The following is a 144,179-nucleotide window of genomic DNA, read 5'->3' on the forward strand; positions in this document are numbered from 1 at the left end:
TGGTTTCTTATAGACCTCCTATAAATTGAGAGATTGGTTTTTTATAGAGAAGTGGTTCCTATAAAGATTTTGGTTGGTTTCCCCTCTAAAAAGAGAGTCTCGATTGTGGAATAGGGATGGTCTCTTCTTAGACAATGGTTTAGCTATGGAATAGAGATGAGAGGTCGACGATGGTGTCGATGAAGAGATTGGGTCTGAAAGGGTTTATTCGACTGGGTTTTATCGAGAGTTAGAGTGGTAACTCTTTGTCCCAAAATATATTACGTAACTTTCATTGTTATAACGGATTTCAGTTTGCCGTACCCGTGGATGCAGCCCTCTTGGGGTGAACCACATAAATATTTATGTTATTGTAGTATGTGTGTATTCATGTTTTATTTCTCGCCTATTTTGTTTCTAGCTAGATAAGTACACGATCTTGGTGGGATCCAACTTTTGATATTTATGTTTCTACATTTAAGAGAGTTCTTAAATCTTACCAGTAACCATATGGTCATGCCTCTGCGTGCATAATAGTTTTACATTTCTTCGAAAAAAGTATAATAGTTTACACTCTACAAATATCTTAGGGATATAATAGTCATATTGAAAAAACAAAAATTAATTTTCTACAATGACAGGAAAATGTCAGTTTGCTTTTGTTACTTTAGCTCATTTAATCAAAAAATAATGAGCAAACTTAGGAATTGGGCTTGGGCTTGAACTTGTGGTTAAGATCTGACGCTTAGCAGCGATATACCTCAAGTTTGATTACTATACTGAACCACACCCAAAAAAATTAAAAAATGACCAACTGACTTTCTAGTAAGTCCTAGTGTTGCGCCGCTTTTTCCTATAAAGAAAAAGTAACAACCAAACTTCGTTAATAAACATAGGAAAATATGTTTGTCAACAAAATTAAACATAGAAAAATATGAGTATATCAAGTGTCTAGTATGATATTTATTTAAGGAATTATATACGATGAGACCATTTATCTTCGATACAAGGAAGTCACAATTACTTGCAACCAGTAGTTTAAAAATCGGATCGGTGACCCTGATCGGGCACCTCAAAACCCATTCAGATCGGTAAATCGACGATGCGGATCGGGAATCGGCCGAATCGATAGGATTTAAGCCTTAAACAAAATCCAAAAAAAATATTAAAATTCATTGTAAATGTTGTTTTTTAGGAATCCAGTAAAAAATGGGGGTACTCCATTAAGAATTTTTATTTTTTTGCATGAATATGATAATATTGATATGTTCTTTCCCCGCATGAACTACTGTTTACTATTTAATTTACATCATACAAAAGGATAAACATAGAATTATCATGGATTAAGTATATCATTATACATGGACTATAATAAGGCATACAATTCGTAACATACGACCTAAAATAAAATGACAGACAACATCGTTCTTCATCTTGGTCACGCTAGTGCCATTGATTGAATTCGCGTGACAATTCATTGACTCATTCTAAAAACAAATCATCCAAATTAGTGGGCACCTGACGATACCTAAATCCCTGAGTATTAGTGTTTTGTTGTGGTCCTAATCCAAAATCCCCAAAGCTTGTCCATCCTTCATACTCACCTACACTGTCGTGCTCGTCTCTACCCTCTTACTATTGGGACTCGACATGTGAATAATTTGGCTGGGATTGGGTGACCTCAGAATCATCATCTCTCTCATTTTTCCTTAGACCCCCTTCCTACTCTCCCTCATTAGATGCAATATCACCTACATCTCTAATGAAATATGGATATGTTAGCGGATTGCTTCCTCTTTCATGTTGCTCATCACCTTCTTTAAGATCTTCCTCACCGATAGCCTCAAGGAACGCTCTCTTGTGCAACATTGGCTCATCTTCATCTACTATCTATTGTTCTGTTGTGTCTATGACAAATATCGTGTTAAAGTCTATCGGCCCCCCTAGTCTTCAAGCTTCCTTCTTATTTGTCGCTCTCGGAGGTTTAAGTTATAATGAACGTAGATTGAAGCGAGTCGATTCCTCTTAGTAGTGTGCAACCATTAGAATGTCCTCCAGTTGCGCTCACACCCAATAACAACATATGTTTGGGAGAGCACCTTGATTGTTATCCTCTTTAGATGAGGTGCATCACTACGATATATCTCCCACCATTCAGCTGGATTAAAATACAAAAAACATTGTAAGGACAAGAACAATACATAAGATTAAATATATGAATGAACAAAATATTAGTTAGGGATAACCTGGATTCATCTTAGTTCGATAATTCTTGACAAGTCTAGTTCCGAAGGATCCTATGGCATCCCTATACATAGCAAGCTAAAACAACATATTTCGTTTTAGTGTACTATTCCTCACAAATATAACAACTCAATCAAGTTTTTACCCAAATATTAAATATTATATATTGTATTGCTGCTATCGGGTTTCAATAGCTTCTCTCCAGCCTGGCAATAATGTATTTGACCTGTTCCATAATCTTGTGGGGATGTTCATGTGTCAAATAGAATAATTTTGGGTTGAAGTAGTAACCTAAAAAGTACATAGATAGAGAAATGTCATTTAAAATTTCATAAAAAAATAATTAAGAAGTAAACACTCTAATGATATAAATATATATGTACCTGCATAATGAATTGGATGTCCAAATTTGGTGTTCCACCTTCTTTCTATAATCTCGATCACTTTACTAGCAAAACTACACTTCTCCCCAATAGCTAATTTGGTCCTCTCGATGCCTTTGTAAAGGATGCCCATAGTAGCTTTCTTGTCAGCATCTACCATTCTTAACACCGTGACCAAAGGGGCAGTGGCCTCTATGACACTAGAACATCGAGACCAGAACCTCTTATTTGAGACTATGTCGTCCACTTCTAGCCCGGTACTGGACTTCGAGAGGCGGTCATTTAACCACTCTTCATTGGTAAACAATCTCTTTAATGCACCTTCAGATTCCCGAATGGAATTCACAACCAAGTAATCTGTAGCAAAACGGGTTATGGCAGGCCTGATTATCTCTTTTTTTTAGACTGTTCTCTGAACAAAAATAAAATTTTAGAGTGGTTATATATAAATCTTGACACCAACCTCGCTTCCTGTAGAGTCACCTTCACAATTTTGATCTTACCGATCTCCTCTAACATAAGAATGATGTTGTGTGGAGCACACGGGTTCCATACTATCTGCTTCCTCTTATCCATCAACTTGCTGCCTGCAGAAACACCTGCACGCGCATTGTCCGTAATAAACTGGACTACATGCTTATGTCCCACCTCCACTATCTGATCATATAGTCGTACCAAGAAGTTTGCATCCTTCTTTATCTCTGATACGTCTTTGCTAGACAAAAAAGCTGTACCTTTTGGGGAATAGGTCTAGAAGTTAAAAAGTTCATTTTTGCTAACTTTATTCAACCAACCATCACTCATGAGAGTAATGTCTGTTCTTGGCCAACTTTGTTTATATTCTTCAATCCAATTTCTAACTTCCTCCACATCTTCATTTAAGATGGGCGCACTAAGCTCATATGTCGTCGGGGGCTTTATCCCGGGCCCGGCTCTCTGAATTATGTTGACCATAGGTGAAAAATATAGGCTATTGGCTGCATCGAAGGGGTTCCCTTTATCGTAGAACTATTTACCAACATATATTCCTAACATGTTCCTCGTACCTTTCACCATGGCTTTAAGGGTCATCTATTGTGACTTAGGCTTTGAGATAAATGGGTCTATACGATCGTGACCTGCAATACTGACAGTCCTATATAAGCCAGAAACAACTTCTTCAACGTCTGATTCCTCTTTATAGATATTGCAACCAACCCCTCCATACATATTTGAGCTGGGCCCGCCATACATGTTCGAGCAAGGCCCGCCATGCATGTCTGAGCTAGGCCCATCATGCATGCCCATGTCATAACCACCATGCATTCTAAACCCGCATTCCCTCTAGTATGTTTCCTGTAAACTCATTATTATAGCCATCTCCAAGTCATTATTATATTGCTTTTCTAGATCATTCCCGCTTGATGACATATATAAACCAGCTATCTCCTCATCCATCATCTGTCTTGCAATTTTTTTACTTTTGGTAGCCTTGAGAAAAGTCGTCATCTGCTTTCTTATATTACTAGGGACACCATTGCACACAGAAACATCTCTCTTACTCAACTCCTGTCAAGTGTTGTTTGAACCTATGTACTCCACTACTATCACTTTTTAGCAATAATTAAAAATAATTTTGTTTTTTTTGTTGGGATCAAGTCTGGCCCCATGTTGCCATGCAGGGTCTTCCATAGATCTTGCCATGGTTCAACTGTTTTAAGATGTAAATGGTTAAAAATTAACCCAACAATTCAACGTGAAAAACAATCACCGTGTGTAGCGATAATATGTAGGGGTAGTTTATGAAGTTATATTTGTTGTTAATGCAAAATACTTCTATTGGCAAAAATATTTTATTTCCTACTGGCAAAAATAATTTATTTATGTAAAATTATAGATAAAAATAGTCTATATCAGCCATTACAATAATATAATCATCCATAATGCCACTACACGTTTGTTTGGCATAAAAAATATTTACAATGATATAGTCATTCACAATGCCACAAATAATATTTACAATAATATATGGGCACAATCCCAACTCAATTAAAATGATCACAAATAGTCGTACATCTCAATTACAAAAATGCAAGATAATATAATAAAAAATACAAGCTCCAAACATGTCTACAACTCAATTATCAAGAATATATGTACAATTTATGTATCAAGATATATTTTTTTGCATTAAAAATTTAATAATAAAATTGACAAATGTAAGATAATATATTTATCATACATGCCACGATTTTTTTATAATGATATTCATACAGTTAATACCAAGAATATACATAAATGCCACAAATAATATTTACAATGATACAATCATTCAAGATAGTATAATGATAAAATATTTATAAATCATATATATACATTTTATGCATTAAAATAAAAAAAATACAGTTTTGCATTACAAATTTAACAACATGTATTTTTTTGCATCAATAATTTATCAACATGCATTTTTTTAACAATAAAAATTAAAAAATACAGTTTTGCGTTAACAATTTAACAACATGTATCTTTTTGCATCAATAATTTATAAACATGCAATTTTTTAACAATAAAAATTAAAAATTACAGTTTTGCATTAAAAAATTAACAACATTTATTTTTTTGCATCAATAATTTATCAACATGCAATTTTTTAACAATAAAAATTAAAAATACAGTTTAATTCATCATGATAATCAAAACCTAGTCACAATTTTAACAATTTTTTAGAAAATCATGATTTCTCGAATAAATCGATCATTAATTTTTTTTTAAAAAAAAAGCAGTTCTTCACAGACCGACCTGACATCAGTCATTCCAACTCGAAAATCCGCCTCAAATCGAATAAATTACATCAAATTTAATACATGTTATTTATTAATACATTATTAACATATTATTATAAAAACAAGAAAAAAAATCGATTGAATGGGGAAAAAAAAGAAACGTAGTTCTTCACAGACCCACCTGATATCAGTCATTCCATCTCAAAAATCAAGCTCAAATTGAATAAATTAGATCAAATTCAATATTTTTTATGATAAATAACACTATAAGGAATCAAAACCCTATAAAATTAACACATTATTTGTAAATAATTGAGTAAAATAGATTGAAAGGCAGAAAAAAAAAAAAAAGCAGCTCTTTATAGACATCAGTCATTATTTCTAAAAAATCAAGCTAAAATTGAATAAATCATATCAAATTGAATACATGTGATAATAAACAACACTATAAAGAATCAAAACCCTATAAATTTGACACATTATTTGCAAATAATTGAGTAATATCGATTGAATGGCAGAAAAAAAAAAAAAAAATTTGCAGTTATTCACAAACATAAGTCATTTTTTCTCGAAAATCAACTTTAAATTGAATAAATCAGATCAAATTGAATACATTTGATGATAAACAACACTATAAAGAATCAAAATCCTATAATATTAACACATTATTTGTAAAATATTGAATAAAATTGATAGAATGATCGGAAAAAAAAAAAAACGCATTTCTTACCTGTTTTTCCTGCACCCGTGGCTTCAAATTCAAATCTGAGATGTAATCATCCAAAATACTCACAAATTATGAACAAAAACTTGTAAACAATACTCTTAAGATCAATAACCCTCCGATTTTACAAAAAATGATGCCCTATTTTGCTTAAAATCAGAGAAATGGCGGAACCCTAAAACTCGCACTTTGTTCTTCACAGATCCAATTATTTGTAATCAAAATTGATGATTCTACAACAATTTATTGACTGAAATGTCCGAAAAGATTAAAGTAAAGGCTAAAAGATTCGATTAAAAGCTGAAAACGATGAAAAATGACAAAAAATCAATGATCTCGTGAAGAACACTGTTATACCCGTGTTTTCCTATTTACTATTGGGAATCGCCCGGTTCTCTTTGGACACGGACGATTCCCTGTATTTCTATGGAACCGGCATGGGTGTGCCAGTTCTCGAGTCAATCCGGGCGAGTCCGGTTCGACTTGTCGAGTTTTCAATCACTGCTTGCAACCATTCGATGTGAAATTTGATAACCTGAGTGTGTCACGAAGTTCAAGTAAATTTCTTTTGCAGTTTGAGCTTGGTCAATGGAATAAATACAACCATTCAAATTTGACATCTAATGATCAATATTAATTGTGACCACCTTGTACCTCAAAGGTAAATGGTTCCTTTATTTAATTTCGCTAGAAATGTCTGATATTAGGATAAGGTTGAGGTTGAGGTGTCTATAGAAGTAGATGTTACAAAGGGTGGCATTGGGCTGAGCAGCCTGGCCCTAAAAACCTAGGTTGGTGCCCACAAAATTTGGGCCTAGGGAATGACCAAGCTTGGGTCAGAGGCCATGCCCAGCCGAGTCCTAGTCCTAATTCTTATTTATTTATGTTTTTTCTTCTTTCTCTAATTTACATTAAACAAGGCTCGGACATAGTGGTTCAAGCCTAAGCCAGAGTCCCTTTGGCCCAAGCCTAGCCATTGCTATCCCTACCTGTTAGAATGAGTCCACTCTCCCAAAATCTATTTTAGTGACGGATTTTAGTTTGGATCCGTACCTGTTAGAATGAGTGCACTCTCCCAAAATCTATTTTAGAGACAGATTTCATAGTTCTACATCACAATAACAAAAATTTAAATAAAAAAATAGAAAATTTGAAGCTTTAAAATAGCCTATCTTGTTTTTCATTTATACCAATCATTTTAATAAGGAAACGTTTATATAAGGTTGCAACCTTATACTGTTGAAGTAAGGTATGCCTCAAAAATCCAACAGTGGAGAGAGTTTCGGCATATGAGATCCCTCCTATTGATCATCTCAACCTAGAGATGAATAGACATGAAGAAAAAAATAATTCCAAGTCCAAACAGTAGTGCATCTTATAACAAGTTATCTGGACCGTCTATTTCCAAATTTTTCAATTGTTTTCTTGATATGCTCGAACTGTACCATTTTTTAGATTTTAAATTTTATAACTGAGGATAAAAAGAGATTTTGAAGCCATCATATGGTTTTTGACGCTGAAACGACTTCTCTAAATAAATTTTATAGGTGCGCCGTACTTCTACAATATAAGGATGCAACCTTATACAAACCTCACCTTTTTAATATTTCAAAAATTTCAGATCTCCCTAGTTTTTGGTTCTCTAAATACATGAATTTCATGTGTACACATATGTACAGTGATTTGGAATGGAAACATATACAATGAGACCATTTATATTTGGTATAAGGTGGCCACAAATAATCTTGACCATCGAAAGTGAAATTTGATGCCGCATTTATTTTATTGACGAAACTCAACTTTAAAAGAAATTTTCTCGAACTTTGTAACACATTAAGGAATCAGATTTCACATCAGATGATTGTATATAATTGTGACCTCCTTGTATCAAAGATAAATGGTATACAACCCCATTTGAAATATGTTTTGTGTTCTAAATTATCAAAAACCAAAACAGACAATAGTCGCCCACTCACCAAATACTTTTATATAGTATTATAATGCTATTGTAAGTAAGAAGTGTCCGGTGGACGCCAAACTTCTCCAACAATAAAAGGAAAAGCCATTTGGAGCATGTCATTAATGGTAACGAACTCCACACAGAAAGTGAAGGGGAAGGGATCTAATTAAATGACACCACACTAAATCATCATAGAAATGAAAAATGGACAAAGAGGGAGATGACAAGTCTTAATGGCACCGAACAGGCCAACTTCATAATAACTTGTAACTTGTAACTTGTGATTAAGTAAAAATAGAGACCAAAGTGAGATACTATGGACTGTAAAAATTGAAGGGCGTGGTTTGTACAGGGTTTGCTCGCTTTGGCAATGATTTAAAAAACGTTGGGTCAGCACGAAATCATCCAGTCCGATCCAGGAATCGGTCACCGCATTCAGTTATGCATATATATTAAAAAACAACTTAGTCTAGAAGGGAACCGACAGTTCCGCATAGTAAAACAATAATCCTCTATGGTAAAATAGCTATCCAGACTGCCGATTCTCCAATCCGGACCAAGTTTTGGCCGGTTCACTATATTTTCACCTGTTTTTTCGCCAGTTGAGTTTTTTTTGTATAATAAAACAACGATCCAGACCTCCAATTCACCTATCCATACTGGTTTCTAGGGGTGCCTAATCCAGTTCGCGAATCCCTTTTTTAAATCAGTGCTTTAAACAATCAAGAGCAAGGCACGCTTTCAAATTTGTGATGGGAGCCAGTTTTGGTGTAGAAATTCAATGATGCTTGAAAATTTGTTTTCACCTCTAATTATAAAATGTAAAGCAGACCTATCAGATCCAAAAACACATGAAAAATGGACAAACCAGATAATTTATTACAAGTTGCATTAGTTTTAAGACTAGAAATCTTTATTTATTTATTTCTCATATCCATACATCTTGATTGATTAAAAGGTTAAGAGTGTTGGGATGACCTTTTTCGATGGGTTTTAGAGATGCATCTCACTTGTATAGTATAAAATTGACACTTTGTATAAACTTTATCCAAAACGGAAGGATGAAAAATTGCCCACATGACCACAAGGAAACTATCATCAAAAGTCATCACCGTCCAAAAATCCGGATGGTGAGAGAATTATATCAGGTGCCAGTCTATTTGCATATGGTCCAAACCCTACCGTTGATTGAAAGTGCAACACTGATGTCTACATACTCCATGTGATCAGGCGGTCATCAGGATTACAATTTCAAAAGATGAAGCCCCATTGTCATCAAAAACAATTTTTTTGCAATTTTAATATGTAAAATGGTTTGACAGGGCTGCAGCCCTGTCAAAATAAGTAAAACCTCCACTTTATAACTCATCGAAAATTGCAATTCAAGCATTATAAAACCTTTACATCGATCATCTTGGTTTGAATTTTATGGTTGTGAAAAAAAAAAGGATTTTAAGTTCTAAAAATATGGTTATTGTAACAAATTATCTAGACCGTCTATTTCGCCCTAAAAACAAGTGTTCATAGATCTGCAAGATCTGTACCATAGTTTCAAAGTTTATTATCGGTGTTGGGAATTGATTTTAGAGCCATCATGAAGATTTCTGTTGCCGAAAGTGCTTTTTAGACAATTTTGAGGTGGGGCTTTATTTTGTTTTCATAAAATCTAGGCCTTATAGAAACCTCCTAATTTTTTTTTTAATACATTCTTGTCTCGTTATTTTGAAGTGAGACTCAAAATTTCAATCAACAATATCCTACTATACCCACCTAAGCGGCCTTTTCACCAAGGGAGCAAAATCCCAGTTTGCTCCTGCGGGAGAGCACCCTTAGAAATCCAAAGGATCCTCTGTGCATTTTAAAGAAACAGGAGAGGGTAAACTCGGGAGTCTTGGAGATTCACAAAAGAATGTCTAAAAAATTATAAAAACTAAGAAAGTAAATATGTAACTAACAGAGATTTAACTCTCAAGTTGTCAACATATGGGGCAGATTGACAGAATATTGCTAAAAAAAAGTAGGATATTTGTCACCTTAAATAATAACCTAGTTGTTCTCCATCACTAAAGTAACGATTGTCAGATTTTCCAGCTAACCTACAAAATATTGAAAAGGAAAAAGAAAAAAAACCTTCTCTTTCTCTCACCTACAATAATCAACAAAAGAAAAGCCTTCAAAAGTGGGGGTGGCAATGGATCCAAACCTAAGGGAAAGACCCGATCCGGGTATGGGCATGGGTCCAAATATTGGACCGTTAAATATAATTAAATATATATTTTAAATTTTGGGTTGGATCCAAGTCCCACTCAATATTTCGAGTCCGGTCATGTCCGGGTCCGGCCCAACCCGACCCATTACCACCCTGGCTTCAAACTCCAATGTAACCTGGCAATCATATACAATATTGATGATCTCTCTCTCTTGTTTGAATAAATGCTGTCCTAATAAAGTAAACGGGTAAACAAGAGAGATGCCTATCTCTAATGTTGTCAAGTAATCTTTTATTGGTATATACTTCAAATACCAGGTGGAAGACTACTTAAAGAATGGCACAATTGTCGTCTATTATGACAAATTAGGTCTTCCCTATTTCTTCTGAGAAATAAAAATAAATAAAAAATGGACATCTCCAGCTAGTCACCCAAGAAGAGCAAAAAAAGTAAAACAAAAATATCAATTGTGCCCCACCAAGCCCCTTAAATTATTAGAAAAATGTAGTATATTAAATTCCTCTAGCAAAAAACCAAGATGTACTCTTTTTAGGATTTTATTATCAACTTTAGAATCACAAGACAAGTTTTTTAAAACATAAAAAATGGATTCGAGTTTCTATACAATGAAATGTCCAAAAACTGAACTTTCTCCAAATGGTTCAGCATGTGAATTTTGCGTTAAATTATGAGTGCCTATAGTTTACTTTAGCTGGAGCATACTGTACATTAACTTCCTTGGACGAGGGGCTACTTTGGTGGTTTTATCTAATTATGGCATTTTGGGTTCACCGATTATTATTTTTAAAAATAATAGTAATAAATATTGAATTCTTTTATAATCTTTGGATATTATTTTTTTCAACTACATTTGAGTTTTGCTTTTTCTGAAGTTGGTCGTTTGGTTCAAGAGGTTAGTCCAAAAATCACTTCTTGAAGTAAACAATTTGCTCTCGCAGGAACATCAAAGATTCCACAAAGCTTAAATTATGATAAAAAAACGAAAACAAGGCTTATGGTTAGTGATATAAAAAATGCCGGGTGGCACAGAATCGCCCGATTCGATTTGAGAATGGGTCACTTTATTTTAATTCTACGAATATATGAAAAAATAGTCAAGTCTAGTAGAAAACTTGGTGGTTCGGCACAGTAAAACCATGACTCTAAAACAATGATTTACTAATTTGGATGGGTTTTCAGCATGTCCACTATTTTTTTATGTGGTTTTTCACCAATTTATTGTTTTTTTTTAATATTAAAATAGTGATCCAAACTGCCGATTCATCAATCTAAACCTATTTTTAAGGTGCCCGATATGGGTCCGATCCGTTTTTTACAATCACTGCTCATGGTAAATGATCGGAATAAAAAAGTGAACGCCCCCTTGTATAGGACAATACACCATGCACTTGGTGTACGATATTTATACTTTCTATTGCTCACAAGTACACAATTCCCATGATCCGTAGTGCATGGCATTAAGACTTATTGAACCAAAGGTACAGTTGGTGTACACCTCTGGTGTATGGTATGATATAATTCTCTGGAAAAGTATCTTGAGAACCTCATGTCCTCCATATATCTCTCTAGGATTTGAATATCCTTGAGAGGTCCCAAAACTTTTTGAATACGACATAAGAAAAGTTAGGGTCTAGGGCACAAGGTTCAATTTTGGGGAAAGACAAGAGGAAAAGGAGCATTTTGGACTTCTAAGAACAACAAAAAAAAAAAAAAAAATTCACTTTTTTTTGGAAGAAGATTATATGGTCAGCCCCACCACCCAATTCGGTGGTCTTACGGAAAATATAAATAGATATATCTCAACTGAGAAAAACTTAGAGATCCCCTTGGTTCACTCCATGACTATCTATGGAAAAAAATAAAAAAGAAGAGAGATTTTGAAGCTCTCGAAACCCTAAATTGATCACCTCTCAAATGGACAATTTAGAGAGCATTTGAAGAGGGCACATTTTGCAGTAGTGTTTAAGAAATCGCGTTGTATATTATGGGATCATTTATCTTTGTTACAAGGAATTCATAGTCACTGCTAGCCATTAGATGTCTAATCAGATGGCTTGGTATGTGTCAATAAATTTAAGAAATTTTTTTTTTTTAACTTTGAGTCTAATCAATACACACTTACAATCACCCGATATAAAATCTAATGGACAATACTAATTGTGGGGTACTGTCTCTTAATATACTCTTACTTAAAAAATAGCCAAAATAACTTGGGAGTCAACCAGGATCGCAGCTTTTGAATAAAAATTTTCTTGTTTGACATAAACTAGGTTTTGGTAGGAACTTAGTGGATGAGTTTCCCCCTATTCACTTCTACTACTTTGCTAAAGACTCTAATGTTAAAAGTAAAATGGATGATATATTTAGCTGTATGAGGTCTTTAATAATTTTATTACTAATCAGACTACGGTTTTTTGGATATGCCTTTAGTAAGGGCCATCTTCACATGGTGGAACCTAGCAATAGCAAACTTGGTGGGTCCAACTCAGAACTAGCTGGTCAAACAAGAATTGGGCATTGGCCAATTCGATTTTGGTCAGTTTTGGTGATTCAGATAGGATTTTTTAAAAAAAATTAAAAATATATATAATCCCCAAAAATAAGGGATTTGTTTATAACGTATTTTGGAATGTTTTTATCATTTTGGCAAAGATTGGAAAGTGTTTTGGCCATAAACACTTATTTTTACATTTTCCCATCTGTTCAAGAAAATATTAAAAATATTAGGCACAAATCGATTGTTTAAAATCTATTTTTTTCACTATTTTTCAACTTCATTTAGATGTGTTTTGTTTAATCATGTTTTAAATATACTCTTCATATTTTTTAAAATTTTTTTGTATTTCTTTTTTTTTTTAACACATTTCGAACCGTCCAGGACCTGCCCAGTTAGGCTGGTTGAACCGGCCGATTTCCCAATTACTCGGACAGGCCCTTGGCCGGTTTGATTTTTTGAACACCGGTTGAACCACGTCTCATAACCTAGTTTTCTCCAAGTTAGATTAGATCTTATTTACTCCATCATGGAAGTTAGTTTTCCCTAAGTTAGATTTAACTTGGATCTTATTTACTCCATCATAGAAGTCCCTATTTCTAAAGTCAAATGCCAAGGCCCTACCCAAAATTGAATCGGACCACACTCCGATTTTGCTAAATAAAGAACACATCAGATGAGGGCATGCTTCCTTTCGATTTGAGCTATTTTGGCTGGAATGGAATGGAAGACGGTTAAAGTCTTTAGTAAAATCAGGGTTCATAAATATGGCAATTGGGATAGGAATTAGCAGATCCAAATAAAAAATTGGAAGGAACGGCCTGGTTCCTTCAAAATATCGGGAACCGGCCTGCTATTAGATTCCATCAGAGAACTGGCCAGAACCAACCCCACCTTTTATTTTTTATTTTTTGTTCTCAAAATTTTTTAAATTTTTTATTGGCCGGTTCACTTGACTGGATCGCCAATCCAAACAGCTGATCTGACAAAATTGGACCGATTTTCCAGATGGGCGATCCAGGGTACCAAATCCGTTTTTTCAAGTGTACAACAAATTTTGACCACTGTGCAAGCTGAGGACATGTAGGTATTCAAACTGTGTGAAAGATTGCAAGTCCTAATGGCGAACTAGAAATAGTTTGCATTTTACGGCATAAACTGTGACAAACCTCATCAAAGATTACTAGGGCGAACAATATAAGAGGCTTTCTGATAAATGGAATGGATGAGAATAATAAAGTTGCAGTTGAAGAAGCCATTGTACGATACTACATTAAGGCATTTCAAGAAGACGCCATTGCAGGATACTACACTAAGGCATTTCAAGCAAAACTAAGGTTTACACTCGAGACTGATAGTATCTCCCTTTAAAAGCTATAGGACTAGGCTAAGTGGCTTGAAAGACCTTTTGAGGTTGTATAATTTAAGAGAGTTTTTGGGCTTGCCAAAGATAAAATCCCAGCTCTTATGGCTGTCAATTGCTCTTCTTCCCATACTTTGGGACTTTTTTTTGTCCTTTTTTTTTTTTAACTTTATCCATGAATCTTCATTCAGAATAACGAAATACAAAAAATAATACAAAGAAAAAGGAGGCTCTAACTAAAGTTAGTGACTACCAACAATTGTTGGCCAATACCCCATTTGGCAAGTGAATCTACCTCCATATTGGCCTCTCGAAAACAATGACATATTTTGTTTAAGAGTTCTACCACGGATGAAACATAGAACATGACAATGGAGATTGAGTTTATTTCTCTGGAGCACAACAAGTATGCCATTGGATTACAGGAGGACATAAAACCAATTAGCATGTTGATAAGTTTACAAGAGGATATAACACAAATTATTGTTGATAAGTCTTTATAAGATTGTAGCGAAGGTACTAGCCGATGGGTTGCATGCAATATTGGAAAAACTAATTTCTTACTCAACTTTCATTGATGATCATCTGATACACGATAGTGCCTCTGCAGCCCATGATTATTGTCATTACAGACAACCACTAAATCATCCAAGTTTTATTTCTAAGTTGGATATAAAAAAAACTTATGATAGAGTGGATTGGTCATATTTATTGAAAAAATTCCCACAATGCAATGGACTAAAGTATGTGCATCAAAAGCAGAAGGGGACCGTGGAATAAGAAAGTTGAGCCTTATGATGTTAAACTACTAACAAAATGTTGTAAAAAAATCTGGATGAAACTTGAATTTCGGAATCGAATATTTGGATCTGATGGGTCGGATCCAGATCCAAAATGTGGATCTAAATAGGTCTTTTGGATCAGATCCATGTACATGTGGATCCGATCCGGATCCGAAACAATCATTAAAGTATTATATATTACCTATATGTTATATAGTATTTTTTGTTATATTTTATTTTATCGATATAAGATAATATATAAAATAATTTGTTTGGATCCTGATTCATATCCAAATGCCACGTATACTTTTTGAATTCAGATCTGGATCTGAATATTCCGGATCCAAATCTAGATCCCATATATATATTTTTCGGATCCGAATTTGGATCCCAATGAATTCAGACCCCATCCGACCCATTCTCAACCCTAATGGAAGGACGTAATATACAACAAAGATGGGTTGGAATAAGACTTAGCAGATTCATTGACAATACTAGGCTGAGAAGAAGCATAAATAATTGTAGAGGGTTACCCTGTAAGGTATAGTCGAAAAATCTTTTGGGAATGGTAAGAAAATAACCTTTTGTATGGATAAATAGCTAGGTGAAATGCACTTGTGTACCCAATAACCTAATCTTTATGATTTAGCATCAATTCCAGTGGCGAGGGGAAGTGAGGTTGTAGAGGAAGTTAGGAGAGAATCGAATGGTCAACAAATAAAGGCATCAGCATCTTACCGACATTAAGGTAAAATTTTACATAGAAATCCCTATTGGCCTTCAAAAGTTCTACTACAACCTCAATAAGATGGATTCAACGGTATAGGAATTTTGTCCATACGGTAACTTATAGTTAAGCTCGGCTCGGCATATAGACTTATTTACCGTGACAAGCTAGCCCAGACTCTTTCCACGTCTGCAGACTGTACTGAAAACTCAATCCTTGGCATGAATTGAGATCTTAGACAAGCTACTTAATTGTGGATCTTTTATAGCTACTAATGAAAACAGGTTTGGGGCCTTCTCCCCCATTGACTTACCCAAAAAAAGGCAAAAGTTTTAGGGGGGAACTAGGACGGGACCCATATCATTCTAAAAACCGTTTGTTCCCCATTGATTCTGCATTCGGATCGGCAACCCAGATTGGAAATTGTCGGGATGCAAAAAACTGATTTTCAGTTATTAATAGTAGTTAACTATTAACAAAAGAGCGCGGTTTGTGTAGAGCCTAGGCTCTAAACAATCAAATTAGAGCCTACCTTCAAATAGTATCGAGAAATGTGGTTTCAATACTGTAAATCTTTGTGATAGCCTTAAAATATATTTTCATCTTTATTTGTAAAAGTTTAAAGTTTCAAAAATAGTGTAGATCAATAGATCTATGAAAGCTTGAAAATCTTGAAAATTGACGGTTCAAAATTACGTTACAAAATACACTATTTCCAAAACTTGAGATCAATTTTTTTTTCTCATTTCAATGCATCTTGATGTCGAGATGATTAATTTGAAGATATTTCGGCATCAAAACAATCTCTTATAGTGAAATTTTTTCGGTAAGCTCTAATTTGATTGTTTAGAGCCTTAGCTCTATATAAACTTTTCCCTTAACAAAAAGTGTGTTTTTCTCATAAACCACCAAGAAATCAAGATTAGAATAACAAAAAGGGTGCTTTTCTCAAAAGCGACTAAGAAATCAAGATTAGAATATTGGAAATCATTGTATAAATCTATTTATCTAGAGCCATGTGTCCCCCAACGTGTGGAGAGAGAGAGAGTTGCGGTCCTAATTGATTATCTCCCTCAATCTTTAAATTAAGGAAAAAGTTTATATAAGGATGGAACCTTATAATGTAGAATTACGTATGAACCTCAAAAATTCATCAAAAAAGGTAGTTTAAATGTTAAAAAACCTTTTGATTGATCATCTCGACATCGAGATATATGAACATGAAACATAAAAAGATTTTAAGTATCAGAAATAGTGTATTTTACAACATATTATCTACACCGTCCATTTTTAAGATTTTCATATGTTTATGGATCTACTTGATTTTAACCATTTTTGAAATTTAAAATTTTATAATTAGATATAAAAATAGATTTTGAGATAATCTTTAAAACCAGCGTTTTAAAAAACGTCGAGTCGAACCGGACTCGCCCGGTTCGACTCGAAAATCGCGAAAAAAGGGACCGGATCGGTGAAAAAATCGAAAATCGTCCGGTTCTAGAAAGAACCGGACGATTCCGCACAGTGACTCGCCGATTCACTGTGCGGAATCGGCGAGTCCGTGAAGAACACGGGTTGCACAATGTTCTTCACGGATTCTTTGAAATTTGTCATTTTTTGATCATTTTTCTTGTTTTTTTTGGCATGTGATTTGATTTGCAGGCTGTAAACAGCTTTATTCAGCTTTTTCAAGGATTAAATGGTGGACAAATTTGTTGTTTTTGGATCACAAACAATTCGGTGTTTACGGTTTCCGCCTTTTCTGAAATTTCATGCCAAATAGGGCATGAATCTTTCAAAATTTGTATGCATTTTGATCTTATAGCTGTGAATCAAAACCTTTTGTTACTAATTTGTGATAATCGTTGAGAAAAACAGAGTTTTTTGGAGATTGAAGGCTTCGGTTCACAAAATCAGGTAAGAACTTTGGGTTTTTTTTTTTTTCCGCCATTTGATTTATTTTACGGCATATTTTGAACATAATGAGTTCAATAATTAGGGTTTTTAATCTTTATTGTGTCTAGTATGATTTAAAATTTTCAATTTTACGTAATCTGGTCAATTACAGCAAGAAATTTGATATGAACACTGAGATGTCTGCGGAACCAAATTCCGCTGTTTTTTTTTTTTTTTCCGCCTTTTGATTTTGTTTTCATGATATATTAGAAATAATGTGTTAGAAATTTAGGGTTTTGATTCCTTATATTGTTGTTTATCAGAAAATATACTCAATTGGATGTAATTTATTCACTTAGAGGTGAATTTTTGAGTTAAAATCGCTTATGTAAAACGACTCTGTGAAGAACAGATTTTTTTTTTTTTTTTTTGTAGCCCATGATAGAATTTTTTGTAATCCATGATCGAATTTTTTGTAATCCATGATCGAAATGTTTGTTTTTTTTTCTTGTAATCCATGATCGAATTTTATTTTTTATTTTTTATTTTTGTAACCCATGATAGAATTTTTTGTAGTCCATGATCGAATGTTTTGTAATCCATGATCGAAATGTTTGTATTTTTTTGTAATCCATGATTGAATTTTTTGTTTTTTGTTTTTTATGTAACCCATGATAGAGTTTTTTGTAATCCATGATTGAATTTTTTGTTATCCATGATGTAATTGTTTTTTTCTTTTTTTGTAATCCACAATCGAATTTTTTGTTTTTTTTTGCTTTTATTTTGTAATCCATGATCGAACTTTATGTAATCCATGATCGAATTTTTTGTAATCCATGATAGAATTTTCTGTAATCCATGATCGACTTTTTTGTAATCCATGATCGAAATGTTTGTTTTTTTTACTTGTAATCCATGATAGAATTTTTTGTTTTTTTTTTTTTTTTGTAATTCATTATTGAATTTTTTGTAATCCATGATCGAATTGTTTTTTTCTGTTCTTGTAATCCACGATTGAATTTTTTTTTTTTTTATGTTTTTTTTTTTTTTTGTAATCCATGATCGAATTTTATGTAATCCATGATCGAATTTTATGTAATCCATGATCGAATTTTATGTAATCCATGATCGAATTTTTTTTTTTTTTGTAACCCATGATTGAATTTTTTGTAATCCATGATCGAATTGTTTTTTTCTGTTCTTGTAATCCACGATCGAATTTTTTGTTTTTTTTATGTTTTTTTTTTTTTTTGTAATCCATGATCGAATTTTATGTAATCCATGATCGAATTTTTAGAAAATTTGTGATTTTTTTTTTTTAATCCATGATCGAACTTTTTGAAAATTTGTTAATTTTTTTTTTAAATCCATGATCGAATTTTTTGAAAATTTGCTGTACTTTTTTTTTTTTATTTCTTTTTATCCATGATCGAATTTTTTGAAAAATGATGCTTTTTCGAAAAGATGTGAAAATCGTGATAAAGTTTTGATTATCATGATGTATTAAACCCAATTTTTAATTTTTATTGTTTGAGTTTGCTGTAATTTTTTTTCTTTTTTTTCCATGAACGAATTTTTTGAAAAATGATGATTTTTCGAAAAGATGTGAAAATCGTGACAAGGTTTTAATTATCATGAGGTATTAAACCATATTTTAAATTTTTATTGTTAAAGTTTTTGTTGAAAAAATTGTATGTTGATGGATTATTTATGCAAAAAAATGCATGTTATTATATTTTTAATACAAAACTGTATTTTTTTTATCTGTTGTTCATGGATTTTTTAGTTGGAATGACTGATGTTAGCCGGCTCTTTGAAGAATTGTTTTTATTATTAATTTTTTAATGCAAAAAATGTATGTTCTTGATAATTGAGTTGTAGCCATGTTTGGAGCTTGCATTTTGTATTGTTCTAAATGTTTGTAATTGATATGTACGAAAATATTATTGTCAAAAAAGGTATTTTGCAATAACAAATAACAACGAATATGATTACATGAACTACCGCAACATATTATCACTACATATGGTAATTATTTTTCTTTTTGAACTGTCAGGTTAATTTAAACTTTTTACGTCTTAAAATAGTTGAATCATGTCAAGATCTACAGAAGACCCTGCATGGCAACATGGGGTCAGACTTGATCCCAACAAGAAAGACAAAATTATTTGTAATTACTGTCAAAGAGTGATATGTAGTGGGGTACATAGGTTCAAGCAACACTTGGCAGGGGTTAAGGGAGAAGTTTCTGCATGCACTAGTGTCCCTAGTAATGTAAAAAAACAGATGGTGGCAATTCTTAATGCTAGCAAACGTAAAAAAATTGCCAAACATAGAATGAATGAGGAGATAGCTAGTTTATATACACCATCAAGCAAGAATGATACAGAAGAGCAATATAATTATAACCTAGAAGAGCAATATAATAATGAGCTGGACATAGCCACAAGATTGAGTTTACATGAACAATATCAGAGGGAATGTGGGTTTAGAATGCCTGGTGGGTCTAGCTCAGACATGCATGGTGGGCCTAGCTCCGATATGCATGGTGGGCCTAGTTCAGATATGCATGGCGGGTCCAGCTCGAGCATGTATGGCGGGCCCAGCTCAAATATGTATGGAGGGGTTGGTGGCAATATGTATCAAGGAGAATCAGTTGTTGAAGAAATTGTTTCTAAGTTACCTAGGAGTGCCAGTATTGTAGGTCATGATCGTAAAGACCCATTTCTCTCAAAGCCTAAGTCACAACAGATGACCCTAAAAGGCATGGTTAAAGGTACAAGAAACATGTTAGGGAGATATGTTGGTAAATGGTTCTACGATAAAGGGATTCCCTTTGATGCAGCCAATAGCCCATATTTTCCACCTATGATTTGTGCAATCCAGAGAGTCGGGCCCGGGCCCCCGACGGCATATGAGCTCAGTGGGCCAATATTAGATAAAGAAGTAGAGGAAGTTAAAAAGTGGATTGAAGAATATAAATAGAGTTGGCCAAAGACAGGAATTACTCTCATGAGTGATGGTTGGTTGAATAAAGTTAGCAAAAAGGAGTTTTTAAACTTCTTGGCCTATTCCCCAAAAGGTACAGCTTTTTTGTCTAGCAAAGACGTATCAGGGATGAAGAAGGATGCAAACTTCTACGTACGACTATATGTTCAAATAGTGGAGGAGGTGGGAGATAAGCATGTAGTCCAGTTTATTATAGACAATGCGCGTGCATGTGTTTCTGCGGGCAGCAAGTTGATGGATAAGAGGAAGCATCTAGTATGGACCCCGTGTGCTGCACACAGCATCGATCTTATGTTAGAGGAAATCGGTGAGATCAAAATTGTGAAGGAGACTCTAGATGAAGCAAGGTTGGTGTCGAGATTTATATACAACCACTCTAAAATATTATTTCTGTTTAGAGAACACTCTAAGAAAAAAGAGATAATCAGGCCTGCCATAACCCGCTTTGCGACCGATTACTTAGCTGTGGACTCCATTCGACAATCTGAAGGTGCATTAAAGAGATTGTTTACTTGTGAAGAGTGGTTAAATGACCGCCTCTCGAAGTCCAGTACCGGTATAAAAGTGGATAACATAATCTCAAATAGGCTGTTCTGGTCTCGATGTTCCAGTGTTGTAGAGGCTACTGCCCCTTTGGTCACGGTGTTAAGAATGGTGGATGCTGATAAGAAAGCTACCATGGGTATCCTTTATGAAGGTATTGAGAGGGCGAAATCAGCTATTGGGGAGAAGTGTAATTTTGCTAGCAAAGTGATCGAGATTATAGAAAAGAGGTGGAACACCAAATTTGGACGTCCAATTCATTATGCTGGTAATATATATTTATATCATTACAATGTTTCAGTTTAAATCATTTTTTTATGAAATTGTAAATGACATTTTTCTACCTATATATTTTTTAGGTTACTACTTCAACCCAAAATTTTTCTATTTGACACCTGAACAACCCCACAAGATTATGGAAGGGGTCAGATACATTATTGCAAGGTTGGAGAGAAGCCATCGAAACCAAGTAGCAGGAATACAAGAGGTATTATTTAATGTTTGGGTAAGAACTTCATTGAGTTGTTATATTTGTGAGGAATAATGCACTAAAACGTAATATATTTGTTTTAGCTTGCTATGTATAGGGATGCCATAGGATCCTTCGGAACTAGACTTGCCAGAAATTCTCGAACTATGATGGATCCAAGTTATCCCCTCGCTAATATTTTGTTTATTCATATATTTAATCTTATGAATTGTTCTTGCCCTTACAATGCTTTTTACATTTTAATCCAGCTGAATGGTGGGAGATATATGGTACTAATGCACCTCACCTAAAGAGGATAGCAATCAAGGTGCTCTCCCAAACATGTTCTGCTACTGGCTGTGAGCGCAACTGGAGTACGTTGCAATGGTTGCACACTACTAGGAGGAATCGACTCGCTTCTGAGAAGCTTCATAAACTAGTCTACGTTCATTATAATTTAAACCTCAGAGAGCGACAAATAAGAAGGAAGCTTGAAGACTATGGGCCGATAGACTTAGACACAATATTTATCACAGACACAGCAGACCAATGGGTAGTAGAAGAGGAGGAGCCAGTGTTGCACAAGAGAGCGTTCCTTGAGGCTATCGGTGATGAAGATATTGAAGAAAGTGATGAGCAGCATGAAAGAAGAAGCAACCAGCCAATGTATCCACAATATGTCGGTGATATTGCACCTAATGAGGGAGAGTGGGAAGGGGGTCTAAGAGAAAATGAGAGAGATGATGATTCTGAGGCCACCCTATCCCAGCCATATTATTCACATATCGAGTCCCAACAGCAACAGTGTAGGGATGAGCACGACAGTGCAGGTGAGCATGAAGGATGGACAAGCTTCGGGGATTTTGGATTGGGAACACAACAAAACACTAACACTCAGGGATTTGGGAATAGTCAGACGCCCGCTAATATCGATGATTCGTTTTTAGATCGAATCAATGAATTGTCAAACGAATTCAATCAATAGCACCAGCGTGACCAAGAAGAACAACAACGTCGTCTCTCATTTTATTTTTAGATCGTATGTTACTAATTTTATGCTTTATTGTAGTCCATGTATGTTGATATACTTATTCCATGATAATTCTATGTTTATCCTTTTGTGTGATGTAAATTAAATGTTGAATGGCGGTTCATGCAGGGAAAGAACATATCAATATTCGCATATTCATTCAAAAACATGAAAATTCTTAATGGAGTACCCTCATTTCTTATTGAATTCCTAAAAAACAATATTTATAATGAATTTTAATAATTTTTTCGAACTTTTTTGAAGCTTTATTCTGACCGATTCACCCGATTCCCGATCCGGATCGCCGATTCGCCGATCCGGATCGATTTTTTGAAAGCCCGATCCGAGTCACCGATCCGATTTTTAAACCATTGTTTAAAACATCTTACATCAAAATTATATACCATGATAAAATTTGAATGTGCACCTTACCTCTACAGCTACGGATGCATCCGTACGCCAACTGCGCCCTTAAATTAATGGTCATTTACTTAAAATCATCAAAATATGGTAGCCCTTATTTGGTGACCCCAGGACTAAATTGTACACTTGGTCTCCCAGCCAAAATACCAAGTAAAGAGGATTTGTGTGATTTCAAACTTTTTCTAGCCCTTATTTGGAAGGAAACTTCATGTTAGAAAGGAATATCAATCAATTTTAGGGCTTTGAGTATTAGGAAAAATGCAAATACCGGTAAGAGACACTGCCTTAGCCCATTCAAATCTTCAAATTACGTAGTTAACTCATATAATTTGCTAGATTTATGTGTTAGAAAAATTCAAAGGTGGGAGAAGAAATGAGGTATAGCTCTTTTGAGCTCCCTTCCAGTCTGTATCGCCAAAATCAAACAAATAATAAAATAAAATAATTTTTTTGTTAAAATACAATATTTTGATTTAATTTCAAAATAGCCATCAAAATAGATACTATTTTGAGTTAGAATAGCAAAAAAATGATAAATGATAAATAGTTAAAAAATAGGGATTGTATACTATGAGGCCATTTATTATTTGTACAGTGAGGTCACAATCATTTTTAGATATTAGATATAATATCTAGTGAAAATGTGTCACAACATTCAAAAAATTTAATTTTGGACTTTATACTCAAATAATGATACATACTCAACCACCAATTTCAAAGCTAATGGTCAATGATGATTGTAGCCTATGTATACATTTTCTAACATATAAGATATATTTTAATAAATTTCCCATAAAATGTTAATTGGGAGCTTCAAATTTTTCTCGCTTAAATTGTTTTGGAATTTTAAGTTTTCTTTTTCAAGTTTTAGATGGAAATAATTCACATTTGGTGATATGAATGTCCAATGAACATATTCCAACTAACCTAACTGAAGAAGACAAAGATCTTATGTAGCTCACCAAACGCACCACAAAGTTCAAACCAAAAATGGCAAAAAAAAGTCGAAACCATACAAAAATCTTGATTTGAAGAGGGCGAGGCTTCATTGTACTTGCACATAAAAAAAAAAAGGAAAATGATTTCATGCAGGCTGGACCGCATGACTACATATGATGTCCAAAGAGTGTAAAGCTTCCATCTTAAAGATGGATACAAGTAGGTGTTCCATCTAAACACAACGGAATCTAATGGTTCAAATGTTTTCTTGGTGGAATTATTATTTTTAGTTTTAAAAATTTGCTTATTTTTTATATTCATGATCTCCATGTTAGAGATTACATGTTCTCAAAAATTAAGTCCAAATATCCATCTAAAAATAGATTTATTAATAAGCCCGTATTTCTACATATACGGGCCAAGCCGCATAGAGATCGGGTCCTAAAAAGAACAGACAAATTGCATGTGTCAATTTGTCAAATGATTAATGCTCTCAAGGGTATATGCTCTTTTTCACAAAAATGAATCTAAGACTAGCAACAGGCTGGGCCTAGGTCGGGCTAGCCTTAGTCCTAGCCTAGCTGTGATGTACCTAGGGCTGGCCTAGGCCACGTCTGAACCTAATAAGGCCAAAGAGGCACTGGTCCTTGCCATATGCAGACCAGGCTAGTCCAAATGAAAAAAAAGGAAAATATATATATATATATAAAGAACAAAAGGCATGGGCTGAGCCAAACCGGGCAGGCCCTGTCTTGGCCTTGACCCAGCTCCAGCCAAGCCCTCCCTGGGGCGACATTTTTTGGTCGAAGCCCTAACTTTTTACTGTTGGGCTGCCCTACCAATTGTCACCCCTATTAAACCATGTTTAAGAGTATTTTAAGGAAAACCAATTTTTGGGGAATTAACCTCCTCAACCTTCAACTTCAAAAAACAAATTTTTTTTTTGCAATTATCTGAAAAGTAATGCCCGAATATTGAATGGAGACTGTCCAGCGTTTAGAATCTCAAATTTCAACTGTATTTACTTGAAAATACTCATTTGGTAATTTTAATGTGGATCATGGAATTTCAGATATAAAAGATAATCTAAGGAGTTCTTTTTCCCCAGGGAATAAGTGTAAAATGTAATCCTGCATAAACATGTTGCATGCCCTCTTTAAAATATTCCTTTTACAAAAACCTATTCTCTGAACCGTTATTAATATGAACATGAAACAACTTATATTCCCCAAAGAAAATGAAGCTTTTTGGAAACTAAATTGTTCCTTGATACCATCTTTTTGTCTTTTTAACAAGAGCAGATGATTTTATTAAGGAAACAGTTATATAAGGTTGCAATCTTAGAATGTAGAATTAAAGATGCACGTCAAAAATCCATTGAAAAATGCTGTTTTAATGTTAAAAGACCTTCTAATTGATCATCTTGACATCGAGATGTATGAATATGAAAAAAAAAAAAAGATTTTGAGTCCCAAAAATAGTGCATCTTGCAACACATTATCTAGATCGTCCATTTCAAGATTTTCATATATTTATTGATCTACTTGATTTTAAGCATTTTTTAAGTTTAAAATTTTACAATTAAATATGAAAATAGATTTTGAAATAATCTTAAGAATTTTTTAATCCAAAATTACATGTTATGATAAAATTTGAAGGTGCGCCTTAATTGGATTGTTTAATGTTGCAACCTTAATAGAAACCACATCTTTTTATTAATAAAAAGAGAATGCAAGAAATTACAGCGAGGCAAATGAAGAAACAACTAAATTAACCGAATGCAGCTGTGCTTTGGCCAACATATTCGCCTTCTCATTGGCCTCCCTAAAGACATGATTAAATGCTACTAAATAGGATTGACAAAGGTCCAAGACTTCCATCGACACCCCCTTCAAATTCCATGGTGGTCTCCCAACTCTATTGCACCAATTAATAGTGTTTAAAGAATCACCTTCCTCCATCCAATACAAATCATCTCTCTCTTTCTCTCTCTCTCAATAATTTCAGTCCTTGTAGCCAAGCCAGTATATCAGCCTTATTAGCTACAGCCTCACCACACAGACCTGAATAAGTAAAGAGCACCTCTCTTCTTGAATTATAGATTACACCTCCAACTCATGAGGGCCCGGGGCTAAGGAACTCCTATTGAAATTAAGTTTCGCATACCCATGCAATGGAAGTATACATCTACCTCTTGGTATTACCTTTAAAACTAATTGCGCAGCCAAATTTTGCAAATTTAGATCGACATCCACCTTCAACACTCCACCACCTTCCTTCATATTAGAATACCAAAACCACAAATTATGAAGAATCCTATCTTTTATTTTTGAGTAATCTAAACCCCTCACAAGTACATCTACTTCTTTCTAACCATACCACCCAAAGCAAAGCGCCACGAAAAATCTCCCAAATAACTACCCCTTTCTTTGGAAATTTAAATAAACTTAATTGTTGTACAATATTCATATGCCGAGAAGGTAGTGGTACATGACAACCGTTCATATTCAAAGCCCACATCCATAGTTCATAAGTAAAAGGACAGTGCAAAAATAAATGATCCCCAACTTCCTCATTCCCCTTGTACAAAATACAAATGTTAACAATTAACTTCCCTCTTTCACTTAGATTATCAACAGTTAGGACCTTGCCTTGAGATAAAATCTATAAAGACATCTACACCTTATGCCGAATATGCTATTTTCAAATCTTGTTCAAACCTGGTTGCGTCCATCTATGATGATCATGAAAAAGTATATGATATATAGATTTCATAGAGAAGATAACCATCATTAGAATACTCCCAAATCACTTCATCCACCTCAAAAAGAAAAACAGGTGCCCCTTCCAAGTCATTCATCAAATTAGTGAACTGTGAAATCACCGCATTCTATTTATAAGCAAACTGCAAAAACTAGTTCACCAGGTACCCATTGAGAGGAAACACACCACTCACCTTCAACATATGATTAGAAGCATTTATCATAAAGATACTTGCAGAGAGAGAAAATTATAGAGAAGAAGGCTTTGTGGGAGATTGAGTCTCTGACTCTCTCAAGTAAGTTACCTTGTAATTTTTTTTATTTAATTTAGTGAAAAATATCAATCGTCTTTGCTCGTGAGAGTAGTTACATCTGTGACGAACCACGTAAATCTTGGTGTTCTTTTTTTTGTTGCTTGTTTTTATTGATTCTTTTTTCTCGTACTTTATTTGCCAAAATCAACCTGTTGGGTTTAGAGCTTTCGTGCATAACAAGTGGTATCAGACTTTGGGGTTTTTAGTATGGCAGTAAAAGTTTCAAATGCAAAGTGTGAGGTGGAGAAATTTGATGGCAAAAATAACTTTGGAATTTGGTAAATCAATGTTCGGGATTTGCTAGTGCAATAAGATTTACATAAGTTGAAATAAAAGTTGAAGAAACCAGAATCCATATTTGATGAGGACTGGGAAGACTTAGTTATGAGGGCTATGAGCACTATTCAATTGTGTTTCTCGAGTAAAATGCTATTTAATATCGTCAATAAGGATTTGGTATCAAGTCTTTGGTCGAAGCTTGAGAGTTTGTATATGACGAAGTCTCTCACAAACTGACTGTTTTTTAAGCAAAAAGTGTATACCTTACGGATGAATGAAGATACAGATATCCATGAACACCTGAATTATTTTAATAAAATTATTTGTGAATTATTGAATATTGGTATTAAAATGGGTGATAAGGATAATATTATAATTTTGTTATCCTCACTCCCTCATTCATATGAGCATCTAGTCACAATATTGTTTTATGAAAAAGATACCATAGAGATGGAAGATGTGACTTCAACTCTTCTCTCTAATGATTTGAGGAAGAGACATGATAATGCTCAACCACATGCAGATTATTTAATTGCTAGAGGAAAATCTGTTGAGAGAATTGGAAAGATACATAAGAAATAAGGCTGGTCCAGATCCAAATCCAGATCATGAAAAAATAATATTTATTATACTTACTGCAAGAAAAAATGGTATGCTAAGAATTATTGCTAGAAACTCAAAGAGAAAGAAATATGAGCTTTTGAAGTAGCCAATATAGTTCATGGAAGCTCAGTAAGTAGAACAAATAATGTGTTGTCGGTCTCGACAAATTGTGACAACTCTAAAGACTCGTGGGTTCTTGATTCAAGATGTTCCTATCATATGTGCCATCATCGGGATTGGTTCACCACATATAAGAGCATTGATGGTGGGTCAGTTTTAATGACGAATGATACCGCTTGCAAGACCATTGATGTTGGGACAAGTACTATCAAGATGTATGATGGAGTTGTCAGAACATTGGCTGATGTTAGACACGTTTCAGATTTGAAGAAAAATCTTATTTCTCTAGGTACCTTAGACTCCAATGGCTACAAATTTGTTGGAGAAGGTGGAGTCTTGGGAATACTATCACAGATAGAGCAACAATTTATATATCTGATGATGGTGATTCTAGCTTGACTCAGTTGTGGCATATGAGATTGGGCCACATGGGTGAGAGAGCTTTAGCAAAACTTAGCAAACACTAATTGATCAATGGCGTGAAGAAGTGCAAGCTAGACTTTTGTGAGCACTATGTTTTATGGTAAGCAATGTGTAGTGCAGTTTTGCAGGTCATAACATACCACAAAAGACATTCTTGACTATATTCATTCAGATGTATGGGGCCCTGCATCGACTGTCTCAAAAGGTGGATTTTTATACTTTGCTTCATTCATAGATAATTTCTCAAAGAAAGTGTGGATTTACACATTGAAGAAAAAAGTAGGCATATTTAATACATTCAAATATTGGAAAGCTATGGTCGAAAGACAGACTGGAAAGAAGGTCAAGTGCTTGAGGATTGATAATGGTAGAGAGTATACTTCAATTGAGTTTGTGAATTTTGCAAGAGCAAAGAAATTGTTCGTCACTTCACCACTCCGAAGATGCTGCAACAGATTGGAGTTGCTGAGCGCATGAACATGATACTTCTAAAAAAGGCCAGCAACATGTTGAGTAATGCTGGTTTGTCATAGAACTTTTGGGCTGAGGCGGTTAAACGTTATGTTACCTCGTTAATAGGTCATCATCTACAACAATCGACTACAAAACACCACAAGAGGTATGATATGCTAAAATTATTACTTATTCTCATTAAAAAAAATTTTGTTATCTTGCTTATATTCATGTGAATGATGTTGTTGAGCCCTAAATCAAAGAAGTGTATTTTTCTTGGTTATGCGAATGAGGTTAAGGGCTATAGAATGTGGTCCCTAGATCCTAAGTCGCCTATTATCAGCTGTGACGTTAAGTTTGATGAGTCTTCCATGTTAAAACACATTAAAAAAGGTGCAAAAAAAGAAATCGCAACAGCAGTGATGTAGTTGAGGTGGAGTTGACAACTTCATAAAATACTCCAAATTATATGTCAGAAATTCCCTGTGAAATAGTGAAGGAAGACCACGAGGAGGTTGTTGAGTCTACTGCACTTGAGGAAAATCCTCAACTTGGAAACAGAAAGATAATAAAAAACCTAGTTGTGCGGTATGGTTTTGAAGACATGGTGGCTTATGCATTGGTTGTGACAAGCCAAAAGCCATCCACTTTTAAGGAAGCTACACAGGATCGTGACATTAGTAGTTGGAGTGAAGCCATAGATGAATAAATGGAATATCTTCATAAGAATCGTACTTGGGATCTCGTGACGTTACTTAAAGGCAAGAGAATCATTTGTTATAAATGAGTTTATAAGAAGAAAGATGGGTCACCTGATATTGGTGGTGATCGGTTTAAGACAGTTTGGTTGCAAATGCTATGTGCAGAAAGAATGTGTTGACTATAATGAGATTTTCTCTCCTGTTGTGAAACACACTTCTATTTGGATTTTACTAGTCATGGTTGCATTGTTTGATTTGGAGTTAGAGCAGTATGATGTCAAGACTACATTCCTTAATGGAGAGATAGAAGAACATATTTGTATGATTTAGCTAGAAAAGTTTGTTGTTAAAGGACATGAGGACCGTGTCTACAAGCTGATGAAGTCATTGTATGACCTAAAATAATCTCTTAGGCAGTGGTATAAGCGTTTTGATACATTCATGATTGGATACGAGTATGTCAAAAGTAAATATGACAATTGTGTCTATTTTAAGAGATTTACTTATGGTTTGTTCATCTATTTATTGCTCTATGTAGATGATATGCTTATTGATGTGAAGAATTCTTTAGAAATCAATAAATTGAAGATTCAGCTTGCCAGAGAATTTGAAATAAAAGATTAAGGTTCAACAAAGAAAATTTTCAGTATGGAGATTTGCAAAGATCGAAAGTTGTGTAAATTGTAGCTGTCTCAAAAGGAGTACATTGAGAAGGTCCTAGTTAGATTCGAGATGGAAAATTCAAAACCCGCATGTACTCCTCTTGCTACACATTTCAGATTGTCGGCAGCATTAGCTACAAGTTCAGATGCTGACAAGGAATACATATCACGTGTTCCCTATGTGAGTGCAGTTGGAAGCCTTATGTATACAATGATTTGCACTCATAGATACTTCTCATGTCATTAGTGTGGCTAATTCAGGAAATGAGCATTGACATGCGGTAAACTGGATTCTACGTTACTTAAAGGGTACATCATCTGTGGGTCTTGTATTTACTAGAGATGGCAAGTTTTGTGACAAGGTTGTTGGTTGTGTTGATGTTGACTTTGCAAGTGATTTGGATTGTCGGAGATCTACTACATGTTATGTGTTTACACTTGCAAAAACTCCAATCAGTTGGAGGTCAATGTTACAAACTGTAGTTGCCTTGTCTATGACTGAAACAGAATACATGGCAGTTAATAAGGTAGTGAAAGAAGTCATTTAGCTTAGAGGGCTTGTAAGCGATTTGGGCTTATAACATGAATGTACTATTATTTATTGTGATAATCAAGTAGGTCATGCAAGGACACAACATATTGATGTCAGATACCATTTTATCCGTGAGATCATAGCTGAAGGTGATATCTTATTACAGAAGATTGACATTAGAAAGAATGTTGCAGATATGTTGACGCAATCATTTCCATTATAGAAGTTTAAGCTATGCTTGGACATGACTAATGTGTTGCCAACGTAAGCGCCTATGAGTGTGCGTGTGGAGAAGACGGTTGATGGAATCTATTTTAGAATTCAAAATAAAGTGGAGATTTGTTGATATTTATCTTGAATCCCCAAGGGATTGGTTTTTTTAAATTTAGGTTTCCTATTTATTTGGGTAGAGCCTATTATTTAGGATCTAAGTTTATGGATAAGTCCTACTTAAATTAAGATGAAGCCTTAGGTCCACAAGTATATAGAGATAAAGTTAAGTCTCATACTTTGTTTTTTCTATATAGAAAAAGATCTAGAAAAATAAAGCGAAACTTTTGGGGGTTTATGCTGAGAGAGAAATTTGTCGAGAATAAGGCTTTGTGGGAGATTGAGTCTCTTGTTCTCTCAAGTAAGTTGCATTATAATTTTCTTTCTTTGATTTAGTAAAAAACATCGATTGTCTTTGCCCGTGGATGTAGTCACATCTGTGACGAACCACGTAAATCCTTGTGTTCTTTTTCTGTTTTTTATTTTTATTTTTGTTGTTTGTTGCTTGTTTTTGTCGAATCTTTTTTCTCATACTTTATTTGTCAAAGTCAACCCATCGTGTTCAGAGCTTCTACGCACAACAATCTGCTCCTGCCGGAGCCCATTATGAATTCACTTCCTTAGATTATGTTAGAAGTATTTAAAGGACGGAAGGAGTCAAGGACGTCAAGCATCCAGGTCGTATACCCGGCCAAAACCAGGTGTTCCCCCTCAAAAGGAAGAGTGTCAGGGGCCCATTGGAGACCAGGTTTTGCCAACATTCTCTTCCCTAACGTAGGCATGTCCTCGTTGGAGGTAAAGTTCCTATGTAGGGCATAGTATAGGGGCACACCCTCCTCCTCAATAAGAGGAGTCTCGTCATCACTACCATAGGTGTAGAACTCAGTACTCTCCCCCACGTAAGTGATGCTCGAGGGCCATGTTATCTCCTTGGTGAGTTCAATCTCCCTAAGCGGGATTCCTCTCAGTAAGATGGTTCTCGTATAGTGATCAACCCCAAGCTCACCCGCACGTGGCAGTTGGTTCACATCAAGCACCTTTGCTGCAGAGCCACAAACGAAAACAAGGTAAGAAGTTCGAGTAGTATAATAAAAAAAGAAAGAAAGAGGGGAGAATAGGAGCAAAACCTCACCAAGAGAAGGGGCAACGCTTGTGCTGGCCATTGTCACCCACGAGCAGTTCAGTGAGACGGGGGATGTGACCTCCTCAACCGAACAACCTACCCCCTACACCTCAGCTCTCCAAAAAGAAAGAAAATAAATTATTCGCAACCACTAGATATGTGCCTGAAGAAAATAATATCATGAGATTGAACAGAAACAATCCTATCTTTGGATAGCAAGATCTAAGGGTTAAAAAACACAAAAACCAATTTTGTTTCCTTAAAAATACTCATCTCGTGATAAAAACAAAACAAAAAGAGAAAAGAGTTGATTCAAAATTTTAGATGAAAAAAGAAAAAAAAAACAAAAAGAAAAAAAAACAAAAAAAAAAAAAAAAAAAAGAAAAAAAAAAACTCCTAATCATGTCTTTTGCCCAAGGGAGTATGCAGTATATTATGCTCCCCTAGTAGAACGCTATATGCTATTTAAACAATAATTATATAAAATTTACATGCTCACTAATTTTTTTTGGTAGTGTACATTATGAGAACATTTATCATTATTACAAGAAGGCCACAATCATTCTTAGTCATTAAATGTCAAATCGGATGGCTTGGGGTGTGTTACAAAGTACGATTTTTTAAAAAAAAACTTTGAGTCTTATCAATATCACACTTACAACCCCCTCGCGGCCGTGATCATTTAAATGTTCCATGTAACAGTTACACTCCCTAACAAGCCTCCACTGTTGGATCAATATTGGCCTACCATAAACAACGGATATTGCTAAAGTTGTAGCCTCCCTACTCATTTTAATGCAAATATTCAAGAAGATGAACTTGGTTTTCATGTAAATTTCGTACTGTTGATTGTGTATAATATTTATTTCTTTCTCTTCATTTCTTTATTAAAAAATTTAAAGAAATTTATCAAAATACATCTCATTTTTTAATAAGTTAACCATTGGACCTTTTTTAACTATTCTAACTCATGGTCACGTATATTTTAATGGGCATTTTGAAATTAAATCAAGAGATGTGGATAAAACATTACATAGTTGATCTCTTATGTGCATTTTGATAAAGGATGAAGTCTCTATGAGGCGTAGGCTTTATGAAAACAAAATAAAGTCTCACCTCAACTCCTCGTCCGGAAAGCACATTCAGCAATAGAAATATCTAAGATGGCTCTAACATCAATTTTCAACATCAAAGATAAAATTTGAATCTAAAAAAGTGTATAGATCTTGTGGATTTGTAAGCACTTATTTTTAGGGCGAAATAGACCGTCTAGATAATATGTTGCAATATACAATATTTTTAGAATTGAAAATTTTTTTTTTTTTTTTTCAATGATTATGTTCAAGCCGAGATGATCGATGTAAAGGTTTTTCAATACTTGAATTGCAATTTTCGATGAGTTCAGCCCAATCAAATCATCCTATCAAATCATTTTCCTTTGATAAGTTCTCCAAAAATTTATGATGGCCAAGAAAAAGAGGTAGTGCGACTCTCATTCTAGAGAGCCAAAAGAAAGAAAAGCAAGCACCACATGTCACTCTACGGATTCACAAGTTGAGACTTGGGACATTGCAGTATGGAATAAACAGGTCTATTTGTGTTGAAACTTGAAAGTGATAAGATATTTTGATTGGTTAACCCCTCTCTCTCTCTCTCTTTCTCTCTGTGTGAAAACATCAGTTAAGGTGGTCTACAATGTCGGCTCTCTGTCTCTTTCTCTCTTTCTCTCTCCTCTCTCTCATGAAAAAAGTAGTTAGAATGGTCTACAATGTCGGCAGGGAGCTTTTTTTTCTCAAGTTTGTTCTCTACACCTTCTAGAGAGCAATTTTACAATTGGCAAAATGTACAGTAAGATCATTTATTTATACAATGGTGTAACAATTACTCTTGGTTGTTGGACTTGAAATCGAGCTGATAGAGATGTGATATCGATTCGGCTCAAATTCCACGAAGAAATTCTCGAATTGAATAATACACCTAGTTAAATTTTATGTTTGATGTTTATAGGTGTCTGCCATCTTTTTATATAAAAAATAAATAATCTTATAAAAAAAAAAGTGTATATAAGGGTGACGCCCTAACAATCAAATTAAGGTGCTCTTCAAAAATCATTAAAAGATATTGTTTCAATGCTTAAAAATCCCCAATTGATCATCTCGGCTTTAAGATGTATAGACATGAGAAAAAATGGATTCCAAGTCTTGGACATCGTGCATCTTGTAATACATTTTCGAACCGTCAATTTTCAAGTTTTTCAATTGGTCATAGATCTGCTCGATCAAGACTATTTTTGAAGCTTTAAATTTTATAATTAGAGGTGAAAATAAAATTTTAAGCATCACAAAGACTTCCAATATTGAAATAACATCTTTCAACACTAATTGAAGATGTACCTTACTTTGATTATTTAAAGCCTTCGCGTTATACAAACCACACCATTTCCTCCATCGTATAGTTATATAGTACTTTTTTTATAATTGTGTGCAGGGAGACGGAGCACTATAGTGGAGATCAATCTCTACCATCCATCATAGAGAACAAAGAATGGATCCTCTTGAGATATTTCGGTGATTTCCTTGATAGATGTATTTCAGAGTTTTCACGTCACGGGATGCGATGAAAATTGGCATTACCCTCGGTGTATAATTGGCAATTTCTTAGAAATTATAGGGGAACGTATAGTACCGAGTACATCTACCGTCCATTTTCATTAGGAAACATTAATTGCACTTACATGAATGATGACAAAAGTTTATTCTCTTTTCCTAAAGGCAGACTAAACTTCGAAAGAAGCCGAAAAATAAATCCCGGCTCGACAAATAGGTGGAGTAATCAGAGCCCATAGTTGCAAACATATTTTGATTTACACTCCCATAATGCCTTGCTCGACAAAATGAAGCAGAATGTCAAGCCATTTTGCAAGATCCACAATCGATAAGAAATAGAACTAGTGACCTAAAAAATGGATTGGAGACCTGGATCGGGCACCCAAAAAATTGGTCCAAATCGATGAATTGGTGGTCCAGATTGTTGTTTTACAATGCGGAAAAAAAGTGAATTGGCAAAAAACTACGTCAAAAAATGGTGAAAGGTGAATCGGCAGTATGGATCGCCATTTACTTGTAGAGCATCACCGTTTAAATGTGCGGAATAGCTGACTCCCTTCTAGACTCAACCATTTTTCTAGATCTATACAGAACCGGAATTGGATAACCGATTCTCAGGTCGAACCGGGCGATTCTGCGCTGACCCTACACTAGATAGAACAAAAGCAATGATAGCTGAATGCCGCTCCAATAAAGCTATCTATTGGAGGGATTCTAGTAATGTTATGTATTGGATCACATGCGAGCAAGAATGCACATGACATTTTCAACCTACTGCAGATGAAATCAAAGGGGTTGTTGGGTATCTAATGATCTTGTTCAATCGTGTTTATAGAGCAAAAATTGTAGTAGCAGACGATTTGGCCAAAGAAGTAGATCATTACCAAATATTGATTTTGTAAACTCCTCATAGACAATTTTGTACATCTAAATGCTCTTTTATATCAAAATTCGGTAGTCAATCAAAGTGACTCGCTAACCTTTCAAAATAGTGTTTTGAAAACTTGGCTATTCAAATCGAATTTGGTGGGTGGGCAATCCAATCTCCCGAATCCCCTTGATTTTATTTTTTATTATTTTTAATTGATTCGCTTTTTTTTTGGATCTGGATTGCAATCCGATTGATTTAGATCGGTGTGGTTAGTGGGTAGTCCAAAATCCGATTCCAAGGTTCTAGATGTTGTTAAGAAAACATAGATATTTATCAAGATACCTATGAGAATTCAACCATATAACATTGTACTCGTGTCATTTCATTTAATTTTACAATATCTATCAAAATACACCCAATCATGAGTCAGAACAATTAAAAATGGTAAAATAATAAGGAAAATATCTTGTCAAAAGAAATAAAGCCTCACCAAAAAATTTCAATTTGATCGTTGAAAAACCTTCAAATCGATCATCTCGGCTTTGACTATTATGATTATGTAAACAAATTAGGATTTCAAGCTCCAAAAATAGTGTATGTTATAACACATTATCTAGACCGTTTATTTTATCCTAGAAATAAGTATTTTATAGATCTGCAAGATCTGTACCATGTTTTGAGCTTCAAATTTCATAATTAGGAATTGATTATAGAGCCATCATGAAACTTTCCGAAGCCCAAAGTGCTTTTTAGAAGAGGTTTCGAGGTGAGGCTTTAATTTGTTTTCATAAAGCCTAGGTCTTATAGAAATTGCATCATTTATCTAAAGGGAAAAGTTTATATAGAGCCGAGGCTCTAAACAATCAAATTCGAGCCTACCTCGAAATTTTCACTAGATGAGATTTTTTTAATGCCTAAATATCCTCAAATTCATCATCTCGACATCAAGATGCATGGACATAAGAAAAAAAATGGATTTCAAGTTTTGGAAATAGTGTATTTTATAACGCACTTTTGGACCGTCAATTTTCAAGATTTTCAAGTTTTCATAGATCTCTTGGTCTACAATATTTTTTAAGCTTTAAACTTTATAAATAAAGATGAAAATATATTTTAAGGCTATCCAAAAATTTCCAGTATTGCAACCATATTTTTCGATACTATTTGAAAGTAAGCTCTAATTTGATTGTTTAGAGCCTATGCTCTATACAAACTGCACCCTTATCTAAATACCTATGAAAGATCAACTATATAACATTATGCCAAGTCATTGGATTTAATTACAAAATACCTATCAAAATAGACTTGATCATGAGTTGGAATTGTTACAAATAGATAAAAGAATAAAGGGTGTGGTTTCCATAAGGTTGCGATCTTAGACGATCAAATTAAGGTGCACTTACAAACTTTGTCATTAGATGCAATTTTGGTGTCAATTTTTTTTAGGATGGTGCGAGAATCTAGTTTTATATCTAATTGTAAAATTTTAAACTCTAAAAATGGTTAAACCCAACTGATCTATAAACACACGAAAATCTTGAAAAAAAATTTGAGCAACACAAAAATATTGAAAATTAGCAATCCAGGTAATGTGTTGTAAGATGTACTATCTTTAGGAAGTCTAACTTGCATTTCTTCACGCCATTGATCAATTAGTGTTTGCTAAGTTTTGCTAAAGCTCTCTCACCCATGTGGCCCAATCTCATATGTCACAACTGAGTCAAGTCAGAATCACCATTATTAGATACAGAAATTGTTGCTCTCTCTATGATAGTATTCCCCAATACTCCACTTTCTCCAACAAATTTGTAGCCATTGGAGTCTAAGGTACTTAAATAAATAAGATTTTTTTAAAAATCTGAAACGTGTCTAACATTAGTCAATGTTCTGACAATTCCATTTTACAGCTTGATAGTAATTGTCCCAACATTAATAGTCTTGCAAGAGGATTTAAATTTTTTTTTTTTTTTTCATATTTTTTAACATTAAAATTACCTCTCTCAAAAGATTTTAGAGATGCACCTTAATTCTATAATTTAAAAAGTCAACCTGTATTTTTTTTCAATAATAAATAGTCCAATATGGATGTTTTGAAAAATTTTCCAAAAAGATATTTGTGTACGTTAGAATTAAAAAAAGGAGCCGTCCCATCAGCCAAAATTTTAAAATAATTTTGACACGCTTTGATAGAAACAGGTCGACAAATTTCCACGTCTTGAATCCCCTCACATTGCCTGAGCGAAATTACCATTTTACCCATGAGCAAAGAGTTTTACATTCGTATTTTCGATTGCATTATATCGTACTCCCTGGGGAGTGTGTTATACACTTATTTCTTTAGGTGAAAAAGAGCTATTTGGGAAATTTTAGATTTTAGATTTTGAAATCTACTGTATAATCATAACGTGAGTATTACTTTCTTTTTTAAAAGTATGGATTTCAAGCTTACGAACAATACGATTTGAGTATTTGAAAATTGATTGTATATTGTAATAGTATTTACATTTAGTACAATGATGTCTCCGTAGTAGCAAAATGTAGAATCTCACAAGTTGGGATGTATCATTAAATTTTTAATTTAATTTTTTTTGGGTCTTGAGCTTGGTCTATGGCTCACCTCCAACTGCTCCATTTTACATCCAAGAGTCTAGGTTTATTTGTGCCCTCCTACATAAAACATAAATGGTCTACTATACTTTTCTCCAAAAAAAACAAGAAATGATGGTTTATGGCCCATCTCCAACCATCCGATTTCACATCCAAAGGTTGAGGGTCCTTGGAGGCAAATTGAAACTTGCTTTGTTTATTTGTCGCTGGTCTGAGGATGTTATATCCCCGAGGGTACCATTAAGTATCATTATATAGGATCTTACATGAGGGAGTGAAGGGATGATGGGCTTTTATTGGTTCAGCAATTTGAATTATTTGTCGTACTTTTTCTAAAATTATTAGTATCTTTTAAGTAAATAAAATTAGGGATTGTATATTATGAGATCATTCATCATTTTTACAAGAAGGCCATAATAACTTTAAGACATAGATGTCAAATTAGATGGTTTGGGTTGTGTCATGAAATTCAAGAATTTTATTTTTGAACTTTAAATTCTAGTCAATGACACACATTTACAACTATTCGATTTAAAATCTAATGGAGCAAAATGATTGAGACTTCTTTATACCAAAAGTAAATAGCCTCTTTCCATATTTTTCCATAAATTATTGTATTCGGTAAAAACGCCTGAATATGTGGTCGATGGCAAATAAAATTATTTAATAATTATTTTGCATTGCCAGGTTAAACATTCCTCCCTTCTGGTTTGGTAACTATAAATCTATGAAATCCATATGATCAAAGAGAATCTATGCTGAAATGTCGTATCACCCTCTAATCAATGAAATGACCATGATGGGGAGAGACTGGGGCCTACCACTTGGGCCATTACATAAGGTTACAATGTTCATTGGATGGTGATACAAAGCCGTCAGTGATTTTAAATCGCTGATTAGGAACCCGACGATTTCAAGCTGAAAAACCCAACAGTACCCCAACCCCAAGTCTACCAATTTTTTCATAGTTATTAAAATTTACATATAAAAGCGGGCCCGATCCGACTAGGAATCCCCCAAGTCAGACCAAGGGGACTCGGACTCACCCCTGATCCGAGTTTTCAAACATTAATGGTGCAACTTTTCTATGGTCGTATTGATATAGTGTATTTTTCTATTTTATTTATTTTTCTTTTTCTTTTGTAAGGGGACCGAGTTGTGCATCCTTTGAGAAGCAGTAGGCTGCTATGTCTCCTCATCTACCAAAGGGACCCCTGCTCATAACTAAAGCTGAAGCACTTAGCCTTGAAGATTTAAAACTTTAGAGCTTTTGCCAATATGTTTCATATGACCAATGGAAAATAATTGCTTTTCGCCTTCATTTGTTGATTATTATGTAGTGGGAGCCTACAAGGCCTCAAATTCCCAATAAAATATCTAGCCATCATTGAAAAAGACAAGAGTGAGGTCTTCTCACAAAGGAATCTGTCTATATTTGGAATTGACAGGAACCAAGTTTGAACACTGTGAAAACTGCACTAATTTCTAGGTGGGCTCACCCATGGTCCCAAATTTTGCAGTTAAGCAAATTATATTGCCAAAAGTTGGAAATGTTTTGTTTAGGTTTGGCATGGACAGTCACCAAAGGTTGGTTTAATGCAAACACTAAAGTTTGTTTGGGATTTGATCAATTGAGCCACCATCATCTTTTTTTTTCAATTAATTGGGATCGACTACACGAATTTCTATTCTATTAAGGATTATACTTTCAATGAAGTCATAAGTCCCTATATATTTTCACACTACTTCCAACCATGTCTTTTTGGACCTACCTCTACCATTTTTTATTCTTCCACTTTAATTAACAGGTTGGTCAATTGAGTATTGATTATCATTTGTCAAAAGCGCCATTGTTCATGTGATCCCTAACAAAACTAGCTAGAAATTGGACCAAAACTTAGATAATTGCTAAAGGGTTTGGTTTGTATAAGGTGTCGAGACCCTAAACCATGCTTTGAAATAGTGTTGAAAGATGTTTCAATACTGAAAATTTTTGTGATAACCTGGAAATTTATTTGTATATCTAATTATAAAATTTAAAGCTTCAAAAATAGTGTAAATCGAGCAGATGTATGAACACTTAAAAATATTGAAAATTAATAGTAAAAAAATGCACTACAAGATGTACTATTTCTAAGTCTTGAAATCTTTTTTTTCATTTCTATATATCTTGAGGTTGATTTTTGCACACTACAGCAACCTCTTCTAGTAAATTTTTTAGATGTGTCTTAATTTGATTGTTTACGGCCTCGCCCTTAAATAGACTTTTTTAATGTAGCACTTTGGTCAATTCCTAATTAAGGACAAAGTGGCCTCATGCATAGAATTTTAAAGAGGCTTCTAGGGAAATTTCAAACCATAATCTCAACTCATTTTAATTTTCCAAAAGTGATCTAGAATGTTTATCTATTCAACGGAAAGCGATTCTTTACCACATCGAAAACCACTAATCTTCAAACCACATACTAACTTTTGATATGCATATCTTTTCCAAAGTGGGTTCCATGCCTGATAAGATTTATTTATTCATGGTGAGAGTGCTTGATGGGCCCTTGAATGGTAGAGACCCTAATATTCTTTGCATGATTGTCATGCATTGGCGTTCGAGCGGTTGTGACTTATAAACAATTGACGTACCGACTCAGAATCGTGATAGTCGGTTTGAACTTGGGGTTTATTTGGCTCTGAATAGTCCTAGAGAATCCTTCTAGGTTTTCCAAAATGCTTGGTTTACTTAAGGGTCAGACATTTTTATCTTTTTTTTTTTCCATTTGTGTTTACAAATTAGAACCGACTCATTTAGAATCGGCAAGCCGACTAGCCTTGAAAACTGCTTGAGTCAGCACCAGATTCAAGGTTTTTAGGCATTGTTATTAACTTGTGTGGAACCAATCCTTTTCTTTGGGGACATAGATTGAAACCACACACATCCTGAGAAAATTGTTCTGTGCTCTTTCCTATAATCACTTCCAACAAGTAATTAGTGGATCAGCCATAATGTTTTGGATTTGCTCGACAACTTTTTGGAGATAGTGCATCAGTCATATGGCACAATTTTTACACTAGAAAAAGTATATCTTCTATAATATTGTGAAAGCTTATTTTTGCAAAAATCTTGTGAAGAATTATTGCTTACATGTGAACAATTTTTAAAGAGAAAACAAGTTGATTACCAAAAGAAAATGTGTTGACTTAGCAAAATATACATCAAATAACTTAACTAATAAAAGGGAAATCTTCTTTCTCCTTGAATGTTAGTTTCTCTTTGATTTTTTTATGGTTATTTTAGCTTTTCCATAATTATTTGAAATAAAAAACCAGGGTGATTTCCGTCACAGACTAGAACGAAAAGAATATTCCAAAGCATTAAAACCTTGTGCCCTATAGGGATCTAAAGCATGCTTCTATTTTATATTAGATGGATACATAGATGCTTGTTAGCATTTGATATAGATATGAGTGTCAATAATGTTAGTATCAAAATGTTAATTTTATTTCTTTGGACTGGATACATTCGAGGGGATTTAGATAGTGGTTCCTTGATAACAAAAGAGATAATAGAATTAGGTAGTTTGCCCATGCACCTAGAACAATACTAGTAAAGATGAGCGATTTGATTTAAGGAAAAAGCTCTAAAATGGCAAGGAAAAAGCCAAAAAAATATGGATGGAAGTCGTGAAAAGATATATATTTATCTATGATCTAACTGAGGTTATGGCCCTAATACAACAAAATGGCACAATAAAAAACCATTTTTCCTCAAAACCACTAGATTTTTAATAAAATGACATAATATGATTCAAGAAATCAGCTCTAAATATTTAGGATAATGCTGGATGATGAATTTTAGAAAGAAGGCATGAGCGTGTCCATGCTATAACTCTATGAGAAAATAGTATGTAATCGTCATTTGCTAAAAGATTTGGGTGTTTTGGGTCCTAAAATAAGGAGCAGACGAGGCCTAAAGAAAAGTCAAGCCCGACTGCTTAGGCCGGTCACAAGAGGACGATGACGTCCAAATCGAGGATTCTATGACCACAGACACCATTCATCGTCGGCCACGAGTAATATCGCATTCAGCTTCTTGGGATGTTATTGGTGAAGTAACCTTATCTTTTGATCAAATGTCAAACCACCCCAAAATTGTAAAAAGACCATTATGCCCCTCATCGTGGCATGGTCATTTTGATCACGCTGCCATGGTTTGCAGTTGTCCAAACCCATTTTTCCCTTTGGGCTCAATTTTGAGAACGCATGCTCAAGTCCTTTGGATTAACAAAAAAAAGAAAAAAAGAAAAAATATAACTTGGTTGATGGCCATCTTTTCAAGAGCAAGCAATTTATGCTCTTAGATATTAAAAAAATATATGCTATTGAGGGAGAAAATCACTTATTTACTCAGGTCAATCTCTATAGATTGAATCATTTAATTCGCAAGGAGCTGAATGAGAAAAACTCTCATGTGCGATTCTGCAGTAGAGATGGGATTAAAGCATTGCCATCAACTATAACCCTAAAAGATCTAGATTTCATAAATAACATAGAGGAAGAATGATGGGAGTATTGGAAATTCAATTTCTGGGGTGTAATCTCCCTAACCTAGTAACCAATGTCGAAACAAAAAAAACAATCGACCATATGTGTCTTTTGTTTGCTGAAAAAATAATGTCTCAAGTTGAATAGTGATCGTTCAAGTTTTTAGCAATCAAATATACTTTTATAAGAACCCAAAAGTTTTTTTTTTTTTTCTTTCAAAATATCCAAACGATGATCGAAAATTCTGAAGTGGAACCCAAAATTCTATAGCTAAAGAACTCTTAACCAACTCTCTTCCTCAAGGGTGCAATATATGGTGTCTCCACAGGAGAAATGCATGTACACACTCCTTGATAATTACAAGCAAGAATTGGGAATGGGGTTGGAGCATCGGTAGTTAGGGCGGCGGATGCTTCAACATAACGTCTCATATTTCATTGACACTGGTAATATATAAAAATATATATACAAACAACGAGAAAATAATTTAGTATAATTGTGGTTGTCCAGTCTCTCAATCAAGTGGGATAAAGTGGCTTGCCTCAATCCTCTCTCTCTCTCTTGCCTCTGCACCATACATGTGCACTCATGGCAGACAGAGAGAGGTTTTCACAAGAAAAACATGATCTTGTTTGCCTGTTCTTAGAGAATAACATGTTTTACATCATTTTTTGCACCTGACTTTTGCATCTTAATTTTGAAAAAATTTGAGAGAGAGAGACAAAGGTGCAACCTCCTGGCTCAGTTGTTAGGGCACAAAAACTGCACTAGACTACAAGGCTCTATCTTCAATTTCTAAGGTCCAAATTGCAACTTACCCGCAAAGTTGATAGAAATGGAGGAGACATGTTTTCAGCAAAAGCAACCCCATGTTTGCCTATTTCAAAAATCTCAATACAATTATTTCATCTTACTATCTGTAATCATATAACTTTTCAAAATGAATACTCATGTCTTCTTGGAGTCCCAAGCTTTTATGGAATTGTATACGGTGACTGTTATCTCTTGCGTACAAAGAGGTCACAATCAGTTCAATATGTTTATGTAAAATTGGATGATTGGGTGTGTTGATACTTTCCAAAATATCATAGAGGAATGTTTTGGACTTAATTGCTGAATTTTACATCTAATGGCTAGAAGTGATTGTGATCATTTTGTACAAAATGTTAAACATATGATTGCACAGTGTTTCAACTTTTATTATTCTTAAAAATATTTCATCTTCTCACCATGGCTTAAAAAGTCACTTGGATCTTTTTGAAAAATTGATATATTTAAAAAGGAAAATTATCAAAATGCATCTAACTTATGAGCTATTTCGACTCCTTAACATTTTACTCAATTTCAACGATTCCAACACATGATCATGTGCATTTTTTATGAGATTGTTGAGATTAAATAAAAATTAGGTAAAATCCTAAACAACTCATCTCTACATTGCATTTTGATAAATTTTCTTATTTAAAAATTATATCGAGCTAATAAAATGTTATTGATTTCGAATCAAAGACTCCACATCATCTATTTGCGGTTGATTATATCTGAGCTATTAATAGCTAAAAATGATTCTTTCAATAATTATTCACATATTGAATTAGAGATGATTGGAAAAAGGAGGTGATTTGTATAAGGTCCTCAAAATGTTACTAAAAGATGTAATTTCAGTGTCAAAGACCTTTATAATGACCTAAAAATCTATTTCCATCCATTATGAAACTTAAAGCTCCATAAATAATGAGATCGAACTAATCTATAAACACTTAAAAATTTAAAATAGGCTGTCTTGTTTATGTGTTCCAAGTTGCAATGTTTTTAGGACTTCACACCTTTCTTTTTATTTTTTTTTTTTTTTTTTTATATTTATATATTTAAAGGTTGAGATGATCAATTATAGGGATTTTTTAATATCAGAACAACCATTTCAGGGTGGATTCATAAGATGTAACTTAGTGTGTATTAAATGGCCGACAAACTTTTGTAAGCTTTTTCCTTCAACTTCAAAATAAATTTTGGGCGCGGTACCAAGTGTACACATTAGTCTCGCGAGAGCCTACTAGAAGCGCACGTTACACTGAAGCAAAGACCTAACGTTCGACTAATATGGTCATTAGACAAGAGCATAGGGACAACTTTGATATTGTTTCCTCGTATATGTGTATATATATGACATCCTCTGAGAATGACTTTATATCGACGCTTCTTCGCCGAAGAAGCCGGCATTTTAAAGATACAAAAAGAAGCAGACAAAAACACTGCAAAAACCTCGAAAAAGTGATAGTTTAGGGTTTCTCTTTCTCTGAACTAAAGAATACAGGCATCTACTTCCTTGTACTGTAAGTTTCTTTGTTCCATTTTTTGGATTAATTCATTCTGTAGTTTCAAAATTCGAGCAAAAAAGTGGAAAAAAAATTGAACTTTTATTGTGTTTTCCAGCGATTTCTGGTTCGGATTTTAGCTTTCTGAGAACTCTGCTGAAAAAAACTCGGTGAGAAGTTATTTTCTGGGATGACAATATTTTGTGATTGAATATTTGAAGTTTTTGTGGTTATTTTCCGAGTCTGAAGTGAAAATGGCAAAGCAAAGTAGCAAATGCTTGCTTTCGTGGCCTATAAAGCTTTTCAGAGATGGATATGAATGATAGTTGGGGATTTTGATCCATTCACTTGGAAAACAGGGTAACTTGAAGTTCAAATGATGGTTTGGTTTGTTTTTTACTACCAGCGTAGACATCGTATGTGTAATCCACTGAAATAGTAATTACTGGGGTCAATTTGAAGTGTGAATGGTTGAATAGGGAATTATTTAGATTCCTCTGGTTATACACCATTTTTCCCTGTGGAAAAGAGCAGAAAGCTTGTGGTTTTGAGGTTGATTGACTGGCAAATACTGGTGAATTGGAATTTTCATGGTGTATAATCAGAAGCTAGGGTTATATTTGAAGTGGCGTGGTTACCTGATGCTGTTGAGCCGATATTTTGAAAATTTGAGCTTTAGAGATATTCGGCTATTTTAGGCTGGTATTTTGTGAAGAAATGTGCAATAACGTAGACAGAATGAAAGATAGCTGTTAAGATGTAAATTTACAGAGATAGGTTGTAAATTAAGGCTTGATGATTATCTGAAAAGGTTTCATTGGATTCGAAAAATTCAAACTGTGTAAAACTGTAAATAGGTGGTGCTGTTTGGACAATTTAGGTCTATTCAGTTTTCTATACTTTCAAGTGATCTTATTAGTGAATAGCTTTCATCTGTCTTATATATGAAGCATCATAACATAAAAACAGGAGGGATGGGATTTCACTAATTCAAAAGGGGTGGTAAAGAGTTGTTGCGGTTGGCAAGGCACTGAAAGAATCAAAGATGGGGTAATGCTTGCCTTGTATCGGATTATTTAGTGAAAGCAAATCCGAACCATGTCATAAAGCTGGCAAAAAGGCCTACATCTATTCTTAAATTCTTCATAATTGTATGGGCTGTGAGTCAGAGCTTTTATCCATTGGACTGGGCTCTTCTTCGATGCACACATGATCATGCCTCAGATGATTGGTTTTCTACTCATCAGAGAATCATGGTGGGAATGGGTCATGCTTAATGTCTTCTTTGGATGAGGGTCTTGGGTTTCAAGGGCTGGTTCTGGAGTAGCTTTTCTGCTGAAACATGAATTGTACTGAGAAAAACAAAGACACTGTAGAAGAACAAGGGGCTATGCAGATGGGGCCATTCGATAGACCTGGGATTGTTGAGGAGTTTAGGATAGATGAAAGGCTGCTGATCAATCCCAATTTGCTGTTTGTTGGTTCAAAGATAGGAGAGGGTGCTCATGGAAAGGTCTATGCGGGAAAGTACGTGAAAACCTTTGGTAAATTGTCTTTCTTCTTTTATGTTATATTTACACCAATCATGTATAGTGCTTGTTCTACGTGAAGCAAAACTTTTTATTAATCTGGTTCTCTTCTGCAGTTTTCCATTTTACCATGCCATCTCTGTGTAAATTTGGGATTGGTCATATTTCTTGGCATCCAGATATTGAACAAATCTTTCCAAGTTTATTTAGAGGTGGCTAGCCATATGCCCTTGGTTTTTACCGATTGAAGAGGCCATTAGTTTTTACAATTAAAAACTTCCAAGTTTTTGAACTTCAAACTTTAATTACTAACTGCAAAGAGATTATAAAACTAGTAAAAAATATGCTACCATTGTTGTTTAGAAAATTATCTAATTTTAGTCAGTCTTCAACTGTCACAGCCCAATTCCCAAGGCCTCTTTATGTTGTATAACTTTTTGCCTGGCCCCTCCACCCCCCCTTTCTTCTCTCTCTCTCTCTCTCTCTCTATGTGCAGTTACTTTGAAAGGATGTCTGTCCCAATTGTGCGGCCCACTCAATCCCCCACACCTCTGCCTAGGTTCAAAGACCTTGGGAGTGGTGCCGACATAGTTTTTATAAAAAGATGGTTCCTCCTTTTCAACAAATGGTTTTGAAACTATGTTCTTATTTTTTCTGGATCCGGGTTTTGTGCATCAGGGGATGCCATCCAATAACTGCTTCCCCTAACTTTTCAATTTTCTTTTTCTTTAGTTTCAAAGTTTTAGATGCAGCATCTCTTGACAATAGCCTTTCAAAGCAGATAGGTACCTGTAAAATCCTTTTATTTAATCTCCAATTCCCTATTCTCTTGGATGATTTTATCTTCTATATGGAAGTTTCTATGGATTTCTATCATGCAAGACTTATTGTAGTTGAAGGGTCAAGGGGGGCGAGAGAGGGAGGGATGGAGGGAGGGACTTACTGTACCTTCCACTTTCCAGAAGTCAAATGTGCAGCAATTTATTACTATTTATAATCTACAGATATGGAGAGCGGACTGTCGCGATTAAAATGCTTAATTGTGGCAATACTCCAGAAGAAAGAGCAAAACTTGAAGGTCGTTTTGCCAGAGAAGTTACTATGATGTCTAGAGTAAGACATGAAAACCTGGTTAAGGTGTGTTCTGGTTTTGTCTGATTCTATTATATGAACCATTTTTAATCTTGGTTATCACTTTCGATTTAGAAAAGGCAGAAATATAAGGTTTGTATTTTTGTTCATTTGTCTTCTGTTATGCAGTTTATTGGTGCTTGTAAAGAACCACACATGGTGATCGCAACAGAATTATTACCGGGGATGTCATTGAAGAAGTATCTGATGAGTATTCGTCCAAAACAATTAGATCTTCATATTGCAATAAGTTTTGCCCTTGACATTGCTCGTGCCATGGATTGCCTCCATGCGAATGGAATTATCCACAGGGATCTGAAACCTGGTAAAGTACCTTCTATCGTTCTGCCGTTTTCTCATGTATGATTGTGTTAGCTATATCTCCTTCCATGAGTTGATATCCATTTGATGTTAAGCTTGAGTCATCTCTGCATCCATTTCAAGTATAGGGATGTGGAATGTATTTAAATGCACTTACGCCATGTTGGTAGAAAACACACTCGCTCCATGCATGCTACCTTTTATTGGTACAAATTAGTTGAAAGAGTTGAGAAAATTAAAATGAGAATAGAGGAAAGAATATATTACTGAACTGTAAATAAGATACATCACTGGATTGCATATATAAAGTGATGAGGTTGCGAGGACAAAACATGTGCACCGCATAGGGCTACTTCTGAGTTTCTGCAAACTATCTTTGTCCATAAGAGTGTATTAATATTGCATGGATATATAAAGTATATATACATCGCCATGTCAGTAATTATGTATGAGCCATGTGGGTATATTGCATTCTTATGTACTATGCACATCTAACTCCTGGCCACTTTCTGAGTATGCGCTAGAATATTGCCATCTTGCCCCAAGTTAGCCACTAATACTGGGAATCTATGCTCCATCATTACCGGGGAAGCCCAAATGTTTTCTTTTTGTCCCTGAACTCAGACAGTGTATTTGTGACTTGCCCAAACCATGAGAAAGCAATTCGGATCGACATGACTCTTGGTTGGAGCAATAAATTGATCTGACTTCAACCCATTCTCAAATCACAGTTTGTAGGAAATATGGTCTCTTTGATGAATACATTTCTTATGTTCCTTATCTGCATACTTGTATCAGTTTATCAGACAGGAATTGCATAAGCATAGAACCTCTGAACATTCTGCTACATACCTGATTGATCAATTGTAGCATGCCCAAGCAGGCAAGCCATACGCACTGTGCCTTGCACATCCATATTCTCAATGCAGAAAATGTAGGCTGTCTATATTTTGTATTGGAATTTTTTCGTAAATATCCTTTTTTGCATATTTAATTTAGGAAAAAGTTTACATAAGGTTGGCACCCTATAATGTAGAATTAAGATGCACCTCTAAAATCCTTTATAAAGGGTTGTTTTGATGTTGGAAAAACATCTAATTGATGATCATCTGGACATCGAGATATATAAATATGGAGAAAAAAAGAGATTTCCAAGTCCTAAATGTAATACATCTTGCGACACATTATCCGGACCTTCCATTTTCAAGATTTTCATGTGTTTACAGATGTGCTTGATTGGAACTATTTTTAGCGTTTATAATTTTATAATTAGTGATAAAAATAGATCCTCGCACCATCCTACGAATTTCTAACACTAAAATTATATATCATGATAAAGTTTGGTGGTGCACCTTAATTTGATTGTTCAAGGTTGCAACCTTATGCAAACCTCGCCCTTTAATTTATGTCCTGTAATTTTTACATTTTATGCCCATGTCCCTTTTTTCCCCATTCTTTTCATTTGTTGAGAATAGATTAAGCCCCTTGGCTATATATATATATATATTACAAAACGTTTATAGGTGAAAATGAACAGTGATTTTGCCTACCGTCATCACCATCCGAACTTCATCGTACGGTCACAGTTGTCTGGTAGTGTTTCATTTTTCATTTTTTTTTTCACTTTTCAGAATGATCTAAAATTTGGAGTGTGTGTACATCTTAGAGAGACGCACCTAATAAAAATATGAAAAAAACAATTCGTAAAATATAAATTGACCAAAATACCCCCGTAAATTTTTAGCGGTATTTTGGTCAATTTATATTTTCATATTTTTATTAGGTGCGCCTCACTAATATGTTGCGCCTCACTAATATGTACACACGCTCCAAATTTTAAATAATTTGGATTTGTAGAAAAAAAATGAAATTGAAACACTGCCGGACAATTGTGACCGTGCGATTAAGTTTGGATAGTGATGAGGGTAGGCGAAATCACTGTTCATTTTTGCCTATAGGCGTTGGGAAGAGTTTTTCATATATATATATATATATATATATATATATATATATATATATATATATAGGAAGAGGCTACAAAATGCCTATGGGCGAAAATGAACAGTAGTTTCCTCCATAATCTTGACGCCGTCTGATTTTTTCGGACAGCATGGATTAAAGACTGTCACGGACACAACATGTCCGTGGCGGTCGGTCACGGACATAGCATGTCTGTGACGGGATTTTTTTCACTCAAATTTGATGCAAAAATTATACAGGGACCGTCACGGCCTCCGTAGGTTTGTGATGGTGTTTAGGCAAAATCGCCACAGACATAGCATGTTTGTGTCGGGGGCGAAACACTGTAGCTCTTCACCTATAGGCGTTTTTTATTATAACGCCTCTTGTAGTTGTAACTTGGAATTTATATGGCCATATTTGATTATAATATTTGATCTCCAAATGGAACTCTACTCAAAATCTGGACGATCCTATGTTTGGGATAGAATAGGAAAAGAGCCATGTTTGCCTTTGTTTGATGTCGGAATCTGAAACATGGAAAGGAACTTGTTCCCTATAAATTGTAAATCGGACTTTAAAATTCGAATTTCTTTCAATCTATAAGCCCCAATTTTTTGTAACTCACAAGTATATCTTCTGTAATTGTACAGGTTTATAAGCCCAATTTTTTGTATAGGGTCTCTTGACCTATTTTTTGACCGAGAGACCCGACTTGTGGGTACTCTCGGACTCCTCTTCTGTACTCTAACACTCTACAGCAATACAAAAGTTAACTTTCTCTCAGAAACAATTTCGAATTTCTTTCATGGAAATGATGAGTTTGAGATGTTCAAAGATAATATTTATTGGTATTTAGCCAGATTGGTGTCGCAGAAATCTATCATATAATTACTGATTCAATGAATAACGGGGAAGCTGTTTGAGTAACCTTGACTCCTCTTGATCTTTGTAAAATCTTTGAAGCCGCTATTCTCTCAAATGCTTTGAACATGCAGTCTAATATTAACTTAGTAAGTCTTTGAGAAATCACAATGCACTGGAAAACAGAGAATATGGGATGTGAGATTTCCCATCTTACCCTCCCATCATATTTCAGAAGCCTGGAGATTCGCAATTATATTCGCTAATATGTTATTTGGAAGTTGGGTCTTTCTCTGTGGCATTTTACCAAGTCTTCATCTCTTTTTGCTATAGACAATTTACTGCTTACTGAGGATCAGAAAACATTGAAGCTTGTCGATTTTGGGCTTGCAAGGGAAGAGTCTGTGACTGAGATGATGACTGCGGAAACTGGAACTTACCGTTGGATGGCACCTGAGGTTTGGCTCCTATTTCATTATTTTTCATGCAATTTTCTTTCTAAATAAACTACTTTTGTTTCAGTTGATTTGACCCTTGGATAAAAATTTTCCAAAATTGTACTAGAATTTATTTTTAAAAAAAAGAGAGAAAAGGCCAAAATCAACTATTTTTTCTATAAAAAAAGCTGAAATGAGCTCTAATTTCAAGTGCTGACAAGGTAGAGCCAAAAGGCCATGTTGTCCATGTTTCTTATTCTAAAAGAGAAGCACGAATACTATACTCCCCAAGGGAATATAGTTTACTTTAACTCCCTCAGTCAGATGAACTACTTGGGGAAGTTTTTCAATCTGAAATTTTGGTAACCACCTGAATCACTAGATGATTATTCTCAGAAAAAAAAAAAATGGAAATTTGAGTTTTCTAACACTTAGATCTCACCTTCTAAAAATTGGATGGTTTAGACATTATCATTTTGAGTGTTTAGAGGGTGCAATTAGGATTGTTTTTTATTGAGGTTAATTTTTGTGTTAAAGAGGTTATATCCCTAAAATTTGGGGTCCTAAAACTAATCCTAGGTGGGGTTTTACCTGCAGTAGTAAGTGGATAGTAATACTCCCTTTTGGGCCTAAAACAATAGGGTACTAGCATTTCTCACAGGACATGGAAATGCAATGATCTTCTATTTTTGTGACATTAACTGAAGGGATAATGTAGTCCAATGGACCATGTATGTGGTGCCACTTTCTATGTCCACCATCCATTCCCAGTTATGCGTGGTGGAGTATCACTGTCACCTGGTGAATGTCTATGTGGGCCCTCCTGTTACGCTCCAACCATATTTTGGTGTGAATGTGTGGTGGATGTTGCCTAGGAGTATCATCTACTATAGTCCATTGGACTATTTTTCTCTTTTTCTCAACCAATTACTCCCATATATGTTCACGGTGTTACTGGCTTGAGCATATAAGTATTCAGATGCTCTCTATCTCTCTCTGTTGATTTTTTGGCATGCAATTCAGTTATATAGTACAGTGACGTTGCGCCATGGGGAGAAGAAACACTATAATAACAAGGTGGATGTTTATAGCTTTGGGATCGTTTTGTGGGAACTGTTGACGAATCGCTTGCCATTTGAGGGCATGACCAACTTGCAAGCTGCATATGCTGCTGCTTTTAAGGTACATTTGTTTTGGGCTTTCTTACACCACCATCTTTAGTCTTGGCTAAGTGTACCAAAATCCAGTGGCCGATGGGCCGATGGAGAACCATAGTCCATTTGGAGCATCACATCCACTAAAGTGATCGACAGTGATGGAGTTGGGACCCACCATTTGGTTAATGTCCTGTTCACCATATCATCACTTTTCATTTCAGTGAAGGGTGTTGACCCCAATGAATGATGGTTTTAAACTTTTATGGATTATGGTTTTCTTTTCCTATCTATTGTGTGGTAATCTGCTCTCTCTCTCTCTCTCTCTCTCTCTCTCTCTCTCCACACACATATACACACATGTGCATGATGATATGTATCACATTATCATCCGAGCTTATCCCAAGTATATGGGGTTGGGCACACAAATCCTCTTTCGCTTGGGTCAGGATTCATGAAATAGATGTGGGTAACGTTTTACACTGGTTGCCAACCTAACACAATACTCCTCCTTTTTTTGGGCTTGAGATGGGATTGGCATGGGACCAGCCCTTGGCTGCCAACCTAATGCACCTGCACACATATGATGGTTTTCATTAACCTAACCATGTGTGTTGGAATTATTGCCCCCCCTCACCATATGTGTGAAATTATGATTCTTTAGTCCATAGAATACTATGACCATGTGGTCATTTCAATCAATTTGGCCATTGGGAACCATCACTCTGAGATCAGATGGTGATGATGGGTGATTGTGTTAAACGAAACCTCTGCTTTCTATCCTAACGCATGGCTAGCTCTGCCTCCCCCACCATCACCGTCTAACCCATTGATGCGATATGATAACCCAATGAGCACACTGTACTCGTGGGTTGCAGCATATGGGTGATAGCATGTGGTATGTTCTCTATGTCGGTTTAACTCTTGTTTCTATGACTCTGCAGCAAGTGAGGCCTGCTCTTCCTGATGACACGCCTCAAGAGCTAGTGTTCATCATTCAATCATGTTGGGTCGAGGACCCGAATGTGCGACCAAGTTTCTCTCAGATCATCCGCATGCTCAACGCCTTCCTCTTCACTCTCCCACCTCCCTCCCCCAACAAAACCCTAAACCCTGATCCCATGCTGCAGCCTCTCCATAGAGAAACAACGGAACCATCAGCTCGCGCAAAGAGAAGGTTCTCCTTTCTCCGCCACCTCCTTGCTCTAAGGCGGGTAAGGAACACAGCATGAACATGCATCACATGCATGCATATATGCATGTCACTTGCTTGGAAATTGATACACAGGTGCACACATGAAGATTTGGAGTGTGCATGCCAAAATGTATTACAAGCACACATACGTATATACATGCATACGTATAGAGACACGTGCATGTGTGGATGTGTATAAAACATGATACACATACATATGCATGTGTGTACATAGATTTGGGAAACAAATAGTTTGGATATGCGGCCGAGAGGCGTGAAGCTCTGAGTTATGGGTTTTGGTCCCTTTATCGCGTATTCGGAAAGAGAAATGAAAGAGATATATGATGTTTTGGATGGATAGTGCAGATTGGGGAGATTGATATGGCTCTTTAAATATAGGCCCTTCATTGGAGTCAGATTCTGTTTTTGCGGTACACATGCTGCATTTTATTTTATGTGAATGCAACTTCTTTGTGTGCATGTATGTGTATGTCGTCACATGTACTATGTATGAATGGAAAATTTAGTATACAAAGGGATACATCAGCGAGAGCTTCGATGCCTGAAGTATGGTTTCTGTAAAAATTGGCACTGGATTCTCATACTCCCTCTCCCCCTCCCCCTTTCTCTCCTCTCCCCCTAAAAACCTTTTAAACAGTGACATTAGAATCTCTCTCTCTCTCTCTCCCTAAAAACCTGTTAAAAAGTGACATTAGAATCTCTCTACCAAAAAACCTCTTAAAAAGTGACATTGGACTCTCTCTCTCTCTCTCTCTCTCTCTCTCTCTCTCTCTCTCTAAACTCCCTCAAAATGACAAACTCTCTCTCTGATTTTTTAAGGTGGAAATAGAATTGCAATGTCTTGGGAGTGGGTGTCACCACGCCGGCTTCGTCTTGTTACTAGAACGAAAAAGTTGAGAAATTATGAAATTACCCTTGTTCGTTTTTGTAAATGTGGAAAATTCGCATTTACAAATTGTGGAACAAATTGAAGCCTAATGTACGGCGAAGGGAGATCATCAAACGACAATTGTGGAAATAGAGCGAAAAGGAGGTAACAGTATTGAACAAATCAAAGTTTTCAGAAATTTATTTGAACAAATCAAAATTTTGAAAAATATATTCGTATATACCCACAATTATTGTTATTTAAAATTCCCTTCAATTTTTATAATAGGGCATATACCCTTCTCTTCCTTGTTTTTTTTATTCCCAAATTACCACCACTTCATATTTTGTAGCAGTTCGGATTTTTAAGAGCCAAAATGACAACCATTTTATAAATTTAAATCTTGAAGGTACGAATTGGTTATTAATTAGGGAAAATAATAAGTAAAAATGGGTATATGGGAGTCTGATTTTAAACCTTCAAGATCTTATATCATAAAATGATTTGGTCACATTTTGGATCTTGAAAATTCAATGCAATGGAAACTTGAAAAAAAAAAGGCATGTGAATCAGAAAACTGGAGGATATTTTTTGAATAGCTATAATATAGGTGTAAATGTCTCTAAAATTTCCTACAAAATCCAAACAAGACATGATAAGTTAATTAGGAAAAGGTTGGAATAAAGCTTTGGCCTTATGAAAAAAGTAAAACTGCGTTTCAAATCTCACGTAAAACTTACAGTCGTAGTATTGGAAAACTTTCAAACTGATAATCTCGACTTTAGCTATTATGTATGAGAAAAGGACAAGGGTTTTAAGCTCTACATTGTAACACATTATCGAGATCTTTTATTTTCATATGTACAGGTATTTGTGAGATGCATGTAATTTTTTAAGCTAAGAAATTTTATAATAGGTGATAGAAATAGATTTTGGAATCATCATATGTATCCCCATGTCTAAAATGTCCTCCAACTTTACTTCTTTTTTTTTTAGTAAGCACCAATCCTAATGACTTTATAGATATCCAATTAACAAAGGGTGTGGTTTCTATAAGCTTGCAACCTTAAACAATCCAATTAAGGTGCACATTCAAATTTTATCATTACAAATGATTTTGGTATAAAAGTGATTATCTTAAAATCTATTTTCATACCTATTTATAAAAGTTTAAACTCCAAAAATGGTTAAAATCAAGTAGATTTATAAATATATGAAAATCTTGAAAAGAGACCGTCTAAATAATGTGTTGCAAGATGCCCTATTTCTGAAATTCAAATTCAAATATCTTTTTTTTTTTTTAGGGGCGCTATTTTTTAGAACAGTTCCCAGTGGCCCCTGAACTTCGAAGACTATATTGCGGCATTAAAGTTTTCAAAAACGTTTCTTACAACCCCTGAACACCATTTGATGCTTTTAGTGCCATTTTGCTATCTCAAATAAAGTCTCAACATCTCAAATGCACCCACCCTCTCTCTCCCTCATTTTACCCTCCGTCTATGTCATTTCTCTCTCTCCCTCTCCCTCTCCCTCCAACCCGTCTGCTTCTCTCATGCCCTCTCTTCCTTGAACCTCTCTCTCACTCATTGGTCCCTCCCTTTATTTATATCTCGCCTCTCTCCCTTACCCCCCCCCCTCTCTCTCTAATCCTAGAGCCAGAGGCCTGCAATCAAAGCGGGACTCATTTTCCGGGCATTTTTCACCTGAACTAAAATAAATCATAAGATACCTTGATGGAAACTATCTTTCCTGGCGAACCTCGTTTATGACATTAAAAAACCCATTCACTAAAACTAGCTGGGTAGCCCCCTTAGCAGCACCGGCCTCTGCTGGCCTTGCCCTCATGGAACTGGAGAAAGCTATAATCTTTGACTTTAATCTCGCTCTCCCCATCATCGCCATCACTGGCGAATTACGTCAAAGGAGGTGAAACAGGAGCAAGCTGCAGCCGTGATGAATGCGGTGAGGGCGGAGATATTAGCATGAAGAGGGAGGTGATTGTGGATTTGGAGGTGAAGATGGCAGGGGCCGAAGAAGGTGAAGACCATAAATGCCATTGACTCCGAAATTGTGGCCCTTATACCTTGGAGATTATCAAAAACGATATGGGCAAGAAACTACTGGTGTCTTGTAACCAATTTGGTGCTTTCTTCTTCCTCTCTCTCTAAATGGTTCGTGAATGAAGGGTAAGGCTTTGGCAAACCATCGTTGAAGAAATACAGAAATGAGAGAACACGAACAAAAGGTCTAAAGAGATTTGATGAAAAACAATCATGTTCTCAAGCCTAAAGAGGACTCCTGACCTTGCCATTAAGCTACTGGGCCATACCTAAACCCCTCTAAATTTTAGAGCAACTCATTTCTCTCTGGATATATTGTCCCTCCATTAATGGAGACTTGTGAAGACCATGTGTGTTGCTCCATTACACCTGAAAAATCAACGGAAAATCTACCATGAAAATTTGGATAGAACGAGATTTTCTATATCAAAGAAAAGTAGATTAGAGAGAGAAAATGGGGGGTTGGGGGAGAGAGACAAGATAGACAGAGAGAGAGAGAGCGAGGGCTTTGGGGGAGAGAGGCTCCGAGAATAATAAAGAGGTTCAAGGAGAGAAGATGTAAGAGAGATACCTCATGGCAAGGAGGCGTGTGAGAATTGAGATAGTGGGTAAAATGAGAGAGAGAGAAGGTGGGTGCATTTGGAATTTAGCACTTTATTTATGATAGCAAAATAGTACAACAGGGGGTTGCAATAAACGTTTTTGATAACTTTAATATTGCAAGATAGTTTTCAAAGTTAAGAGGACATTGAAAACTGTTCTGAAAATAGGATCTATGAAGGTATTTTCTTTTTTTTTTTTATATTCATACTTATCAATGTCAAGGTGATCAATTAGAGGATTTTTCAACACTATAACAACCTTTTCGATGGATATCTGAGGTGCATCTTTAGTTTTACACTTTAAGGTTGCAAACTTATATAAACTTTTTCCATTAACAAATGTGGCTGCATGTAATTTAGCGCTAGGTGTGCAAAAATTATTCCCAAAATTTTGGTTTCGAAAACCGAAATTTCGAAACCTGGTTCGAGAAGTGCAAGGGTGTTCCGGCCCATCGTTCCGTTGGGGCTAATTTTCCGAGACAGCATACTGTCTATTTGCTCCCTTAGGTGGAACTCAATTTTGGAGGAACTTTTACGACCTTGAGATAAGACCCTGTTGTAATTATTAAAAAAAGGAAAAAGTTTATGTAAGGTTGAGGCTCTTAATAATCAAATTCAGGTCCACCTCAAAAATTCACTAGAAGATACTGTTACAATGTTAAAAAAGACCTTATATTGACCACCAGATATATAAATATGAACAAAAATAGATTTCAAGTATAAAAAATAGTGTATGGAAAATATTGTATCTTGTAATATATTATCTGGATTGTCAATTTTCAATATTTTCAAGTATTTATAGATCTTCTCGATCTTCACTATTTTTAAAGCTTCAAATTTTATAATTACCAATGAAAAATAAAATTTTAGCCTATAAGAAAGATTTTTACTACAGAAAATCATCTTTCAACACCATTTAAAGCTACACCTAATTTAAATTGTTTAGGTTCTCAACCTTTATACAAACCACATCCAAACTCAACATTTTATTTTGAACATAATAACCTAGTGGGTTTTAGGTAGTTTTAAAAATAGGTTTTGTTGAAGTGCCTACACTATAGAGCATTTTATAATTATACTCAATAAATATTGAACACTCATTTATCATTGTTTTGTATATGACGTATTTTTTTGATAAAAGTTTTTTTTGTCGTTTGGAGGAGTGCGATGTTATCCACTTGAGGTGTGACACCACCCCACATGGAGCACACTAGTGGCATTTAGTGTTCTATGTGATGTCACACCTTATGTGGAAGACATTGCACCCTCCTAATAACAAAAAATACCCTTGTTAAAAAAATTACTCTATATACAAAACAAGGGTATATAAGTGTTTAAAATTTATTGAGTAAAATTATAAAATACTTTATAATATGAACACTCTAATATAACCCTTTAACATTTTATGATAATAGTAATGATCCTATGTGACCTTTCTATATCTATGTGTGCAAGACTTTAAAGGATCACCATTAAATTTGATACAAATCTTTTAAAAAATGATCACATGTCGGACTTGCCTTTTTTAGAGATCTATACCAAATTTAATGGTGATCTTTTAAAGGTTCTACACATAGGTGTAAGAGAGTCTCACAAGGTCATTTCATAAAAAATATATTTCCTAGTTAATCTTATACCTGAGGAAGCAATTGTACAGTATGCACCTGCAAGAGCATAGAATCCCCACTCCATTTTTCTTGGTCACGTTATCAGGCTCTCCCAAGGATGCAGTCGGATTCCCCCGCCCTCTCTCTTACTGAGACACACCAGAGTCATCTCTCTCCCCCTCTGCAATACCATCGGGTCCTCTCTCCCTCTTCGCGCGATCGTCAGGTCTTCCCTGTCTCCTATCGACCTCTTCTACGCAATCAGGCCATCTCTCTGGACACAATCGGTTATCTCTCTCTCTTCTTTCTTGTCCTGAAAATTTGACGCCACTGCTTCCCTTTGAACAGTAAACTTCTCTTGTAATCTTGGTTTTAGTTTGTCTATCAGGCGTTTATCCAAGGTTCTAGTTTGTGTTTGGAGTTAATCGTGCTTTCTGTTTCTTGTTTACGCTTCTGTGGGTTTTTGTTTCTAATTAAAGCTTGTTCAGTACTTTGATTTGCACTTGCACCTTTTCCCCCTTCAAAGAAAAAGATTGGCATGGTCCTGATAGAGGAGTTTTGAATATTTGCTATGTTTTTCCAATTCTGCTTAATTGAAGGGAATTATTATCTACAATTTGGTTTCTGATTATGAATTTTATTTTTATGGAAATTTGGAGCCTTGAATTCCTGAAATCAAAGGGTACTGATGACTGGGAGCTCTCATTTTGTCTTGTAATGAAAACCTTGAAAAAATTAGTTTTAGATTTTGGTTCAAGGATAGAAAAGTCGGATCGTTAATTTTCTAGGTTTTCAAAATTTTCTGCTCTACATCTTACTGGAGACTGGCGTGTGGCTTGAGTATTGGACTTTGGGGTTACCTTTGGGAGTGGAATGCCATGCTTAGGTGATGGTTAACTGAACTATGACTGGTATGACCCAATATGAGTCTGTGGCATTCTAGTCAGTGTTGCGAATAAATATATTGTTTGTAATCTGAGCTTTTGAAGACTAATGTATGAGTTTTTCTCATCACTTTGAAGTTGACACTGTGGTGCTTGTCTTATTTGATTTAATGGTTTATTCAAGAAATTATGGTTGGGATATGGGGCTTCAGGGACAGTGCAGTAAGATCCCATTTGGGCAGTTTGGATACATTTTTTCTGTTAATTACAATATTATAATCTCTAAAGTTAAATTTCATTTTTCTGGTTTTTTTTTATTGCGTGTGGCAGAAGGAGAATGGATATCTTGCAAGAAGTCTCTAAAATTGATGCTAATGCTGATGCGCGAAAGGATAAATTGCCTGAGCAATCTTCTTCTGGTAGTTCAGATTGTATTCCATTATCAAAGGGTTATAAATTGTTTGATCGACAGAGATCCATTCGCCATGTAATGGGAGGAGGAAAAGGTAATTATTGGTTTTGCCTTTTATTTACTAAATCGTTTATTCCATTAATTTTGTACTTGTGAGTTTTGTTTTTTTTTATTTTTTCTGAGGAAGTATGTTTATTCCATTTGTCACATAATAGGGGGGGGGATTGTTTTTGTCTTTGTGAAGTTTTAATCTCCTATAGGAGTTTCTTGATTCCATTTGAAGGTCTAACAAAAGGTCATATGACTACTTTAGACCACTGTTGCAAGATATTGGTAGGGTCCATTAGCTATTCCTAATGGAAATTAGCTCTCATACTCCCTTAGCATGACTGTTTATGTTGAGGAGTTGTGCCTACTGTTATTATTTTTCTAAAGAAGAAAAGGAGAAAGATGTAGAGGAGTTCTACTCCCCAATAGAAAAACCAAATGTGGAGGATTTATAGTTGTGGAGAATGCAAGAAAGGATTGAGTGATTTGGGTGTTAGATATTTTGACAGATTATTAATTTTGTGTGATTATGATGGTGGTTTTGTATATTGTTTGAATTGATTTCTGCATGGTCAAATGTTTCTCAGGAGTGGTGTTTTTTTCTCTCTATTTGAGAAATGAGCTTTCTATTTGAGCCATGACTATCATTTTGATAATTTCTCATATTCTACTTGAGTTAAGACCGGCATATCCTGTCAATTATAAAGTGGTCTAGCCTCCCGCTTCTGTTGGGACGGGATTTGGCCTAGCTCCACTTAGGTTTCATAGCTCAATTACTCAGCTGCTTAGGCTTAACTAGGCTGCACATCACAGAAGTTTTTTTTTTGGGAAGTTGTTTGTAGTAATAAATGGGCAATGATGCACCAAACTGTTAGTGAGTCTATGAGAGTGATGGTTTTTACAAAATTGTTAGCATAATTGCCCCTTGGGAGGCCGTTCTATGAATGAAAAGTTAGGTTTTGTTAAGCTCCTCTTTGCCAAAGGAGTTGTCATGGGAATTGGATTCTCTCCATGAGTGCTTGAAGGTGACATGTAAGGAGTTGCATATCTAAAATCTGGTAAAAAGACATGGTCCAATCTCCAGAGACAAGGGGTTAGTCTTGTTGGTCAATTTATAATTTTTAAGAATCTCCTCCTATGAGGGTGCTTGTCCCATTCTTACATTGAACACTTTGAACCCAATTAACAGGGATAGGGCTTTAGCAAGAGTGGAACCTGCAACTCTAGCCGGACCTGAGTAGGTCAAGATTTCTCACCAAAGTGGTTCCTGAAAAGATTTCCTGCCTATGGCAACTTGAACATCTGTTTGATCAAATATTTGAGCTTTGCAGTACCCTACATGTTTTCTTCAAACATGTTTGGTCTCTGGCAACAACTCAGCGGATACATTAGCTTAGGACGGTTTGGTAGTTGGCAATTTTGTAGTGCTCAGGGGTCAGCCCCGAATCCAACCTTTTGTGACATTTGGTGTACAAATCTTTTCTTCATTCTTTTCCATTTTTTTCAGCCACTGCTGCATGTAATTATGCACATCCTTTTACCATAGTTGTCAACAGCTGAAGCGGGAACGGCTCTAGGGTCGGAGCGGGAGCATCGGATCAATGGCTGCCCAAAGCTTCGGCTCTCGGGGTGCGAGTTCTGGTGAGAGTAAAAGTAGCGGAACAAGATCTCATATGAAGGCATAGCACATTACAACGGGATCTAGATCCTTAATGGGGACGCAGTCCATATACAATGGGATCATGTTCTCCCATCCGGGATAGGAACTAGATCCCATTTGAAGTTGATGGCATTTCCATTAGGAAAAGATCGAACTCCATTCAAGGATGGATCGCGTTCCCTGCATGATTGGTCTACGCATCCATCACAGAACTCCATTTGTAGCGAGAACCCAACCTCATTACACATGGATTCATGTTCCCACTAAGCATTGCAGCCCGTTCCAATATAAACGGGATCTCGTTCTGGTTTATTCTAGAACTCATTGTCCTATGTAGCAATGGCCCATTGGGCTATGTCCATGCACAACAAACCCTATATGTCCATGAATTAATTAAATTCCATTGATATTGTATGAAGTAAATTCTTTCAATACTTTATACAATTATATTTTTGAAATGGTTATTGTTCAAAATTTCATACATGATACGCATATGGGCATCACGTTGGCCGTTTGAGTATCTTGAAATATATTGTTTGTGAAATAAATTACTAACTTAATACATTACTGGCGTAATATATTACCTGAAAATGGAATATTGTTGTTTGGGTAGCGTCTGATGCAACCTAGGAATATATTGTTATTGTTTGACGCTACGACTGGAAGAAATTTGGGAAATATATTACCATCATTTTGGGTTGGAAATTGATGCAGGGAAAAATAATTATAATAATAATAAAAGGCAAGAGAATGTACCCTCTCAAGGTCTGCAAGGGAATCCACCTTAAAAGATCTTTTCACAAAATCCAAATTCTTTAACCAAATCGAATTCTCTTATGTTTACAATGAGGGACTTCTTCCCTTTAGATACACTTAAAAGAAAAATAAATAAATAAATAAACCCACAAAATATAAGATCTATCTCTCTCTCTCTATTCTCCACGTAAATCTCTTGCTATCTTCTCTCTCCCTCTTCTCTCTCTCTTTCCTACGATTTTCTCAATCTCTACCCACATTTGATCTTTCCCATATCTAACTATCCACTTTTGATTTTTCCCATATCTAAATCCCTTAAATCTTTCAATTCTTAAACAAATCTCTTCTTCACCCAATGTGATGCCCTATAAATATCTCATAAATCTCTAACTAAATCTCCTAAGCCCATGAAAATACGAGATCTAAATCCCTTTGCCTAATATTAAAACCAATCATATCCCCAGAACAACTCACGCACTACCCTATATACTAAACAACTCATGCACTACCCTATTCACTGAAACAAAACTTAATCCATTAAAAAATAAAATAAAATTTTGTTTACCCCAATTTTTATTTGCATCAGAAATACTGCATGAAAATTTTGCTTAAAATATAATTGTTTTATTATAAAAGTTAGATTTATTTAAGAAGATTCTTTTAGAAAGTTATAAATTGGTAAAATAGTTGTGTTCAAAATTACAAAAGAATTATGATATTTGAAATAAATGATGGGGTTTCGTGAACACAGGGATCATGTTCCTAAAATTTGGGGATCGAGGATCTTATTTATCCGGGGATGGGATCTACTATCTTTAGGAAAGTGCACCGTGCGATGGTGGGATCAAGATCCTTTGTTCATGGGATCGAGTACCTTATAAATGGGAGCAAGATCTTGAAACAAATAAATTGGTTCCAGACGAGATCCCAGTCATGGAACGCCGGAGCTGGATTCCAGAACGGGAGCGCTTCCAGTAACTATGCCTTTTACTATATTAATACGAAGTCAAACTTTCTCAAAAGAATAAAAATGATTATCGATACCCTTTTACTATATTAATATAAAGTGAAACTTGTGTTAAAAAGAAAAATGGCAATGTCCAAGTCAATGGGATCCATAGCAATGATCTTGTGTGATGTGAGTGGTGACCAAAGACATGTTCATGTAATTATAACAGAATGGACTCATGTATAGGGCCACCATTCTGTGGATAGGCTATTTTTTGGGCTTGAACTCCCATCTTGTGGGTGGTTTCTAGTCCCCCCCTTGTACCACCTTCTTCTTTAATATGGAACAGTTAACAGTTTCAAAAACAAGAAAATGCAATGACAGCAACTGCTAAACAATTGGATTTGATCTATATGCATCTTCATTGATCTATTAACTGTTTTCATAATTGGGTTTTTCTTTAGCGGCGGACGTCATCCTGTGGAAGCAGAGGCGTGTAACACTTGCCATTATTGTTGGTGCTACAATTGCATGGCTACTATTTGAGCATTCAGGAGTATCTTTCCTATCAATTTCTTCAGATGTATTGCTTCTCTTGATTGTAATCCTGTTTGTTAGGGCCAATTGTGCTGTTTTATGGAACAAGTAAGACCCTGAAACTTTCTTGCCCTGTTTTATTGGCAATATGGTTTGTGTTATCCATTCTTTATGAACTGATTTTCATGTATTGGTTTCTGGAACTTCATTGTTTATGGGCAGACAACTTCAGCCATTGCCAGAGTTGGTCTTGTCAGAGGAAATGGTAAACAATTCTGCTGCTTCTTTCCGTGTCAAACTTAACTATATGCTACTCATGGCTCATGATATCATTCTCGGCAGGGATTTCAAACTCTTTTTTAAGGTAATGAAAAGCCTGTATACTGTTGCAATTATTGTCATGCTTATATTGCAATATCTACGAAAGGTCTGAACCCTAATGCTTGCTCTGATTACTGGTCTGGCAGATCGTGGTCTGCCTATGGCTTGTATCTATAATTGGTGGTTTCTTGTCGTTCTTTACTCTTATGTATGTTGGTAAGTGCATTTTTCCCCATGTTCTGGCTATTGTTTTTTATAGTTTTCATCTTCACCAATATTATTACATTGTAAAGTTGTTACAAATGGGTGCAATCTGAAACCTTTGCAATCGTGTCCATTATCACTGATGGTTGCTACCAGAAAATACATCAAACCTGAAGTGGGGCTTAGATCTTTGAGATGTACAGAATCGGTATTAAATGCTGTGATATTTTTTTCATTGGCATTTCCTTTGAGAGTTCAGACTTCAGAGTTGGAACCTTCTTGGAAATTGACTATGATTAAGAATTTCCATGTTGAGTGCTATATGCTTTCTTGTAACACTAAATTTAGCACATATGATTGTATTTTCGAGTTCTCCACTTGCACATATGGAAGTTGCGATGGGGGCCTCTTCTTTACCCTTTGCTTTGATTTTCTTTCGTATTCATGTTTTGTTTTATTGTATATATCTGGGTCTGGAAGTCCTTCTTTCACTTCTATAGTTTCCTTCATTCTTTCAAAATGTCTCATGACCTTCATTCCAGTGCTTTTTGGATTAAGCAACTTTTCTTTTCTTTTATTTTCTTAATCATTTTCGTACGTGTGCTGTGTCAATTTTCATCTCCTTTCTACTCATTCCTTGGCATCTTATTTGGATTAATATTTTTTTGGTTTTTCCTGATCTCTAGTCATTAAATATATATAGTTGTAACAATGACCTGTCATACATATATTGTAATTGTAGAACAGATGATTTTTATGCAATTTTATTACTTCGCATTCGTGCAGGAATCATCATGTCAATCACCCTTACTGCCTTGTATAACAAATATGAGGAGCGTGTGGACAGGTGTGCTGGAATAGTTCACAGTCAACTCTCTAAACAGTACAGCAGAGTTGATGCAAATGTTTTAAGTAAATTACCTCATGGGTTTTCAAAAGACAAAGACAGATAACCACTTCCAAACTGCATGTAAGTCTCTCTCTATCTCTCTCTCTCTCTCTCATATATGTATTCTCCCATAAGATTTCAGAATTGTATCTTCACAAGCCTTTTGATCCAATATATCTTTAACCCTAAAGCAACTAAGAACTGCCCCTTGTTTCGCTGCGAATGGAAGTTTAGATGAAGGGCTGCAAATGAAACTGAATCTGCATTTTTTACAAATAGCAGATGACCTTCTGTTAGATTTTCACAAACTATATTTAACAACATTTAAATCATTTTGTGGCTTCGGGTAGTTTGGCTACCTTTTAACAACTCGCTGCCATTGACTATCTCTACTGCCATTAACCATTATCTCCTTCAAACCCCAATTCCTCCATGATATGAAAAAACCAGAAGAAAAAGATGATGTGAGGGAAAAGAAGAGTGAGAAAGAGAAGACGAGTGGGTTGACAATTGGGGTCATTTCTAACAGGATTCTCTCACTGGGGGCACATGCCTATGGCAGATTGAGGGGAGAGAATATTGAGAGGAAGAACAGTTTGAATCAGTAGCCATTTATCCTAGAATAGTGCAAAGCTCAAATACCTTAGAATGAGAACCTCCTCTTGCACAAGAAGATCATCAATGTAACAGGGATCTCATTCGCCCGGATCAGGAGGTTCCAAACTGCTTTTGTGCTTGTCACAAGACCCCTCTGACATATTCAGTTAGGTGACAGTGGCCCATGAAGCTTTGTCCTCTTCAGTGTTCCCCTGTTTTTCCAACCAAATCACACTGTTAACTCTCTAGGCTGGTCTTTCTCCTCAGTTTCTTTCTCCTTTCTCTGTCTCTCTCCTCTCAAAGTTGTTTTTTTTCAGGAAGAGAGAGAAAACAAAGAGAAACCCAGTTAAAATAGAGAGAAATCATAGAGCTCAATATGCTTTGATTTAGGGAGATAAAAGGGGGAGATTTTTCTACTCCATGCTTCCCTCATCATATTGCGGTTTTGGGTGAGTGGCTGCTGCATCAGTTTGAACCAGCAGCTCATTTTCTCCCAAGAACAGAAAGAAATCTGTTCATACCCACTTTGAGACTTTTTCATTGATGTAGTGTAATAGCCATTGTTGTGCGAGTTTTGGGTTTTCTAACTCAATCACAACCAGGCCTGGGGTTTATTTGAGATAGGGTTAAGGCAACCAGATTTGGAGCAAGATTGTATTAGGGCAAATTGTAGAAGACCGTACATCTGCATATCCTTGGCTGATTTGCTGAAGAGGGGGAGGAGGAGAAAGACGAAAATGTCAAAGTGAGAGTGAGAGAGAGAGAAAGAGAGAGAGAGAGGGGGGGGGGGGGGGGGGGGGGGGGGGGGGGGGGGGAGAGCGGGAGAGTCTTGGAGAGGGATGATGGAGTAGAGGGAGCTTTTAAAGGAAAAATGGGCGTGTGGTTTAGAGGGAGAGCAGATGAAGAAGATGCCTTCTTGAGGGGTTGGGTGGTGTTGAGTCCTTGAGTGCTGGATGAGTGTGTTTGTGAGTGAAAAAGAAAAAAGGAAAAAGGAAAAAGGAAAGAGGAAAATCTATTTTAGACCCTCTTCCAACAAAAAACACCACAATCCTTGTACTCCTAATAGCAGGCCCTTGGCACCCAATTAGACCTACATCAAATCCCTTCTGTACAAGCTCCACCCAAATGAGTCACATTCTTTTTATAACTTTATCCAATCATCTTTCTAATTTACTTCAACTCCCTGACTATATAAAATCTCTCTCTCTCTCTCTCTCTCTCTCTCTCTCTCTATATATATAGACCAGGCCTACCTCCATCTTCACTTGTCATTGCCCTCCAAGACCCACCTTTTGGTTTTTATTCTCTCTCTGGCTCTCGATTTTTCAATTGAGTTTTTCAAATGTTACAAAGCTCTCATTCATTCTCTCTCTGTGATCCCCATTGAGAGAGCGATGGTAGCACAGTGGTTAAATGTTGCTAGTTGGTAGTTTGTACCAAATGATTCTCCAAATGCAAAGTGAGAGAGAGGAGGGCCGAGGGATATTAAACGCGAGAGAGAGAGAGAGAGAGAGAGAGAGAGAGAGGATTTTGGGCTGCAGATGGAGAAGGTGGTGATGGGACAATCAATGGTCAGGACGATAAGAGGATGAATATAGCCCATCAGATCCCTATGCTGTCCTTAAACTGGTTTTATTTGTTTCTCTTTCTTGTATCCATTTACTTAGAATCTGAGTTCCCTTGCAACACTAGTATTGTCTGCACTCTTGATTTAACAGTTTGATCTGATACCGAATCTATGCTTGAGGTGTTTTATATTATTTTAAACTTTTCATTCTCCTTGTAAATCCCTTTTAAAGTTGGTCAATAGAAGAATTTGGTGGAAATTTAATGGATATATACATTCGTATGCCTTTATTTGCTGGCATTTTCTTTCAGTGCCACTCAATCGAAATTTTGCAATCCAACTCTCTCTCTCTCTCTCATCATTTACTTGAGCGTCAATCTCATATCCTTTACTGGAATCTCTGATTTTTATTGAATTGTATTTCCTTCACTCTAGAATTTCACCACTTGATCTGCTTATGGATCTTTGCTTCAAATTTGAAAGTTATTTCCTTCACTCTAGAATATCACCACTTGATCTGCTTATGAATCTTTGCTTCAAATTTGAAGGTTTTTTCCCCCTCCTCTCTTGTTGTTCCTTGTTCCTTTTTAACCTTTTCCCATAGAAATTTGTGGAAAAATTCAGGTGATATGTATCTATTTTTTCTTTGTGGGACTGGTCTTTCTTCTTTTGAGTGAGTTGATCTTGAAATCCTAATTCATTTCGCATTCCAGTTCTTTGCTCGCTTTTGCTATCTTTGATGTGTTTTGCATCGGTTTGTTTTGTGTTTTTTATATTTATTATTGCGGGAATTGTTCTTGATTTTGTCCCATTTTCTATTTTTCTGTTATCAGAATCCTTGTAGCCGATCCCAAATAGTTGGGAACAGGTTCTAATGATGATGATGATGGTTATGATGATCTATCCTTCTGTTGATTGATCAAATAGTAATGTTAGCCTTTTTTTAAAATTGGCTGGTATTGATGAGCTAGAAAACTCTATTATTACTTTTATGCTCTGTTGCATTTTTCACTCTTATTTATTTCATTCTTTGTTTTCTTATTTAAGAAAGCTACCCATGTTTATTGGAAATCTAAAGCTCCAAAATCATGCTAGTGTTTTAGAGAGGTAGAGTATGTGAGACAAAATTAGCGAGCGAGATTGGGAGGAATAAAGAATATTCAAATGTTAATTTAGGAGAAAAAATTAACATTTGTGGGTATAACCTTTAATAGAGCAGAATGTTGGAATAAGATTCGTGACACGGACCCCAACTAATTGGAAAAAGGCTTTGACGATGATGAATTTAGGAGAAAAAAGTTGCAGAATGGGTTTGATAGTGTTTTTTTAGGTTTGAATTGAGCGTTGGCAGGGCTGCATGGGAAACACTGAGTCGGCATGATAAAGCAAGTATGGTCTGTAGTCCACAGTTGAAGATGGAGTGCCCCATGTTTATTGATTTAATTCCTTGACGATATGGATCATTTTCTCATCAAATTAATTTAATTATGTTTCTTTTATGGTAAATATTATTTTAGAATTATTATTTTAGGAAGCGCATTAATGAGATGAATCACTTGCATGGGTTCCGATGGTTTCATACTGGTGTCTTCCCTCTCTCTGACTGGTGCACGAAAGATGTGCATATGATCCGCGAACTTAGTGTCTTATGTCATGTTTAACTCGTTATACTTTTTCATAGCCATTGCTTGCTTCATGAGAGAGGGATCATCATACTCTCTCTCAAGTCTATCAAAGATCCACATGCAGTAGAAGTTGACTCATACTCAGAAGCATACGAGTCAGTCATGGCACACAAAAGTATGTTCTTACATCTCATATTCCTCCTCTTCCAAGTGGCATACTCATCTTTGATTGCTTGAGATGAGTCGTCACTTAGATGATGAGGACGACGCTCATATAGCATCTTGTGCAAGTTTTCCTCATAAAGAACACATTGAATCTTTATTCTCCAAGAAGCATAATTGGTGGCATCAAACCTTTCGATTTTTAGGATCTCAGAGATGAAGGTACGTTCAGCCATATTTTTTATTCTCAAGCAAAAAATCTAGACTCAATAAAAGAGAAAGACTCCTAATAACCTTGCTCTAATATCAATGAAAACATGACCAATGTGTTCTTTCACCGGGGAATAATAATTTTTTTTTAAATATTATTAAATATACCCCTATTGTTTTGGCAAAAGATTACTTACAACAAAAAAAATAAAAATGAAGATTGTCGAAGATTACCCCGACCGGGTTTATTACACCCCACACCGAGTCACCACCATCTGATAGTGCGGGATCGACGATCCTCCTTCAATCTCAATTGGGAAAGCCAGTTTAGGCCAAGCACTTCAATGGAACCCTCATACTCTCACAAGACCCTCATGATCAATTCACCAAAATACTACTCAAAAAATTCCCCCCTACATTATTTTCCCATGCCCTATGGTTTAGAACAAAATTAGAGAGAGAAAAGAGGATGAGAGAGAGATATGGGGTGTCTCTCTATTTGTGAGGGAAAGAGGAGAGAGAGGGAAGGTTCTCTAAGGATGGAGCGTGCCCCCTTTTTTTTTTTTTTAACCTAGAGAGAGAGAGAGTAGAAGAGAGGGTGGCATGCTTTGAATGAAGGGGAATGACCCCTATTTATAGAGAATTGGGTCTAGGTTTCTATTTCTTGCCTCACAAGATTGAATTTGAACCGCTGATCGAGGGTGACTTGTGGGGTGAGATCTAAGTCATCCATTCCACAAATGGGCCACCAACATGTTACAGAATGTGTTGGAACTTTTATCCCCCTTTTCTTTTGACCATTATCCCATCAAATAAAAAATAATTAAATAATAATGTCTTTATCCAAAATATATTCATAAGCCTTATAAAAAGATTCACTCAAATCTCTTAATGAAAAAACACTTTATCAACTATGAAATAAAACATATCAACAAATCCCATAACGAGAGGGGGTGTGCCACCCATGGGATAGGCCCTTCCTCTAAAAGTGGCGTGCCACCTAAGATAGGGCCTCATGGGGCCCACCTTCTAGAATATGGTGGGGCCATGTGCACAATGGGCCCCCATAAAATTTCATATATTTAAATTTAAATATATGAAATTTTATGGGGGCCCATTGTGCGCATGAGCCCACCATATTCTAGAAGGTGGGGATCATGAGGCCCTATCTTGGGTGGCATGCCACTTTTAGAGGGAGGGCCTATCCCATGGATGGCACGCCACCTTTTGAGAGGAGGCTTATCCCATGGGTGGCACACCCCCTCTCTTTATGGGATTTGTTGATATATTTTATTTCAGAGTTGATAAAGTGTTTTTTCCTTAAGAGATTTGAGTGAATCTTTTTATAAGGCTTATGAATATATTTTGGATAAACACATTATTATTTAATTATTATTTTTTTGATGGTATAATGGTCAAAAGAAAAAAGGGATAAAGATTCCAACACATTCTCTATAAATAGGGGTCATTCCCCTTCATTCAAAACACGCCACCCTTCTTCTCTTTATGTAGGTTAGAAAAAAAAAGGGCACGCCCCATCCCTAGAGAGCCTTCCCTCTCTCTCCTTTTCCCCTCTCAAAAAGAGAGATGCCCAATATCTCTCTCTCATCCTCTCTTCTCTCTTTAATTTTGTTGTAAACCATAGGGTTTGAGAAAATAGTGAAGGGGAATTTTGGAGTAGTATTTTGGTGAATTGATCTTAAGGGTGTTGTGAGAGCAGAAGGTTTCCATTGAAGTGCTAGGCCTAAACTGGCTTTTTCGGTTGAGATTAGAGGAAGAACGTCGATCCCTCACCATCAGATAGTGGTGACTTGGTGTGGGGTGTAATAAGCCCGGTTGAAGTACTCTCCGGCAATCTCCATTTTTATTTTTGCAGCTTCATCTTTATATTCTCAAGCATAAGAAATTGTTATTTTTGTTGTAAGTGATCTTTTGCCAAAATAAAAGAGGTATATTTAATAATATTAAAAAATATATATTATTCCCTGGTAAAATATCACATTGGTCGCTTTTTCCTTGGTATCAAAGCAAGGTTATTAGAAGTCTTTTCTCTTTTATTGAGCCTAGATTTTTTGCTTGAGAATAAAAGATATGGCTGCACGTACCTTCATCTCTGAGATCCTAAAAATCGAAAGGTTTGATGAGACCAATTATACTTCTTGGAGAATAAAGATTCAATGTGTTCTTTATGAGGAAAACTTGCATGAGATACTATACGAGCGTCGTCCTCATCATCCAAGTGACGACTCATCTCAAGCAATCAAAGATGAGTATGCCACTTGGAAGAGGAGGAATATGAGATGTAAGAACATACTTTTGTGTGCCATGACTGACTCGTATGCTTCTGAGTATGAGTCAACTTCTACTGCAAGTGGATCTTTGATAGACCTGGGAGAGAGTATGATGATCCCTATCTCATGAAGCAAGCAATGATTATGAAAAAGTATAACGAGTTAAAGATGGCAGAGGGTACTAAGTTCGCAGATCATGTGCACATCTTTCGTGCACTAGGCAGAGAGATGGAAGACAGCAGCATGAAACCATCTGAACCTATGCAAGTGATTCATCTCATGAATTCGCTTCCTAACTCATGGGAAACGTTTGCGTCCTCCCTCTCGGTTAGAATAAAGGCACCAAGGTTGGAGGAGCTCATCACGACCATCAAATGAGAAGAAGAAAGGAGGAACTCAAAGCACGCATTGACTACAACTCCAAGAGAAGCTGTACATATAGTAAAATCTACTCCCTCTTTTAAACCTAAGAAAGCAAAGGGTAGAACTAATTTTGGAAAGAGGAGACTTCAAAATGAGAGATTTTCGAAATAAAGGAGAAAAGAGAGAGACCAGGACTTGCTTTATTTACAAGAAGTTAGGCCACATGGCCAAGAATCGTCAGTCCAACAAATTCGGTGGGACCTACAAGGAAATGGCTTGTGTGGTCTTTGAGACGTTGTTAGCTGACCCCGAGGGAACCTCTTGGTGTCTTGACTCAGGAGCCACGATTCATGTCACAAACTCTAAAGAAGGCTTCCGCTCTTTTACTCCCATGAGGCCGGCAGAGCAACATATCTATATGGGAGGAAACCAGAAGATCGATGTACTTAGAGTTGGAGATTTCGAGCTGAAGTTGAAGAGTGACAGCATCTTGGTCTTACAGCAAGCACTTTATGCTCCTGATATGAGGAAGTACTTGATTTCGATTCCCAAGATGTCTATCGCTGGATTCATGACCACTTTCATTGGGAAGAAAGTGGTGGTCAAGAAGGGGAATAATATTGTCATGACTGTACATCTTGTAGATGGCTTATTTTCTATTGAAATAAAAGAGAATGTTGCTTATGTCTCGTCCCCTAATGAATTAGATGCCACCCTATGACATATGAGGTTAGGACACATTAATTTAAAAAAGAATGAAAATATTGAAAAAGGACGGCATTCTTCAAAATTATAAGGGCAATTTATCGAAAGTATATGAGTCTTGTGTGCAAGAAAAACCAATAAGGAAAAATACCATTGGAGCAAAAAGAGCTACTAGCTTTTTAGAAATCATTCATAGTAACATATGTGGACCTATGAATGTGGCTACCAAAAGCGGCAAGAAATATTTCATCACCTTTATAGATGACCACTCGCGTTATGGCCATGTATATCTTATCCACGCCAAGTCTGAAGCCTTAGAGAAATTCAAAGTATACAAAGCCGAGGTAGAAAATCAAACCAACCTAAATCAAAGTCCTTAGAACCGATAGAGGGGGGAATATTCGTCTGAACCTTTTAAAGAACTCTATGTTGAGAACGGAATTATACACCAGTACACCATGCCCTACACTCTCAAACAAAATGTTGTCCTCGAGAGACATAATAGGACCTTAGTTGAAGTGGTAAGGAGTATGATGAGACATGTTAGTCCTTCCCTAGACTTTTGAGGAGAAGCGGTGTTGACGGCATGCTATATCTTTAATCGGACTCTCACAAAAGCTGTCCCACTTACTCCTCACGAGATTTTCACAAGTCGTGCTCCCTCCCTTGATCATTTGCAAGTTTGGGGCTGTTCAGCCCATGTCCTCATTCCTCACCAAAATAAGACCAAACTTCAATCCAAAACTATTAAAACCATTTTTATTGGCTACCCAAATCATGGTAAGGAGTATCGATTCTACAGCCTTGAAACATGAGCGGTCATCGAGAGCCTCGATGCTCACTTCTTCGAGGAAGAATTTCTTGAAGCAAGATTGAGTCGAAAACAAGCCGCGACTTCTTTGAGGAGGCAAGAGACAAGGCTGTGCTTCGAGAACCCGAACCTGAAACTTCCAATAGACCTGAGCCTGAACTCGAACCCTCAAGACAAAGTGAACTTAAACACGAACTGAGAACCTAAACCCGAACCGAGACGCAGTAATTAAATAAGTAGACCTCCTTTATATTTTGAACAATTTGCCTACCTGAGGGAAAAATTTTGATTGAGTTGGAGAAGATCCAGATTCTGAACTTAGAACTTACCATAAAGCCTTGTCATGTCCTGAAAAAGAATATTGGGTAGAAACCATGAAAGATGAATACACTTCCATTAACGAAAACCATGTATAGGAATTAGTGCCTCTGCCTCGAAAATGTAAGGCCATTGGTTGCAAGTGGATTTTCAAGAAAAAGTTGAACTTAGAAGGGAAAATAAAAAAATACAACGCTAGGCTGGTTGCAAATGGTTTTACCCAAAAAGAAGGGATAGATTATGAAGAAATCTTTTCTCTTGTTGCCAAATTCCTATCTATCCAAATCCTTGTAACCATAGCCGCCCATTTTGATTTTGAGGTTCATTAAATGGATATCAAAACAACTTTTTTGAATGGTGACTTAGAAAAAGAGATTTACATAACCCAACGTGAGGGATTTGTAGAAAAAGGAAAGGAGAACCTTGTGAGTAAACTTAGCTAAACCCTTTATGGTCTAAAACAAGCATCACGACAGTGGTACATAAAATTTCAAGAGACCCTTGCTCTTGCAAGGTTCTCTACAAATAATGAGGACTACTGTATCTATCAAAAGGTCAGTGGGAGGGATGTGGTTTTTATTTTCTTCTATGTGGATAATATGCTAATTGTTAGTAGTTCGATTGCCTTGGTAGTAGAGACAAAAAAGTTTTCTTGTACAACACTTCGAAATGAAGGATCTTGGAGAAACGTCATATGTATTGGGCATCAAGATAATAAGAAACAAAAAAAAGAAGACTATCCAACTTTCCTAGGCAACCTACTCCAAGAGGATATTGGAAAAGTTTGATATGGATAAATGTAAGCATATGTTTACTCCAATAGACAAAAAGACGAAGCTCAGTAATAAAATGTGTCCAACTGAAGATATTGACAAAAAATCCATGGAGAGAGTGCTTTATAGGAACGTAGTTGGGTCCCTTATGTACGCCATGATGGGAACAAGGCGTGACCTGTCTTTTGTCATTTGCTTGGTTAGTCGTTACCAAAGCAATCTTGGAGAGGAGCATTTGAAAGCGGTCAAGAGAATCTTTGAATACTTAAAAGGGACAATGAACTACGTGCTCACATATAAAAGGGGAACTGAAATAGTAAGAGAAGGATATTAAGACGCCAGCTATATCGTGGATCCAGATAATGCGAAGTCTACATCTGGATATGTGTTTATGTTTGGAGGGGGTGCAGTAAATCATGGATTGAGGTGGCATCCAAAGGTGCCCTCAACAAAGTTTATCTTGATGCAAGTCATCGTCATCATCATAGCCTTTTTCTAACCATTTGGGGTGGCTATGCAAATCTTGGTTCGCCATTCTACTCCATCAAGGTTCATACTCTCAGTGAGCCCATAAGTCTATATATATTTTCTCACTACTTCCAACTATGTTCTTTTGGCCCTACCCTTAACCCTTTGTGAACCAACTTGCACCTCCTAACAGGTGCCGTACTGGGTGTACACTGCAATGGCCAGCCCGCCTAAGTCTACTTGAACTTGATGTAAGTCCTTGGGCAAAAGGATGTTTACATATTTCGGATGACATCTCCAGAAGGGCCTGTTGGTGCTCTATCAAGGGGCCATACTTTCAGTGACACCATAAATCCCTATATATTTTTTCACTACTTCCAACATTGTTCTTTTGGTCCTACTTTTTATCCTTTATGGGCCTTCCACTTGAACCAACTCGCATCTTCTAGTAAGTGCTGTAATGAGTATACATTACAATGGCCAGCCCACCTAAGTCTACTTGAACTTGATGCAAGTCTTTGGGCAAAAGGAAGTTTACAGATTTGGGATGGCATCTCCATAAGGGCTTTTCTGTAGCTCATAAAGGGTATTAGTTAGCTATAGTGGAGATGTTACAGCGAGAGAACAGTTGTGATGTTGTTCCTTTGAGAATTGTGGTACTCTTTGATATAATTTAAACCATTACCTACTATTAAGAGAAGCTTGTCAAAGGAAGACGAAGAAAGACATTTAATACGTTTCTCTAAGGACTCTAATGCAGTATTATCAGTACTATTTTTGTAAATTCCCTTTTGCATATGATAAGACTTAGAATTTTGCATGAAGATCTAATTTCAATATAGGTTTTATCAGTGTTTAATCCATGGTGTTTTACATTTTCTGAGATTTCTGAACTGTAAATTGATGGTTTTGATATCTTTCAAGGAAATGAATTTGCAGTTAATCTCAAGTGGTGGAAGGATCTGTAGCTTTTTACAAGTCTTGTTTAGCTCTCGGGAGAGTGAAGCCAAGCTCCAACCATGTGACTCAACTGGGGCAACTTGTATACAACCAGTCTTTGTTTTTTGTAGACTCTCTCTCTCTCTCTTTCAACCAGTCATTGTATTTTGTAGACTCTCTCTCTTTCAACAAGTCTTTGTATTTTGTAGACTCTCTCTCTCTCTCTCTCTCTCTCTCTTTCAACCAGTCTTTGTATTTTGTAGACTCTCTCTCTCTGTGTGGTGCAGATTGAGCAAAAGGGCATTGACTCAATGTGCCCCTGGTGGAGCTTGTAAAAGTCTGCATGTGCATGTAATTTCTCTTTGATCACACCTCCCTTTTCATTCTGACCATGCCTATAAGAATATGTCTTTACTTCATCTCTCGCCCATAAGAAGAAACCACATCTTTTTGTGTTTGCTTGCTTCGAGAGGAAACCTCAGCCCGTCTCTCTCTCTAGATTTTGTCTTTAGTCCATCTCTCACCCATGCAGAAGAAACCACATCTGTGTTTACCTGCTTAGAAAGGAAACCTCACCCTCTCTCTCTCTCTATCTCTCGCTCTCTAGAATTTGTCTATAGTCGATCTCTTTCCCGTAAGAAGAAACCACGTCTTCGTGTGTTTGCTTGCTTCGAGAGGAAACCTTACCCTCTCTCTCTTTCTCCACATCGGTGTTTTACCCTCTCTCTCTTTCTCCACATCTGTGTGTTTTACCCTCTCTTTCTCTATATGGAGTGCTGGAATAGAAAAGGGCAATTCACTGAAGCCACGACTGAGCTCTTGCCTTATTATAGCATTGGGGCATAGCTTGCATGTGCCTCTTATTTCATGTCCCATCTCCATTTTCCAGCGAACTTCTTCAAGCTGGACTTATGTCAACTGAGAAAACAATCTTTAGGGCGTTTTTGATTGGTGGAAAAAGCGGAAAACATTGGAAATTGTAAGTTTTTTCATTAAAAGTTTGTATAGTCGATCTTAATTAGTTGTAAAAAAAAAAGGATTGGCAATGATAATAATGTGGTTTTGAGAGCCGCTGATAAAATGATTCGTCAAGTCGTATGATAGCTGACTCAGTTTCAAAAAAAGAAAAGAAAAGGAAGCGACAGTTTAAGAAGGCAAGTGTATGGATTTGGAAAACAATTTAATTTGAATAACTTAAATTAAATTTATAAACTATAAAAAGAAAAAAAAAAAAAGATATAAGACGAAAGAACTTGACTTCCATATTTTGTACAAGTAAGTAAAAAAAGTAATATCCCTCGACGGAAAAATTAAAGTCCTAGGCTAAGCCTTTTAGCTTGTTGTTGGGGCCTAAGCATACTAGAAAGCCTCGTTTGTCTACGTCACAATAGAAAGGAAATGCTTGCAATATATTAGGGCAGTTTGAGTATCTAAAAACGACAATAAATATGGTATTTTCATTGTTTTGGTACATTTAATAGTAAGAAAATGAAAAGGGATTGTGCAATATTTTTCAAAAAATCAAAAAATTCATTACGCGGGCAGTTTGGGTACTTGGAAATCTATTACGTGATAATAGATTATAAGGAAATATAGTATTTTCATTGTTTGGGTATTAATAGTATGGAAATAGAAATGGATTATATAATATTTTTCAAAAAATCAGGAAATCCTTTATGCGGGTGAAAATTTTATTACGGGAGTCGCATGTAATTTTGAAAAATCTTTTATTTTTTTTTATTTTGATTAAAAAAATATTATTTTTCTATCCTAATTAATAAAATATTATCTGATAAGCCTTCTCTAATCATACTAACTAGCTCTTTTCATACTAATTAGCATGATGATCCCTCCTTTTTTAAGCTCGTCCTTCGTTTTTAAATTCGTCTTCTAATTTGAAAGTATCAGTTGTCATATAAAAACAAAAATAATAAAAATAAAATAAAAATTAATAATCAATGATAAATTACACAGCATAATCATAATAAACAATTTCACACAATATAATCCCTATTTGAAGGCAATTGAAATAACATATTCTTTAGTCTTTTCCAATACTTCAAAATTTTATGCTACAATTATCAAACCTTCTAGCATAACTAATCAAACTTTTTCTCATTTTTTAACTCTTACTATAAATATTTTGAATTTAGTATCATATATTTATTGTTTATTTGAAATTATATAGAGAGGCATTTGAAAGACTTCTATAAAAAATAAATAAAAATAAGGTTTATCATAATAAAATCATGTTATGCCAATCATATTGTTCTAATGACTTATCATGTTGAAACCAATGTCATGTTAGAAAACATGTGATTCCATGTAAGTGTCAAACGCATGTAAAATAAGTAGTAAATGGTGTCATGATTACTGTACAATGGTAAAAGTTATTATTAGAAATTTTTTTTGGAATGGTGATGATGTTATTATTAGAAATCTTTTTAGAATGGTGTGATGATGATTTTAATTTCGTATTTTAGTGAAATTTTGTGACAAAAAATAAATAAATGATAATTATGCATTTTAGTGGAATTTTGTGATAAAAAAGAAAAAAATGATAATTTATAGGCACGTGCTAGTAAAATGTTGGTAATGTATTTCCTATATTTCTTCCAGACATAGCCAAACAATAACAATGTATTTCCCAGGTTGCATTTAAATACTACCCAAACAGTAACAATCCATTTACCGATAATGTATTACGCCAGTACTATATTTCACAGACAATATATTTCCAGGTATCCAAACAGCCCCTTGGAGTAAATGATTGGAAACAACTACCTAATTGTTTCTTTATTTTTTGGAAAATTGTTTCATGCATGCTAAACTGCATTTTGTACAATATTCAGTCCCAAGGTATAAAGCATATCCATTTTAAAGATGGATGCAAATAGGTGGTCCATTTAAAAACAATTGAAAAATAGGTGGTCCATTTAAAAATAATTGAAATTAAATGTCCAAATGTTTTATTCATAAAATCATTATTTTTATTTTTTAAAATCTTTTTATTTTTTTTATATTCATGATCTCCATGTTAGAGATTATGGCTATAAAAATTGGGTCCGAAAATCAATCTCAAAAATAGATTTTCACAAGTTGACTCATTTCTACATGGGAATTTACCGCCTTTGCTTTTCTTAGTTTAATTTTTTGGTGTGAATTAGTGTTTTAAAATTTAGGATTGGGAACTGACTTGGCATGTGTCTAATTGTGATTCGCCATTTACAATCTCGTGGATCCCAAAGTTGGATCAAGCCAGTGTTTTGAAACTGGACAATTTTTTATCGGAATTGCCTATCTGAAATCCCAAATGAAAATTGGTCGGGACGTAAAAAAACATGAATGGAAGTAGTGAGAAGAGTAGGGATGAAAAATGGGTCGAGTCAACTTGATTAGGTTTGGACTTGGGCCTATAGACTATGGACCTGGTGGGACGGGTCTAGATCCTCTTGGCCTTGATTCGATCAAGTCTATGGGTCTAGCTTGGATTCTATTGGGTTAGGTTAGGTCTGGGTTGAGGCCAATCTAACCCTAACCCGCATATATTGATATCAATTATATAGAATTATACTAGTTGTGTAGTAGAGTAATACTGGTTGTGTAGTAAAAAATATATACTATGTTTTTTTACTTATTTCATATTTAGAGACTCGGACGTGACTTGGCTGAATGGGTCAGATTTGGGTCCATTTATTTTGGGCCGAACAAGGTTTGGGTCGGAACCTAGTCTAATTTATACCTATTTGGGTCGGGGTTAACTTTGATCCGACTCAACCCATCCCTCCCCCCCCATCCCCGACCCCCGCCCCCCTAAAAAAAAAGAGATGTGGTGACTTACAGTTTGACTAAGAGTGTGGCTCTTGATAAAATGGAATAGCAGAACATGATTCATATAGACAAACACCAAATAGTTAGGATAAAGCTTGGATAATGATGATGATTTCTACCTTGTAAATCCCTATTTTAGATTTTTATTTTACTATATTATATTTTTATTCATTTCTCATATTTTTTTGAATCACCAATTTACATGGATCTAGATCCGATCTAAGCTAATCCGGCCATCTAACATGGATCCACCCCATTGATCAAGGTTTTGAGAAACTGGATCAAGTTAGGGGTCGTTTGGATACCAGGAAATCTATTACATGAAAATAAATTACAAAGAAACGTGTGGGGAGAGGTGAAAAATCTATTACCCGCTTAACGGGTAATATATCGATTACGTATGGGGAGAGGTGAAAATCTATTACCTGTTTGACGGGTAATATGTCGATTACATGTGGGGAGAGATGAAAAATCTATTACCCGCTTTGACGGGCAATATGTTAAGTGTTTGATGCGTCTCTCTCTCTCAAAACTCACGAAACCCATTCCCCTCTCTCTCTCTCCTCTACCCAAGCCCCTCTTCTCTCTCTTCCTCTGCAACCACAAGTTCGCTCACGAAACCCATTCCCCTCGCTCTCTTTCGACTCTACCCAAGCCGCCTCTTCTCTTTTCCTTTCCAACCCCAAATTCTTCCCACCCAGTCCCGCACTCACTCTCTACCCCTTTCAAGCCCTTGAATCTCAGGTATGCTCTCGTTAATCTTCATACTTCTCTCTACCCAGCCTTCTTTTGGGTATCATTCTACGGACATTCTAGACTCTCAATTTCCTTTATCAGGGTTTCAGATATTGCTTGCAATTACGAATGCATGAAGCAATTGTGAATGGATTTGTGATGAAATTGCGTCTTTTTAATGAATCGAGTTGTTTCGTATCCATTTCGTGAGCTTTTTTTTGACATTTTGCTTTTTAGGAATCGATCTATTTGCTTTTTTTTTTATTTAGGAATCGACCTGTTTGGTATCATATTTCTGTTTTTCCAGAGATTTTTTTTTTGATTTATTGGGATGTTGAATGCACTTATTATCTACGTTGATGTTTTTTTCTTGATTTTTGTTGATTATTTAAACTCATGAGCTATGTACCATGATGTCTTTCCTTCGTTTTCTTTTCTCTGATCTGAATAGAGATTGATCAATATAGTGTAAGATACTCAGATTTTTTGTTATTATTTGTTCAATGCATATAATGAAAATAATTTTTGTCACTCATGTTGATTTTTTTTTGTGTTTATTGTGATATCTTTTTTTGTTTATTGTGATTATTGGTAATGCATTTCCCATATTTTTTTCAGACAGCCAAACAGTAGTAATATATTTCTCAAGTTACATCAAAATACTACCCAAACAGTGTCAATCCATTTGCAGGTAATGTATTACGTCAGTAATATATTTCACAGACAATATATTTCCAAGTATCCAAACAGCCCATAAAAATAACCACAAGGGGGAAATTTGGACGATATCCGGATTCCTAAAATTGGAGTCCCCCACCTATGGTTCCTAATTTCAATTTAGATTTGACTATTTTCAAACACTAGCCTAAACTTTTGGAAACCCTAGTTATAAATCTAAAAGAATGAATGTGACACTTTTCTCTTTTACTGTTTCCGACTTACTTTGCCATCAATATGGTCTTCAACGATTCTTTTATAGTAAAAAGGGTCGCATATTCTTTTTAGACTTTGAGGATTTTAGACTCTCCTTTTCAATGAAAACATTCACCCTGAGTATTTTTTATTTTTCACCATAGATAAAGTTTGTATAGGGCCTAAGCTTTATGAAAACAAACTAAAATGTCACCTCAAATTCTCGTCTGGAAGCACTTCCGGCATCAGAAATGTTCATGATGGCTTTAAAATTAATTTCTAACACCGATAATAAAATCTAAAACTAAAAAAATGGTCCAAATCTTGCGGATCTGTGAACACTTATATTTAAGGTGAAATGGATGGTCTAGATGATTTGTTGTAATATATATTATTTTTAGAATTTGAAATCTTAATTTGTTGCAACTATAATGTTCAAGAAGAGATGATCGATTTATACGTTTTTCAACACATAAATTACAATTTTTTATGAGTTATGAGGTGAGGCTTTATTTATTTTGATAGGGCTGCAGCCCTATCAAACCATTTTCGTTATATGAAAAGTCTATAAATTTTAAAATTTAGGTTTTTTTTTTTTTCTGAAGGAACTTAGTTTTTTTTTTTTTTTTTTCATATCAAGAAACTCCACCATTGCCTTGGGCCCAAGCCTGGATGAGAAAGGAGGAGGTTCGTAGAAAATATAAAAATTTTGCCACATTCCTATCATGAATCATGGTTCAACTTTATCTGCCCATGCTATCTTATTTTGTATTCTGACTAAGTTTTTACAGAGCATGATAGTGAAACAAAGTTTGTGTAGCCGCCCTCTCATGACCAATCTAAAATAATTAAATAAAGGTCAATTTATCAAAATCCACTTAACCTTTTAACAATTAAATATGCTATCGTGTTTTGACTATTCTAAATGATGGTTGTGTGTATTTTGATTTTATTTTGAAATAAAATCAAAAGATATGGGTAGAATGCTAAATAGTTGGTCTCTTGTATGATTTTCATATAATTTCCTTAAAAGGAAAACGCTTCGATGTGGTCCTATTCACTCGTAGTCCTATCCATTGCTCTATCTTAGAGATATATTTGGGATCCAAAACATATTGTAGACCTAGGGCACTCTAAATGAACGATTAAAAAGGTTTTGGCTCCCATAAAGTCAATCAATCAAAGTAAGGTGCCCCTTCAAATTTTATTAGAAGATGTAATTTAGGAGTCAAATTTTTTCAAAATGGCTTGAAAATCCATTTTTATATCTAATTATAAAATTTTAAGCTTAAAAAATAGTTCAAATCAAGTAGACCTATAAGCATGTGAAAATCCTAAAAATAGACGGGCTAGATAATGTGTTGCAAGATGCACTATTTTTACAACTCAAAATCTTTCCTTTTTTTAATATTCAATCATTGTGTCAAGATGAACATTTAGGGGATTTTTTGAACATTAATGCAACTTTTCCGCACGAAATCTTGAGGCGCTCCTTAATTCTTCATTCTAAGGTTGCAATGTTATATAATTTTTTTCCAATATTAAAATAGTGTAGTTTAAGATTTAAATTATCTTTTCAAATTCATTATTGCGGTGATCAAAATTAACTAATGAAATTTTACATCGGTTAAAGAAATGTCATACCTTTCCAAAATTTAAGCGAATAATTTTCTTTGAAAATTAGAAAATATGGTATAACCACATGGTGATGCCAAAAAATGTCTTAGACTTGTGAAAAATCAGTCCAAATGCCGAAAGACAATATAATGGCTTGAAAACAATGTGGTAGCCTAAAAATTCATTGGTAGATCTGTGAAGTCCAAATGAAATTGCCGGATATATCATTTTTAATATTTAAAATCAATAGTTTTATGGGAAAATATCTCTTTACCTTTTATTTTTAACTTCCATATATCATGAGATTCAAAAATTGAAAATATTACTTGTAAGCAAAAAGTCTCGATATTTTCTATCTTACAACCCCTTGGACACTTTTGATAATAAGTTTTTGACCCAAACAAATACTAAAATGACATCCTATTCAAACTTCATCTCTCTCTCTCTCAAACTCCATCTCTCTCTTCGCTTCTCGGTGAATTTACCAGCCAAGAGGTTTAGCTTGAACTCGAACACGAGCACACCTTCTTATGTGTGAGAGAGATGGAGTTTTAGAGAGAGAGAGATGGAGTTTGGGTTTTAGAGAGAAAGATCGAGTATGAGTTTTAGGGAGAGAGATGGAGTTTTGAGAGAGAGAGACGATGATGTGAGAGATATGGAGTTTGGGTTATAGAGAGAGATGAAGTTTTGAAAGAGAGAGACGATGATGGAGAGAGATAGAATTATAGAGAGAGAGAGATAGAGTCATTTCATAAGTTGTTGTGATCAATAATACATGGTCAAAAGAGTGTAGGGGGTTTGAAGATAAAAAAGATGAAGTCCTTTTGCTTACAAGTAATATTTTCAATTTATAGGTCTGATAAGATATAGAAGTTAAAAAGAAATAATAATAAGATATTTTCCTTATTTCTTATATAAATAATCATCAAGGTCAAGTTTCTAAAAATACCAATTGGATCTAAATCACTTGATTGGGATTTAGAATCGGTGGGACAGATCTAGTTTAGATGAGATATTGGGAACCAGACAATTCTCTGACAGAATTTATCAAAAAACCAGCCAATCCAATCCCACATTCTATTTTTTATTATTTTTAAAATTTTGAGCTTACTTTATTTTATTAATCAAGTAAATTAATACAATGCACTCAAGCATGAATCAACTCCTCATAAAGTAGAAGCTCCTCAAAACTTACTATATTTTATTAATTTATTTTGTTTTTAATTTTTTATTTTTATTGGATGATTCACTCGATCGGATCACCAATCCGCCAATCCACATGGATTTTCTAGATGGGTGATCTAGGTCACCGATCTGTTTTTCTAAACAATAGGTAAATAGTTTTTTTTTCCACTTAAATACACTTGCGGGCCTGCAAAAATACAAGAATAAAGTAAAGAAAAATTGTTTCATGTGGGCTGGACCGCATTTCTAAAATATGTGATCCTAAGGTATAAAGCATCCATCTTAAAGATGGATGCAAATAGGTGGCCGATCTAAAAACAATTCAAACTAAAGTTCCAAATGCTTTCTTAATAGAATTATTATTTTCAATTATCAAAATTTATTTATTTTTTCATATTCATGTTCTTCATGTTAGAGATTACATGTCCATGAAAATCAAGTTAAAAAATCCATCATAAAAATAGATTTTTAAGAGGTGACTCATGGACTCATAGAAACCGCGTCGTAAAGTAAAAGTGAAATGAGCTAAGCATGTCTTTTGGTTTTTTGGACGAAAGTTCAAAATTTTTTATTCCTCAAGAAAATGAGCTTAGCATTTCAACAAGCAATAGACATGGTCAGGGATTGGGTTAGATCCCTTTTAAATCTGATTTATCACTTTTCAGTATGTCACTCTGTAAAATAGACTCGAGTAGCATTCCTGCTATTGTAAAGGGCCATTTAGTGTGAGAAACGAATCATGCTCAACATTTGACGGTTAGAGAGAGAGTCAGTCAGTAGACCCGTGAGGGTATGGCACATTGGGTATTGAAAGCAGTCCTTTTCCATTCGACTCTCTTGACTCTATATGTCTAAATACACACATCAAAGCTAAAAGTTCAGAGCTAGAGAGAGAAGAGAGAGAAGCAAGAGAGAGAATTTAAACCCAAAAAATGTAGGAAATTTCAAATATATTTATATTATAATTTTAAATATTACCAATATACAATAATCTCACTTAATTTACGCTCATATCTATTTTTTTACTTTTTTTTATTTTTTTTTATTAGTGCTCATTTTGCCCTCCTTTCGGACTTAATGCATACGTGACACCACAAACACCACGGATCCAATAGATCTTTGGTGGTTGTTTGCCCTCGTGAACTTCTTTTCAATGCACCTTCAAGGTTGCCACAACCCTTTTGGGTAAGTGGTGATTCCGTCACAAACCTACTAGGTCTACAATGCTGTGTAAAGCACCCGTAATGGTGCCTAGCCACCACTAAGGGTCTTGGAACTCGCCCTTACCATGGACAGGTCCGTGGTGGTGCCGTTGTGGACCTAATTGCTCTGTGGTCCGTAGCGGTTTTAAACAGATGCATAGTGGTTATATCGTCATGGATGTATCAATTGTGTAATAAAGTCAAGATACAAATTAATCAAAAAATTGGGAAAAAAAGGGTATGAATTTAAGTTAAGAACCATTGTTTCATGTGGGTTGGACCACATTTGAACAATATGCGGTTGATGAGAGGTATAAAGCATCCACCTTAAAAATGGAGGCAAATAAGTGGTCTATCTAAAAACAATTGAAGCTAGACAGTTCAAATGGTTTTTAAAAGCATTATTATTTTAATTTTAATTTATTATTATTATTTTTTCATATTCATGATATTTATGTTAAAGATTATATATTCTCTAAAAATTAAGATCAAATTTTATGTCTAAAATAAATTTATCAAACGCCTGCATTTCTACATGTGTGGACTTGGTCTCATTCTAACCGTGTCTTTGCGTTAAATAAGACTCTAGTATATTGGAAATTTCCAAAACTTTGATGGATATATCTAACAATTCCCCTCTATAGTATTATATAATAGAGAGCAAGTAGAACGAACTAAACACAAATTAGAAATGGATGGGGTTTCTATGTGGGAAAATTGTTTCATATGGCGAAGACCGTATTTCTACATTTGCATCCTTGTGGCATAAAGCATTCATTTTAAAGATATATACAAATAGGTGATCCATCTAAAAGCAATTGAAACTAACCGGCCAAATATTTTTTCAAAAGAATTATTATTTTTAATTTTTAAATTTTTTTATTTTTTCGTATTCATGATCTCCATGCTAGAGGATACATCTCCTTAAAAATTATGTCAAAAAATCCATCTCAAAAATAGATTTTTAGGATGCGACTCATTTCTACATGGACTATAGAAGAAACCTTGTCCTTCTATGAGTAAGCTGAAATATGCGACGGATTTTTTCTGCAAAATTTTAGGGATTAATCATCCGAGCCGCTGACAAAAAATGTGAAAAAAAATTTGGAATTTAAAAAATATATATATATATATATATATTTTTATATTTTTGGTAGTCTTTACCGAGCATTCATCTTAAATATGGACGTTGAAGAGTAAACTAGAGAGAGAAGATTTGCACCAAAATATAGGTATTAACAAGGAGAAGAGAGAGACAGACGAACCAAGCGTAAATTATGCAAAAAGAGGAGAGAGAGAGGGAGATTCGAATCCCAAAAATACGTAGGGAGGAGAGAGAGTGTTATATCTAGAGAGAGGGAGGAGAGAGAGTGTTATATCTAGAGAGAGGGAGGAGAGAGAGTGTTATATCTAGGGAGAGGGAGGAGAGAGAGTGTTATATCTAGAGAGAGGGAGGGGAGAGAGTGTTACGTCTAGAGAGAGAGAGAGAGGTGGACATCTGTTATGGAATGACAACTCAAAGGGTCAATTCTTTGGAGTGTGGAACGGGGACACGGATGCAGCAGAGCAGACTCCACTGTTGAGACTTGGAGAGAGAGAGCCGGAGGCTTCTTCGCACTCCAGGACTTGGTTTATAGAGAGAGGGGGATTTTTTTTTGTTCATAGGTTTCAGACTTCGCACTGCAGGACTTGGTTTAGAGAGAGAGGGGGGAGTTTTTTTGTTCATAGGTTTTAGACTTTGTACAGAGAGAGAGAGAGAGAGAGAGAGAGAGAGAGGCATGTTCCTGCAAATTGGGTTTACTTGGGTTTCTGGAGATAGGCTTGTTTGTGGGAGTTGGGTTTAGAGAGAGAGAGGCTTGTTTGTGCGAGTTGGGTTGAGAGAGAGAGAGGCTTGTTTGTTGGAGTTGGGTTTCTTGATAGAGCCTGGTTTCTGCGAGTTGGGTTTCTCTAGCGAGAGCGAGAGAGAGAGAGAGACATGTTTCTACGTGTTGGTTTTTGAGAGAGGTAGAGGGTTTTGGAGGGTCTATTTCGAGAAGATGGGATCGGGAGTCTTTGGTTTTTTCTCCCTTTGGCACATGGGTTCTGGCTCAAACTGCATAGGGACTCGAGGAAGTGAGTTTTTCTCTCTCTAGATGAGAAAATGGAGGAAAATGCGGCTGCTTTTCACACTGCTCAGAATTCAATCCAGGCCTTGGGGAGGGGTTTTGATGTGTGCTCTGATACAAGGTTGCTTTATTGCAAGGGTTCTTCTGGTTCGAGAATAGTTGAAATTGATGAAGAACACTCAAAGAACTTGGAGGTCTGTGAAGGCCTAATTGTGCCTAATGTTTCTAGAGAAATCAAATCTTCAGAAGAAAAGAGCGAGCGTGAGATCACTGGAGTTTGCCGTTTCTATGAGGTGAAGTGAACCATTTAAATTTTCATCAATGGAACACTCTTTGAGTTTAGCATTTCTATGGAAGATGGAGCTTGCAGTTGGATACTTTCTTTGATAAATCAATAGAATTTACTTTTAGTGTGTCATTTCTTTGATAAATCAATAGAATTTACTTTTAGTGTAACACTTCTCTGGAGTGTTCAGTCGAATTTTCTTTGGGTTTTGATTCAGTCGAGAACATGGTTATTCATGTATAGAGTAGCAAACATTTATTGTGCAATTGAATATCAGGTGTTGTTATGTTGAGAACATTGTGCTTCATTTAGTATTTTATGTTTGGGACATTTTGCTGTGACTGTATGCTGCTAATAATTATTTGGAAAATCAATTCCTTTTAAGTGATAAATTGTATAGATGATTGAGATGAAATTTTAATACCAGTATTTTTCTTGTTGAAATTTGTTGCCATGAACCTTATTTGTTAAGAGCCTGAAACAACTTTTAACTTTCAAACAATACAAAAAGAAAAGAAAAACGAAGGCTATAAGACAACCTAGCAAACAACGATCAACTTTCCATGAAAATGGTGTCTCAAAACTTTTAATATGGGAATCGGATTGGGTTACTGATGAGGAAGCATGGGGTTATTGATGGAAACAGATGGGGTATATGACAATTGGGCCAAAACAACGGCATCCTCATGAGCTTTGGTTTCAAGCAATTGGGTACTAAAGTGCGACACAACAGGTTGATCTATACCAATGCGTGAAAATTTGCTGGAAATACATTCCTGGTGGTCTAGAAGGTTGAAAAGTTATGAAAATGGTTGGTTGTGGCTATTTCTGTTAAAGCGGGGACTTCCTCAATCTCTGCCTCTGTAGACGTTATTTTTGTGGTGGTTATGCTGGGTGTTTGAACCTTGGACTTTTTTCTAGTCGTAGCTAGTTTTTTTAAGGGCCATTTAACATTAGCTTTAGGGTCCTTCTGCCTTTACCACTAAGACAAGAGGCTGAACTGAAGATTAGCATGCTCGTATAAAACCTGAAAAAAGGCCAAAAATTGTTTCCAAAGGTAGAGAATGAGCTCTAGGCATTGTGGCTGGTGCCTCAATTGGATGTTTTGAATTCCGGTCTCACCACATCCCATGTTAACATTCAGGAAATAAAAAGAAAAAAAAAAGCTATTTGACTTTTGTTTCGCTCCCTAACAGTGAGAGTTTGGGGAAATTTACTCATGTTTGTTAGTACCTGAACAAGAACAATAGATAGGACGCCTAGAAGCAGGACATGACTCCACCCTGTCTCTTTCTCTTTGGGGAAATTGTTACTCGCTTTTCTCTACCTGTGGACACTAGATGGAATCTACAGAATCAGGAACGATTCCCACGCTTTCTCCATCACTGTCCATCAATTCATGACTTTATTAGACGGTGTGACCCCAATGGGCTTACATTTATTTTTAAATCAGTGGTGATCCAAATGGACTTACAGTCATAACTTTCCATAGTCCATAGGATTGTTACTATGCTTTCCCCATCTATTTCCTTTGAGTGGACTAGTTAAATCTACATGGTCTAAATAGTAGTAATTCAATTTGCCTCATCACATTATTAGACGATGTATTTCTGATAGGGGTTATACTACTAACTTCTTTCAATTTCCATATTGAGATACTTTGTAGAGATCTTGTTGCTGATTCTCTCTAGTTGCTTTTCCATTCCAATAACTCTTAGACATTCAGGTCACAATGTCCAAATAAGATAATTTCTGGAGCTCTGTCGAGCAGGTTCTGCAAGGTAGAGCCTTATAAATTTTAGAAAACACAAACTAATGTTTTAAAAGCCGGTCTCCATAAGCGAACCAGGCAGGCATGTGTCAGGTTAGCTTGGCAATACCCTAGTTGGCCTTGCGAGTCTTACCTGAATTGAAAAAAAAAATAATCTATAAAATCAAAGCAATGAAAAATTCAGGAAAATTCAAAAAGTTAGAAAATAGAAAATTCAGAAAATTGTAAAAAATAATAATTATACAAGGAAAAATCTTATATAAGGTTGCAACCTTAAAATGTAGAATTACAGATGCACCTCAAAAATCCATCAAAAAACGTTGTTTTAATGTTGAAAAACCCTCTAATTGATCATCTCAACAACGAGATGTATGAATATGAAAAAAATAAGAAAAAGATTTTGAGTCCTAGAAATAATGCATCTTGCAAACATTATCTAATCCGTCCATTTTCAAAATTTTCATATGTTTATAGATCTATTTGATTTTAACCATTTTTGGAGTTCAAAATTTTATAATTAGATATGAAAATAGATTTTGAGATAATCCTAAGAATTTTTTACACAAAAATTACATGTTAAGATAAAATTTGGAGGTGCCCCGTAATTGGATTTTTTAAGGTTGCAACTTTATAGAAACCACACCCATTATACAATGTTAAGTTTCATTTATAGATTTTTGGGTGCTTTATATTTTTGTCATGTTTGGACTTGACGAAAAATGCCCCAAATAGGAACCCCAGGACCATATTTAATATTTGACCTCGGATCTGCTTGATATCAAAACCATTTCTTGCTAAGTGTCACAAAATTTATTGCCTTCTCTCCTCATGTGGTAGAAGGGGACTATGAGGTTGATATCAATCAACAAAATACTGTCCGAAATCCTTTCTAATCTCGACAGGTATTCTTTTGTCCATGAAATCATATTCTGTGAATCCTCTTCTATTTCTAAACTCGTCCAATCTGATTTTAAGTTTCTGAGACCAATGAGTAAGGCCCAGGCTTCTGCCTCATTCAAATCACGTTTTTTTTAAAGGATTTAACTTTGGAGTTTCTTGGCTAGGTGGAGTCCAATTAGAAATGCACCTTTGCTCATTGCCTGTGCCCTTGCAATTGTTTGCCATCGGTTTCGAAATTCATAACTGACAGTCCCCAAAATTCACTCCTCACTTTGGCCAATGAGATGACCATGCCCTGCTTTGCCTTTCAGCCGTGTCATATACCATATTGAATGATTGCAGTTTTATATGCGCACCCTTCTAGATGGTGCCGTACTAGATGACTGTAGTTTTATATGCATACTTTTTTGCATAACATGTAACATGCATATTCAATGTTTCTGAATTTTACAGATTTTATTGATTCATTTTCATTTTCACTTTCAGATGGCAGAGCGTTTTAATAAAAAGGCCCAGCTACCAGGATGTGTTCCTCTTGGAAGCTTTAACTCTGTATTCAGTTTAACAGGGTCAAGGAAAACTGATGCTGCAGCCACGAAGAGCCTTGCCATGGATGGGTATATTGTTCCTCTCTTCAAGGTTAGGTTGACGAAATTCCCCTTGATATTGCAGGAAGATGTTAAACGTGCTGTCCCATCCTCATGGGATCCTTCAGCCTTAGCATGGTATCTCTCTTTCTTTAAGCCCTCTCTTTCTGTCTGTTGCGCGTACATGCATATATGCATGCTTACAGTGAGATTCATCCCCCTCTCTGGCTCTAGATTTATGTATGTGTATGCCCGTGCATGCACATAGAGTCTCTTCTAAATTCAGATAATTATTGTGTTTTGCCAGCTTTATTGAGAATTTCGGGACACATGTTGTTACATCTGTCACGATTGGGGGTAAAGACGTCATTTATGTGAAACAGCACATCTCATCTCATTTGTCAACAACAGAGATTAAAAATTATGTTCAGGATGTTGGAGATCAGAGGTTCTCTGTTGCAAGAATCCGGAGGACTCCAGGTCCTATGAAATTTAACGACAAGGCTAGTGCTTCATTTTGTTTTAGCTTTGGAAAATGTTTTGCTTTTTTGTGCTTTATATTGTCAAATATTTTGTAGATATTATTGATTACCGGTTTTCTGATGTGCCCATCTCTCTGAATATGCAGGCAGTGGATTCATTTCCTTTCAACAGCCAAGGGATTCATCCTCAACCCTCAACTACTCCTTATTTAATCGGGAAAGAAGTAGGTGCTTAATTACACATTTCTTTATTAAACTGTCACATAAATTTCAAATTCCTATTCTGGATACTAATTTGGAGTACATCGTAATTTTATGTATAAGAGCTTAAACTGGTTAGATCATCTTCTTTTGTTCATTCTTTGTCTCTTTAAATTTTTTCGTGTTTTGTAATGAGTAATAAAGGTACAAAAGCATGGCAAACCAAAAAACTAAGGTGGCATGGATTCCCAAGGCCCAAACCGCTCTCTATTAACCCCATGTTTACTAAATTAATTGCTACTTAATTTGCTTCACTCTTTAAATGAATTACATTTTTATACTCTAAAATGTGAAGTACATTAAAATTCTTTGTAAAACTGTAATTGGGTTACCTAGGGATTAACTGGTCTTTTGTCTCAAATCCCAGTCCCACCAACTTCTTTTGGCATGCATACTTTTTTCCATTAGTCATATGGACTTTCTGCTCATGACCCTCACCCGCCAAAGAAATCCCATATGAAATTCTAAATTTCTTATGGGGATTTTGATGGGCAAATGTAAGAGAAATAATTGTCATATGTGCATCTTGTAAGACAATTGAATTTATTGCTTTAGTTCGATAACAAAATAACAAAACGAGAGTAGTAATTGACATTGACCACCATGAAATGATTATTATATATAGGAAAACTCTTCCCAACGCCTATAGGCGAAAATGAACAGTGATTTTGTCTACCCTCATCACCATCCAAACTTCATCGCACGGTCACTGTTGTCCGGTAGTGTTTCAATTTTCATTTTTTTTCTACAAATCCAAATTACTTGAAATTTGGAGCGTGTGTACATCTTAGTGAGGTGCACCCAACAAAAATATGAAAAGCAAATAATTCGTAAAATATAAATAGACCAAAATACCCCCGTTCAATTTTGGACTTGCTATGTCCGTGGCGAAATGCTAGAGTGTTTTACTACCATCATGGACTTGCTATGTCCGTGGCGAAATGCTAGAGTGTTTTACTACCATCATGGACTTGCTATGTCCGTGGTGGTTCATTGAACAGACCAGGTTCCACATGGTTTTTGATCTTCATGGACCTAGTATGTCTGTGACAGTACTACCATCGACATGCTAGGTCCGTGGCGGTCAAAAAACGCATGGCACCTGATTTTCAGATGGTGATGAACTTATGGGCGGAAACACTGTTCATTTTTTGCCCATAGGCGTTGCATAGATGCCTCCATATATATATATATATATATATATATTTTTTTTTGTATTTGAATTTTTATTTCTTTTATATAAATCGAAATCACTTGAAATTTTGAGCATCTATTTTTCAAAAATAGGAGAATCAAATAAAAATATAAAAAAATAATTTGAAAAATATAAATTGACCAAGGTGCACCTTGATGAGTACAATGTACGCCTAAATTTTCAAGTGATTTGGATTTATAGAAAAAAAATAAAAATTCAATTACGAAATAAGGTCGTGACCGTCAGATCAGCCTAGATTCAATCTGAGCCTTTGGCTGACACTGTAGCTGTCAACCCATGGGCTGACCGAATCCATTCCCATATATATATATATATGAGTAATGATTCTCTGAAACCCTCCCACACCCATGTGATAACTTTTTTAGAGATCTGTGCCAAATTTAATGGTGATCATTTGGGGTCTTTGTATAGAGAGCCTAGGCTCTAAACAATCAAATTAGAGCCTACCTTCAAATAGTGTCAAGAAATTGATGCTGCAAATATTTGTGATAGTCTTAAAATATATTTTTATCTTTATTTATAAAGTTTAAGGCTTAAAAAATAGTGTAGATCGGCAAATCAATGAAAATTTGAAAATCTTGAAATTTGACAGTTGAGGATATTTGGGCATCAAAACAACCTCTCCTAGTGAAATTTTTTAGGTAGGCTCTAATTTGATTGTTTAGAGTCTCGGCTCTATATATACTTTTCTTATATATATATATATATATATAAGAAGATACTACAAAACGCCTATAGGCGAAAATGAACAGTGATTTTGCCTACTCTCATCACCGTCCAAAGTTCATCGCACGGTCACGATTGTTTGGTAGTGTTTCATTTTTCATTTTTCATTTTTTTTACAAATCAGAATGACCTGAAATTTGGAGCGTGTGTTCGTCAAAAATAGACGAATTTACGAAAAATATCAAAAAAATATTTTACATGAAAAACATTGTCCAAAATACCTCTGAAAAGTTTTGGAGGTATTTTGGTCAATTGTTTTTGCGAATTATTATTTTTTTATATTTTTAGTAGGTGCGCCTCATTAAGATGTACACACGTTCTAAATTTCAGATCATTCCGAATCGTGGAAAAAAATGAAAAATAAAACACTACCGGACAATCGTGGCCGTGCGATGAACTTTGGACGGTGATGAGGGTAGGCGAAATCATTGTTCATTTTCGCCTAGAAGCGTTGGGAAGATTTTTTCATATATATATATATATTTGAAAGATGTTAGTTTCTGTATTAGAAATTTTGGGATGGCTTGAAAATCTATTTTCATCTCTAACTATAGAATTTAATGCTTTAAAAGTAGCTAGATCGAGCAGATCTATGAATACTTGAAAATCTTGAAAAGTGACGGTCTAAAAAATGCATTACAAGATGCACTAATTCCAAGACTTAAAATCCTTTATTTTTTTCATGTCCATACATCTTGAGGTGAAGATGATCGATTTGAGATTTTTTGGGCATTGAAACAACCTGTTCTAGTGAATTTTGGTTGTGCGCCTTAATTTGATTGTTTAGGGTGCTTTATATATATCTATATATATATATATGGAAAACTCTTAAAAATGGCTATAGGCGAAATTGAATAGTGTTTCACCCCGCCACGGACATGCTATGTCCGTTGAGGTCTTTTAATCCACGCTGTTTAAAATAATCATATAGCGCGGAGGCTATTGGCGAAAACACTGTTCATTTTTGCCCATAGGCATTGCGTAGTGGCTTCCGATATATATATATATATATATATATATATATATATATATATGGAAATACTGGCGTAGGCTCGGTAGCCTGTACCTAGATTGAATCTGCGTTGATCCAATGTTCACGATTGCATTTTGTATTTGAATTTTAATTTTTTTATGTAAATTCAAATCACTTGAAATTTCTTTACTAATATTATAATCTAATAAAAATATCAAAAAAATATTTCGTGAAAAATAAATTGATCAAAATACCCCCAAAATATTACAGGGGTATTTTGGTCAATTTATATTTTACAAATTATCTTTTTAATATTTTTATTAGGTGCACGTTGATGGGAAGAATAGACATTTAAAATTTCACATGATTTGGATTAGTAGAAAAAAAATTAAAATTAAAATATAAAATGAGGTCGTACCCATCAAATCGGTCCAGATTGAATCTAGCTGTTGGGCCTATATGTAGATGTAGACTAGTGGGCCTATGCCAGCATTTCCCACCCACACAAACACAAATTATGTTGTCATGCATGTGCGTGTGTGTGTGTGTGAGAGAGAGAGAGAGACTGATATTTTGTGGATCATTTTCCATTGCAGGATGTCACGGTCATCTTTAGGAGGAGAGGAGGGGATGATTTAGTTCAGAGTAATGTTGAATGGGCAAGAACTGTTCGCCACGCTCCGGATGTTATCGACATGACCTTTTTCCCTATCAGTTCCTTGCTAGACAATGTACCCGGTAAAGACCATCTTATCCGGGCAATTGAACTCTACCTCGAATGTAAGAAAACCATCTAAAACAACTCCTAGTTTCTTTTAGCTCTCTCTCTCTCTCTCTCTCTCTCTCTCTCTCTCTCTCTCTTTCACTAGCTCTCGCTCTTTCGCTCTCACTCTCGACACAAACACACAACACATACATCTTGTATTTTTAATGTTAGTACACAACTCCTATTTGGACTTAACAGTTCTCTCTCTCTCTCTCTCTGGAAGCAGACAAACCTCCCATTGAGGAACTGCGGTATTTCTTGGAGTTTCAGATCCCACGTATATGGGCTCCCATGCGAATTGAGCTTCCTGGTCATCAAAGGAAGGAACCTGTTTGCCATTCTCTTCAGTTCAGCTTGATGGGTGCAAAGCTTTATGTTAGCACTGAGCAGGTAATGCCATGTTTATGTTTTGTTTGGGGAGGAAACAAAAGTGCTATTCATTTTTAAGAAAAGAAAGAAAAAAAAGGGAATACTCGTGGATCCCCAAAACTTGTAAAAAATGGTGGATTGTTCTATAAAATTTTTATATTTTGAATTTTGGCAAATATTAGTGAGTTGTTTTTGGTATAATCCGTATTTATATATTTTCTTTTTTGTCCCAAACTAAATTGATTCTATTTAAATTTACTTTTCTACAAAAGTTTAGGGTTATTTGGAGTTTTTAAGGTTATTTTTTATTTGATTCAACTTTTAGTAGCATCCTTTTATTTTTTCAAAAACATTTCTAGGGAAAATTAGCCCCCCCTCCCAACCCCACCCCACCCCAATTTGTCCTTTTTGGGCATCTTCCCCCCCCCCCCCCCCCCCCCCCCCCCCCCCCCCCAAAAAAAATTTTGATGCCATAACCATCTTTCAAGTACAAAAGTTAACTTTTTTGGATCAAATACCCTCTTTTTTTTGTCACGTTTCCCTCTCTCTCTCTCTCTCTTAATGTAGAGATTGTGTGCTTGACCGGCTTTAATGCGCCAGTCCGACACTTTTTTGTGCCGGTCCGACACATTTTTGTAGTGGTCCGTCACACTTTTGATTCAAATCCATATATATTTGTCCCAAAAGGCGGACGGGTTAGAGAAACTCGTGCGTGTGACAACTAGTGACAAAAACATGATAAAAATGTTGACTAAGGGTATTTTCGTCCTTAAAAATATAACTTTTTGACTTGGGGCGTTGGTAGCAAAAAGCAAGTATTTTTGGGGTTAAAGATCTGGTTTAGAAAGTATTATGGGAGAGGATGTCTAGAAAGTAGAGTTTAGGTGTGGCACCAATAAGTGATGAGATGAGAGAAAATGGACTTGGGTGGGCTCGCCATGTGTGGCATAGACCCAGTATAATACCTGTCAAGAGGTGCAAGTTAGTTCAAATAGAAGGCTCAAAAAGGAAAAAAAGGTAAGCCGAGAGAGACATGGTTAGAAGTAGTGAGAAAAGATACAAGGACTCGTGGCCTTATTGAAGGAATGACCTTTAATAGAGCATAATGACAAACCAGGATTCGTGTAATCGACCCTAATCAATGGATGAAGCTATCAATTGGTTTTGGAAATTGATGCGAGGACATAATGCATTGGAGTATATTATATGGTACTCTTTTAAGGGTGCACACTGTCCATTCCTGATGACAGCGGTCAAGATTTATTAACTGTACCTGGATGAAGAGCCTCTTGGGTCCTATTATGCTTGATTTAAATGGCCCCGTGGGCCCTATCATGGTTGATCTCCACTGTCCATCCTCAAGAATGGCCATTTGATCATGAGATAGGGAATTATGGTTCAATATGATGGGCCATGATCTACTGGGTGACCGTCATCTAATGAATTAATGATGTATCGTATGCATAGAGGACCCACCAGAACAGGACATGAGTCATGAGCCCAATGGTGGGCCCCACTCTCTCTCCAAAACTTTCCATCCTCTCATCAGGCAGTGGTGAGTCCAATGCACTGTGGTTATCCATAGTCAAATGGACTAACCAGTCAAATCGACTAATCTAATTCCCCTTCAGAGTAAGTGTACTATTATCCTTGGCATTGTGAGAAACCATAGTCGGTTTGGTCATGTCTGTTCAGTCGATTGATGACAGTGATGGAGCATGAGATCTACCTTTAGGGTGTTTTCTTGATGTGTTGGGGCCAGGGTTGGCAATGGGCCAGATCTGACTCGGGTTTTGTCCCTACCAATCTGGGCTCAGGCCGGGGCCTTCTCCTGGCCCGGGCTTAATGGGGGCAGACTGCTTGGCACGTTCCCACCCTTATGGGTCCCACTTCATCACCGTCCATGGTTTCTTCAGACAGCCATGAGCCGAATTGGATTGTGCTTCTTCATACTCGATTGGACCATAGTACACTTCGCTTCTGAAATATATTTGACTAAATTATGTTTTCTTGTACATCCCCATGAACTTTGTGTTATGTAATCCGACTTGCTTGTTGTTTTTCATTCCTCAGGTCACTATCGGGCGTAAGCCTATGACTGGCCTCCGTCTCTGCCTCGAGGGACCAAAGAGAAACCGCCTTTGCATCCATGCACGACACCTTTCCACAGTCCCTAGGGTACTTCGGCCTCACTGGGACCCACACATACCCATCGGGCCTCCCACTTGGGTGGGCCCTGAAGAACAAGATAGTCGTTGGTTCATCCCTGTAAGGTGGTCCCGCTTCTGCCATGTCAGTGCAGCCCCAGTCGAGCCTAAAGAGTCCCACATTGGGGCGCTATCTGGGGCCCTTGTGGTCACTGGTGCCCACCTTGGGGTATGGAATTTCGGACCACGAAGCGTGCTCTACCTAAGACTATTGTACTCCAGGGTCCCTGGTTGTACGATCCGGAGGTCAGTTTGGGACCATGCTTCAGCTGAGAAACCGGAGAATTCTGAAAAGTCTGAGAATTCTGATGGGGTTCATGGGAAACTGGCAAAATTGGTGGATTTGGAGGAGATGGTTAAAGGGGCTGAGGACTCACCGGGACATTGGGTTCTTACTGGGGCTAAGCTTGGGGTCGAGAAGGGGCGGATATGTTTAAGGGGTAAGTATTCTCTCTTGAACTACTGATTTTTTTTTTCGCTTTTCTTCTTTATCTTTTTTGGGTAGGTGAGCTTGGAACCGAACCTTCAACATTGGTGTAGCAGACCTAGTCGGCATTTTGTCCTAGCCATTTATAACCAAGAGGCTGGGCCCTCGAAGTAAGCTAGCATTCAAGCTTTTGAGGTTGGGGTTGTGTATCTTATGTCTTAGATGCCATGTCCCCTCAGTGAAGCAGGGAGGCTGAGCCCTGAACAGTCCTAATCTTGGTAGTAATGGTTTAGATCTGTTGGGATCACAACCGAGCTTGTGATTAAAAAAATAAAAAAAGACAGAAAGAAAGAAAGATCTCGGGTTGTCCGATTCGGGTCTGAAAATGTAAATGCTATTAGAAATCTTCTCAGATTGATGTATAAAACTTATGATGTATAAAGACTACTACCATACAATTTAGACGCCATAATCTTTCTTATGTTTCTGCCATAATGTGCCTGACTTTTGCGTGAATGCTTTTCATGTTAGAGTGCTTATTTAATCAAACAACAGATGCAAATTCTCATGAATTCTGATCATCAATGAGTCCTTATTCAGTCTGCCCAAATCAATCTTGCACATTAATTGCCAGAACCCAACACTTAAAATTTTGAAGCCTTAAAAATTGGAAGATGTAATGACTTGCGATTGAGAGAAATAAAACATGGTAGAAAAGCGTTGGTGGTGATGATCAGTGTTCGGAACACTGTTTTTTAGAACTGAACTAGTGAGCCAAACCAGTTACCCGATCGAAATTGAGCCTGCCTGGCCAGTTCCAACCGGCTTCTTGTGGTTCTTTTCGCATTGGGGGAAAAAAAATGAAAGCCAGTGCGAGCTAGGCGAGTCCAGGGTCGTTTAACTTGGACCACCCATCTGCCACTTCCAAGATGGCTTAGGGAATTTGGAGCCAGCTTGCTGGTTTTTAAAAAACTGGTAAGATGAGCTAGTGCAGTCCGCGGATTAGCTAATTGATTTCGGAGCCAACCACGATCAGCACACATAATTGCCCGAGTGGCCCTAGAATCAAAAGGTTCCCGTCCTAATTTGAGGAATTGCCTAGGTTGTATAGAAGGCTGGAACAGTAGCGAATCACCTAGTTTATTGTAGGCAGTGACTCCGAAGTTCCGGATGCATTCTCGCATTTGGAATGGACTCAGATATGTGTATCCAATCCGAGTCACATCCGACTCCTTTTCTTTTTATTTTTAAATCACAAGGATATTTACTTCTACTTCTCATAGAGAACTGCCGCACAAAAAAAGAGATGGGCTTAATTGGTTAGGGCTTGATGATTTGCGACGCTACATACTAAGTCCTACATAAGGTAGGGCTCTCTCCCCATTGATTCACTAACAAAAAGAAAAAAGAGAGAAGTATAGAGGGCGAGAGAGTTAAAAAATTACTCATAATGAGAGGTTGCTCAAAACAATTATTAAGAGAAATTACTAAAAAATGTTTACTAAAAGAAAAAGTTCATATAAGGGCATCAATGTTATATATTATAAGTGCAAGACATACATAAAAAGTGAGAGGAAAAATGGTGTTTTGACATTAAAGAAGAACCTTCTGATTGATCATTCATATTTCAAAATATATGATCTCATAAAAATAATATATCTGGCAACATATTATTTGGATGTTCTATTTTTAACATTTTTAAATATTTATAGATCCGTTCAATCATTACAACTTTTCAATTTTGAATTTTACAATTGGGAAAATAGATTTTCAAGCATGGAAAATTTTAAATATATTTAAAAATAAATCTCCGAGTTTGAATTCAAAGGTGTTCCTTCACTGAGGCATGGTTTGGGTACACCTCAAAATTTATTATATGAGGTTTTTCCAAAAATCACGAAACCCAATACACATGGTGAGAGGTGAAAAATACGTTCGGAGTGAGGGGTAAAAAATATGCCCAGTAAGGTGTGAAAAATCTATTACGCGCTTGACAGATAATGTTCCGTAAATCTTTCGAACACGTTTCTTGTCCCATAAATTACGAAACCCAATACGCACAGTGAAAGGTGAAAAATACGTCCAGTAAGGGGTGAAAAATCACTAAACCCTCGCAGTGAGAAGTGAAAAATACACCCGGTAAGGGGTGAAATCACTAAACCCGCACAGTGAGGGGTGAAAAATACATCTGGTAAGGGGTAAAAAATCACTAAACCCAATACGCACAGTGAGGTGAAAAATACACCCGTGAAAAATCTATTACACGCTTGACGGATAATGTTTGGAAAATCTTTTGAACGCGTTTTTCTGCCCCATCCCCGCTTAAAAAAATGCCAACCCGCCATTTCCCTCTTTCAAATTTGTACTAGAAATTGCAGCAAGGGTTCTCTCTTCACTGGTAAGCTCTACTCTCTTGTCATGAGCCATAATAACTAGTTTGCTAGTTGCTACCTCCCTCTCTAAGCCTGCCCCCTCTCTCTTGAGCCTGGTTGCGCTCCCTCCCTCTCTAAGCTCGCCCCCTCTCTCGTGCTCCCTCCCTCTCTAAGCTCGCCCCCTCTCTCGTGCTCCCTCCCTCGCTAAGCTGGCCCCCTCTCTCTTGAGCCCTAATGAGTGGTTTGTGCTTCCTTTTTTCTTTTTTCTTTCGTCTCTAACCGGAAGAGAGAGACCTAATGAGTGGTTTGTGCTTCCTTCTCTCTTTAAACCGCTTTTTTTCTCCTTTGGACTTTTTTTTCGTTCGTCTCTAACCTGAAGAGAGAGAAACAGTTGTTGTTGCTAACCTGAAGAGAGAAGTAGAAGAGTCTTGGTAAGCCCTACACAATCATAATAAAAAATTTATCACAACATAATCCTCCCAAGAGATCAGTAAAAGCTTAATTGAAATAAGATATTTAACTTGTACTATAAACATTTTGAATTTGGTATGATAAATTTATTGTTTATTTGAAATTTATATAAAGACATTAGAAAGACTTCTATAATAAATAAATAAAAATAAGGCTTATCACAATAAAATCATGTTATTTCAATCATATTATTCTAATGACTTGTCATGTTAAAACCAAAGTCTAATCATGTTAGAAGACATGTAATTCCATGTAAGTGCCAAAGGCATGCAAAATAAGTAAGACATTTTGTCATCATGACTTTAAAATGGTACAAGTTACTATTAGAAAATCTTTTTGCAATGGTGATGATGTTATTATTAGAAAATCTTTTTGGAATGGTACAATGATGACTTTAATTCCACATTTCAATGGAATTTTGTGGCAAAAAAGAAAGAAATGATAGTTTATAGACAAGTGCTAGTAAAATATTGGTAATGCATTTCCTATATTTCTTCCAAACATAGCCAAACAGTAGCAATGTATTTCTATTCCATCTAAATACTACCCAAACAGTAACAATCGATTTGCAGTAATGTGTTACGCAGTATATGCCAGTAATATATTTCACAGACAATATATTTCCAGGTATCCAAATGGCCCCTAAAGCATGGGGAGTTCACTAAAAATTTTTACTCAAATAGGGATGTCACTCCAAAAGTTTTACTCTGACAAAGAAGCCTGTTGAGACAAAGAGAGAAAATGCGTTTTTTATTGAACAATTGTTTTATGTGAGTTGGATTGTCCAGAAGTATAAAGTATATGTCTTAAATATTGATACAAATAGGTGATCCTTGTACCTAACATTCCAAATGTTTTTTAATGTAATAATTATTTTTAGTTTTCAAGATTTATTTATTTATTAATAGGAAAAAGTTTATATAAGGTTGCAAACTTCTCTCTCCCTCTTTGTAACTCGCAATCTATCCTTTTAGATGAACCACCATATGTATAAAAGTATATGTCTCATAGAGAAGGTTGCAACCTTAAAATGTAGAACTATGGATGCACCTTAAAAATCCATCGAAAAAGGTTGTTTTAATATTGAAAAGCCCTATGATTAATCATCTTGACATCAAGATGTCTGACTATGAAAAATAAAAAGATTTTGAGTCTCATAAATAGTGCATCTTACAACATATTATCTACAATGTCCATTTTCAAGATTTTCATATGTTTATAGATTTACTTGATTTAACCATTTTTAGAATTTAAAATTTTATTATTAGATATCAAAATAAATTTTGAAATAATCCTAATAACATTTTACATCAAAAATATATATTATGATAAAATTTGAAGGTGCATCTTAGTTAGATTGTTTAAGGTTGCAACCTTATGGCAACCACACCTTTATTCATATTCATCATCTCCATGTTAAAGATTATAAGGAAAATTATAAAAGAACCCCCAAGACTACATTTTCTATGCAACTTATCCCCCAACCGAACTTTTTCTCACTTTTTTCCCCAAAGCAAACTTTCTATGCAAATACCCCTAAGGAAAAAAGTTGATTTGTTTTAGATAGAAATGCCATTCATAAAAGCCTTTCGACCCAGTAGCACATTGTCGAACCGAAACTGAGTATTGTTGGACCGCTCTTTGCTGGAGCTCAGTGACTACTGAAGTTCTACTGTCGGACCGCCCTTTACAATTGCCAGAGCCATGTGACTCCAAAACTTTTACTGCTGGATTGCACTTACACAGTGCCGGAGCCCTGTGACTTCAGAGTGTTCCATTGTTAGACCGCACTTACACAGTGCTGGAGCGCTGTGATTTCAAAGTGTTTGCCAGACACCTGTGACTCCGAAGTGTTCCACTGCAGGACTGTACTTACACAGTATCGGAGCGCTTGATCCACTGCCAGACTGTACTTACACAGTGCCGGAGCCCTGTGACTCCAGAGTGTTCCACTACCGGACCGCACTTTGTCGGAGCTCGATTTTGGTGGGATAGAGGAGAGAGAAGTGTGGGTAAGGTAAGAAGTAAGGGAGAGTAGTTTAGGTATTTATTTATTTTATTTTATTTGGTTGGAGGTATTTGCATAGAAATTGTATTTTGGGGAAAAAAATGAGAGAAAAAGTTAGGTTGGAGCATATAAAGTGTAGCCTTGGGATTTTTTTTGTAATTTTTAAAAGGTTATATGTTCTATAAAAATTAAGATCAAATTATATTTAAAAATATAATTATTGCCAAGCCCGCATTTCTACATATGCCGGCTTGGCAGCATGCTAACGGCGTCCTTTTCTATTTGTTGAGAGAGTATGTGTTTGTCTATTTGCTGAGAGTGTGTTTTTCTATTTGTTGAGAGAGAGAGTGTGTGTCTTAGGTTCTTAGCCAGAGTTTTCAATCGAAATGGCCTCACGCTCCCCTACACTCGTCCGAAATTCAACCAAATCAAAATTCAGCGCAAATTCACCCCAAATTTGGATGTTCCAAATTTGAATTCGTTCAAAATTTACTGGAAATTTAATAGCTAGGCCATTGAATCTGACCGAAATTTAGGCGAGATTTCGTCAACCTAATTTTACGCCATGTGAAAGTCCCCTCCCGGCAAAACCCTAGCCATAATAAAATAACCAAAAGCCGAAACTTTCACCTAAATTTCTGCGAGTAGTTCAAAAACTAGCCGTGATTTTCGTGAAATTTCCCAAAAATGAACGGACAGCCGTGATTTCTGTCAAAATATGATAGTTTCACTGAAAATTCGCGAATTTTTTGCCGAAGATTCGGCGAATCACAACAAAAATGAAACAAATTGACAAATAAGGCCACAACCTTTTTCGTATTGACGATTATGTCCTAGCTGCCTTGTTTTCAAACTCTTCCCATTTTGCCCCTCACACTGCCTTGGATCTTGGCAGTTAATTAACATTTAATTAAATTTCACTAGTTCGAGTCAAATGGTAAGTCTACTTAAAAATAGTTTACAAACAAGAAAATTAATTAGAGATTAACCGTTAATTAAATTTCACTAGTTCTAGTCAATGTTAAGTCTACTTAAACAAAGTTTACAAGTTAGAAAATTAATGAGAGATGATGCACATGTTTCGAACTTTGGATCATCATTTTGCAAGTTCACACTTCACAAGACTGTTCATCTTAGAATAATAAGAATTGATCCCTTAGGTCGTGTTCATGCAGGTTTTATATAAGAAAAAAAAAACGTGATCCAATGGCCATAATAAGTGCTAGTGATTAAAAACTTGCATCCCTTGCTTGGGATTCACTCGAGTTGGACTGAATAGGGAGGCCTGCGATTCTGGGTTGAAAAACTCTGAACTCGCCCAAGTCTCTCAATTTTTTTTTATTTGTGTTATATTCCCAGTCAAATTCTATTTCTGATCATAACCAATAATAATAACAATGCTCACGTGGTCTATAGTCGTCCATTCGATTGGTTACACAGTGAGAAGAGAAAGTAAGGATGTACAATCTACTCCCCTCTATCACAATTAAGTGAATATTGTCCTGCCTATCGATGGGGGAGGATAAACTCGATTGAAGAGGATAACTTCATGACATGAAGTTATAATGATGATATGGATTATATTATATGAGATAGTCTATAAAGAGAACATTTATTTTTATTATAAGGATGTCGTAACTATTCTCATTTATTCAATATCAAATTGGATGGTTTAGAATGAGTCATGAAGTTTAATAAATTTTTTTAGAACTTTGTATCTATTCAATAATACTTTTAGGATCATCCATTTTAAAATGTAAGAGACATGAGTAATTGTGACTTCCTTCTACAAAAGATAAATGGTTTCCTTATAAACAATCCCATATATATCCCTTTGTGTGTGTCGTGCTTGTTCAAATCCTACTCCTAACTCCCTGTCTGTCAGGATCATCTCCACCGTCCATTATATGGCCCTACAACTAGAAAACCATTATCTACAAGGAAATGGGAAAGCAATGGGAAAGCAGAATACCATGAACAACAATGTATAATGCATGATACACCACAAAGGTTATCACTTGTCCATCCTAAGAGTTGATGGTGGCGCTTAATTGTTATTCTTGATCATGAATATTGGTCGGGTGATGACTAATTTTATCCATCTATCACCTCTAATGATGATGGTTGGCCCTGTGTACAATATACTCCATTACCTTTAGAAAATAGGGATACACTATAACACTATTTACCTTTGGTACAAGGTCACTGCTTATCCTAGCCATTAGGTGTGAAAATCTGACAACTTGATTTGTGTTACAAAAAGTTCAAAAAAATCCCTTAAGCCTTTGAGCCAGTCAATTATACATCTTTAGTTGCCTGATTTCATATCCTATGGTCAAGAATGCAAGTGACCTCGTTATACCTAAGATGAATCGACTTTTCACACAAAAAGGTAAATAGTCTTACAATATGTCTGTATATTTTTTCAAAAAATATTAGAAAAGTATACACTAAGACTATTATCTTTGGTACAAGGTGGTGACATTTGATCTTGCCTATTGGATATGAAATTAGATGGTTGTATTTATTCCATTCACCAAGCTCAAACTTCAAAAGAAATTTTTTTGAATTTTGTGACACACCTAAACTATCAAATTTCACATGGGATGGTTGTAAGTAATTGTGACCTCTATGTATTAAAAATAAATAGTATCACTATATACAATCCCAAAAATAATTCTATTCATAATACCTTATTTCCCTTATCCAATTTATGAACCATACACCCCATGTTTAGGGATTTTATAGTCATTCCGGAGGTCACACGACATTGTGGCATTAACCCAAAACGTAAGGGCAACATGGTAATTTGTCCTTGCCGAAACAAGTTTATTAAAAAACCCTAAAACGAAACGATAAAACCGATGTTTCAATCTTTTTCTCGTCTGCAAATTTCGGCAAGAATTTCACCAGAATCAGGTGAGTGATGGGCATTTGCTCTCTGTCCATGCATTTTCTTTATCATTTTTCATGGAATTTAAGATCTTTTTGTACTCATTTTATCGATTAGTAATGGCCTTTTTTCATGTCGTTTATAGTGCATTTTCACTGCACGAGTAGATTTCATTTGCTCTTTATCACTTGCTCTGCTATTGAATTCATGGACCCTAGTTTTTCTTGATCTTAGATGAGTTTTAGTAGTTTTTGGGATTTTTTGTGCATTGATTTTAGCTGGAAAGAGTAAATGTATGACACTGGTTTTGGGGGCTTTTCTTTGCATTTTGGAGTTTTTCTTTGCGTTTTGGGGTTTTTTATTACTCAATAATACTTGGTTCTGGATCGTGTTTTTGAATTTGAGGGTGGATTTGGTGTGTTTTTAAGCTCGTGTGAAGAGGAGTAAACCTGAATATTTCTTTTGAAAGACTTTTTTTTTTGCATTTTTTGAAATTCTAAATATTATGGCCTGTATGATTGCTGGAACCTCGGCATTTAATCTCATTGTTGGTGTGATTAAACTTCATGAATTTTAATAGGAAAATTCATCAAAAGAACACCCATAATAGATGAAGCACTCTACCTATTCACAATTAATCCAACACAAGATCATGTGTTTTCTATTGGTATTTTGATGTTAAGTCAAAAGATATGGGCAAGGTGTTAAATTGTTCATCTCTCATAGATAAGTTGATAAATTTCGCTTTTTAATAATTTTAATCAAATTCTCTTTAAATGGTATTTCACGGGGATTTTCTTGGCCATTACAGGGAAGAAGGGATCTGGTTGAATTTGACTTACAATTTCCACTGTTCGTAACTTAAACACAGGAAGTTTTTTATTTCAGTAAAAGTTTACTATTATTATTATTTATTATTATTATTATTAGTATTATTATTATTTTGCATTGTCCACTTCTTTATACTGCATTAGTTATCCAGGCTAGCCTTGATAACGTTTTTTTCTTAGTTGTTAAAAGAAATATTGTCTGGTGCTTTTTGATATTTCAAATCTCTGACCTTTAGATTTGATCTTTTTGGGGTTTTATCATGCCAAACTCTGTATATCAATGTAAAGTTGTGGATGCATGCTTATTGGGTGGATCAGAGCAATGTGGAGTCACTTCTAAAGCACACTGTTCCTTTCTTTAAAAAAAAAATAAAAAATTATATTTTTATTTTGACGTTGATCTTGAGGCTATGATTTGCTATGGCTTTGAACAATTGTTAAAAAAAATGAGATTGATATTTTATCTTACAATATCAACGAAAATGAGGTCGGTATCTTGGCATTTCTGGTTTTCTACTTGGCATTTCTAGTTTTCTTCTAACGCAGGTAACTAGAGATTTTCCCTAAACCAAAATTTCATTAAGTCATGGTATATTAGTGTGGTTTTATTTTCTGTGGGTGTAATTGTTTTCTCTACTGTTTAATATTTATGTTTAATGTTTTTATGTTTAATGTGCTCTTGGTGAATTCAGAATTTTTCAGGCTGGATGAGTTTGTGTTTTCTTGTAGTGAGCACTCACAATGTGTTTGTGGCTACTGTCTACAGAAAAGTTTTTCATAGAATCTTGTCCAGAAGTGTATCTTAATTGTATGACTCCGAGCTAAAATTAATGAACATAGGAATATATTGGTCAATAGGTAGATAGTATAGACTCTAATGCTCTGGCATTGTACGACTCCGAGCTAAAATTAATAAACATAGGAATATATTGGTCAATCGGTAGGTAGTATAGACTCTAATGCTCTGGCTTGATCATTGAATCATTTCTGATTTGTATGCAAAGACCTGATTATTTTCAAATGGGGTGACATGTAGGTTCCTGAATAAATTACTGAATGAAGAATTTATCTTTTTCATCTTCTCTAGTTGAATTTACCTGTCTTATTACCATACGCTTGTTTTGGAACAAATGAATTTTTACAAGTTAGGACCAATTACAAGTTTTGGAACAAATGTCTTAAGATAAAATTCTACAATTTGTTCTGGGAGTAAATGAAAAACCTTTGTGGGAAGGATCGGCAAAACTAGAAATAAACATTTAAGTTCTTAGGATAGATTCGTAGGCTGATCCAATATCTATTTTCTCATGATACCACCTGCAACAGATTTTTTTTTCTCCTGTTTGATATATTGCGTCCTATAATATTTTAGAGAGTTGAAACTAAGCCTCGACCCTGTTCTTTTCAGTGATGTATGACTGGTGTCATGTGCCTTACCCACTTATTTGCACTGTGTTTTGTTATAGGTCTATTTAGTTAACTATGGTCAGGGAGAAAGATGTTTTGTGGCAGTATGGTAAAGTAGTAGATGGAAAGACCCAGAAAGTCGAATGTTGTTTTTGTGGTGCAAATATGAGCAGTGGTATTACCCGCTTCCGAAATCATTTAGCAGGGGTGTCGAAAAAGGATGTCGCGCCATGTAAACAGGTCCCTGATGAAGTGAGAATGCTTGCTTATAACCTTGTAAAGACAAAAGACAAGGAAGCAGATGCAAAAAAACAAAGGAAAAAGGAACTTACACTGGCCTCGAGGCATGAGAGTACTTCAATGGGTGAGTCTCTTCTATCCCCTTCACCCATTAGAACTCTTTTGCATCCCTCTATTGAGAATATCTGGCCTAAAAGGGGTAAGGAACTTGTAGATGACTTGATGGGGAAGTTCTTTTTTGATAACGGTTTACCTTTTAATGTTGCTCGGTCTAGGTATTATCAGCCTCTTATAGATGCGATTGCAGCTTATGGTGTGGGGTATAAGGGTCCAAGTTCAGAGACCTTGAGAACCGATATTCTACAAAATGTCAAAGAAGAGGTTCAAAAGTTTGTTGATGACAGAAGAAAGGATTGGGCTGAGACTGGATGTACAATAATGTCAGATAGTTGGACGGATGCTAGGGATAGGTCATTGATAAATTTCCTTGTTGCTTGTCCTAAGGGAACTGTTTTTTTGAGATCAGCCGACATAACTGCTCATGTCAATGACCCCAAGTACTTGAGCAATTTATTTGAGGAAATAATACAGGAAGTTGGCCCTGAAAATGTTGTCCAAATTATAACTGATATCGGGGATAGTTTCAAAGCAGTGGGGAACATATTGTGTGGTAAGTATCCCAAATTATTTTGGGCGGGCTGTGCAACACATGGCGTCGACCTTATGCTCGAGGATTTCTCCAAATTGAACTTGGTCGGCCGTATCTTAGAAGTGGCAAAGGAAGTTATCAGATATATATATAGTAACACTGGGGTGCTAAGTATGATGCATCGTTTCACTGAGAATAGGGAACTATCTAAGTCTCTATCCACGAGATTTGCTACAAGATTTGTGTCCTTACAATCCCTTGTGGGTCTTGAGATGCAACTAAGACACATGTTCACTCACCCCGATTGGATGGCATCTCCCTTGAACCAAACAGAAGAAGGGAGGTTTGTTGCTAGTATAATGCATAATGAAGAGTTTTGGATTGAAGCAAAAGAGGTGTTAGCTATTTCTGAACCTCTTCTTAAGGTTTTGAAATTGGTTGAAGGGGGTAAACCTACCATTGGTCACATTTATGAAGCAGTATTTGGGGCAAGGGAGACCATCAAGAAACACTATAAAGATGATATGTTGAAATGCAAGTGTCTTTTGGATATCATTGATAGGAGATGGAAGGGGCAAATGCACTCGCTTCTTCATTCAGCTGGGGCTTTCCTGAACCCACATATATTTTATAATAAGCTGGTATCATTGGACGGCATAAAGAATGAGATGCTAGAAGTTGTTAATAAGATGATTCCAAAGGATGATCACATAATTTTAGGCCTAGAAATCGTTAAGTACCAGGATGCTGATGGACTTTTGGGAAATCCATTTGCCGTAGGCTCGAGATCTGCGCTTCATCCTGGTATTTTCTAAATTTATCATTATCTCACTTTTCAGTTCCTGTGATGTTAAGTTAATTTCCAGTCTCTTCCTTAAAAAATTTATGATTTTCTTTTATAGGTCAAGGTGCCCAATGGACATTGGGAGTCTTCACCATCCTTTGAGACGGTAGATAGTGATGAAGAGGGAATAGGACCTGCCATCTATGGAAAACCATAGTGCATTGTACTCATCACTAGCCAATGAAATTATGGATGGTGAAATGGGATGGAGGGAAGGAGACCATTGAGGTTATGTCCTGTCTGATGGTTTTCTCTCCATCATTGGCCATCATTTCATCAGATAATGGTGTGACCCCAATGGGCTATGAGAAAGCCCCAGAGGCCCATGGTTTTCCATAGTCCATTGGGTGAACAGTGTGTACTTTCCCTCTTGATAGTTGAACTCAATGCTAATTATATTATTTTTAAATGTGATTCCACAATTCCAAATTATTTCATTTGTCAGTTTTTCATTGGTTGATTATGGCATTTAGGTAAGTGGTGGAGCTTATGTGGTGACGAGGTACCAGTGCTGCGAAAGTTTGCCGTAAGGATCTTGAGTCAACCCTGTAGCTCATCAGGTTGTAAGCAACAATGGAGCTTTTTTGAAGCAAATCATGCAAAGAAAAGGAGCAAACTGAACTCAGGAGTGTTCAATGACTTGGTGTTTGTCAGGTATAACCTTCGATTGAAGGATAGGGCTAACAGTGATAAGGAATACGACATTGAGCATATTAATTCAGACAACATAGGTGGTGCACCGGATTGGCTTGATGACACCGATCCTCCCGAGACCCCACTATTGAACGGGCTCGAGGATAGCACCATTCTTGATAGTGTAAATGAGAACTACCACAAGCCACCTGGATTTTACCATGTTAAGCCTGATGACAACACATGACAATGTTAGTTTTTGTTTCTTGAAAATTCATTAGATGGGAAGGTAAGGAGACTTCTTTTTCCTTTCTTTTCCAATGGAATCATGAAAAATGTGCAAAATTTTGATTTAAGGCTTCTAACAACTTCTCTTGTATTTTTACATGTCTGGATGCCTTATTTTTCTCGTGTCCCTAAACATGAGGGTTAATTTATGTGTAATATACGTGTATGCATGTAATGTTTTGTTTGAAGCCATATCTGTAGTTTTAAGAATTTCTTTTAGTATTCCATATTGGAGAGATCTTATAGTTATAATGTCTTTGAGCTCAATATTTTTTATCTACTTAAACTGAATCTTCCAAACCCTTATGTCCCTTCATCTTAGATATTTCTATGGCCTTAATCCCCCATATTTTCTTGCTATTTATCAATTCTAGAAAGATTGATGGAATTTTCTGGGTAGGATTTGGATATTGCCTTAACAGTAGTCAATTTTCTTGACGAATTTGTTCAGATTATGTATGATCTAGATTATTATACTCTTCTATGAGAAACTCACAGAGTTTTACCCGACGTTTTCATGAGTGCTTGAATTGAGTTGACACAGATGAGTCTCAGGTCCAAACCCGAGCTTTTAAACTTTTCCTGTACGAAATAGTGAATAAGGGTGAATCGCTTCTACACATATCCTGTCTAGTGCTTGTTTGTTTATTAGGGAGATCTGTAGCACTCCCGCCTTTGTTATGCCGGAGTGGAAGAGCTATTTGGAAGTTGTTGCTTCCAGCAACCTTGGGAAATGTCAATTGATGATGTGTTTTTGGAAGGCGCAAATTGCATGGTAACCCATGGAAGCGGCGGCTTCCGGACTTAGTGGAAGAGGGGGTTTTGCCAGCCCGAGCCCCCTCTTCAACAAAACAAACAGGCCATTAGAGACTTGTGTGCTAGATTGTGCACATGGGATCCCTTGCTTCTCATTCTTTTAAAAGGACACTGCATTTTCAAACAAGGAATCTGGACTTTTTGTTGAAGGTGTCTAAACTACTGAGGAGCCCCACAGTTGGGGCACCCTTGTTTTTCTAGACCTTTTGCAATGGAGAGTGGAGATCCCATGTAATTTGTTGGATATATGAAGCCGGTGTTTAATAACTGCCTGACTTGGGACACGTCCGATAGGTCCGGATTAGGGGGACAGTGATTAGGGGTTGGAGAACCTCAGAATAGCTTCAGTCCCCTGATTTTGAATTTTTTTTTTTCTTGTTGAATTCCTTCCGACTCAGACTCACCTGAATAGGACCAAAAGTTTGGACGCAGCTCAAACACCTGTGGAGTTGGAGTCGAAGTCGCTTTTTATACGTGTTTTCCTGCACAAAGTTAAAAAAGCCCCCATCATTAAGATCAAGAAGCCTTGCATGGTCTTTATGAGGAGACCAGTGCCAGCTTTTACTCATAATGGCTAGGAGTTGATCTTCACCTACTTATTTAACAATTTACAGTTTTTAAATTTTGCAACGCAAGCTTGAAAGATAGCAGCTTTGTTATCTGGTCTTGTACTGTTTTTCCATTGTTTTTGGTGGATTACCGAGACTATGGGGAAGGGGGGCCAGGATGGTATGAGAATCTATTTTTGTCATTAATTATAAAATTTTAAATTTAAAAAACAGTTTAAATCAAGCAGATCTATAAATGTATGAGAATCTTGCAAATAGAAGGTCCAGAAAATGTGTTGTAAGTCTCAATATTTTTGAGACTCAAAATCTTTTTTTTAAAAAAATTCATACATCCCAATGTCGAGATGATCAATTAGAGGGTTTTCCAACTCTAAAACAGCCTTTTATGATGGATTTTTTAAGTGCACCTTAATTCTACTTTTTTTTTAATGTTGTAACCGTACATAAACTTTTTCCCTTAAAAGAGAGAGAGAGAGAGAGAGAGGTGTTTCTAAAAGATAGGGAAAGACTCATTTTTCAGTATGTTCTTGATCAATGAAATCAACTCACCTAACCAAGTTGCTTGCTTCAGCGATAAAATATTATGGTTATATGGCCTAGACTTGTCAACTAGAAGTAGGTGATAACTAGCTGAGCTTTAATTTTTAAAGAAAAACGAAATTTGTCAGAGCAATTTTTTTCATGATCAACTCACCTAACCAAGTTGCTTGCTTCAACTTTTTCTCTTTCTATTGTACCTTATGTTCCCTAACATTGCCAATTTATCTAAACTTCAGTAATAAGTATATTACCTCTGTATTTTCAAACACCAACATTTTAGTGAGTCACTATGTCACCAAGTTGCCATGTGAGATGGTTGCGTTTTCTGATACTAATGCCACTCTAAATTAAAATATTGGTATATTTGAAATATTAATATCTCGTCAATGCATTGCCAGATTAATGTACTTCAAAAAAGAAAATAGGATTTTGAGTTCCAAAACAGTTAGATATCACCATCTGAAGATCGGATGGTATTTATTCAATCCTAAGACATTGTTTTTCTGATAAATAAATTAGGATATGCTTTTGCAAGAGCATTTAATCACCCGAGGAAATGAATATGAGATATGCTCCAACAAAGTATTTGATGACTAGAGGAAGTAAATGTGGGACATGGCGCGAGTTAGTTCAAGTGTAAAATTAAAAAAAAAAAACAAGGGATAGGCTTAAAAGAACATAGTTGGAAGTAGTGAAAAAAGATATGGGACTTTATGACCTCACTAAAAGTATGGTCTTTAATAGAGTTGAATGGTGGACTAATTAAAAAAAAGCCTCGAGGATGATGATGAGATATTTCGTGTTTAGTTTGAACTTGGATGGTTTATGGGTTCAATGTTTATAATTCATCAGTGTGCCATTGTGCCATCTTAGTTAATATTGAAGGATTACCTTAAAATCTATCCCAGTATTGATCCACTTATGCACCTCTTCAATCCCTTTCAAAATCTTATCTACAAATTAACATTTTTCTTTCCTGAGAAGTTCCTACGAGGTAGAGACGTCATTATACTTACAAGCAAGGCACGCCTCCAAAAAAAAACCAATGAAAAAAGTTGTTTTGATGTTAGAATACCCTCCCATTTATCATTTCAATAAATGAGATATATAGATGTGAAATAAGAAAAGATTTCAAATCTTAAAAATACTACATATGGTTCTTTCTCTTTCTCTAATTGATATTGTTTGTATAGAAAATTATTTCGTGTTTTTTTGGATTAGCGGACCGATCTTAAACAGATCCCGAATCCCACATCTCATTTCCACATTTTACATCATTCGTTTAGTTTTACCATGTGGATTGTCGTGCAGAAGGATACAAGCATTAGCATATTGTTAATAATGAACTACCAATTTAGATATTTTCAAGTGTTTGAATATATGTTTAATCAGTGCCAGTTTAGAATCTACCAATTTACACCATCATAAGAATTTTTGACACTAAAACTGTATCTTCCTGATGGTGTGAAGGCATGCCTCTCTAGATAAACTCCTTATATAAACGGCGCCTTTTTTTTATTTTTGTGAAATATTCCAATGGCAAACATCAACCATCCTCCCTTGTAACAAAAAAAACATCAAAAATCTCTCAACACGAATAACAAAGGATGAATGTGGGTTATTCTAGAATACACCACATTAATAGTAAACTTAAAATTTAATACTCTAAAACTTTATAAAGATAGTCCTCTTATGTTTCTATCCCTTTTGAGAAGCATTAAAAAGAACCAGGTTATGCAGGCCATTTAAACGCAGGAGGTCTGTGCAAAGATATCGAAGTTCTCATGGAACAACGCAAGAATCAGTTGCAGAGAATTAAGGAAAAAGTTTTCGGTTGCAGAGAATAAAGACATAGCTGGCTTCCAATCTGTCAATATGTGTATATCACGATAAGATTTGAAATTTTGAAGCCCAATTTCTAGGTCCTCTCTCTCTCTCTCTCTCTCTCCGATCACCTTCCAAGCTGTAAAGCATTGACATTGGGATTTTGAGCGGCACATTGTGGTGAAAACCCATGCACGGTTGAGGAGGAGAACCCTTTGCTTGTAAAGGAGAGGTAGCCTCGTAGAGGTCAAGGAAAGCTATGCATTAAAATGCTAAAATGGTAATGAAAATAAATGAGTAGGTACCGAACAGAAAAGAGGGGGTGGATTTTTTAAGATAGAGAGAGAAACTTGCAAGTAGAGAGAGAGTATCACGTGTGGCACTAAGAGGGCATCGTTTACGGTAAAAAAATTTTTTTTTTTTTTTCTGAATGTTGGTACAAGTTTTTTTCTTTATAAAATCAAATAGGGCATGGCATAAAATATCAAATATCTGAGAGATTTTTTTGGAGTATGTAATTTTGAATAAAGAGTCAACCTCAACCAATCAAAGTAAAACACACTTTTAAAATATGTTGAAGAATATAGTCTTGGTTTTGAAAATTTTTATGAAAGCTTAAAAATATTTTTAAACCTAGTTATGAAATTTGAAGCTCGAAAAACATTGTATCTATAAACACTTACAAATCTTGAAAATAGAAGATTTGGTGTTGAAATTTTTTATGATAAACCTATTTATAAAATTTAAAGCTCGACTCAATTCATTTTTTCTTTTTCTTTTTTTAAGATGATACATGCTTATGCACATCAGTTTTTTGAAATGCAATAAAAATAGCCATTAACATTTTAAAAGAGCGAGGCGGAAGGGAGAGAGATGCATTATAGTTTCTTGCCATAGCTGAATATTTGGGTTGAATTCCAAGGAGCTGAAAACTAATAAAGATATAATACTTAAATAAGGAAAAAGTTTATATACCTTAAAACGTAAAATTGAGGTGCACCCCTTCGAAAAAAGTTACTTTGATATTGGCAAAACAACTATTTGATAGATGTATAAGTATAAAGAAAAAAAAAAGTTTCAAGTCATATAAAGATAATACACCTCGTAACACATTATCTGGAACGTTTATTTTCAAAATTTTCCTGCATTTATAGATATACTTGATTTAAAACTATTTTTGAAATTTAAAATTTTATAATTAAAATAAAATAGATTCTTCCACCAACCTCAAAATTTTAAAATTACATCTCATGATAAAATTCGAAAATTTGAAAATGCGGCTCGTCTAAATTTACAACTTTATGCAAACCACACCGACTAATTAATGGTCCAAATAGTGGGCACGAGTCCAAATTTCAGGGCTAGGCTATTCCCTTACACGCAACACCTAAACAACATCTAGTAGGTCAAACCCTGATTTTTCACTACGCCTGCCCAACATGAAGTGACTTTGGAAGAACCCTTCAAAGGCATGGAATCATTTTAGCTCCCTTAAAGTATTTGCACAAAAGTCACATTCTTAAATCTAACGGAAAAGGGAGATTATGATCTCCTTATACCAAAGGCACATAATCTCTTTACATACATTTTCATAAATAAAAATAAGGCAATCTTGAGAACTTTGCGAACTTTGCTTTGATCAGATTCTACGTTAACAAAAGTCACATTCTTAAATCTAACGGACAAGGGAAATTATAATCTCCTTATACCAAGGGCAAATAATCTCTTTACATACATTTCCATAAATAAAAATAAAGGAATCTTGAAAACTTTGCAAATTTTTGCTTTAATCAGATTGTACGTTACCGTTCAAAAAAAATAAAAAAAAACTTTGCTTTGATCAAATTCCAGTATTTTCAAGTCATCAACTTGGTCAAGGATTGGAAGATCTCGACCTTATCGCATCCACCCCTTGCTTTAAATCAAGACAAATGAGTTCGCTATAATAGAGAGAACCATGAAGCTAAATTTTGAAATCTAGAACCAACGAGTACGGATGGGATTTTTTGAGATGAAAAAGGTTTTAAGCTCGAAATTGTGATACTTTTAGCTTTTAAAATCTTTTGCTTTCTTCTTTTTCTATAGATGATATTTTGCAGATCATTAATCCCTCTCTCTCTCTCTCTCTCTCTCTCTCTCTCTCTCTCTCTCTCTCTCTCTCTATGTATAGATATACAAATTAAAATTTGCGACTAATATAGGAAAAGGAAAAATAGTTGAGTCTCCATGATCGAATTGATTGGTGCAATGTTCTGGGCATGAGCTTCAATGAACAAAGGAGAAGCAATTCCAATGGATCAACTGCTTCAACACAACGCCTCGGCTGATTTAAACCACGGGTGGTACGTTTCATGTGTGAACATAACAAAATGAACCTGCATGTAAAACCTAACTTTCATTATAATCTCACGAAGCACCATTACACTATCAAACAATCATATGTGCGTGTATGTGCACGGCGTACGCATAAGAGAGAGAGAAAGAGATAACAGGAAAAAAGTCATGAAACCATCCTGCACTTTCCAATGAGAGAATGCGAGAGAGAAAGCCATACTCTATGCATGAGATGAAGATGTGTCAGACATATATTTCCTTACACCTTAACTCCCTATTTGTTTTCACAATTAATTCAAGATAGTGCTATTAAATATCGGATTTGATAACATTATTGATGTCCCATACACAGGGCTGAGAATAGGTCGGATCGTATCCAGATCAAGCAGGATCCAAATTCAGATCCAAAAAGCATACATGGGATCCGGACCCTGATCTGATTGGATCCAAAAATATTCTGATCCAGATCCGGATCCAAAAAGTATACATGCGATCCAGATCCGATTGGATCCAAAAATTATTTTACATATTATATTATATCCATAAAGTAATGTAAAATATTATATAACAAAAAATATTATATAATAATATAATATATAATTTTCGATCCAATCTGAATTACTATTTTGTGCCGGATCCTATCCGAACTATTCGGATCCAATTTTGGATCCACATCAGAGCTGTCGGATCAAATCTTGGATCTATACGTGGATCCGAATAGGGTCCAAAATTCGGGTTTCAAATCCAAATTGGATAAATTCTCAGCCCTACATATACATTTTTTAGCACGGTGTTCATCTTCTGAGTTGTGTTTAAGCAATAGGAGCATGCATTTTGAGGCATTGGGGCCAGGGTTTGGGGGATTGCAGGGGTAGGTTTCTTTCCCCATGTGATTGGAGAAAAACTCACATTAAGTTCACAAATTAAGTTAGGGTCCTACGTTTAACAAAACAGGAGAACAAATTTTCAGTTTTTGATGTTCGAAATTTGAACAACTAAGGTATTGACTTCATTTGAGGCCCCACCTAGGTGTTCATTGCTCTCTGTTTTGAAGGAAGTCCTCCGAATGCACAAAGAGGGCCGCTTGCTAGCTGACCTTGTTGAACAAGTTGGTGAGGCCGTTCCGAGAGTAATGAGGGCGAACAAGTACGAGTGGAAAGCAAAATTGGTGACCATGGTGTGGATATGCAAGAAGCTGATTTACATGCCGATTGTGATAAATCCTTAGTTTATCTGGCATATGACAACCCCAAAAATTAGGAAAGAACAGCATTTGCTGAGAACCAATTTTTTCGCACACGCTGCATTTCTGGTAAGGCCTTTTTTTTAATATCTAGTGGGAAATTTTACAATATTACCACTGATAAAAGTACGTGAACATAGTGCCAAAGGACATGGTGGACAGACCTAAGTTGAAAGCTGAGAAACATATGGATGCCTACAAGATTTCTTGGTTCGATCCTTGTTTCTACCTGCTGTCTTCTTCCCTTCACCACTTGTAAAATTTAATCAGATTTGGTTTGGTGCAACATAATGCACGTGAATGCGTGCATATTTTGCTTAGGTGACCCTGGCAATATGACTGCAAAACCATACAAGATGGAGATAAGAATACTTACATGTTTTAGAAGGACAATCTGAAAAGTGACTCTCCTTATGGAGGGTCAAAGGCTAAAATGTACACTATGCCCAAACTCCTTCCTTAGACAAGTTCCTAGAAGAAAGAAAGCAAACTATGCCTTACTCAGAAAAAGGAAGATGGGGATTATGCCATTCTCCAAATGTCATAGAACCAATTTCAAGATGTGATACTAGAAGGTTTATCAAATGATCTGCATCAAGTGAAAAAAATTCAGCACCAAATAGACCTCATCCCGAGTTCAAGCTCGTCTAATTTAGCTAATTACCATATGAGACCAAAAGAACATGAGGAGCTAACTTGGTAAGTTGTAGAGTTGCTGAAGAAAAGCTAATTCGAGAAAGCATGAGATAATGTGTAGCTCCAGCCCTCACAGCACCCAAAGTAGATGGTTTCACAGTTTATATGTGTAAATGCACATAAAACGACAATCAAGTGCTGCTTCCCAATGCATGACTTGATGGCTTGTTGGATATGCTGATGGGTGCACGTATCTTCTCAAAAATGGACAAAAGGAGGGAAAAATATCAAATCTAGATATGCCAGAGTCATGTGTGGAAAATGACTTTCAAAACTTGAGGACTTTTATGAATGGATGGTGATATCTTTTGGTTTATCTAATGCACCTAGCATCTTCATGTGCATGATAGTTCCACTTCTTCGGCCATATATCGATTAATTTATTGTTGTTTAATTTGATGACATCCTCATGTATTGACGAGCATCTTAATCATTTTTGTCACAATTTGCAAATTGAGGAAAGACAAGCTCTATGTCAACCTCAAAAGTACACTTTTGAGATGAACAATCTTGTCTTTTTGGCTTTTGTGGTGTTTGATGAAGGCTTTCAGGTTGATCAAATCAGGGCAGATTCTATAGTGAACTGGCTGACCACTAAATCTTCCAGGGATGTTTTCACTTACAAGGGTTGGCCTCTTTCAATAGGAGATGTAACAGAAATTTCAGGACGGTGATTACCTCCATACTGATCGCATGAAGCAGAAGTGTTTCACATGTACTCAGGAAGCAAAGGAGAGTCTTTATCTTGTAAAGACAAGATGACTAAAGCACCGGTGCTCGCATGGCTCTACTTTGAGAAAGGCTTCTAGGTGGACTGGTGATGCCTCACATATCAGGGAAAAACTGGATGATTAAAAACAATCAAATATGGATGACGCAAGGACTTGAAATGCCATCTACAAGAAGGAATTTTTAGGGCATTGCTCAAGCCCTTATGCATTGGAGGCATGATTTCATTCAAAAGGAGGTTGTTTGTGCTCAGATCATGAGCTCTCAATACCTCAACTCAGAGAGAGAGTTTAATTATCGGCATGTTAAGTCGGTAGGTTTCTACAAGTGCACACATTTACCTGCAGCCACAAATCCAGTGTCCATAACTGGGTGGCAAATGCCTTAAGTCGATGCTCTAAGCATATGAGTACTTTATCCCATGGAGCCATTGGGCATGGTGTTGATCAGAACTCCATACGTTGATGATCCCTGCAACAGGCCATAAGGGAAAGGTGTAAGGCAATGATCCTTCATCTAGACAATTGCGGGATGGCTATTTATTTTATGGCAAACAATTGTGTATCCCCAATGGGTCTTTGCAAGAAAACTTAATTACGGAGTTGCATGGTGGCAGCCTTGTTGGGCACCCCAAAACCATATAGCTTTGGTGGAGCAGAATATTACTGGGTTAGGCAATCTAGGCTTACGCTTAACATGAAGCGATATGTGGAGTATTACCTAATTTGCCAACTTTCGAAAGTTCAGAATCAAAATATTGGTCTTTACATGCCACTGCCAATTCCAAGTGCCCCATGGATCGACATGGTATTGATTTTGTTCTAGGCCTTCCAGAGACACAAAGGGGTATGGATTCTATATTTCTGGAGGCGGAACAATTTTCAAAAGTGACTCATTTTACACCATATAAGAGTACTTTTGATGATTCAATGGTGGCTAATTTATTTTTTAAAAACATTGCACAATGCCTGGTGTTCCTAAGACCACTACTTATAGGGACTTAAATTTTCTAGTCATTTTGGGGGGATATTGATGGCGCAAGATGGGAAGTAAGCTACAATATAGAGGTGCATAACAGCATATCACCATCCAACTAAATACCAAATCGAAGTAGTCAATCAAAGCCTCAAAAATCTACTGAAGTGCCTAGCAAGTAACAAGCCTTCTCAATGGGATTCAGTGCTTCCCCAAGTTGACACTATTAATAGGAGAAAGAAAAGTTTCCATTTAAGATTGCTTATGGCCAATCTCATACATGTTCTAGATGTTATGCCTTTATCAACCTAGAAAAGGTGAGTGACAATGCTGAGGCTTATACCCAAAAAATACATGAACTGCAAAAGGAAGTTGCAAGTAAGTGCTGCCAAGTACCAAGAAGATACCACTGCACATACAAGTCTGAAGGCTTATGAAGTTAAAGAGAACATGATAGTGTATCTACACAGAGGACCTTAAAAGGTCCTACCATAATCTCAAATATAAAAATATCGTTCCTTGTTGAGTGTTAGTGAAGATGGGAGATCACACGTATCTTGTAGACTTTCACCTTCCTGAACATCTACAAATTTCTCCAATTTTTATTGTTGATGAACTTTATGATTCTCATGGAGAAAGCAAGACAGCCTATTTCCAGAAAGGAAAATTGGTTACAGCACATGTCATGGAAGCCTTGCAAAAAAAAAAAAAAAAATCAAAGAAGTACCGGATGTGCAAAACATGTGGACTTGCCAACGAAATTAAAACTGATTACTTGTTCAATGGAAATGGTGCTCCTTAACCAGTTACTTGTTCAATGAAGGTACTTTAAGCACTTGATTTATTTTAACCTGTGGAGAATGATCACACAACTCCTGTAACTTTGTTATTTCTATAAATTCTGACATTGGATACATGCTTACTTTGGCAGAATAAATGCATGTTTTGGGCATTGTGTTCATGCTTTTGGATGTTTATGTTCAAGCATTGGGAGCAACCATTTCAGAACTCAAGGATTGGATTTTAGGGGTGGGTATGGTTAGGCTTCTTTCCCCACGAGTGGGGACCAGATTAAGTTGCCAAACAAGTCGTGTTTTTTATCTTGATAAAAAGAAAGCCTGAAAGATTTTATTAAAGGGACCTTGTGGCAGGATGAACTTTCAGTTTTGAAGTACGAGTAATGAATAATTGTAGAAGTTGTTGAGCCTCTTTCAAGCTCCCTCCTAGTTGTTGATTGCTCTCCCTAATTTGTTGAAGAACCTCCTTCATATTTTTGTCTTTATGTAATTTCCTCGTTGAACTCTTTCTCCCAGTTAGCTTCTATTTTCTATTGCCATTGGTGTTACCTGGTTTAGAGTAAGGAAATTCAGCTCTAATGTTGGTTGCATAAATTATAATGCAAAGGAAAAAGTTTATATAAGGTTGCAACCTTAAAATGTAGAATTAAAGGTGCACCTCAAAAATCCATCATAAACGGAAAAGCCCTCTTATTGAACATCTCGACATCGAGATGTATGAATATGAAAAGAAAAACAGATTTCGAGTCCGCAAATAGTGTACCTTACAACATATTATCTGGATAGTCCATTTTCAAGAATTTCATGTGTTAATAGATCTACTTGGAACCATTTTTAGAGTTTAAAATTTTATAATTAGAGATGAAAATATATTCTCATGCCATCCTAAGATTTTTTAATATCAAAATTACATTTATGATAAAATTTAGAGATGCGCCTTAATGGAATTGTTTAAGGTTACAACCAAACCACACCGTAATGCAAAACCTCAAAATACAATATCAGATAAGGAAAAGAATAACTCAGAATAACTCACACACACACACACACGAACGTGCACAGAGAGAGAGAGAGAGTCACTCTGCCATAATCTATATTAGGTGAAGATCAATCAAACATATTCACATACACCTGAAAACGCCCCTTATTCTTTCAAGTAAAATAGATTAGTGCAAGAAATATCACATCTGATTTAATCGGTTGTATCATATATGCTAGTGTATGAGAGAATTCTAATGATGCCAAGTTGCTGAAGAATCTAAAAGAAAATTCTACCAATTACGACCCTTATTCATATTCATGGCTATGCATGTCACATCTGTGCAGGTATCATGTTCTCTGTGTGATTTCAATTCTATAGCACTAATATTTAGCAACAGACATTATTTTGTGAATATACAAAGGAAGTTTTCCTTATTCCATTTTGCACTTCAAGAGATCACCAGATTAAAATGGCAAGCATGGTGAGAGAGAAAGAGATTGCTATCATACACTATTGAAGAGTCATGCATAGGAAGTACCTCTTTTAGGTCACCGTGAAACTCTTTAACTGTGGATATTGCTATTTCAGAAGCTTGGTCAATGGGAAATCTGCAGAAGCAAAGAACCAAGTCATAATGCGAGAGATACACAAAAAAATAACTGCTCCAAGAAAGCTCATTTAGCAAAACATAACGATATCCAAACTTCAAACCACCACCTCTGTTTTCAACAACTCACCGGTACACACCACATGATATGGCAGGAAATGCAATATATTTAATGTGGTTGTCATTAGCAACCCTCAAAGAGTTCCTGCAACAAATAAGAATCAATAAAATTCTCATATATTACATGGCAAAAAAGAATGGTGGCAAATGAGGACACCAATTGGACTACCCCCATAGATGATAGATCTTATAGGTCATTCATAAACTTGAAATATCAGTACAATACATGTATTAGTCCATTTGATTATATTAGTAATCTACCCCAGATGCAGGGTTTAAAATTCCATATAATTATCAGAAAAAGGTCAACTCAAGAATATCAGAGTCATTGAAAGAAATTGATTGGTTCATTTATTGTTCCCCACATTTCAAGTCTGGACCGTCTGCATGAATATTTTTAGAAATATGAAAAGCGGACAAGGTTATACAGCAATATATATATATATATATATATAGAAAAATGCTGAGATTAGCCCACTAACGGTCACGACTTCATTTTGTATTTGATTTTAATTTTTTTCTATGAATCCAAATAATTTGAAATTTTAAGTGTGTATTCTTAAAAAATAGAAGAATCTAATAAAAATATCAAAAAAATAATTTGCAATAAATAAATTGACCAAAATACCTCTGAAACATTTTAGGAATATTTTGGTCAATTTATTTTTTGTGAATTACTTTTAAAATATTTTTATTATGTGCACTTGTGCACCTTGATGAGAAAAATAGACACCTAAAATTTCAAGTTATTTGGATTCGTAGAAAAAAAAATCAAAATTCAAACACGAAATGAAGTTGTGACCGTCAGATCGGCCCAAATTCAATCTGAGCTGTTGGGCTCATATGTTCATATGAGCTAGTGGGCTAATCTCAACATTTTCCATATATATATATATATATATATATATATATATATATATAATTTTTTTTTTTTTTTTTTTTTTTTTTTTTTTTAAGACGTATTCAGATGTCAATTAAGTGACACCAACAATATCAATTGGAATCTCTTTGGCTTTGCCAAAAGAACAAAAAAAACTAGAAACATCACCCGATGTAAAAGAATTCTACCTGTATGCACTTCTTAGAGAAGCTTGAGGATGATAATCTCTGTCATAGATTGGTCCAACAGTGTGAATTACACGAGACACAGGCAACTTAAAAGCTCTGAATATAGTAAAGTTACAATTAGAACAACAATAATAACAAGCTTGACAAAGATTGAACGAGCCAAATCTAGTCTCTATATAAGGGGGCATTTGATAATCGCGTAAAGCGGTGAAAGTGCCTGATTTTCCCTGTTATTGTAGTTTTCACCTATTTGAGAACAGTAAAAATGGAGGAAAGTTGGAACACAAGTTCTCCCCATTCACTATTCCCTTAAGGAAAGTTGTTGCTTTGGGGTACCCCAACACGACTACTTTCAATGAAAATCACGCCATCAGTGAAAGTCAACACTAGGACAATGGCGTTATAATAACATATATTATAAGATTATATTATTACAATAATACAGTGTTTAAAAAATTGGTGATCCGATCCAGAATTGCTCGATCCATATTGGGTATTGGCCACACCATTCCGAATTTTGAAATAAAACGGGATCTAGCCGGATCCCCACCTGAACCGATTGTCCGTACTGGTTCTGTCATAGAGAACCGGATGTCCCGACCGATTCCACCTTATTGTTGACTTTTCCTATTAAAAATATGCATCGGGGGCCCCCACCTCACGACGTGGCATCACCACCCTCTTGGGGATTGAACCACTCTCACGTGGCCCTACTTTCTTGAATCATCACGTGATGGTTATTCCAATGAGTTAAACTTCTTTATACGCCAATTTTCTCCCACATGTCTTCCATGTGGGATAAGTCATCATCGTCCATTGCAGCATAGCTCACTCTAGCGTTATTAACTATATGAGATTATACTTACCAAAAAAAAAAAAAAGCCCATGGGATTATACTTACCATAGGCTATTAGCTTTAGCTAATTGGGATTAAAAATAAAAAAATATTACTAGCTCATAGGATATTAAAAAGGCAAAAAATAATACTAATACTAGTTTATTGACCATTAAAAGACATAGCTTATAGGATATTTTAAAAGAAAAAAATAATACTAGCCCACACCACTTTACAATTTATTTTCAAGTTGTTTTATCAATTATCACATATTGCAAGTATGAATTTATTTATTTATTGTTTTAATTTTATTAAAACATTTTAGATTATATATTTTGTCCACATTAATTATTACACATGAGATTTATTTATTTTTAAGGCTCATATCCTTTTTTTTTAGTCAAGTTTATTATAACATTTGGGGAACGATCATGGGTATTTTCAGTACACTTGGTTAGTGTGTATGTGACTTTTGAACTGTCAATCTTAAATTTCAGCACATCTCATAAATTTTGAAACTGATTAACTTAATACTCAGGTCATTCTTTTACTTTCTTACCATTTTTCCTCCCCATAAAAACTCTCACGGGTTTCTCTCCCACTTTCTCTCTCTAATGCTTTCTCATTTCACTCTCCCCTTTGCTCTCTTTAACAATGCGGCTGCATTCCCTCCATGGAGGTGAAGGTGAGTATCGAACCAGCAAGAAGTAAAAACAAGAGGAGCATAAATCATTTGTTTATCTGCCTTTGTTAAAAACGAAAGAAAGACTAATGTGATCTTGCCTAGGAATATATTTTTTTTATTTTTTTTTTCACCCCTTTTCTTTTCTTTTGCCAAAGATCACTTACATGTAGTCTTATTACAATAACTCTTTGCTTCAAAGAAAAATAAAACCAAAAATCCAAGATCTTAAAACCTTGATGCCACTAAACCAAGTTTCTTTAAACAAAGAAAATAACCACTACCTCTTATACTTTGGAATATAAAGACAATATAATTAAATATGCAAGAAACAAAAAGAGTATGCCGAAGATTACCTCAACCGAACTTCTTACACCCTACACCTAGTCACCAATATCCGATGGCATGGGATCGACGATCAACCTTCAATCTCAAACTTAGGTACAAACAACAAGACCTAGTTTAAGCTAGATAGCATCTCCTTACTACTACTCAACCCTTAGGTTCATCAAAGCAAGATGAGAGAGAGATAACACCATCTAGGTGGGGCGTGTCCCTTAGGTCAACCTAGAGAGAGAGAGATAGTCCAAGAGGTGGGACGTACCCCTTAGTATGATCTTGAGAGAGAGAGAGAGCTTCTAGGGTTGGGGCGCGCCCCTATATTTACCAAAGAGAGAGAGAGAGAAATATTTAGAGAGAAGAGAGTTTTTTGGTGTAGAGATTTATGGGCAAGGGGACCTCTTATTTATAGTGCAAAAATAGGATTAGCGTTTCTTAGGGTTTTCCATGGGTTGCCTCTTCTTGTGAAATTGAAGATGAACCATTGATCTTGGGTGACTTGTGGGGTGAGAGATTTGAGCCCTCCATTTCATAGATGGGCCATCAACATCATGGAAGTTGCTAGAACCTTTATCCCCCTTTTCTAAACCATTTTTCCATCAATAGAAATTAAATAAAATAATTCTAAATACAATATTGTGCATACCAAAATAATGCACAAGCCTTCTCATGCTTTCCAAAAATCCATACAAAGCTTCCTCAAGCCAATATCGTTCCAAAACAATCAACAACCTAGCCTTCAAGCCAAAGTTATTTTATCTCAAAAAAATAGAAAGCCCCTAAATGGGTGAGGCGTGCCACCCATGAGAGGATCTCATGGGCCCTACCATCTAAGCCATGGTGGGCCTATGTGCACAATGGGTACCCATGCAATTTTAAATATATATAAAACTCAATAAAATAATTTTAGAATTTATTTTAATATTTAAATCAATGTAAAATCAATATCTCTGTTTTTATAAATCCAAATTTCATAAATAAAATATCCAGTGATCTAGAAAAATTTAAATAATAATTTTAAAATAATACATACCATAAAACAAACATAATAAAATTCATTAGATGGGAAAATGATCCATATGGTCTAGGAATTAAATCAATAAAACATTAGGGCACTCCACCTTCAACTGTGGACTACAGACCACACTTGCTTTATCAAACCGATCCAGTATTTCCCATGACCCACAGTCCATACAAGTTAGTGGGTCACCAAAGTCTTGCAGATGAGCCAAGAGGTCGTAATCCTAATTTATGGATTTCAGGTTCTGCCCAAGAGACGTACCCAAAGGTTCTCTCTCCTTTTAATACAATGGCAAAGCCCCAATTGTGGGCCTTTGGCAACCATGGCAGAGACCACAGGGTTAAAAGTGAAAGAAATTCCTAAAGCAAAAAAAGCAAAAAATAAAGAAATAAATAGTCATAATGGCAAATAGAACGGTGTCCGGGCTTCCCAAAATAGAGTAGCAGTTAGAACTGTGTGCGGGGTTCCCAAACTAGAGGAAGAGCATATACTAATGTGATGGTGGTTTTCTTCAAAACTATCCCGAACTAGAGAGAGAGAGCAAACTGCTGGTTTAAAAAGAGGTAAAAGAGATCGCAAAGAGGATGGAATGGGTGCTAGGCTAGAGAGAGGCATGGAACAGGTGTCAAGTTAGAGAAAGAGAGGATCTTTAACGAGTGTAACCGCTGCTCTAAGATCCAGAAGAAATATATGGCCCAAATGTGCAGTCTCCATGAGTCCATCTTTGGTGTAAAAATTATGTGATTCTATTTTGTGAAAAAAGGGTAAGAAAGAAGGAGCTATGAATCAAGAGGATGAGAGGGTTTTGTTTCTAAAATTTCAGGAAATAAAATAGTGAGAGATTGGATTTGCAGACCGCCATTTTAGTGGATGAATGAGCTTCTTTGATGGCAGCCTGGAAGATGAAAAGGGTGTAGCGCCTTCGTACTAGAAAGGTGCAGGAGAGAGAGAATGGAAAGCTAGAGAAAGGTATAGGAGAGAGAAAATGGAAAGTCATAGAAAGAAGGTGGAGAGAGAAAAAGGAAAGCCAGAGAACAAAAGCAGGGTGTGAAAAGGATAAAAAAGTACTTCTCTAAAAGAAATGGCAAAAAGACTCCAATACACCAGCTTACTGTGTATTTAAAATACACATGATCATTCACCATAATATTATAATTAATAATTATACTAATTACATTGATAACCAAGTCTTATATTTTATGTATTAATTTCTAGAAAAAAATCATGTCTGCCTGCGACCTGATAGCTACAGTGTCAGCCAATGGCCCATATTAAATTTGGGCCGATCTGACAGTCACGACCTCATTTCGTGTTTGAATTTTAATTTTTTTTCTACAAATCCAAATTACTTGAAATTGGGAGCGTCGTCTATTCTTCAAAAATAGAAGAATCTAATAAAAATATAAAAAACTAATTCGCAAAATATAAATTGACCAAAATGCCCCCGAAATGTTTTGGAGGTATTTTGGTCAATTTATATTTTGCGAATTATTTTTTTTGTATTTTTATTAAGCGAGCCTTAATGAGAAAAATGAACGCTTAAAATTTCAAGTGATTTGGATTTACAGAAAAAAAAAAATGAAAATTCAAATACGAAATGAGATTGTAATCGTCAGATCAGCCCATATTAAATTGGGGCTATTGGCTGACACTGTAGCAGTCAGCCCATGGGCTAACAAAATCCACTCCCTTAATTTATTTACATTATAAATTATATAATATACTATTTTTTGTTATAATTGTAAATTGTATTTTTTAAATTAAATGATATTATAAGACAAATTTTAAAATTTATTCTTATTTGTATAGTAAAATGATTATAAAATATAAACTAATAATTCCAATTTCGATGTATAATATTATAGTTAGTTAGGTTGTGATAACTTTGAACAAGTAAAGAGAATTAATAACTGTTTGATGTGATAATAACTGCACTTTATATGGGAAATTATTTTTTTAATATTATAATATATAAGTGTTTTCCAATACTTTTAAATTATTTTGATGCAATATTATAATATTATATTATAATTAACAATTATACAGAATCCAGACATGAAAACATCATCTCAGTATTCACCTATTTTTACAAAGTAATGAAAGTACATAATGCACCACTCTTAATTTCTTTTAGAAACTAAAATAACACTATTTTTAGAGATTTATCATGATTTTTGAAAAAAAATTGGGACAAAAATTGTTGATTCGGCCGATTGACCGATCCGATCCACTGATCCGACACAAGTATGGGTGTGACCGACTCGTGTCAGTAATCCGCTTTTTTAAACACTGCTATAATATATTATAATTAAATAATATAACATTATATTATAATATATTATTTTATTATAGCATAATATTATTATATTAATAATACAATATAATATATTTATATTATATGGATTAGCTAGCTCCTATTTGGAAGGATGCAATTTTTTAACCGATGCAGTTTCTACTCCTGCTAATAGTTTAGCACATTCTTTGTTGCTACTGTGGGGTCATGAAGCACAAGGAGTTTTTAATAAGATGAGGTTTCTATAAGGCCTCGGCTTTATGAAATCAAAATAAAGCCCCACCTCAAATCTTCATCCGGAAAACACTTAAGTCAACAGGAATCTCCATGATGGAGATCAATTTCCAACACCGACAATGAAATTTGAAACTCAAAAAATGGTATAGATCTTGCGGATCATGAACACTTACTTTTAGGACGAAATGAACAGTTTAGATAATTTGCTACAACATACACTATTTTTAGAGCTTGAAATCCTTTTTTTTTTTTCACAACCAGAATGTTCAAGCCAAGATCATCGATGTAAAGGTTTTCTCATACTGGAATTGCAATTTTTAATGAGTTATGAGGTGAAGCCTTTCCTATAATATAAGATCTATTATGTATAACATTATATATTATAATATATTAATGTAAAAATATAACATTATATTATAATAATATATTACCATATAATAATATTATATATAATAATATAATATTATATTCTCACCTTAATATATTATATATAATCTATTATACAATATTGAAATATTATACACTAATATAATATAATATATTAACATTATATAATAATATGATATTATAAGATAATTTAATATGGTATAATATAATGGTATATTATTATAAAATGATTTAATTTAAATTAATTCAATAATAAGACATATAATATATATCTTATAATAATATTATATATTATATATATTAGCTTTCCCAATGCCAAACAGGTGAAAATACTAGCACCATAATTTATCAAATAGGGTCCCCAGTTTTCAGGCTACCAATTTTCATTCGCTTCCCAGAATCTAGGAAAGTTAGTAGCAGGAATTTTCCCATGGAAACTGCAGTGAAAGTTATCAAACACCACCTAAGGATAATTCTAGTTTAGAGCTCACTCTGTAATTCTTGCTTGTCCTGTTGGGCACCGAACACCAGGTTGAACTTCTGGAACTTTCAAGCAAGCTTGCTTCAATTCAGGGCCAGCAGCCCTATGTATGGCTACAACAAAGATTCAAAATTTAACAACTTTCTGTTTATAAGGACAACATCACCCCCTTGAAATAAAAATAACCAAAAAATACCCCTATTTTAAATTGTGGAAATAAATTAAGGGAACATATATCATGAACCATATGGTCATGTTAACAAAAAGGTCACAGGAGAATGGGACACACCAAACAGGTCATTGATTCAATTGTACATTCCACTCTCCATCCATCACTCTCTAACCCACTCATGGCAAGGTGATGATCCTTATGCCCATAGTGCTACCACGATCATATGGGTCGTAGTATATATAATATACATAAAATAAAACAAAATACCTCCATCTACACCACCACCTCCAAGCATTTGTTCGTTGGCGGCATTGACCTGTAGAAGTATTACATGCCAATAAGCACACGGGTATCTAAATCTTTTGACTCAAAGACCAGGACATGAGTGTTTCTCTCAAGCGAAATGTACGAATGCTAGCTACTAAAATAGGCGTTCCTTGTTATTAGCCTTGAAATTTGTTAGTTGGGCCAGTCCATGGCTTAGCATGGATATTGAAAAATCTTGAAGTGCCAAAATGTCTTCTCCAATAAATTAAATTCTAAAAGTTGTAAGAAATAATACCCATGTACATATGCACGACTTCCTTAGCATCAATAAGTCACATAGTCAAAATGCAAAAAAGGAAATGAGTGTATGGCATAGAACTAGAAAAGGCTAGGTTTGTTTTGACACTGTATATCAATTTAATTAGTTTTTTGCACTTAAAAAAGAACAGCTGTTTAGGGAATGTGTTAAGAAAACCTCTGTAAAAAAATTAATAAATAACAAAACAAGAGCACAAAATTTTAATTCAAATCTCAGGACATATTTATAACAAAAAGCCATACTCCCTTGGAGAAAAGGGATTTCAGACATTGAATGAGGGACGATGAAAAATTTCTAAGTTCAAACAAAGGAATGAGTAGCTCAAATATTCACAAAATAAACCCATCATGAGTGAGATTATCATATTGATGCATGGAGATGCTTTTTAAAAAAATAATAGTAATTGTGACCGATGTAATTAAGTTCCATGCTTCTAGAAAATGTCCATGCTTAAAGCATACCTAAACCCAAAATACGTGACGTAAAAGAGAACACTAATTCAGACAATCCTAGAGAAGTAGATTACTATGATTTCTTTCACTGCAGATACAATTTCAATAATTCTGATCCTGTGAAAAAACAAAAAAACAGCTACTTCCGACCATTCAGATAAGGGCAAGCTTTCTATGCTTCCCCTATGGCAAAGAAATTCTATCCGCTCCCTTATCCAACCTTCGTTCTGAATGGAAGGCTAAGATTGCCCCAATCACAACGTCACGTCTCTACGCTATTTTTTTGTCAATTTTTTTTTATAAACTATTTTGACAACAAATTTTTGGACATCCATTCTTCTATTAAACTCGCACCAGCAAAAAATATAAAAAAATATTTTCAATAAAATAAAATAACCAAAATACCTCTAAAAGATTCAAGGGTTATTTTGATCATTATTTTTTATCGAAAAGTAATTTTTTATATTTTTTATAGGTGCGCCAAATAAGATGGCACGTACCAAATTTCATATTCATAAAATTTGTATAAAAAAACTAGAAATAAAATACTTTGAGACGTCGGATCTAACGGTGAGTGACTCTCTTGATCAAAATTGAACTGCTGGATAGTAGGGGGAGGATAGAACTTCTATGCTAGGGGAAGCCTAGAAACCTTTCCCTTGAGATAATAGCGGAGTCTTATTTAATCTTAATTAAAGCATTCTTTAAATTACAGTACCAATTTTATTTCAGTAGTTTCTTTTTTCAAACTGGTTAACTTTGTTGAATAAACAACAACAGATTACAATATTATTTTATTTCAGTAGTAAAACAGTCATTTCCAACAATCAAACTAAACAAAGTAACTCTACTTTCACAAAAGGAAGCACCCAATTTTCTAATGAATAATAAATATTTATTCTTGATCCTGAAATAAAAGGTCCTGCTTTTCTGAAACCAATAAACAAATGGAATCACGCTAGACGAACGCATGATGATCACTCAATCACTAAAAAAACTTATTCCAAGCTAATCACGAGAACCATAATTTTCCTCTTCCAAGTAAAAAACCCTAATTAATCAGAAGCAACTCACAATAGCATCAGATTCACCATCCACAAACCACTTTGTGATATCTCCAAGCTGAACCTTGAGCCAGCAAGTCTCAGAGAGCTTAAAAGAAACCGCATCATCCATGGCCTGCCCTTCTTTCGAAGAACCAGTTCCTCTCCGGTTATCGCCATTATTGCCCATGTTTGATCCTATGGAGAAGGTTCTATAGCTGGAGAAGTTACCTACTGTTTCCTCTAAAGCCTTTAATGGCTGAAACTCTAGGGTTTTGTTGAAACAGAGAAAATAAACTGCAGGGCAAAGAGAGTAAAGTTTCGTATTTGCAGTCAAAGAAAAGGCCGCCACCATTTTCGCAACACATAAAACGAGCAATCCCTACAAGAAAGGCAATTGCTTCTGAGGTGATCCCATGGACCATTTTGTATGTTTGGTCAGGTTTCTGTTTGGAGGAAATGTTCACAAATATCCCCTAAAAATTAGTTAAATTTAATGGAGGAAAATACTCATGCCTTGTCGACATCCAAAATCCACCAAACGGGTAAGATTTTCTGAAATTGTTTGACTTACAATAAAAAATTATAAATCTGATTAAACTAAATTTTACATGTGTATGCGGTTTAGTGAGGTACACTTGAATTAAAAATAAAAAATAACTCAAATAACAATAGTGATTAAATTACTCTTATGAATATTTTTATTTTAGTTTTTGCTAGTTTTTTAATATTCTATTTTGGTGTGAGATAGGTGCACACATACCCTAAATTTCAAATATACCCGATTTGTTAAAAAACAAAACTATTAAAATTTAAACAATAACAAATAATCATGACCGTACCAAAGACTAAGGATACAGATGATGGAAAAGTTTTTGTATATGTTACTAAGTACAAAGAATCTATATATGTGACTGCTCCCATAGTTGTTCCATCTAAATAGACAACTTAGATGGCTCCAATCACTAGATGCTAGGACCGATGAGATAGGCAAAGATGGGGCAAGTGAGTGAAGGGAAATAAGTTATTTGAAATACAAACTTCATATCCATGAGAGAAGATATTGGATATTAAGATGGGAAATGTCTATAAATAGATCATTTATGTTTTGTACATAGATGTCACAATCATTATTGTTTTTTAAAAGTTAAAATAAGTGATTGTAAGAGTGTCATTGAATAAATATAAAATTTCAACAAAAAGTATTTTCTCTTCGTGATTCATCCTTAGCCGATTTAATATTTAATGAGTGACAATCATTATGACCACCATGTACCAAACATGAATCAATCCCATTAAAATGACATTGATTTGTAGTATAAATGCCTCGTAGACCGGATGACATTTTTTTAGGGTGTGACCATGGACCCGACATCGTTACGATGCAATATCGAAGACCATGGCTGCCATGTGGGTAATGCCATGGAATGAATTAGAGGGTAGTATGAGAGAAGTGCCATTGTTTAATTGGAAGTAAATGGCAGCAGAGAGTCAAGAAATTTCAGAAGCCAAGCAATTGGGTTGCACCCCCGCCATGGTGAAACTAAACGAGCGTTCGCAATGGTTCAATTTGGAACCGGTCGGTTAGATTCGAACGAGGCACTGGTCAGTTTTGGTTGTTTATTTGAAAAAAAAATCCAAAAAAATTATATAAAACCTTCAAAAATAAGCAATTTGTTTGTAATTAGTTTTTTAACCTTTTGGCAAAGATTTGGAAAGTGTTTTAGCCATAAATATTTGCTTTTACATTTTTCCATCTTTTGAAAAAAAAATTCAAAAATATCTTTAGGCACAAATCAATTTTTTTAAAATTATTTTTTCCACTAATGTTCAACTTCATTTGGATGTGCTTATTTAATTATGCTTTAAATATACTTTTTATATTTTTTAGATTTTTTTTGTATTTTTAACATTTTTTTTACCGCCCAAGACTTATTCGATTAAGCCGATTGAACTGGCCAGTTTACCAGTTAGTCGGCGGCTGATTCAAGTTTTCGAATACTGAACTAAACATTAATGATAGTGCTTTTGGCAACCCAGTATACTGGTTACTCGACGACTGGTTCAATTTTTCGAATACTGAACTAAACATTAATGAAATGCTTTTAGCAACCCAGGCCCAACAGGTTTGGGAGGCCTCGTTAGGGATGAGATAGCAAGGGTATTTATTTCTTTTTCCTAGGCCTACGGGGTTTGTAAAACTAATTAGTCAGGAGTACATGCTCTCAAATAGGGGGCATCACCTGAAGCCGGACCTTCAGAATATATTTTCTTAAGGGAGACTAAGTAAATGTAATTTTTTTGGTGCTCTTAGCTATGCAAATCATATTTTAAATATGAAAATAGATTCTCAAACCATCTTAAATATTTGATATAAAAAATGTATCTCATGATAAAATCGGAGGCACCTTTTACTTTGATTGTTTAACGTTGCAAGCTTATGCAAATCACACCCTTTAAAGTAGGCTAAATATAAGGAGAAAATTTCCCTGGTTTCTAATTTTAAATTCTTGTAAGTTTTCAACCTAAATATCGATTGATAAAAATGCATGTATACCATGCTCCAATGAGAGCAAACCGTATACTTACTCCCTTGGGCATAAGACTAAGGCATAGGACTAACTTAGGAAGATGAATTTTTGGAACTAACACGATTATATTTAAAAAGATTTTAAATTTTGAACTTTCAAACATTTAGATCTCATCTTAGAAATTGGAGCTTTTCTATTCAATCTACAGCATTTTTTTTTCAAGCTCATAGATAATGCAACTTAAAAAAACTTTATTTATGGAATTATATGTAATGAGACTATTTACGTTTGATACTAGGAGGTCAAAATTATTTGCATCCATCCCATGTGAATTCTGATAGCTTGAATGTGTCACAAAGCTTGAGATTTTTTTTTTTGAAGTTTGAGTTTGGTTAATGAAATAAATACAGCCATCTAATTTTACATTCAATGGTCAAGATTAATTGTGACCATCTTGTATTAAAAATAAATAGTCTCATTGTATACTTTTTCTTTTGGAAAAATTACAAAAAAACACCTTAAAATGGACTATCTATGCAACTTACCCCACCCCAATCTTTTCTCCCACTTTTTTCCCCAACAAAATTTCCTCTCAAATAATCCCCTCAACACAAAAGTAGCATGAAATAAGACTAAACTACTTTTGTTTGTTTTCACATGGCCTTCTCTCCTATTTTCAACTATATGACATGCTCTAGTAGTACAAACACACGCTCCAGCATTCTGAATGTACACTTCGGTAATGAAAGTTTGAGCCGCTGCGCTTCGACATTATGAGAACTTGCTTCAGTAGTGCAAAGACGCGCTATGGCATTCCGCTCTAGCAATGAAGTCTCTAGAGCCACAGTGCTCCGGCAATAGAGGACCGCACTCCAATAGTGTACAAGCACTCCGGGATTCTGAATGATCACTCCGCCAATGCAAGTTTGAGCCTCAGCACTCTGGTATTATGAGAAGGCGCTCCGACAGTACGTTACTTCCATTAATTGATTTGGTTTGTATGAGAATGGCATTTCTGTCAAAAAAATAATAACTTTTTAATTTGGAAAATGTTATTTTGAAAAAAAAAAAGTAAGAGAAAAAAGCGGGGCGGGTAAGTTGCGTAATAGTCCATTTTAGGTTTTTTTTCTTTTTTTTTTTTGGTAATTTGCCCTTTTCTTTATTTATGGAGCATGTCATATGGTTGAAGTGGTTATATGCCAAAAAAAAAAATTTGGGGTCTCTAAGGGTTTCGTTGCTCCCTCGGGAGCATGTTTGGTTTAAAATAAATTCGACCCAGGTTGGTTGTTAGCGCCACCGCGTGTTTTGGGTGTCGTTGGCTCGTCGCTGAATTAGGGTTTTCTGAGCCCGAATTGGGCCAAAAATGGCGTTGAAGGCCGTGTTCTTCGATCTCGATGACACTCTGGTTCTAACTCACGCTGCTGATAAGGCAGCTCGCTTAGCGGTTATGGAGCTAGTGCGAAAGCATCATCCCGCCATTGAAGAACAGGAGATTGTGGACCATTTTTGGAAGGATTTTATCTCTCAACCATGGGATCCCACTAACCAGGTACTTACGGTTTTACTTCTCTTTTTCATGTTCATTTGAATGTGCAATTGTGTTTACAATTGTGATTTTACGCCATGAAATGCAGATTTAGAGGAATCTAGTGTTTCTTTTATTGTCTCACAATTTAGATAATCTTTTCTACTATTCTATTTTTCTAAGATGTGTTGAATGTTTACCGAGTTTGATGTGAATTGATTAAACTGAAATGGTGTTAATTTCTGAAATGCATCCACTTAGAGAAGTTATTGTTTACCTCTTCAATGTAACATTTGGTTTTGGATATGGGGAAACCATTTTTAGTTCACATTATACATGATTGAAATTTCACTTTTTCACCCTATCTATTTTATTTTTTTGATGGAGAAACCAAATGGCATTTTGTGCTTTTAGTACTTGTGAACTATTATTTTGGAACTTTTATATAAAATTCTAGCCAATGTAATGAAAGATGGCACATTGAGGCACGCCTAGGTGGCATCTTCCGCTTTCTTATCCACCAATTCTACAGTTTTGTGCTCTTTGTTACAGATTGATGTTACTGAATGGAGAGCGCAATTATGGAACAAAGCTCTTCAGGAAAAAGGTGTCGATGATATTAAGCTTGCTAGAGTAATTTTTTCCTTCTTACTATTTTCCTTCTTATTTTCTTGTATTTTCTAGCCGACCCAGAACAGTTGGGAAAAGGTTCTGATGTTGATGATGATTTTCTTATCTTTTCATTTTGCTCAGCGGTTGTTTTTTCTCTTATAAATTTAAAGTGGTATCTTATGCTTTCTCATCAGGATATCCAATGCTTGTTTGATTTTACAAGAATGGCTTCATTCAGATGGGCTCCTGCAGTTGAAATGGTATGCTGTTTTAGTCTTCCTCTGTTTCTCATAACATATGATTTGTTTTCTTTCTACAAACATGTTGTATTCAACATTTGCTTGGCTGCAATAGAGATCTGGTTTTTCTTTAATTCTTTTGTCTTTTCTGTTCTTATTTTCTTAAATTGCTATTGCCTCATTTTGATTTGTTTGCAAGAGTTTTTCAATCTCTTAAAAAAATGGCCTGTTCATGGTAAGACTGTGAATAGTGGCTGTACTCTTTCCGAAGATATTAGATTGAGAATAGTGGCTGTACTCTGTCAGACGATATTAGATTTATTTATGGTGCACAAATAATAAAACCTCTATGTATGGTTTTGTACTTGTAGAAAACCTACTAAATCGTTTAACTTATTGAAATGCTGAACAATGAAGGAAATTCTGGAATTGGGATAAGCAGTCAGTCTCCGATTGCTGAAGCATACCTGTTGGGCATGATGCTTGAAACCGAGTGGACTGATAGAAAAACAGAAAATGAGCTAGCATCCGGGTTCAAATCTCTTGGGACATAACATGCAGCATGCTATTCATAGAAATGTGTGCTTGTTGCTTTTTGAAATACTATAAGTTTCTGTTTTTTTAGGAAACCTGTGAACCTTGAATGCAGAATTTGGATTTTCCCTGGTCTCGGAATTGGGTGAGATCGAGCTTGTTGAAAGGTTGCTAGAGTACCTTTTTGAAATGTGGACCTTTCTCATTACGTACTAAGACAGTCTTCTGTTGAGCCACACACTGTAAGATTCTCAAGATGGCCCAAGAGTCTGGGGAATTTCTGGACCATGCATTAAGTAGGATAGGATCATAGGGCCTTCTCTGGGAGTGTCCCTGAAGTGTTTGCTTGGGTATCCAGAAGTTGGGTATCTACAACTTCTCTCAAATGTTTACTGTTTGAGTTTGTGTACTACTTTAACTGATCCATGTTAATGAATCAAGTGATCAAGGAACATAGAGTTGAAAAAGCCAATTGAATTCATAATAGTAAAGTTCTAAAGTCCTCTCAAAATATATTGTATTTTCTAGTTGTGATTGAATTCTTGACTAGTTTTTTTTTTTTTTTAAATAATTTTTAGAATTAAATAGTTATAAAACTAGTTTTATAGAAATAGTATTCCAGGGTCGTGAAAATAATGCTTTCAAGGCTGGTCTTCTATCGATGCCACATATTCTGTAACTTGGTAAACCAAACTCCAATATATCTTGAGAAGAAACAGTTTGAAGTCCATCTATGCATGCTAGTAACACATAATAATAGTTATTGTGCTCCATAAATGTTAATACCCATGAAAAACATAGAAATTCATAGTTGATGGGTATCTTGGACAGACTTAAGTGGAAGTTGATAAGTTTTTATGTTGGATTTATGCAGATTGTCAAGGATTTGCATGCTCAAGGAATCAAAACTGGAATCATTACCAATGGGCATCCAAAAGTAATTTTTCTAAACTATATATCTGCTCTGTCCATACTTGTATTGATTTCTATCATCTCAGAGTATTTTTCTCCTTCTAATAGGTTCAAAGAGCGAAGCTCCAAGCTGCTGAAGCCCACAAACTTTTTGATCCTATTATTGTTGGTGGAGGTACACTCAGTTCATATCATTAGGGTACATCTCAGCCTATGCTTATAATTTATGAGCTTTCTAATGAGCGCGATTGCTCTTAGTAATTGGTTAGTCGCAACATCAGAGCCTTTTCCCAACTATTTGGGGTTGGCTACACGAATCCTGTCTGCCATTCTATTCTATCAAGGGTCATACCCTTAGTGCGGTCATAAGTCCCCATATCTTTTCTTATTACTTCCAACCATGTACTATTGGGCCTATTTTTCGTCTTTTTTGAGCTTTCCACTTGAACCAATTCATACCTCCTAATAGGTCCTATACTGGGTAGTCATAGTTATTAACGATAAATCCATATGAATAGCTTTTACATGTATGAATTCCACTATCAATGTTAGAGGTATTTTGGCACTCAAAGCTGATCTTTTTACATTTTCTTTGTGTTTTTTATTTTCTGCTGCATACAGAGGAAATCCATGAGAAACCTCACAAAAGCATCTTTTTGAAGGCGTGTAATCTTGTCGGAAGCAAGCCTGAAGAATCTGTCATGGTGGGGGACAATCTTAAAACAGATATTCAGGTTGGTACCCTGTTTTTTAAATCTGTTAGAGTGAAATTCATAATGGGTCCAGCTTTGTGAGGAACTGTCCAATTTTTTTTTGAGGGTTCACTCTAATATCCTAGAGTATTGAATAAAAATTGAAAGAATTGTTGGCTTGCTTGAATAGTTGAATACTAATTCAATGTTTTGCTCCAGAGATGCTGTTTTTTCCTTTTTATAATTAATGAATACTCTATAATTGTGAATGAAAGAAGTTGGTGATCTAAGTTTCTCTTTCCAACCTGTTATTTGCAAATGAAAGAAGTTGGTGATCTAAGTTTCTCTTTCCAACCTGTTATTTGCAAATGAAAGAAGTTGGTGATCTAAGTTTCTCTTTCCAACCCGTTATTTGCAGTGTGATTGAGGAACTTTGTTTGTAACACTGTTTGAGGTTTATTTATAGGCTTTACTGCAAAGAAAATCTCTCATATACAGAAAACTGTCAGGTTGACTACCTTGAGAAAGTATGTGCATTATCTGTTGATATATAACTAAAAATCGGATTTACATCAGATTAGTATTGTCTTGTCCTGAGCTATGTAACATGGACACACATTTCGGTTTTTTGCCTATGTCAACACCAGTGACACCACCTTTGTTTGAGACTTTAGAACCTAGGCATTTATCTTCTCCTTGGAATCTCGTTGTAGAGGTACGTAAAATCATCTAAAATCTACCTCCCCCTTTTCTAAATGGTGTGTGGACGTGTCTTATTTGAAAGGCCAATTTCGATGTTGGCATTTCTGCCACTTGTATCTGTGTGAGGCATTGACACGTATGTACGTGTTTGTGTAACATAGCTCCTAAGCAAAGGAAATTGTGAACTTGTTACATTTATTTTGTTAATTGAATGTTATTAATGGTTTTTATCAAAGATCAGGAGATATTTTTGAGTCATTCAAAAAAAGAAAGGGGATCTTTTCATATTTGGGAAAAGTTTATATAGAGCCGAGGCTCTAAACTATCAAATTAGAGCCCACCTCAAAAATTTCTCTAGAAGAGGTTGTTTTGACGCCCAAATATCCTCAAATTGCTCATCTCTACATCAAGATGCGTGGATATGAGAAAAAAAAGGATTTTGAGTTTTGGAAATAGTGCATCTTGTAATGCATTTTTGGACCGTCAATTTTCAAGATTTTCAAGTTTTCACAGATCTGCATGATCTACACTATTTTTGAAGCTTTAAATTTTATAACTAAGGATGAAAATATATTTTAAGGCTATCACAAAGATTTACAGTATTGAAACCATATTTCTCGGTACTATTTGAAGGTAGGCTCTAATTTGATTGTTTAGAGCCTCGGCTCTATACAAACCGCACCCTTCATATTTTGGATCATTTTAAGTTGAGAGCATTAGGCCTATGCATTCCATAAATTTATGGATCTTTTATTCACTTGTTAGTTCGTTCACCATCAATCCATGATGCAGTGCATTCAGCTTTTTTATCTTTGTGCAGGGAGCAAAAAATGCAAATTTCTTGGCTGCTATATGGGTTAATACACATGGATTGGATGAGATTCCTGCTGGTGTTGCAAGACCTGATCATACTGTCAACAGCGTTGCTGAGATCCCACTCATTCTTCCCCTGAACAAGTGATTGTGGTATAAAGTATCAATACTTGAATGCATCCATGCATACAAATGCAACCATGGATATTGCCTAAGATGCATGTTAAATGAAATTTAAGGCTGTATTATTTTCTGGGTGTGCGACTTAATCTTGTATAAGCCAGAAAAGTAAAATTGTTTCACTAGTTAAACGCATGAAGATTGCAGTAAAAGCTGTTTATTGATTCACTGAGATGTCTTTCTGTATAAGCCAGAAAAGTAAAATTGTTTCACTAGTTAAACGCATGAAGATTGCAGTAAAAGCTGTGCATTGATTCACCGAAATGTCTTTCATCCATCGAAGTTTCTGAAACATTTACTCACTTGGTTTTAGTCGTACTTTTGTTTGTTATGAGATCAATTATTGTCCATGACTAAAATAAAATTTCACCTAGTCTTTATGGGGGTCCAATTTTTGGTTGATCCCATCATTGACTTGTCCTGGTTGAGACTTGAAAGTGGATGGTGTAGTTGTTTTAATTGATTTCTTGTTGAATTGGTGCAGATCGGTGTTTAAAAAACCGGAAAGGGGTGCCAGCACCCCCCCAACTAGAGTTGAATCGCTGACTCTTGGAAGGAGAAATGACGGAAAAATGGTGAAACTCAGAACCGCAAAAAAATATAATGAAAAAAGAAGAAAATATCACCTAGAAGGTCCCTACAATGCTTGATTTTGAACAAACCAGGGTGATTCCCCGGTTTGGCACCATCCTGAATCAAGAACCCCAGTTCTAAGCCAACTTGAGCAATTCTTAGGCTCGACAATTTTCCAATTACTAGTATAAATGTTATTCTTAGATCGTAGTAACTTGTGAAGTAGTCAAGTTAACATATGTTAGTGGATAGAACTGGACCATCCGTATCCTCGAGGGTGAGTCTTGACTCTAGATGATCCTATATGTCATGGATAAAATTCTACCTAATTGGCATGTTTGGATCTGCTTATGTGTGTGCATGTGAATCAGACATCAGAACTCATTTTTTGGTGAGGAGTGAGGACATGTATTTGAGATCGATAACATTAAACCGTCCAGCCTTTGTTTCGTGTTTCTTTTGCAGTTTACGATAGAGAATGGCACATGGTATGATAACGCACTCCTAAATCAGTCCTTACTTTCTTTTGTTTCATGGCTTCTTTTTTTCTCTCCGGTTTCCTTGGCCTAATATGGTGAAAATTGTCTTCTTTTCCTAATCTTTGTCGCTACAAATTTTGGTTGATCCAAGGTTTGATTCAAGTCTGGAGAAAGCTTATGAAAGCACTATGTCCATTTTGTTTTTTGTAAAATTTGGAGAAATGTTTGTGTGAGTTCTAGAAAAGGATATTTTCTGTTATAATATGAATATGGACAAAGTTTATATAAGGTTGCAACCTTAAAATGTAAAATTAAAGATGCACCTCAAAAATCCGTAAGACAAGGTTGTTTTAAGGTTGAAAAGCCCTCCAATTGATCATTTCAACATTGAGATGTATGAATATGAAAAAAGAAAAAGATTTCGAGTCTTATAAATAGTGCATCTTGCAATACATTATTTAGATTGTTTGTTTTCAAGATTTTCATATGAGCAATGATCCAATGCAACGGTTGTATTATAATATGATGCAACAACACTTTTAGAAAACTATATTTGCGGTATTTGTATGACTCCAAATTTTGTACACACACTATCTTCATCTCGATAATCAATCCCCTCCAAAAACATCTCAATAATCAATCCCCTCCAAAAAAAAAGGTTCAATTTGGACCTTAAATATGGTTAAAATGAATTTCCTCAAAAAAATGAATCTAGACCATTCATTTTGTGAATTTTAAAATCTTAGCCTTTATAAACTCAAAATCATTTTTTTCTTTTTTAACATTGTTCATCTAATGATAATAAAGCCATTTAAAAAAATTGGAAATGAAAAAATCTTTTTAAGGCCTAGATCTAAGCATCTCACCAAAAATGAACGGCCTATGTTAATTGGGTTAAAAAATACTTTCTAGATTGTGTTTTCGATTTTTTATTTTTTTGTGATCATTCATTAGAATGAAAAGAATATATATTTCAAATTTTGGATCAAACAAA

General features: G+C 35.5%; 7 protein-coding genes across 39 annotated transcripts; 6 read left to right on the top strand and 1 right to left on the bottom strand.

Moving 5' to 3' along the window:
- Positions 1–30,345: 30,345 nt before the first annotated feature.
- LOC148781115 (secreted RxLR effector protein 161-like) lies at positions 30,346–30,823 on the top strand. Its single transcript, XM_088874725.1, has 2 exons — positions 30,346–30,456; positions 30,584–30,823. Exons 1-2 carry the CDS (start codon positions 30,346–30,348, stop codon positions 30,821–30,823), a joined length of 351 nt encoding a protein of 116 aa, XP_088730851.1.
- A 14,212-nt stretch (positions 30,824–45,035) lies between these two features.
- LOC18432273 (Protein kinase superfamily protein) lies at positions 45,036–54,310 on the top strand. 4 transcript variants are annotated; one of them, XM_088875092.1, is made up of 7 exons: positions 45,036–45,153; positions 45,254–46,679; positions 47,669–47,801; positions 47,925–48,120; positions 51,273–51,397; positions 52,400–52,558; positions 53,475–54,310. In XM_088875092.1, the coding sequence occupies exons 3-7, from the start codon at positions 47,697–47,699 to the stop codon at positions 53,760–53,762; spliced, it is 873 nt and encodes a 290-aa protein (XP_088731218.1). In that variant the 5' UTR covers positions 45,036–45,153; positions 45,254–46,679; positions 47,669–47,696; the 3' UTR covers positions 53,763–54,310. The 4 variants fall into 4 exon arrangements, with proteins under 4 accessions (XP_088731218.1, XP_088731217.1, XP_020521694.1 ...); XM_088875091.1 differs by having other exon boundaries at positions 45,254–46,662; XM_020666035.2 differs by having other exon boundaries at positions 45,036–46,679.
- Positions 54,311–58,998: 4,688 nt separating this feature from the next.
- Positions 58,999–76,741, top strand: LOC18432275 (Reticulon family protein). Of its 8 annotated transcripts, none has more exons than XM_088875093.1 (8): positions 58,999–59,170; positions 60,098–60,273; positions 63,395–63,617; positions 64,057–64,237; positions 64,352–64,493; positions 64,597–64,666; positions 65,441–65,624; positions 76,358–76,741. In XM_088875093.1, the coding sequence occupies exons 3-7, from the start codon at positions 63,443–63,445 to the stop codon at positions 65,605–65,607; spliced, it is 735 nt and encodes a 244-aa protein (XP_088731219.1). In that variant the 5' UTR covers positions 58,999–59,170; positions 60,098–60,273; positions 63,395–63,442; the 3' UTR covers positions 65,608–65,624; positions 76,358–76,741. The 8 variants fall into 8 exon arrangements, 6 of the variants coding, with proteins under 6 accessions (XP_088731219.1, XP_020521714.1, XP_088731222.1 ...); XM_020666055.2 differs by having other exon boundaries at positions 76,373–76,741; XR_016061764.1 differs by lacking the exon at positions 64,597–64,666.
- A 10,650-nt stretch (positions 76,742–87,391) lies between these two features.
- On the top strand, positions 87,392–99,422 carry LOC18432277 (MACPF domain-containing protein CAD1). Its single transcript, XM_088875097.1, has 7 exons — positions 87,392–88,252; positions 91,403–91,641; positions 91,811–92,010; positions 92,136–92,209; positions 95,758–95,941; positions 96,154–96,317; positions 98,370–99,422. The coding sequence occupies exons 1-7, from the start codon at positions 87,995–87,997 to the stop codon at positions 98,967–98,969; spliced, it is 1,719 nt and encodes a 572-aa protein (XP_088731223.1). The 5' UTR covers positions 87,392–87,994; the 3' UTR covers positions 98,970–99,422.
- Positions 99,423–106,553: 7,131 nt separating this feature from the next.
- LOC18432279 (uncharacterized) lies at positions 106,554–111,757 on the top strand. Of its 4 annotated transcripts, none has more exons than XR_016061765.1 (4): positions 106,570–106,700; positions 108,971–110,604; positions 110,703–110,872; positions 111,118–111,757. XR_016061765.1 is itself a non-coding variant. In XM_088875098.1 (4 exons), exons 2-4 carry the CDS (start codon positions 109,213–109,215, stop codon positions 111,522–111,524), a joined length of 1,638 nt encoding a protein of 545 aa, XP_088731224.1. In that variant the 5' UTR covers positions 106,645–106,700; positions 108,971–109,212; the 3' UTR covers positions 111,525–111,757. The 4 variants fall into 4 exon arrangements, 3 of the variants coding, with proteins under 3 accessions (XP_020521771.1, XP_088731224.1, XP_011622646.2); XM_088875098.1 differs by lacking the exon at positions 110,703–110,872 and having other exon boundaries at positions 106,645–106,700; positions 108,971–109,275; positions 109,437–110,604; XM_020666112.2 differs by lacking the exon at positions 110,703–110,872 and having other exon boundaries at positions 106,554–106,700.
- A 5,601-nt stretch (positions 111,758–117,358) lies between these two features.
- Positions 117,359–133,787, bottom strand: LOC18432281 (appr-1-p processing enzyme family protein). Of its 15 annotated transcripts, none has more exons than XM_088875104.1 (9): positions 133,425–133,787; positions 131,580–131,628; positions 131,151–131,253; positions 124,866–124,961; positions 123,808–123,882; positions 123,609–123,678; positions 120,658–120,787; positions 119,056–119,230; positions 118,674–118,881 (listed from the first exon to the last, which is right to left on the bottom strand). In XM_088875104.1, exons 1-7 carry the CDS (start codon positions 133,746–133,748, stop codon positions 120,731–120,733), a joined length of 774 nt encoding a protein of 257 aa, XP_088731230.1. In that variant the 5' UTR covers positions 133,749–133,787; the 3' UTR covers positions 118,674–118,881; positions 119,056–119,230; positions 120,658–120,730. The 15 variants fall into 15 exon arrangements, with proteins under 15 accessions (XP_088731235.1, XP_088731237.1, XP_088731228.1 ...); XM_088875103.1 differs by lacking the exon at positions 118,674–118,881 and adding an exon at positions 119,393–119,480 and having other exon boundaries at positions 118,955–119,230; XM_088875109.1 differs by lacking the exons at positions 118,674–118,881; positions 119,056–119,230 and adding an exon at positions 117,359–117,689 and having other exon boundaries at positions 124,866–124,904.
- Positions 133,788–137,222: 3,435 nt separating this feature from the next.
- On the top strand, positions 137,223–143,215 carry LOC18432282 (uncharacterized). 6 transcript variants are annotated; one of them, XR_016061767.1, is made up of 8 exons: positions 137,223–137,473; positions 137,982–138,056; positions 138,256–138,321; positions 139,709–139,771; positions 139,855–139,945; positions 140,368–140,480; positions 141,961–142,106; positions 142,618–143,215. XR_016061767.1 is itself a non-coding variant. In XM_088875117.1 (8 exons), the coding sequence occupies exons 3-7, from the start codon at positions 138,286–138,288 to the stop codon at positions 142,099–142,101; spliced, it is 420 nt and encodes a 139-aa protein (XP_088731243.1). In that variant the 5' UTR covers positions 137,223–137,473; positions 137,982–138,082; positions 138,256–138,285; the 3' UTR covers positions 142,102–142,106; positions 142,618–143,215. The 6 variants fall into 6 exon arrangements, 4 of the variants coding, with proteins under 4 accessions (XP_088731243.1, XP_088731240.1, XP_006842455.1 ...); XR_016061766.1 differs by having other exon boundaries at positions 138,002–138,082; XM_088875117.1 differs by having other exon boundaries at positions 137,982–138,082; positions 139,855–139,921.
- The last annotated feature ends 964 nt before the right edge of the window (positions 143,216–144,179 follow it).

The sequence above is a fragment of the Amborella trichopoda genome, chromosome 8 (assembly GCF_054954075.1).
Source record: "Amborella trichopoda isolate Santa Cruz 75 chromosome 8, AtrichopodaSantaCruz75HAP2 v2.0, whole genome shotgun sequence".
NCBI lineage: Eukaryota > Viridiplantae > Streptophyta > Magnoliopsida > Amborellales > Amborellaceae > Amborella > Amborella trichopoda.

Coding starts and splice junctions, on each gene's coding strand:
- LOC148781115 (XM_088874725.1), top strand. CDS start 30,346: ATGGAAAATTCAAAACCCGCATGTACTCCTCTTGCTACACATTTCAGA. Junction 30,457..30,583: donor ACATATCACGTGTTCCCTAT/GTGAGTGCAGTT, acceptor CGTTACTTAAAG/GGTACATCATCTGTGGGTCT.
- LOC18432273 (XM_006842384.4), top strand. CDS start 46,478: ATGAATTGTACTGAGAAAAACAAAGACACTGTAGAAGAACAAGGGGCT. Junction 48,121..51,272: donor CCACAGGGATCTGAAACCTG/GTAAAGTACCTT, acceptor TTTTTGCTATAG/ACAATTTACTGCTTACTGAG. Junction 51,398..52,399: donor ACCGTTGGATGGCACCTGAG/GTTTGGCTCCTA, acceptor CATGCAATTCAG/TTATATAGTACAGTGACGTT.
- LOC18432275 (XM_088875093.1), top strand. CDS start 63,443: ATGGGATCTACTATCTTTAGGAAAGTGCACCGTGCGATGGTGGGATCA. Junction 63,618..64,056: donor CCAGAACGGGAGCGCTTCCA/GTAACTATGCCT, acceptor GTTTTTCTTTAG/CGGCGGACGTCATCCTGTGG. Junction 64,238..64,351: donor TGTGCTGTTTTATGGAACAA/GTAAGACCCTGA, acceptor GTTTATGGGCAG/ACAACTTCAGCCATTGCCAG.
- LOC18432277 (XM_088875097.1), top strand. CDS start 87,995: ATGGAGGAAAATGCGGCTGCTTTTCACACTGCTCAGAATTCAATCCAG. Junction 92,011..92,135: donor GAAATTTAACGACAAGGCTA/GTGCTTCATTTT, acceptor ATATGCAGGCAG/TGGATTCATTTCCTTTCAAC. Junction 95,942..96,153: donor AATTGAACTCTACCTCGAAT/GTAAGAAAACCA, acceptor CTCTGGAAGCAG/ACAAACCTCCCATTGAGGAA.
- LOC18432279 (XM_020666112.2), top strand. CDS start 108,987: ATGGTCAGGGAGAAAGATGTTTTGTGGCAGTATGGTAAAGTAGTAGAT. Junction 110,605..111,117: donor GAGATCTGCGCTTCATCCTG/GTATTTTCTAAA, acceptor TATGGCATTTAG/GTAAGTGGTGGAGCTTATGT.
- LOC18432281 (XM_088875101.1), bottom strand. CDS start 133,748: ATGGTGGCGGCCTTTTCTTTGACTGCAAATACGAAACTTTACTCTCTT. Junction 124,962..131,150: donor GGACAAGCAAGAATTACAGA/GTGAGCTCTAAA, acceptor TACTATATTCAG/AGCTTTTAAGTTGCCTGTGT. Junction 123,679..123,807: donor ATATCATGTGGTGTGTACCG/GTGAGTTGTTGA, acceptor TTGCTTCTGCAG/ATTTCCCATTGACCAAGCTT.
- LOC18432282 (XM_006842392.4), top strand. CDS start 137,288: ATGGCGTTGAAGGCCGTGTTCTTCGATCTCGATGACACTCTGGTTCTA. Junction 138,083..138,255: donor ATGATATTAAGCTTGCTAGA/GTAATTTTTTCC, acceptor CTTTCTCATCAG/GATATCCAATGCTTGTTTGA. Junction 139,922..140,367: donor TCCTATTATTGTTGGTGGAG/GTACACTCAGTT, acceptor TGCTGCATACAG/AGGAAATCCATGAGAAACCT.